A 144,179-nucleotide genomic window follows, 5' to 3' on the forward strand; every position below is an offset into this window, starting at 1 on the left:
CAAGAAAGATCTTCAAGGTTGTCCTCCTTTGATCTTCAAGGTTGTCCTCCTTTGATATTGAATTCTTCTCTAACTTCATAACATTGTCTTCTTCTCTTTCTTCATAACATTGTCTTCTTCTCTTTCTTCATAACATTGTCTTCTTCTCTTTCTTCATAACATTACATTCCAGAAGAAACTCGTTTTACATACGAGGGTTTGAGATGAGAAAAGAAGTTACATTAAGAGATCAAAAGGAGAGGCACGACACGCAGGTCGTATTTAAAAACCCAAAACAAAATAAAGGATAACTAAGGCCATAACTGATCATCATAAGGCAATAATAATAAGCACATTATTATTATTATTATTAATTTTAATTCCTTTAATTAATTAAAACCAAATTAAATTTCGGCGACCGATCACACTACGCAGAGGTAGCCGGGGGTCCGCTGCCCGGACAGCGGGAACGGGTGTTCCGCTGCCCGGTCAGCGGACGGTGGTTCCACTGACCGTTCAGCGGACAGGGGTCAAGTGGGCAGCGCCCCTTGCAGGGTCGAAGGGGCAGCGCCCCTGCTCGAAAATTTTAATGAACAATTCATTTAAAATTGACGTCGTTTTGCATCAACACAACTCTTGCGCATTCACAAAACAGAGACCCCAAGAATTCTGACTTGGTGAATGTGACGACCGTCACCCAGCCCATGACGAAAGTTGTAACACCCTTCTAAGATACCCCAAAATATTTAATTAAAATAGCAATATATCAATCAGAGTAATTATGCAATTAAGGGTGTCACACAATCAATTCACACCGTTTTCCAAATTATCCTGTCATGCTCATTTATTTCATTAGAATAAAACATGTGCATAATACGCAGCGGACACAACTAGCAACATTCAAACCATGTGATACTCAGGCCACTACGATGTCCTTCCTCAAGAATACTCTTCTTAAGTTCGGTAACATCCGGAATACACACCCGATTACCAAATTTCAAAACACCATTCTCATCAACTCTGAATTCACCACCTTGACCTTGATTCACTAGAGTCAACTTATCAACCAAAAGCACATCAGATTTCTGACCCTCTCTAATCTCATCCAGAATACCACTCGTCAATTTCAACATTCCCAATTTAACACTATTGTGAGTACTCTCACACACCAAACTCAAGTCTCTAAACTGCTCAATTAAATCCAATTCCTTAACCATTAACATAGACATATGCAATGATTTCCGACTCAATGCATCAGCCACTACGTTTGCTTTACCCGGATGGTAATTCAACCCAAAGTTATAATCCTTCAGAAACTCTAACCATCTCCTCTGTCTCATATTCAGCTCTTTCTGATCAAACAAATACTTTAAACTCTTATGGTCACTGAAAACCTCAAATCTTGACCCATACAAGTAATGCCTCCATAACTTCAGGACAAATACCACGGCTGCCAACTCTAAATCGTGTGTCGGATAGTTCCTCTCATGAACCCTCAGCTGTCTCGAAGCATAAGCTATAACCTGCTTATTCTGCATCAACACACCACCCAAACCCAACAATGAAGCATCACAGTAAACTTCAAATGATTCCGACGAACTCGGTAATATCAGAATAGGAGCAGTAGTTAACCTTCTCTTTAACTCTTGGAAACCTTCTTCACATTTTGAGTCCCAAACAAACGCTTGCCCCTTTCTAGTCAACATCGTTAACGGTAACGCCAACTTAGAAAATCCCTCGATGAATTTCCTATAATAACCAGCCAATCCAAGGAAACTTCGAATCTCAGCAACCGACTTCGGAGCTTCCCACCTAGATACCGCTTCTATCTTAGAATGATCAACAGCAACACCACCTCTTGAAATCACATGACCAAGAAAACTAACCTCTTCTAACCAAAATTCACACTTAGACAGTTTAGCAAATAACTTCTTTTCTCGTAGAACTTCTAAAACCACTCTCAAATGTTCAGCATGCTCTTCTTCCGATTTCGAATACACCAAAATATCATCAATAAACACCACAACAAACTTGTCTAGGTACGGATGGAAAATCCTATTCATATACTCCATAAACACTCCAGGCGCATTAGTCACACCAAAAGGCATTACAGAATACTCATAATGTCCATACCTTGTTCTGAAAGCAGTCTTCTGAATATCCTCAGTCTTCACACGTATCTGATGATACCCTGATCTCAAATCTATTTTGCTGAACACACTCGCACCAACCAACTGATCCATCAAATCATCAATCCTCGGCAAAGGATACCGATTCTTGATCGTCACTTTATTCAGTTGCCTGGAGTCCACACACAACCTCATAGTACCTTCTTTCTTCTTAACCAATAACACTGGTGCACCCCACGGTGACACACTCGGACGAATAAATTTCTTATCCAACAGATCCTCCAACTGACTCTTCAATTCAGTTAACTCAACAGCAGACATACGGTACGGAGCCATCGATATCGGCCTAGTACCAGGTACTAAATCAATCGAGAACTCAACTTCACGCTCTGGAGGCAATTCATTCACTTCTTCAGGAAACACATCAGGAAAATCACACACCACGGCTAGATCGCCAATCACCAGTTTATCTTTAGCCTCCATAGTAGCTAACAGCATGAACAACTCTGCCCCATCTGCTACTGCCTCATTCACCTGCCTTGCTGATAGAAACAAACTCTTTCCTTCCTCAATCTCAGGAAAGATCACAGTCTTATCAAAACAGTTGATATAAACTCGGTTAGACACCAACCAGTTCATACCCAGGATAACATCGATCTGCACTAGTGGAAGACACACAAGGTCCATTCCAAAGTCTCTACCAAAAATACTCAAAGGACAATTTAAACAAACTGAAGTAGTAGTCACTGAACCCTTCGCAGGAGTATCAATTACCATACTTCCAAGCATCTCAGATATCTCTAACTTAAGTTTCACAGCACAATCCAAAGATATAAAGGAATGAGTAGCACCTGTGTCGATAATAGCTACAAGAGGAAAGCCATTAATATAACATGTACCTCTGATCAAACGATCATCTACAGAAGTCTCAGAACCCGATAAAGCAAAGACCTTGCCTCCCGACTGATTCTCTCTCTTCGGTTTAGGACACTGTGGACTGATATGACCCACCTCTCCACAGTTGAAACAAGTCACAGTCTTCAACCGGCACTCTGCAGCCAAGTGACCACCTTTTCCACACTTAAAACACTTCTTCTCATTACTGGTACACTCATGAATACGATGTCCAGCCTGACCACATCTGTAACACTTAGCAGGGGCACTGGAGTCTCCCCCACTAGGCCTCTTCATCCCACTCTGCCTCTGAAAACCTTTGCCAACTGCATACGGTTTCCCACGATCATTCTGATTCTTGCCTTTCCTATCAACCCTTTGCTGATAGCTCTCTGCTCTAGCCTTGGAATCCTGTTCAAAAATTCTGCAACAGTCAACCAAATCAGAAAACACTCTGATCCGTTGATACCCAATAGCCTGCTTAATCTCGGGACGCAACCCGTTCTCAAACTTCACACACTTTGAAAATTCCCCGGTAGCCTCGTTATAGGGAGTGTAATACTTCGACAGCTCTGTGAACTTAGCAGCATACTCAGTAACAGACCGATTGCCCTGCTTCAATTCCAAGAACTCTATCTCTTTCTTTCCTCTAACATCCTCTGGAAAGTACTTCCTCAGGAATCTCTCTCTGAACACAGCCCAAGTGATCTCAGCATTCCCAGCAGATTCCAACTCAGTGCGGGTAGCAACCCACCAATCATCCGCTTCCTCTGACAGCATATGCGTACCGAACCTGACCTTCTGGTTATCGGCACACTCAGTCACTCGAAAGATTCTCTCGATTTCCTTCAACCACTTCTGAGCGCCATCTGGATCGTATGCTCCCTTGAACATTGGAGGATTGTTCTTCTGGAACTCACTCAGTTGACGAGCAGCTCCCATTCCCACAACATTCGGATTCCCTCCAAGTACTCCAGCTAGCATACCCAGAGCCTCAACAATCGCAGCATCATCTCTACCTCTTCCAGCCATCTCTATTCTGAAAACCCAACAAGCTAAAACAATAAGTACTGATAGGGTTACACAACACCTATCCCGTACAGGGGAAACAGAATAATTACGACTCGACTCGACCGACTATGCTCTGATACCACTAATGTAACACCCTTCTAAGATACCCCAAAATATTTAATTAAAATAGCAATATATCAATCAGAGTAATTATGCAATTAAGGGTGTCACACAATCAATTCACACCGTTTTCCAAATTATCCTGTCATGCTCATTTATTTCATTAGAATAAAACATGTGCATAATACGCAGCGGACACAACTAGCAACATTCAAACCATGTGGTACATTACATGTAAAGTTGTTTAACAACCAAAAGAAAACATAGTAAAACATCCCATCCCGATGTTACATCTACCAGAGCATGACCCACTAAGGAGACTATACTAGACTCCAAGCACTAGCTCCTACTCAATCACTGCTCGTTACCTGAAAAATAGTTGTAAGGGTGAGTTCCTCAATCGATATAACAAGCATTATAAAATATCATGTCATGTTAAGTAATTTAACACATTAATCACCCTAATCACATCACACATTCGGTAACGGCACATCAATTCAAATATCATACTCAATACAATACAACTCATGCTCATACTCAATATCAACACCAACACACGTATAATATTGGAATACATCCATTCATATTATACGCCATACACATATTATGCAATGAGACTCCATGCATGCGGTACCGACTATTTGTGAACATATAGTTCACCTCACCGTCCAAATCCAGGCACGGCTACCAAGCCCACTAGTCCCACTCATTTGAGACCTAGTGACTCACTCACTAATTCCTCACCATGGGAATTAGCTACCACCCCAAGGGCCATGCTATGCACGCTAATTCACCTAGCATGCAAACATCAACAACAGTCCAAAATGACTAACTCACTAATTCCTCACCATGGGAATTAGCTACCACCATAAAGGCCACAATATGCATGCTAATCACCTAGCAATGCTACATCATCAACAACAATTTAAGAATAGACATATGCTCACACTCTAAGCCATAAAACAGTCTATTCACAAATGCACACATAACTGATACATTCACAGCATCATGCATACCATCACACATCATCAGTATTTTATCACATAAGCATATCATATCATGCCAAATAACAACCACAGTATTAGTACACTCTACTAATACCTATACTACTCAAAACAACGGGAAATGATCCCTAACATATCGTACATCAGCTAAATCACATTACTCAGCTGAACAACCAAAAACTGCACAACAACATGCACAGAAAATCACAATCCTGCCCATACGCGTATTGTCTAGTCCCATACGCGTATGGCCCATTTCTCAGCCAAATCCCATACGCGTAACACCATCTCATACGCGTATGCTACGCGTATCACTTCCCCATACGCGTACCAACAGAGACCAAACTACGTTCAAAACATCATCTTCATCATCCATACGCGTATTGCCTAGTGCCATACGCGTACTAGACCATCTCATACGCGTATTGCCTAGTGCCATACGCGTATGACCAGAAACCAGATTTCCAGATCTGCTATGGTCTTCTCTGCTACGAGATCTATCCAATTCAACCTTCCACAGTCCAATTTTTCACAATAATCGTTCATATCATCTAACACGAATCATAACCTATTCGATCTCACAATTTCTAACACTATTGCATCTAATTCCTACGAATTTCCTTCAATTTTAATCCAGATTCGTTCATCCCAAACATTCACAATTTTCAGCATACATCATTCAATTCAGAGGTAAATCAATGGTTTATCACTACCCATTACATATTATCCCATAATACCCATTAACCGATGATAAACCCCCCTTACCTGAGTTAATCCGGCGAATCTTCGGCTTCGAGCTCTTCCTCTCTCCAACCCTTGTTCTCTGGTTCTCTTTGCCCTTTTTCCACTTTCTGTCTCTTTTCCCTTTTCACGTGAAAATAACTCTTTTTACCAAATGGAACCTTTTTACTGATTTCTACTTTTATTCCAATAAAATAATCCAATAATAATAATCCCAATAATATTCCAATAATTATTATTCCAATAATAATAATAATTCCAATTATTTAATTAAATTAATAAATATATTATTAACTCAATTTAAATAATTATCTTATTTTATCGGGGTGTTACAACTCTCCCCCACTAAAAGAGTTTTCGTCCTCGAAAACATACCTCAAGCGAATAACTCCGGATAAGACTCCTTCATCTGACTCTCAAGTTCCCAAGTCACATTGCCACCTGCTGGTCCTCCCCAAGCTACCTTTACCAAAGCAATCTCTTTACCCCGCAACTGCTTCAACTCTCGATCCTCGATCCTCATAGGTGATGTTTCAACAGTCAGGTTATCTCTCACCTGTACATCATCTATTTGGACTACATGCGACGGATCAGGAATGTACCTCCTCAACTGAGACACATGAAAAACCTCATGCTAATTCGCAAGCGACGGCGGTAAAGCGATACGATAGGCTACCTCCCCTATTCTCTCCAAAATCTGATAAGGACCAATAAATCGAGGTGTCAACTTCTTCGACTTCAAAGCTCGACCAACCCCAGTTATCGGAGTAACGCGAAGAAACACATGATCTCCCTCTTGAAACTCAAGTGACTTCCTTCTCTTGTCATGATAACTCTTCTGACGACTCTGAGCAATCCTCATCTTCTCCTAAATCATCTTAATCTTTTCCGTAGTTTGTTGAACAATCTCCGGTCCAATCACAGCACTCTCACCGGACTCATACCAACATAAAGGTGTCCGACATCTCCTACCATACAAAGCTTCAAACGGTGCCATACCAATGCTCGAATGAAAACTATTGTTATAGGTAAACTCAATCAAAGGTAAATAACAATCCCAAGCACCTCCTTTTTCCAAAACACAAGCTCTCAAAAGATCCTCTAGTGACTGAATCGTCCTCTCAGTCTGACCATCAGTCTGCGGATGATATGCAGAACTCAATCTCAGCTTAGTTCCCAAAGCCCTCTGCAAACCTTCCCAAAACTTCGATGTAAATCTAGGATCTCTGTCCGAAACAATACTCGACGGAATACCATGCAAACTTACAATTTTCTCAATATACAACTCAGCTAATCTCTCCAACGGATAATCCATTCTGATCGGAATGAAATGAGCCGACTTTGTCAATCTGTCAACAATCACCCAAATAGCTTCACAATTCTTATTTGTCCTCGGCAAACCAGACACAAAATCCATACTGATACTATCCCACTTCCACTCTGGAATAGTCAACGGTTGCATTAGCCCGGACGGCTTCTGATGCTCAATCTTTGACTTCTGACAAGTCAAACAAGAATAAACAAAACTCGCAATTTCTCTTTTCATTCCCGGCCACCAAAATAACTTTTTCAAATCATGATACATCTTCGTAGCCCCGGGATGAATACTCAGGCCACTACGATGTCCTTCCTCAAGAATACTCTTCTTAAGTTCGGTAACATCCGGAATACACACCCGATTACCAAATTTCAAAACACCATTCTCATCAACTCTGAATTCACCACCTTGACCTTGATTCACTAGAGTCAACTTATCAACCAAAAGCACATCGGATTTCTGACCCTCTCTAATCTCATCCAGAATACCACTCGTCAATTTCAACATTCCCAATTTAACACTATTGTGAGTACTCTCACACACCAAACTCAAGTCTCTAAACTGCTCAATTAAATCCAATTCCTTAACCATTAACATAGACATATGCAATGATTTCCGACTCAATGCATCAGCCACTACGTTTGCTTTACCCGGATGGTAATTCAACCCAAAGTTATAATCCTTCAGAAACTCTAACCATCTCCTCTGTCTCATATTCAGCTCTTTCTGATCAAACAAATACTTTAAACTCTTATGGTCACTGAAAACCTCAAATCTTGACCCATACAAGTAATGCCTCCATAACTTCAGGACAAATACCACGGCTGCCAACTCTAAATCGTGTGTCGGATAGTTCCTCTCATGAACCCTCAGCTGTCTCGAAGCATAAGCTATAACCTGCTTATTCTGCATCAACACACCACCCAAACCCAACAATGAAGCATCACAGTAAACTTCAAATGATTCCGACGAACTCGGTAATATCAGAATAGGAGCAGTAGTTAACCTTCTCTTTAACTCTTGGAAACCTTCTTCACATTTTGAGTCCCAAACAAACGCTTGCCCCTTTCTAGTCAACATCGTTAACGGTAACGCCAACTTAGAAAATCCCTCGATGAATTTCCTATAATAACCAGCCAATCCAAGGAAACTTCGAATCTCAGCAACCGACTTCGGAGCTTCCCACCTAGATACCGCTTCTATCTTAGAATGATCAACAGCAACACCACCTCTTGAAATCACATGACCAAGAAAACTAACCTCTTCTAACCAAAATTCACACTTAGACAGTTTAGCAAATAACTTCTTTTCTCGTAGAACTTCTAAAACCACTCTCAAATGTTCAGCATGCTCTTCTTCCGATTTCGAATACACCAAAATATCATCAATAAACACCACAACAAACTTGTCTAGGTACGGATGGAAAATCCTATTCATATACTCCATAAACACTCCAGGCGCATTAGTCACACCAAAAGGCATTACAGAATACTCATAATGTCCATACCTTGTTCTGAAAGCAGTCTTCTGAATATCCTCAGTCTTCACACGTATCTGATGATACCCTGATCTCAAATCTATTTTGCTGAACACACTCGCACCAACCAACTGATCCATCAAATCATCAATCCTCGGCAAAGGATACCGATTCTTGATCGTCACTTTATTCAGTTGCCTGTAGTCCACACACAACCTCATAGTACCTTCTTTCTTCTTAACCAATAACACTGGTGCACCCCACGGTGACACACTCGGACGAATAAATTTCTTATCCAACAGATCCTCCAACTGACTCTTCAATTCAGTTAACTCAACAGCAGACATACGGTACGGAGCCATCGATATCGGCCTAGTACCAGGTACTAAATCAATCGAGAACTCAACTTCACGCTCTGGAGGCAATTCATTCACTTCTTCAGGAAACACATCAGGAAAATCACACACCATGGCTAGATCGCCAATCACCAGTTTATCTTTAGCCTCCATAGTAGCTAACAGCATGAACAACTCTGCCCCATCTGCTACTGCCTCATTCACCTGCCTTGCTGATAGAAACAAACTCTTTCCTTCCTCAATCTCAGGAAAGATCACAGTCTTATCAAAACAGTTGATATAAACTCGGTTAGACACCAACCAGTTCATACCCAGGATAACATCGATCTGCACTAGTGGAAGACACACAAGGTCCATTCCAAAGTCTCTACCAAAAATACTCAAAGGACAATTTAAACAAACTGAAGTAGTAGTCACTGAACCCTTCGCAGGAGTATCAATTACCATACTTCCAAGCATCTCAGATATCTCTAACTTAAGTTTCACAGCACAATCCAAAGATATAAAGGAATGAGTAGCACCTGTGTCGATAATAGCTACAAGAGGAAAGCCATTAATATAACATGTACCTCTGATCAAACGATCATCTACAGAAGTCTCAGAACCCGATAAAGCAAAGACCTTGCCTCCCGACTGATTCTCTCTCTTCGGTTTAGGACACTGTGGACTGATATGACCCACCTCTCCACAGTTGAAACAAGTCACAGTCTTCAACCGGCACTCTGCAGCCAAGTGACCACCTTTTCCACACTTAAAACACTTCTTCTCATTACTGGTACACTCATGAATACGATGTCCAGCCTGACCACATCTGTAACACTTAGCAGGGGCACTGGAGTCTCCCCCACTAGGCCTCTTCATCCCACTCTGCCTCTGAAAACCTTTGCCAACTGCATACGGTTTCCCACGATCATTCTGATTCTTGCCTTTCCTATCAACCCTTTGCTGATAGCTCTCTGCTCTAGCCTTGGAATCCTGTTCAAAAATTCTGCAACAGTCAACCAAATCAGAAAACACTCTGATCCGTTGATACCCAATAGCCTGCTTAATCTCGGGATGCAACCCGTTCTCAAACTTCACACACTTTGAAAATTCCCCGGTAGCCTCGTTATAGGGAGTGTAATACTTCGACAGCTCTGTGAACTTAGCAGCATACTCAGTAACAGACCGATTGCCCTGCTTCAATTCCAAGAACTCTATCTCTTTCTTTCCTCTAACATCCTCTGGAAAGTACTTCCTCAGGAATCTCTCTCTGAACACAGCCCAAGTGATCTCAGCATTCCCAGCAGATTCCAACTCAGTGCGGGTAGCAACCCACCAATCATCCGCTTCCTCTGACAGCATATGCGTACCGAACCTGACCTTCTGGTTATCGGCACACTCAATCACTCGGAAGATTCTCTCGATTTCCTTCAACCACTTCTGAGCGCCATCTGGATCGTATGCTCCCTTGAACATTGGAGGATTGTTCTTCTGGAACTCACTCAGTTGACGAGCAGCTCCCATTCCCACAACATTCGGATTCCCTCCAAGTACTCCAGCTAGCATACCCAGAGCCTCAGCAATCGCAGCATCATCTCTACCTCTTCCAGCCATCTCTATTCTGAAAACCCAACAAGCTAAAACAATAAGTACTGATAGGGTTACACAACACCTATCCCGTACAGGGGAAACAGAATAATTACGACTCGACTCGACCGACTATGCTCTGATACCACTAATGTAACACCCTTCTAAGATACCCCAAAATATTTAATTAAAATAGCAATATATCAATCAGAGTAATTATGCAATTAAGGGTGTCACACAATCAATTCACACCGTTTTCCAAATTATCCTGTCATGCTCATTTATTTCATTAGAATAAAACATGTGCATAATACGCAGCGGACACAACTAGCAACATTCAAACCATGTGGTACATTACATGTAAAGTTGTTTAACAACCAAAAGAAAACATAGTAAAACATCCCATCCCGATGTTACATCTACCAGAGCATGACCCACTAAGGAGACTATACTAGACTCCAAGCACTAGCTCCTACTCAATCACTGCTCGTTACCTGAAAAATAGTTGTAAGGGGTGAGTTCCTCAATCGATATAACAAGCATTATAAAATATCATGTCATGTTAAGTAATTTAACACATTAATCACCCTAATCACATCACACATTCGGTAACGGCACATCAATTCAAATATCATACTCAATACAATACAACTCATGCTCATACTCAATATCAACACCAACACACGTATAATATTGGAATACATCCATTCATATTATACGCCATACACATATTATGCAATGAGACTCCATGCATGCGGTACCGACTATTTGTGAACATATAGTTCACCTCACCGTCCAAATCCAGGCACGGCTACCAAGCCCACTAGTCCCACTCATTTGAGACCTAGTGACTCACTCACTAATTCCTCACCATGGGAATTAGCTACCACCCCAAGGGCCATGCTATGCACGCTAATTCACCTAGCATGCAAACATCAACAACAGTCCAAAATGACTAACTCACTAATTCCTCACCATGGGAATTAGCTACAACCATAAAGGCCACAATATGCATGCTAATCACCTAGCAATGCTACATCATCAACAACAATTTAAGAATAGACATATGCTCACACTCTAAGCCATAAAACAGTCTATTCACAAATGCACACATAACTGATACATTCACAGCATCATGCATACCATCACACATCATCAGTATTTTATCACATAAGCATATCATATCATGCCAAATAACAACCACAGTATTAGTACACTCTACTAATACCTATACTACTCAAAACAACGGGAAATGATCCCTAACATATCGTACATCAGCTAAATCACATTACTCAGCTGAACAACCAAAAACTGCACAACAACATGCACAGAAAATCACAATCCTGCCCATACGCGTATTGTCTAGTCCCATACGCGTATGGCCCATTTCTCAGCCAAATCCCATACGCGTAACACCATCTCATACGCGTATGCTACGCGTATCACTTCCCCATACGCGTACCAACAGAGACCAAACTACGTTCAAAACATCATCTTCATCATCCATACGCGTATTGCCTAGTGCCATACGCGTACTAGACCATCTCATACGCGTATTGCCTAGTGCCATACGCGTATGACCAGAAACCAGATTTCCAGATCTGCTATGGTTTTCTCTGCTACGAGATCTATCCAATTCAACCTTCCACAGTCCAATTTTTCACAATAATCGTTCATATCATCTAACACGAATCATAACCTATTCGATCTCACAATTTCTAACACTATTGCATCTAATTCCTACGAATTTCCTTCAATTTTATTCCAGATTCGTTCATCCCAAACATTCACAATTTTCAGCATACATCATTCAATTCAGAGGTAAATCAATGGTTTATCACTACCCATTACATATTATCCCATAATACCCATTAACCGATGATAAACCCCCCTTACCTGAGTTAATCCGGCGAATCTTCGGCTTCGAGCTCTTCCTCTCTCCAACCCTTGTTCTCTGGTTCTCTTTGTCCTTTTTCCACTTTCTGTCTCTTTTCCCTTTTCACGTGAAAATAACTCTTTTTACCAAATGGAACCTTTTTACTGATTTCTACTTTTATTCCAATAAAATAATCCAATAATAATAATCCCAATAATATTCCAATAATTATTATTCCAATAATAATAATAATTCCAATTATTTAATTAAATTAATAAATATATTATTAACTCAATTTAAATAATTATCTTATTTTATCGGGGTGTTTCAAACGTCATGCCCAGCGTGTTACGACCGTCACAGGGCATGTTACGACCGTCACAGGGCCAAAAACAGAAACGCCTGGAATTTTGGATTTGTGAGTGTGACGACCGTCACGGGTCTTGTTACGACCGTCACGCATCCAACTTGTTACGCTCGTCACAAGCTCGTGACGAACGTCACACGGTCAACAACCAGTGTTTTGAAACAGTCAACAGACGTGTTCCAACAATCCCTAAATTCACAACTCCTTGACGGCACAACCCTTGCGCCGTCACCAACCCTAATGCGCCAATTTCAGACCGTCAAACACACCTCGATTGTTGATTCAGTATGATTGATCAACAGGTTATTGCTTCACCATACTAATGTCGGATTCCGAAGCAAATGACCATTGATCGCTCAAAGGAAAACAATCATTTAGTGTTCGAATGAACGAAACAGAAACAGTATATCGCATATACCGTACTTTGCATTAGGATTACTTATATCATATATAAGTTGATCGGTCTCAATTGCGTAACCTATGGACGATCGATGTATCGCTGCTTCACCATACTAATGTCGGTACCGAAGCATAGTCAACATCAATCATCCAACTCGTACACTCATGATGCCAAATTTAATTACCCGTTTAATTAATTGATTCATTCTGTCTTTTAATCATATTAATACAGAAAATAAACAACTATCCGAGTCATGGTTTCGTAAGTGGCTCTGATACCACTGAAGGAGAATTGCGGTCCAAAACGCAGCGGAAATTAAAATTTTCTCCTTTAGAGATCCTTACGAATGGTCATGATCAGTGATAGAATATTTACCTCTTGTGACGATTGAAACCTTTGGTGCAGATCTCTTGTGACGATCAAAAGCTTTGATGCAGATCCACGAAGCGATCACGAACGTTGAACGATGACAACGTCTCTACTCAGTCCACACGAACGGATTCCTTCAATCTCAGTGCTAGCTGGTATGAGTGAAGGCTTTGAGTGAGAGAGAGAGAGAGAGAGAGAAAACGAAAATAATGCAACCGCAACTAATGCTTCTGCACAAGGGTTCTATTTATAGAACCACTTGTGTGGGCTTCAAGCTAAAAGGCCCACTTAAGTGTATTTTGGCCCATATCTTATAATATGCCCAAAATCACTTAAGCCCATGGTACCTTACCATATTTCGTATTCTACTCAAGTACACCGTACCTTACGATGTTCTATAATTCACTTAAGGGTACCGTACCTTACGGTATTCCTTAGTTACTCTATCTCTCATCAATCCGTCCTTTGTGTGTGACCCTGTAGGTTTTCGTGACGTTGGCAATTATATTAAATCACGCATTTAACATAATAAACAGTGAGCAGTATCTAGCAACACATCACTGCTACCCAAGACACGAAAATGTCATGTGATCTGACAATTCCTTCTGTGACAATAATTATGTGTATAATTACCCTTTTGCCCTTATGTCTATATTGAACACAAGGTATAGACCGTGTCACCCTTGTCCAGTTCAATATTGGGCCCATAGACATTTATCCTGTTACGCAGGATGGGAAAATTCCATCTAGGACACTCATGTCCCTCAGCATGCTTTGTGGAGTACCCATCAACTGTCTTTATGGTTATCCAGTTACGGATAACGTTGGATCAACAATAAAGCACCCGACTCCACATCTAGGATCCATAGTGGTTTCAGGTCGAAGAGTGGTATACACTATTATCACCATGAGAATAACTTATGACACTTTGCATAACTTTCTATATAGTATTCTCATAGCGGGTCAATCCGGTATAAATATTACTCTTAATATTCATACCTATGTTTAAGACTTGATAACTCTTTATCCATGATCCATGAGATGTGATCATCAGTCTACAAACATAATAGTCTTAATGCTTTAATGTTATCCCACTTCACACTAAAGCTCGACTACGAATACTTTAAGAATAGTGTCCTTATGTTTAATGTGTTCTCATGATTAAGTCACACTTAATACATTAAACAGACTATCTATTCCAGGGACTTTATTAATCAACCATAATAAAGAAAATGCCTTTTATTATTAATAAATAATTCGATACAAGTACCAAAAAGTATTGGCCTCTAGGGCTTACACCAACACGTTCAACCAATGGTTACATCACGGATCAACTCGACAAGGCTCAAGAGCAGATTGAAGAACTCAAGGTGCCAGCAGGTTTGAAGAAATCCAGACTTGAAGAGATGTTCGGAAAGGATGATGAGAATTACTACATGGAGCACATCAACAAACTGGATAGGGGTTATTCACAAGAGGAATCTGCTTATCCGGCGTTTGACAAAATCTCCAGATCATCCCGACACGGTGGCATTGCTGGCTGAAGTGAGGAGCAATCCTTATGGGTTGTATACAGGAGGCTGATTCCTGACATTTGTTCCTCTTTTTACTTGTTGAGTTGCTTTGCTGCTTTGTAGTGATGACCCACAGGCTTGTTGTGGGAATCCTCTTTTGATATACTGTTGGCTAAGGCCATTCTCCTTAAACTCAGTTGTATGATGGTTTTCCTTATTGCATCTCGGTCTCAAAAGTTTATCCACGACTCGATCTTCTTATTGTTCATCTGGTGTGAGATTGGAATCAAGGGGTAGAATACCCTTTGGAATGGATAAACATGTCAATGCATTTACATATTCATTTGCATGTCTTGCATAACAGGTACCGTTGCGGTGTTCTCATATTATTTGGTGTTCCACTAGCATGATAGCTGATTCAGGCATTCACCGGTACGGTACCCGAAGAAATCAACAGAGAGCAATAGAAGGCCTACAAGAAGAGCTCGCCGAGATGAGGATCCTCATGAACCAATTCATGGATGTGGTTCAAGGAGTGGCTCAAGGGCAGCAAGAGCTCAGACAGATGATGCAGAGGAATCCCGCCACTACTCAACCAGAGACGGTAATTGATCCTCCAGTTGGAGAACTTAACGGACCCAGTGGACCGGGGCCTATCCCGATCCCACGTGCCAACCCTGATCAACAACCCATTCATGATGATCAGGAGGATCAGTTCGCCTTGATGCCGAAGGACTTTGGCATGGGCCATGGCATGGACCCCATGTTCAGGAGATTGAAGGAGAGGTTAAAGGCGGTGGAGGGACAGAATGCTATGGGGGTAGATGTTGCTGATTTGAGGCTGGTCCCAGGCGTGAGAGTTCCGCCAAAATTCAGAGTTCCGATATTTGACAAATACAATGGCAACTATTGCCCAAAGACTCATGTGCAAGCCTACTTCCGCAAGATGGTTGCATACTCCGATGACGAGAAGCTACTCATGTACTTCTTCCAGGATAGTCTAGCTGGGGCATCCCTGGAATGGTATATGAGGCTGGACAGAGCCCACATCCGTTGCTGGAGGGATTTGGCTGAGGCTTTTGTAAAGCAATATCAGTACAACGCTCACATGGCGCCGGACAGAACTCAACTTCAGAACCTGTCTCTAAAGAGCAATGAGTGCTTCAGAGAATATGCTCAACGCTGGAGAGGGACAACTTCCCGTGTTCAGCCTCCGATGTTGGAGAAGGAAATAGCCAACATGTTCATGAACACTCTTCCCGGACCTTACTTGGAGCGTCTGGTGGGTTACAACGCCTCCAACTTTGCTGATGTAGTCTCTACCGGTGAGAGGGTGGAGAACTATTTGAAGACATGCAAGATCCAGAGTGGGGTTGGATCATCATCAGGGGTGAAGAAGCCGTTCATTGGAGGGCAGAAGCGGAGAGAGGGGGATACAAATTCTTTGTCTTCATATCAGAGAAGGGGTATCAGAAGGAACAGTTTTCAGAATTACCATCAGCAGCCTTATGTTGCAACTGTGACTATTCCGGTTGTAGCACCAGTACAACAACAACAACCACATCGTCAACAGAATCAATACCAGCAACATCAACAGGGTAACAAACCCGCCTATCAACAGAGGCAAAAGGCGATGGACAGGCGTTTCGACACTCTTCCAATGTCGTACGCTCAGTTGCTCCCTAGCCTTCAACAATTACAACTCGTGCAGTTATGCACTCTGGCTCCTCCCGTTGGCAGGCTTCCGGTGGGTTATGACGCCAACGCTAGGTGTAATTTTCACTCTGGGGCACCTGGCCATAATATTGAGAACTGCAAAGCTTTTAAGCACGTAGTTCAGGACCTCATAGATTCGAAGGCCATTAACTTTGCGCCGACTCCTAATGTCGTCAACAATCCCATGCCGCAGCATGGTGGTGCAAATGCTAATATGGTGGAAGGAGAAGCCAGATCCGTCAAGGATGTGTTGAAGTTGAAGACTCCGCTGTTGGAGATTAAAGACTACTTGCTGAAGGCCGACGTTTTCCCCGGTTGTGGGAATGGTTGTTTGGATTGTGCTACACAGAGTGGAGGTTGTATGAAGCTGCAATAGGGTATCCAGGCCTTGCTTGACAATGGTATCCTCCAGGCTGAAGACTTGTCTGTCCAAGAGTCTATTGAAGGGGTTGATGAAGAGGTGTTTGAAGATGCTGTCGAAGAATTCACAAATGTTGATCCTGTTGATTGTGTAATTCCTGATAATATATTTAATTTTTCTAATGTTGTTGCTGATATCCCAAACAATGTGTTTAATTCTGATGTATCTGTTGAACTTGATTCCGATGTTTCAGACGTTTATGTTTCAATGAATGAGATTTCTGAGTATGACTGTGATGTTGCCACTATCACCATTTTCTACCCAACTGCTCAGATCAGTGTGCCAGAAGTGCAACCGGTGCCACCAGTGCGACCATCCACTATGACCATCACTACCCCTGTTCCTTTACCTTTCACCTGCGAAAGGGCCATTCCTTGGCATTATGGGGGGAGTGTATACACGCACGATCATGGAGTGGAGCAACCACTGAAAATAGAGGAGAAGTCTGAATATGAAATTGAGATAAAAGATCCCGCAGTGGACAATGTTGGTGGAATCGGGCGATTCACCAGGAGTGGTAGACTGTTCTCATCACCAGTTACCCAAGCTGATAATGATGATGCCGCGACGAAGGCCAAGGGCAAACAAGCTGTGAATGAGGGTACCTCTGCACCCCAGGCTGGCTTAGAGCCTACTTTCACGAAGGATGTGGATGAGCTTCTGAGAATCATAAAGAAAAGCGACTACAAGGTAGTCGATCAGTTGATTCAGACGCCGTCCAAGATATCCATTCTATCACTCCTGCTGTGTTCGGAGGCACACAGGGAGGCACTACTGAAAGTCCTAAATGATGCATATGTGCCTCAGGAGATCTCAGTGAACCAACTAGAGGGGATCGTTGCAAATGTTCATGCAAGCAACGGGTTGGGATTTACTGATTCTGACTTGACACCAGTTGGACGCAATCATAACAAGGCTTTACACATCTAGATGGAATGCAAAGACACTGTGTTATCACATGTTTTGGTGGATACATGCTCCTCTCTCAATGTGCTACCCAAGAGAGCCCTGTCAAGGTTAGAAGTGGAAGGTTTGGTCTTGAAGCCTTCCGATCTTGTAGTGAGAGCCTTCGATGGTTCTAAGAGGTCGGTGTTTGAAGAGGTAGAATTGCCAATTCAGATTGGATCACAAACCTTCAACACCGTCTTCTATGTGATGGATATCAATCCCTCGTACAGCTGCCTGCTGGGTCGTCCTTGGATCCACAATGCTGGGGCAGTCTCCTCAACCTTGCATCAGAAGATCAAGTTCCCAGTCAATGGAAGAATTATCACTGTCTGTGGTGAAGAGGACATTCTGGTAAGTAACCTGTCTACATTCAAGTATGTAGAGGTAAAAGGAGAAATTCATGAGACCCTGTGTCAGGCCTTTGAGGCAGTTCAGGTCAAGGATGCAACTCCGGTGGAAGAAGTTAAAACGGGTGCCTCTATCTCGTCCTTCAAACAGGCGCAGTCCTTGGTAGATTCAGGTGTTGCTCCCGGTGGGGGACGTCTGTTGGATTTACCGATCAAAGAAGATAAGTTCGGGATTGGGTATCAGCCAGCTCTGACTTCTACAACTTCAACGCCTCAGACTCGTTAGGGACCGATTACTTTCTCCAGTGCTGGCATCATTCATTATGGCCAGATCTCTGTAATCAACGAAGAAGACGGAGATAATGATTGCGACGTCGACAACTGGGTGCGTCCGAGGGTCCCGGGTGAAGTCATCAACAATTGGTCTTCTGAGGAGATTGTCCAAGTCACTCTTTTTGAAGAGTAATTTTTCGTGTTTGTTCATGCATACCCAAGTCTTACGTCCCGCCCAGGGCGTAATGACTCATTGTAGGGCTCATCTATGTGAATACCTGCATTTTTTTAATCATAAATAAAGGACGTCTTTTTGCATTCAAATATTTTGTTCACTGTTTTTCTATTTTTGCAATTTTCAAAAATAAAAAATCAAAAAAATATTTTGGCAATGCTTTGTTTAGTTTTCATTCCTTGTCCACACTCATAAGCACATACCATCACTCATGCAGATGCACGTCATCGGATCCTATTGATAATAGTTCTGCTATGACTTGCTTCGACTTTGAAAATCCAATCTTTCAAGCTGAAGAAGAGGGTGATGAAGACTGTGAACTCCCTGAAGAACTTGCCAGGTTGTTAAAACAGGAGGAAAAGATCATTCAACCGCATCTAGAGTCTACTGAAGTGATTAATCTCGGCATCGAGGACGTCAAGAGAGAAATCAAGATAGGGGCTGCTTTGGAAGATGATGTGAAGAAGGGGTTGATTGAATTGCTGCAAGAGTATGTTGACGTCTTCGCTTGGTCTTATCAGGACATGCCAGGGCTTGACACAGACATTGTGGTACACCGTTTGCCTCTCAAAGAGGATTGTCCTCCGGTCAAGCAGAAGCTCAGAAGAACAAGACCAGAGATGGCTGTCAAGATAAAGGAAGAAGTGCAAAAACAGTTGGATGCGGGGTTTTTAGCAGTTACAAACTATCCGCCGTGGGTTGCAAATATCGTTCCCATACCTAAGAAGGATGGAAAGGTATGGATGTTGTAACACCCCGATAATAATATGTATTTATTTAAATTAAATTAATAATATGTTTATTAATTTAATTAGAATATTTGGATTATTATTATTATTATTATTATTATTTCGGAATAATAATTATTGGGATAATCATTTAGTGGAATAATATTACTGGAGTATATAAGCTGGAATAATAAAAAGTCCCAATTTTTGGAAAAAGGTTTTCACGTGAAAAGGGAAAAGAGGCAAAAAGCCAGAGAGCGAAGGTTGAAGGAAGGAGAAGCTTAGAGCTCGGAAGCTGCCGGATTAACTCAGGTAAGGGGGGTTTATCATCGATTAACGGGTATTATGGGATGATATGTACTGGGTAGTAATAGACCATTTGTTTTACCTCTGATTTGGATGATATATGTTGAATTTGTGAACTTTTGAGATGCACGAAATCTGGATTATAATTGACGAAATTCGTAGGAATTAGAGGTAGAGAGGTTAGCAATTTATGAAATCGAATAGGATATGATTCGTGTAGATGATATGGACGATTATTTTGTGTAAATTGGACTGTGGAAGGTTGGATCGGATAGGTTTCGTAACAGAGAAAACCATAGCAGATCTGAGAATTCTGGTCTCTGGTCATACGCGTATGGCACTAGGCAATACGCGTATGAGATGTTGGTACGCGTATGGGGGGAAGCCTTACGCGTATGGGTGGAAAAGATGACATTTTCGAACGTGCATTGGTCTCTGTTGGTACGCGTAATGGGAAGTTGTTACGCGTAGCATACGCGTATGAGACATGTGGTACGCGTATGAGTTGGGCGAGGAAATGCGCAATACGCGTATGAGAGTGGGTATTACGCGTATGGGTTTGGCCAGGCGTGGGCAATACGCGTATGGTAGAGGCAATACGCGTATGGGCAGAGTTGGGATTTTCCTGCACTGTTGTTGTGCAGTTTTTGGTGGTTTAGGCCGAGTGATGCGACTTAGCTGAGATATGATGTGATAGGGATCATTTCCCGTTGTTTTGAGTGGTATAGGTATTAGTAGAGTGTGCTAATACTGTGTTCGATTATGTGGCATGATATGATATGCTTTTGTGATTAATTATGTTGATAATGTGTGATGGTATACATGATGATGTGAATGTATACATTTGTGAATAGACTGTATTATGGCTTAGAGTGTGAGCATGTGTCTATTCCTGATTATTGTTGATGTTGCATTGCTAGGTGATTAGCAAGCATGTTGTGGCCCATTTGGGGTGGTAGCTAATTCCCATGGTGAGGAATTAGTGAGTAGATCATTTGATTGTTGTTGTTGATGTTTGCATGCTAGGTGATTAGCGTGCATTTCATGGCCCATTTGGGGTGGTAGCTAATTCCCATGGTGAGGAATTAGTGAGTGAGTCACTATGTCTCAAATGAGTGGGACTAGTGAGCTTGGTAGCCGTGCCTGGATTTGGACGGTGAGGTTGAACTATATGTTCACAAATAGTCGGTACCGCATGCATAGAGTCTCATTGCATAATGAATGTATGGCATATGATATGAATGGATGTATTCCAGTATCATATGTGTGTTATGTGTTGTGTTGTTGTGTGTCGTGTTGTTGATGTTGATTATGGTTGAGAATCTCCTGTTGAGTATGAGGTTGAATTGTTGCTGAACGCGTAGCCTGATTAGGGTGAATTAATGTGTTAATTACTTGGCATTACATATTGTTCTATAATGCTTATTATATTGATTGAGGAACTCACCCTTACACCTATTTTTCAGGTGACGAGAAATGAGTTGAATAGAAGCTAATGCTTGGAGTTTAGAGTAGTTTCTTATGGGTCATGCTCTGATAGATGTAACATCGGGAGGGAATGTTTTTAATTAATTTGATATTGGTTGCTGAATGATTTACATGTATTGTGTTACATGTTTTACATTGATGTTGAATTTTACTCCGCTGCGAATTATGCAAAAGAACCTTATTTTGATTAAATAAATGAGCATGACAGGGTATTCTGATGATTGTTGTGAAATGATTGTGTGACACCCTTCGGGGCATAATTACTCTGATGAATATATTGTTATTTTAATTATATTAATTTGGGGTATTTAGAAGGGTGTTACATTAGTGGTATCAGAGCATAGTCGGTCGTGTCGAGTCGTAATTATTCTGTTTCCCCTGTACGGGATAGGTGTTGTTTAACCCTATCAGTACTTATTGTTTTAGTTGTTTGGGTTTTCAGAATAGAGATGGCTGGAAGAGGTAGAGATGATGCTGCGATTGCTGAGGCTCTGGGTATGCTAGCTGGAGTACTTGGAGGGAATCCGAATGTTATGGGAATGGGAGCTGCTCGTCAGTTGAGTGAGTTCCAGAAGAACAATCCTCCAATGTTCAAAGGAGCATACGATCCAGATGGCGCTCAGAAGTGGTTGAAGGAGATAGAGAGAATCTTCAGAGTAACTGAGTGTGCTGATAACCAGAAGGTCAGGTTCGGTACACATATGCTGTCAGAGGAGGCTGATGATTGGTGGGTTGCTACCCGCACTGAGTTGGAAACTGCTGGAAATGCTGAGATTACTTGGACTGTGTTCAGGGAAAGATTCCTGAGGAAGTATTTTCCAGAGGATGTCAGAGGGAAGAAAGAAATAGAATTCTTGGAATTGAAACAGGGTAACAGGTCGGTTACTGAGTATGCTGCGAAGTTCACAGAGCTGTCAAAGTATTATACTCCCTATGCTGAGGCTGCTGGGGAATTTTCAAAGTGTGTAAAGTTTGAGAACGGGTTGCGTCCCGAGATCAAGCAGGCAATTGGATATCAGCGAATCAGGGTGTTTTCTGATTTGGTTGACTGTTGCAGAATATTTGAACAGGATTCCAAGGCTAGAGCAGAGAGCTATCAGCAAAGGGTTGATAGGAAAGGTAAGAATCAGATCGATCGTGGGAAACCGTATGCAGCTGGCAAGGGTTTCCAGAGACAGAGTGGGATGAAGAGGCCTAGTGGGGGAGATTCTAGTGCTCCTGTTAAGTGTTACAGATGTGGTCAGGCTGGACATCGTATCCATGAGTGTACCAGTAATGAGAAGAAGTGTTTCAAATGTGGAAAAGGTGGTCATTTGGCTGCGGATTGCAGGATGAAGACTGTGACTTGCTTTAATTGTGGAGAGGTGGGTCATATCAGTCCACAGTGTCCTAAGCCAAAGAAGGAAAATCAGTCAGGAGGCAAGGTTTTTGCTTTATCAGGTTCTGAGACTTTTGCAGATGATCGTTTGATCCGAGGTACGTGTTATATTAATGGCTTTCCTCTTGTAGCTATTATTGACACAGGTGCGACTCATTCTTTTATATCTTTGGATTGTGCTGTGAAACTTAAGTTAGAGATATCTGAGATGTTTGGTAGTATGGTGATTGATACTCCTGCGAAGGGTTCAGTGACTACTACTTCAGTTTGTTTAAGTTGTCCGTTGAGTATTTTTGGTAGGGACTTTAGGATAGACCTTGTGTGTCTTCCGTTAGTGCAGATTGATGTTATCTTGGGCATGACCTGTTGGTGTTTAACCGGGTTTCTATCAATTGTTTTGATAAGACTGTGATTTTTCCTGAGATTGAGGGAGGAAAGAGTTTGTTTCTATCAGCAAGGCAAGTGAATGAGGAAGTAGCTGATGGGGCAGAGTTGTTTATGCTGTTAGCGACTTTGGAGGCTAAAGATAAACTGGTAATTGGCAATCTAGCTGTGGTGTGTGATTTTCCTGATGTGTTTCCGGAAGAAGTGAACGAATTGCCGCCAGAGCGTGAAGTTGAGTTCTCGATTGATTTGGTACCTGGTACTAAGCCGATATCGATGGCTCCGTACCGTATGTCTGCTGTTGAGTTAGCGGAATTGAAGAGTCAGTTGGAGGATTTGTTGGATAAGAAATTTATTCATCCGAGTGTGTCACCGTGGGGTGCACCAGTGTTATTGGTTAAGAAGAAAGAAGGTACTATGAGGTTGTGTGTGGACTACAGGCAACTGAATAAAGTGACGATCAAGAATCGGTATCCGTTGCCGAGGATTGATGATTTGATGGATCAGTTGGTTGGTGCAAGTGTGTTCAGCAAAATAGACTTGAGATCTGGGTATCACCAGATACGTGTGAAAACTGAGGATATTCAGAAGACTGCTTTCAGAACAAGGTATGGACATTATGAGTATTCTGTAATGCCTTTTGGTGTGACTAATGCGCCTGGAGTATTTATGGAGTATATGAATAGGATTTTCCATCCGTACCTAGACAAGTTTGTGGTAGTGTTTATCGATGACATTTTGGTGTATTCGAAATCTGAAGAAGAGCATGCTGAGCATTTGAGAGTGGTTTTGGGAGTTCTGCGAGAAAAGAAGTTGTTTGCTAAACTCTCAAAATGTGAATTTTGGTTAGAAGAAGTTAGTTTTCTTGGTCATGTGATTTCAAGAGGTGGTGTTGCTGTTGATCCTTCTAAGATAGAAGCGGTATCTAAGTGGGAAGCTCCGAAGTCAGTTTCTGAGATAAGGAGTTTTCTTGGACTTGCAGGTTACTATAGGAAATTTATTGAGGGATTCTCCAAGTTGGCATTACCGTTGACAATGTTGACTAGAAAGGGGCAAGCGTTTGTTTGGGATTCAAATTGTGAAGAAGGTTTCCAAGAGTTAAAGAGAAGGTTAACTACTGCTCCTATTCTGATATTACCGAGTTCGTCGGAATTATTTGAGGTTTATTGTGATGCTTCATTGTTGGGTTTAGGTGGTGTGTTGATGCAGAATAAGCAGGTTATAGCTTATGCTTCGAGACAGCTAAGGGTTCATGAGAGGAACTATCCGACACATGATTTAGAGTTGGCAGCTGTGGTATTTGTTCTTAAGTTGTGGAGGCATTATTTGTATGGATCAAGATTTGAAGTTTTCAGTGACCATAAAAGTTTGAAGTATTTGTTTGATCAGAAAGAGCTGAATATGAGACAGAGGAGATGGTTAGAATTTCTGAAGGATTACGATTTTGGTTTGAATTACCATCCGGGTAAAGCAAATGTAGTGGCTGATGCATTGAGTCGGAAATCATTGCATATGTCTATGTTAATGGTTAAAGAATTGGATTTAATTGAGCAGTTTAGAGACTTGAGTTTGGTGTGTGAGAGCACTCACAATAGTGTTAAATTGGGAATGTTGAAGTTAACAAGTGGTATTCTGGATGAGATTAGAGAAGGTCAGAAATCCGATGTGCTTTTGGTTGATAAGTTGACTTTAGTGAATCAAGGTCAAGGTGGTGAATTCAGAGTTGATGAGAATGGTGTTTTGAGATTTGGTAATCGGGTGTGTATTCCGGATGTTACTGAGCTTAAGAAGAGTATTCTTGAAGAAGGACATCGTAGTGGTTTGAGTATTCATCCTGGAGCTACGAAGATGTATCATGATTTGAAGAAGTTGTTTTGGTGGCCGGGAATGAAAAGAGAAATTGCAAGTTTTGTGTATTCCTGTTTGACTTGTCAGAAGTCGAAGATTGAGCATCAGAAGCCGTCTGGGCTAATGCAACCGTTGGCTATTCCAGAGTGGAAGTGGGACAGTATCAGTATGGATTTTGTTTCTGGTTTGCCGAGAACAAATAAGAATTTTGAGGCTATTTGGGTGATTGTTGATAGATTGACGAAGTCGGCTCATTTCATTCCGATCAGAATGGATTATCCGTTAGAGAGATTAGCCGAGTTGTATATTGAGAAGATTGTGAGTTTGCATGGTATTCCGTCTAGTATTGTTTCGGACAGAGATCCTAGATTTACATCGAAGTTCTGGGAAGGCTTGCAGAAGGCTTTGGGAACTAAGCTGAGATTGAGTTCTGCATATCATCCGCAGACTGATGGTCAGACTGAGAGGACGATTCAGTCTTTGGAGGATCTTTTGAGAGCTTGTGTTTTGGAAAAAGGAGGTGCTTGGGATTGTTATATGCCTTTGATTGAGTTTACCTACAACAATAGTTTTCATTCGAGTATTGGTATGGCACCGTTTGAAGCTTTGTATGGTAGGAGATGTCGGACACCTTTATGTTGGTATGAGTCCGGTGAGAGTGCTGTGGTTGGACCGGAGATTGTTCAACAGACTACGGAAAAGATTAAGATGATTCAGGAGAAGATGAGAATTGCTCAGAGTCGTCAGAAGAGTTATCATGATAGGAGGAGGAAGTCACTTGAGTTTCAAGAGGGAGACCATGTGTTTCTTCGTGTTACACCGATAACTGGTGTTGGTCGAGCTTTGAAGTCGAAGAAGTTGACACCTCGATTTATTGGTCCTTATCAGATTCTGGAGAGGATAGGGGAGGTAGCCTATCGTATCGCTTTACCGCCGTCGCTTGCGAACTTGCATGATGTTTTCCATGTGTCCCAGTTGAGGAGATACATTCATGATCCGTCGCATGTCGTCCAAGTAGATGATGTACAGGTGAGAGATAACCTGACTGTTGAAACATCACCTATGAGGATAGAGGATCGAGGGTTGAAGCAGTTGCGGGGTAAAGAGATTGCCTTGGTGAAGGTAGCTTGGGGAGGACCAGCAGGTGGCAATGTGACTTGGGAACTGGAGAGCCAGATGAAGGAGTCTTATCCGGAGTTGTTCGATTGAGGTATGTTTTCGAGGACGAAAACTCTTTTAGTGGGGGAGAGTTGTAACACCCCCGATAATAATATGTATTTATTTAAATTAAATTAATAATATGTTTATTAATTTAATTAGAATATTTGGATTATTATTATTATTATTATTATTATTTCGGAATAATAATTATTGGGATAATCATTTAGTGGAATAATATTACTGGAGTATATAAGCTGGAATAATAAAAAGTCCCAATTTTTGGAAAAAGGTTTTCACGTGAAAAGGGAAAAGAGGCAAAAAGCCAGAGAGCGAAGGTTGAAGGAAGGAGAAGCTTAGAGCTCGGAAGCTGCCGGATTAACTCAGGTAAGGGGGGTTTATCATCGATTAACGGGTATTATGGGATGATATGTACTGGGTAGTAATAGACCATTTGTTTTACCTCTGATTTGGATGATATATGTTGAATTTGTGAACTTTTGAGATGCACGAAATCTGGATTATAATTGACGAAATTCGTAGGAATTAGAGGTAGAGAGGTTAGCAATTTATGAAATCGAATAGGATATGATTCGTGTAGATGATATGGACGATTATTTTGTGTAAATTGGACTGTGGAAGGTTGGATCGGATAGGTTTCGTAACAGAGAAAACCATAGCAGATCTGAGAATTCTGGTCTCTGGTCATACGCGTATGGCACTAGGCAATACGCGTATGAGATGTTGGTACGCGTATGGGGGGAAGCCTTACGCGTATGGGTGGAAAAGATGACATTTTCGAACGTGCATTGGTCTCTGTTGGTACGCGTAATGGGAAGTTGTTACGCGTAGCATACGCGTATGAGACATGTGGTACGCGTATGAGTTGGGCGAGGAAATGCGCAATACGCGTATGAGAGTGGGTATTACGCGTATGGGTTTGGCCAGGCGTGGGCAATACGCGTATGGTAGAGGCAATACGCGTATGGGCAGAGTTGGGATTTTCCTGCACTGTTGTTGTGCAGTTTTTGGTGGTTTAGGCCGAGTGATGCGACTTAGCTGAGATATGATGTGATAGGGATCATTTCCCGTTGTTTTGAGTGGTATAGGTATTAGTAGAGTGTGCTAATACTGTGTTCGATTATGTGGCATGATATGATATGCTTTTGTGATTAATTATGTTGATAATGTGTGATGGTATACATGATGATGTGAATGTATACATTTGTGAATAGACTGTATTATGGCTTAGAGTGTGAGCATGTGTCTATTCCTGATTATTGTTGATGTTGCATTGCTAGGTGATTAGCAAGCATGTTGTGGCCCATTTGGGGTGGTAGCTAATTCCCATGGTGAGGAATTAGTGAGTAGATCATTTGATTGTTGTTGTTGATGTTTGCATGCTAGGTGATTAGCGTGCATTTCATGGCCCATTTGGGGTGGTAGCTAATTCCCATGGTGAGGAATTAGTGAGTGAGTCACTATGTCTCAAATGAGTGGGACTAGTGAGCTTGGTAGCCGTGCCTGGATTTGGACGGTGAGGTTGAACTATATGTTCACAAATAGTCGGTACCGCATGCATAGAGTCTCATTGCATAATGAATGTATGGCATATGATATGAATGGATGTATTCCAGTATCATATGTGTGTTATGTGTTGTGTTGTTGTGTGTCGTGTTGTTGATGTTGATTATGGTTGAGAATCTCCTGTTGAGTATGAGGTTGAATTGTTGCTGAACGCGTAGCCTGATTAGGGTGAATTAATGTGTTAATTACTTGGCATTACATATTGTTCTATAATGCTTATTATATTGATTGAGGAACTCACCCTTACACCTATTTTTCAGGTGACGAGAAATGAGTTGAATAGAAGCTAATGCTTGGAGTTTAGAGTAGTTTCTTATGGGTCATGCTCTGATAGATGTAACATCGGGAGGGAATGTTTTTAATTAATTTGATATTGGTTGCTGAATGATTTACATGTATTGTGTTACATGTTTTACATTGATGTTGAATTTTACTCCGCTGCGAATTATGCAAAAGAACCTTATTTTGATTAAATAAATGAGCATGACAGGGTATTCTGATGATTGTTGTGAAATGATTGTGTGACACCCTTCGGGGCATAATTACTCTGATGAATATATTGTTATTTTAATTATATTAATTTGGGGTATTTAGAAGGGTGTTACAGATGTGCGTTGACTACCGGGATATGAACAGAGCTAGTCCTAAAGATGATTTCCCATTACCTCACATCGATGTTTTGGTGGATAACATGGCTCAGTTCTCGGTATTTTCCTTCATAGATGGCTTCTCTGGCTATAATCAAATCAAGATGGCACCAGAAGACATGAAGAAGACAACTTTCATAACCCCATGGAGCACCTTCTTCTACAAGGTGATGTCGTTTGGTCTGAAAAATGCTGGGGCAACATATCAACGAGCTATGGTAACTCTTTTCCATGATATGATTCATCATGAAATCGAGGTTTATGTTGATGATATGATTGCCAAATCTCAAATGGAAGAAGAACATTTGGTGAATTTGCAGAAACTGTTTGAGCGTTTGAGGAAATTCAAGCTGAGGCTTAATCCGAACAAGTGTACTTTCGGGATGAGATCTGGAAAACTGCTGGGTTTTATTGTTAGCGAAAAAGGGATTGAGGTGGATCCTGATAAAGTGAAAGTGATACAAGAAATGCCTGAGCCCAGAACAGAGAAACAAGTTCGTGGTTTCTTAGGGAGGTTGAATTACGTTGCAAGGTTCATCTCTCACCTAACAGCCACGAGCGAGCCAATTTTCAAGTTGTTGAGAAAAGATCAGGCTATCAGGTGGACTGATGATTGCCAAAGAGCTTTCGAGAAGATAAAAGAGTATTTACAAAATCCTCCTATCCTCATACCTTCAGTCCCAGGGAGACCGCTGATTATGTACTTGACAGTACTTGATAATTCCATGGGTTGTATTCTCGGTCAACACGACGAGACAGGTAGGAAAGAGCATGCCATCTACTACCTGAGTAAGAAGTTCACAGATTGCGAATCGAGATACTTGTCGCAACCTGAAAAATACAGTGTGCGAAAAAACAATCGGCGAAAGAAAATGACAGAAGAGTCGCCACCGTGCGTTATTCATCCCAAAGGAGGGAAAGGAAAACGCTCGAAGTAAACCTGAAAAAGGAAAGGACAAGACGGGGTCTCGCAACCAAATCTTGGGTTCGGGAGTCGGTTATGCGAAGGGAAGGTATTAGCACCCCTACGCATCCGTAGTACTCTACGGGATCCACTTTTGTAGTTCTTGTCTAAAGGGTGTGAGCTTATCTTGTGCTGTTTACAAAAAAAAAAGGGTTAACTAAAAATGACTCGCGCGGATGTCGCATCCACTGCATACGTACCTCATCTGAATATGAGAATCAGAGTCTTCGTAGCTCGGCTGACCTATGGGTTGGGGGGATGTGTGCTCGCTAAGACATCGCATCTTATGCCTACGTATCTCATCTGGAATGAGAATCAGAGCAAACCGTAGTTCGGCTAACTACGGGGTTATGGAGTGGGTTTTGGACGAACGACGTTACTACGCAATCTACCGGATGCTCGACCTTTGGAGACTTACTCGCCTGTAGTAGAAGGAGTTAACGTGTTACTTTGGGTTTTAGGGTTTGGGATGCTCAAGGGCAAAAAGGCAGTCCTTGACGAAGGAACCGCGCTACCTGCAGGGATACGAACACATACAAAACAAACATGTATAAAGTAAATGTGCCAACAAGGGGCTCAGAAGTAAATAAACAAAAGAAAACAAATGCCTCCTATCGAGGTCTTCCAGCTAAGAAAGCGATAAAATGCGGAAAAGAGGTAAAAGTACCACACAGATGAAGATCCGAAGTAACAACAATTAAAGGAGTAAGAAACCCAGGGATCTCCCAAGCTAATGCCATCAAAGAAAGGTGAGTCAGTACAGGTAATCAGAATGAACCTCCAGGGGGTATCCCACAAATAAAGTGGGAAAACCACGCAAACCATCTCTGCAAGAGTCTGTGAGCCCTCACAAAAACTCAACAAAAGGGTTAGTGAAACACGATAAGCATTTTTTTCATGGATAACAGTATGGTTTCAGAAACCTCAAACCTTGTGGCATACATTTCAGAAATCATGTGATTAAACATTCAAGGTATAGGTTTCACCCATTCATGCATAATTAAACCCGTGGGCAAAAACATAAAGAAATTCATCCATCATACCTCATACATTCAGATGATCCAAATTAAGAGCATAAAATTATGGGAATGAGGCAAACCTGATGGGAGAGACCAGTTGAAATCAAATGGCACGACTGGGTTTGCAAGGCAATGTTAGGGTTTGCTTGAGTTGAAAGTCTGTGAGTCAGATTGAACTTTTCAGAGCTGCCTGGGGGTTGCTCTGAGTTCTCTGTCAGGTTTCTCTCCAGGTTTTGTCAAGGGTTTTGTTTCAAGGAAACCTCAGAGTATTTTGCTTCTCTTCCTTTTTCTGTCTGATCTCCCTCTTTTATAACCTGATTTTCATGGCTTTGTGGGCTCAAATGAGAGAGGTCCAAGTCCATGTTTTTCTATTATATATATATTTTTTATTATTATTTTATTTATTTATTTATTTATTTATTTTTTTCGTTTTTTTTTTCGTTTTTTTTTTGGATCTAATTCTGATTGACATGATGAAATGCAATATGAAATGCTAAATGAATGCATGAATGAGGAAGGCAAATTTTGGGGTGTTACAGCTGCCCCTATTCAATCATCAGCTAACCCGAGTAGGATTAAAGCGAACATCTTATTACACAAACGGGGTGAGCTGTGATCGAATACCAAAGACAGACCGAAAATTTGCGCTCCGAGAACACCACAAAAACGCGGAAATACACCGCGTTGTTTATTTTTCTTCTAATCCTCTGGCTAGATCTGAATCAGTCTTCTGGCTTAATCTGGAGTTTCGATCCTCTGGCTGAACCTATACTCAATTTAGTCCTCTGGTTGGATATTAATTTTGATCCTCGGGCTGGATACGATTTTGATCTTCTGGCTAGATCTCCTTCGTTTTGATTCTCTGGCTGAATCTATTTCCTTTGATTCTCTGGCTGAATCTACTTCGATCTTCTGGCTAGATCTGAATTGTTGCGATTTTCGATCTTCTGGCTAGATCTTCTTTGTTTCGATTCTCTGGCTGAATCTACTTCGATCTTCTGGCTAGATCTGGATTGTTTTGATGATAAATTCCCATCACTAGGATCCCGCATCTGAGGCATGCGCTGGTTGACCCTCTTTTGAAATCTACACCCAACCTTCATATTAGATATGCAGCTTCGAGAATATTCCACTTTTGGGCTTCGTACATATTCTTCGGGCTAGAACATGTTGTAACGACTCCTCAATTAGACTTGGGCTTGCTGGGGAAATAAAGCTTGTAGGCGACTTCACTGGGGAATCTTCAAATTGAGCCTTAGGCTGGCTTACTGGAACACGATTCTTAGGCTGAATCTTCGAAATGACCCTCAGGCCGGATCACTGGAAAACGATTCTCAGGCTGAATCTTCGAAATGACCCTCAGGCCGGATCACTGGAAAACGATTCTCAGGCTGAATCTGCGAAATGACCCTCAGGCTGGATCACTGGAAAACGATTCTCAGGCTGAATCTTCGAAATGACCATCAGGTTGGATCACTGGAAAACGATTCTCAGGCTGAATCTTCAAAATGACCCTCAGGATGGATCGCTCACGCTTGATCCTCTGGCTGGATCTCATGACCTTGGTTGTAAAGTAATTCTTCAGTCTGCTTGGAAGAACCTGTTTATCAGCTTATGTGTATGCTTGATATGATATGCATGCAAATGCAAATGTTATGCATGGTGTAAAAAGAAATCTGCTCGGGGAAGCAAACTCCGGTAGGGAATAGATCGCTGTATCAATCCTTGAATGCTCTGTGGGGAATGATCCGTCTGCCGGGACCAATGAGCCACCAAAAATAAATTGGCTGCTTGAAAAGTTGACTTTGCGGGGGGAGTATCAACTATAGAAACTTTGTTCGGCGAAGCTCTGTGAGGAGAGTCTATGGGGAAAACACTTCCTGGGGAAATGTCGTAGGAAACGACCTTTGCTGGGGATATGAACTTGCTAATCGCCCTCAAGCTGGGGATTAACAAATCTGTTAAAAATAATCTGCTGGGGAATAAGATGAACACTGGGAACACCACCCTCTCATCTGTTGGTTATGCAACCACTCCGCTGTTGCTAGGAAGATACAGTTTGGCACTGTCAACTCCGTTGGGGATATATAGTCTAGATACTGTCAACTCTGTTGGGGAACATGCTCTACTGAGGAGAGACTTTGTCAACCGCTTGGGGATGAGGATTCATGACTTGGCATCCGGTTCCTGTGACCTGCAACCAAAAATACACGTATGCCTCGGGGGAATTACTCGGTTTGAATTCACCGTCCGGGATTAAGCACATTCAAAGCAATTTTAAATGTTTTCCTGTGCAAATCATCTGCAAAAGCCACCATTATGTTCATATGCAATATGTTTTATCAAAAATTCGGACATTTTTGCAAACAAACTGATAAATGAAAAATAAAGAGGCTCTTTAACTGAATTATTCGACTCTTACTGGGGAGAAAACTTGTGCCAGGAATAGGCGAGGGTATCAGGAAGCTGATCCCTGAAAATAGGTGATCGCTATAAAAAGAGAACTATCCTAATGGCAATGGGGATACGGGGTCCCACCGAGTTTCGACTCTGCTATGGCTCGTATGTCCTCAAGACGCTCTGCTCATCTTGCTTTCTGAAGTGGATGATTAGTCGATCTTTAACCTTCGAAGATTTCCGGATTGAATGAAACGGTGATATAACACTGATGAACTCAAATCACAGTCATTCGCTTATTCCCTAACTTTTGCCTGGATCGCCCCCTTTTCGGGTTTTCAATCCACCGGGATACCCATTTTTGCCTGAGCCGCCCTTTTGGGTTTTTGAATCACCGGGTGTACTCTTTTTTTATATCCCTAATTTTTGCCCGAACCTCTTTATTCTTTTTTTTTTGGTTCGTCGGGATGCCCTTTTTTTGCCTGGACTATTCTTTTTATCGTCCAGCGGGTCTATTTTATGCGAAGTACTTTTTTTTAACTGCGTCTGAGTTAATAGGGGACGGGAATCCTTCGCCATCCATGGTTGTTAGCATCAAAGCTCCGCCATAGAAAATCCTTTTAACCACGTACGGACCCTCATAGTTCGGTGTCCATTTGCCCCTGTGATCTGTGTTGGGAGGAAGAAATCTTTTGAGTACCAATTCACCGACTTGATACCCCCAAGGGCGCACTTTCTGACCAAATGCTTTCTTCATTCGTCTCTGATCGAGATACGTTAATTCTGGGTACGTAGTTCCAGCATAGCACCATTTCCCGTTGGTTTGATTGATGACCAAAGCTGAATCCCCGTATACATCTAGGGTTTTAATCTGTATATTGACGGCTTCCTCAAGTCTTAGGATACAAGCTTCGTATTCGGCTTCATTATTGGTGTGGGGAAAAGTTATTCTGGCACCAAATGGCATATGAACCCCCTTCCGGTGTGATCAACACTACACCAACTCCGCGACCATTGACGTGGACCGCCCCATCAAACATCATAACCCATTTGGATTCAGGGTCACGCCCCTCCTCCGGGAGTGGTTCCTCTCAATCTTTCGATTTGAGAAACATGATGTCCTAATCAGGAAAGTCAAACCTCATAGGTTGGTAATCATCAATCGGTTGCTCTGTAAGATAGTCTGACAAGACACTTCCCTTGATGGCTTTTTGTGAAGTGTATTGGATGTCATACTTTGTCAGTATCATTTGTCACCTAGTAACCTTTCCGGTAAGTGCTGGCTTTTCAAAAATATACTTGACTGGATTCATTTTTGATATCAATAGAGTCGTGTGAGTCAACATATACTGTCTTAGTAGGCGAGCAGCCCATGCCAAAGCGCGGCAAGTTTTCTCGAGCAATGAGTATCTTTGTTCACAGTCGGTAAACTTTTACTAAGGTAGTATATTGCATGCTCTTTTCGACCTGACTCGTCATGCTGACCGAGCACACAACCCATTGACCTTTCTAACACAGTCAAGTACATGATCAACGGTCTTTCCTCTCGGTCTGTAGACTTGCCCCGATCTTGATCTCTTTCTTGTCGTCTGCGGTACTGATGTTGACGGTCTCAATCACCTCCTGATAAGGTGTAATAGCTCGGTCCTCCTGTTTCAACAATCTGGCTAACCCTTCAGGCAATTCACAATCTTCCTCAACCCCTTCTTCGGCTTAATAGATAGGATTGTCGAAGTCATACTTGGCCATAGCAGTGTCGTTAGTAGTGAGATCCGGGTGGTCCGCTCTGCATGATGGAGGATCATGCTTTACCTTAGAATGAGAGATTTTTTTTTGGAAAGAAAGAAAAAACGAAAAAAGAAACATTGCCATTTTTTTTGTAAAAGTAAAAAAAACCTGAAAGAAAGAGAACACAAAATTGTTTGCAAAAGCCGTCCTTTATTGATGATAAAAATAATTGCGAAATTTAACTAAATGGATGGCCCTACAAATGAGCCGTTACACCTTGGGCAAAGTGTAAGACTTTATTATGCATGTAATAAAGGAAAACAATAAAAATCACTCTTTCAGTAGAGTAACCCGGACGGTTTTTTCAGACGACCAATTGTCGAGCTTTTCTCCTGGGACACACGGGCGAATCCAGCTATCTAAGTCACAGTCGCTGTCAGCCTTGTCTTCATCTACAACATTGACGATGTGGGGAGAAACCAAACCCCCGCTGGAGAGAGTACCAGTTTCATTCTTCTGAGATCCCGGAGCATACCCCAATCCAAACTTGTCTTCTTTGATGACTGGCTCCACAAATTTGCCCCAACCTTGGGCATTACCAGCTTTAACCACTTCGATAGCTTGCTTGTATGAAGAGATAGAAGTTCCGACCTTCTCAAACTCAGGTGAAAAGACAGCTTCGGGCGCGACCTCATTGATGTTTATGGCTTCGAAGCCCTGACACAGCATCTCGTGCATCTCACCGTCCATCTCTACATACTTAAATGTAGACAGGTGGCTAACAAAAATATCTTCTTCACCACAGACAGTGACGACCTGACCTTCTAGTTCATACTTGAGCTTCTGGTGGAGGGTAGAAGTAACAACACCGGCAACATGAATCCAAGGCCGACCTAGCAGACAATTGTAGGCAGGATGGATATCCATCACATAAAAGGTGCTCTTGAACACCTGTGGTCCAATCTTAACTGGCAACTCAACTTCGCCAAAGACAACTCTCTTAGAGCCATCAAAAGCCCTCACAACTAAGTTACTTGGCCTCAGGATGGTGTCATCGCAATCCAACTTCATTAAGGCTTTCTTTAGAAGAACATTCAGAGAAGAGCCTGTATCAACCAAAACATGGGAAAGCATCACCCCTTTGCACTCCATTGTGGTATGCAAGGCTTTGTTGTGATTCCTGCCCTCAGACGTCAGGTCATTATCGATGAAACCTAGCCCCCGGCTAGCGTTTACATTGGAAACTACCGACTCCAACTGGTTAACAGTTATCTCCGGTGGAACATAAGCCATATTTAGTACTTTCAACAAGGCTGCTCTGTGCGCCTCAGAGCACAGCAATAGTGAGAGAATGGAGATATCAGCCCCTAGCAGTAGATATCAGCCCCATAGTGCCACAGGATAGCATTGTCTTTCTCATACGGAACGGGTCCTGGTATTGTGATGGTGATCGGACCAACCAAAGTTGCTTGAGGGATGCCAGAGTAAATTGCAACTGGTGCTGAACTTTCGATGTTCACCGCTGCTGGCTCTGTACTTTCTGGGAAATATATTGTTGTCGGAGCGAGTCTCTCGGGAACATATATTTCTTCAGGAGTGAAATAAAACGTCACCGTCGATACATCATTCTTCACTGGACGGGCCTGATCGAACTGAAGACAACCTTCATCTATCAGTTGCTGAATACCCCTTCTCAAACTGTCACATCCGTTTTCGGCAGCTTGACAATTTCTGCATTCTTCCCCACAGCCTGGGAAAATCTGTCCTTTCAGAAGTCGGTCTTTAACCACCGATAGCGAAGTCTTCACCTTAGTCACAATAGAAACCAAATTCAAAGTTTCCCCACTATCAACAACATTAATCCTCTGCCCGCCGTGAGCCGGCATCAGGTTCTGGATAACATTAGGCACCGGAGCAAAATTGATAGCCTGAGCATCTCTCAAATCTTGTACCTTTAACTGGAGAGCCTTGCAATTATCTGTAGTATGGCCAGATGCGTTGGAGTGAAAAGAACATCTGGCGTTGACATTATAACCTCTAGGCAAATTATTGGGATCGATTGGTGGGGCCAGAGTTCTCAACGTAACCAGATTCATGTCAATCAGCTTGGGAAGTAATACTGAATAAGGCATTGGGATTGGCTCGATGACCCGGTCCGTCTGCCTTGGACGTTGTTGATAATGTCTCTGTTGACCCGGATTACCTCTTTGTTGTTGATTGTTGTACCTGGGTTGTTGTTGCGGATGATATTGCGGTTGAGGAACAAGTGTTGGAATAGTGACTGCGGCCACTTGATCTTGATAATAATTAGGGCGTCCTCTACCCCTGCCTCTGCCGGCATACACAACGCTTGCCTCGCCTTCTTTTCTTCACTGACCGTTACCAGCAAATGGTCTCTTGGGACCTGATGAGTTGGAAGCACTATTGTCTTGAATTCGGCCCATCTTCAACAGACTCTCGATTCTTTCTCCAGCAATTACTATCTCTACAAAGCTGATTGACGGGCAAGCAACCAATCTCTCAATATAATTGCCTTGAAGAGTGTTCATGAACATGTCCGCCATCTCCCTTTCTGACATAGGGGGTTGGACGGACGCAGCAATCTGTCTCCAACGCTGAGCATACTCTCTAAAGGTTTCCTTGGCAATATGAGACATACCTTGCAAGAAGGTCCGATTTGGAGCCATGTCCAAGTTGTATTGATATTGCTTGACAAAAGCCTCTGCCAAGTCTTTCCAGCTCTTGATGGTAGTACGAGACAAATGAGAATACCATTCACGAGAAGCTCCAGTTAGACTTCATCCACAACTTTTCATCTTCCGTGTGAGCTCCCAACCTTCCCAGATAAGATTGGAGATGAGTGCGTGGGCAAGAAGCCCCGTTGTATTTCTCAAAAGTAGGGGGTTTGAACTTGTGAGGAATCCTTACTCCCTGAACCAGACCAAGATTTGTGACATCAAAGCCTAAGGAATTTTGAGACTCCAAAGATTTGAGCTTCTCAGCAAGCTCATCCATACGGCGAGTGGTCTCGAGGGCCTCGTCGTGCAAAGAAAATTGATCATACTGATAATCTTCAGTAACAGGGCGCCCGTTAATCCGAATTCCTTGATTCACATTGTACCTTCCGCCAATACCATTTCCAACATTCCCTGTGTTGCCAACATTACCCGGGTTTCCATCAGCATTTGCGTTACCCGCGTTACCAGTGTTCACAGGGTTATCAACGTTCCCAGGGTTACCAGGGTTTCCCTCAGCATTTGGTATCTCCACCTCCGGATCGGGTCTCGGTTGCTCAACCAATTCCCTCAGCTTTTCCTGGCCTTCTGCCATACCAGTCATCAATGTCATGAACTGATCCATCCTTTCATGCATATCAGCCAGCTCTTTCTGTACTTGGTCCATCGCTAGCTGTGGACGATTTTCCTTTGTCGGGTACCTGTCGACTCGCTTGGGACCAATAACTGCCTGATACAGGGAACAAACATTAGACACTGCGGTGACACTTGCAAAACAGACAAGGGTTAATATGCATGGTATGCGATGCACTGCTTGTTCAGTTTTAAGGCACCCCCGTTTTGAAAGGGAATACCCTGCAAATGAATAAGCATGAGATGTTGGATGCAAATATGCAGATGATGTTATGCAATGCAAAGGCATGTCAATCAGAATTGATGGATCCGCTTGAACATCTGTCAGGTTGCATTGCCTGGAGAGAAATTCACTGAGGAATATAATACAAGACCAAAACTCTGCTCCAGAAAACCGGGTTGGTTAGAGGTTAAGGTTTCCTGAATTTAGCCTGCCCCTCACTGGTAGGTTCTAAGAACAGAAGTTCGTTAGCTTCAGCCCTTCAGTCGCGAATAATACGTTTACCACTGAAGGTTTGGTATTATTACGGGACAAAATACCTCCATTGACTCCCCTCAACAGGACATCCTAATAGCAAGTTCCCAGTCTCGGGATCCTCGGATTGAGCAGCGAGAATGCGCCCACCAGAGCTAACATAATCACGTCTCGGAGGAGAGGCCTCGACTGAGTTCTCGGGAAATGGTCACCAGAGTCGACGATTTCTAGAGGAACATCCTGCCGTTACGGAACACCCGTAAGACATAATATATCCAAAAGAAACCTCGTCTGGGTGTGGTTCTTCACGAACGACTTAACGTAGCAACACGCCACGCAAGCCTCATGATTATCCACTCTAAAACCTGTGTGTACACTCAAGCCTGGGTAATGGGCTTATCTCTCATAGAACACCCCATCACAACAAACAAACAAACAGATCCAACAGATATAACAGATGCATGCAAGCAGGTAAGCAAATAAAGGTACAAAAGCATGAACACCCAATAAACAAGAAATCGCACAAGCTAGGAGGGACTCGCTTAAGGAAGATGGACCAGCAAGAGGTCAACTTCTTAGTGTCCCTAGTGGAGTCGCCAGCTGTTGCAACCTGAAAAATACAGTGTACGAAAAAACAACCGGCGAAAGAAAATGACAGAAGAATCGCCACCGTGCGTTATTCATCCCAAAGGAGGGAAAGGAAAATGCTCGAAGTAAACCTGAAAAAGGAAAGGACAAGACGGGGTCTCGCAACCAAATCTTGGGTTCGGGAGTCGGTTATGCGAAGGGAAGGTATTAGCACCCCTACGCATCCGTAGTACTCTACGGGATCCACTTTTGTAGTTCTTGTTTAAAGGGTGTGAGCTTATCTTGTGCTGTTTACCAAAAAAAAGGATTAAATGAGAATGACTCGCGCGGATGTCGCATCCACTGCATACGTACCTCATCTGAATATGAGAATCAGAGTCTTCGTTGCCCGGCTGACCTATGGGTTAGGGGGATGTGTGCTCGCTAAGACATCGCGTCTTATGCCTACGTATCTCATTTGGAATGAGAATCAGAGCAAGCCGTAGTTCGGCTAACTACGGGGTTATGGAGTGGGTTTTGGACGAACGACGTTACTACACAATCTACCGGATGCTCGACCTTTGGAGACTTACTCGCCTGTAGTAGAAGGAGTTAACGTGTTACTTTGGGTTTTAGGGTTTGGGATGCTCAAGGGCAAAAAGGCAGTCCTTGACGAAGGAACCGCGCTACCTGCAGGGATACGAACACATACAAAACAAACATGTATAAAGTAAATGTGCCAACAAGGGGGCTCAGAAGTAAATAAACAAAATAAAACAAATGCCTCCTATCGAGGTCTTCCAGCTAAGAAAGCGATAAAATGCGGAAAAGAGGTAAAATTACCACACGGATGAAGATCCGAAGTAACAGCAATTAAAGGAGTAAGAAACCCAGGGATCTCCCAAGCTAATGCCATCAAAGAAAGGTGAGTCAGTACAGGTAATCGGAATGAACCTCCAGGGGGTATCCCACAAATAAAGTGGGAAAACCACGCAAACCATCTTTGCAAGAGTCTGTGAGCCCTCACAAAAACTCAACAAAAGGGTTAATGAAACACGATAAGCATTTTTTTCATGGATAACAGTATGGTTTCAGAAACCTCAAACCCTGTGGCATACATTTCAGAAATCATGTGATTAAACATTCAAGGCATAGGTTTCACCCATTCATGCATAATTAAACCCGTGGGCAAAAGACAGCTTCGGGCGCGACCTCATTGATGTTTATGGCTTCGAAGCCCTGACACAGCATCTCGTGCATCTCGCCGTCCATCTCTACATACTTAAATGTAGACAGGTGGCTAACAAAAATATCTTCTTCACCACAGACAGTGACGACCTGACCTTCTAGTTCATACTTGAGCTTCTGGTGGAGGGTAGAAGTAACAACACCGGCAACATGAATCCAAGGCCGACCTAGCAGACAATTGTAGGCAGGATGGATATCCATCACATAAAAGGTGCTCTTGAACACCTGTGGTCCAATCTTAACTGGCAACTCAACTTCGCCAAAGACAGCTCTCTTAGAGCCATCAAAAGCCCTCACAACTAAGTTACTTGGCCTCAGGATGGTGTCATCGCAATCCAACTTCATTAAGGCTTTCTTTGGAAGAACATTCAGAGAAGAGCCTGTATCAACCAAAACATGGGAAAGCATCACCCCTTTGCACTCCATTGTGGTATGCAAGGCTTTGTTGTGATTCCTGCCCTCAGACGTCAGGTCATTATCGATGAAACCTAGCCCCCGGCTAGCGTTTACATTGGAAACTACCGACTCCAACTGGTTAACAGTTATCTCCGGTGGAACATAAGCCATATTTAGTACTTTCAACAAGGCTGCTCTGTGCGCCTCAGAGCACAGCAATAGTGAGAGAATGGAGATATCAGCCCCTAGCAGTAGATATCAGCCCCATAGTGCCACAGGATAGCATTGTCTTTCTCATACGGAACGGGTCCTGGTATTGTGATGGTGATCGGACCAACCAAAGTTGCTTGAGGGATGCCAGAGTAAATTGCAACTGGTGCTGAACTTTCGATGTTCACCGTTGCTGGCTCTGTACTTTCTGGGAAATATATTGTTGTCGGAGCGAGTCTCTCGGGAACATATATTTCTTCAGGAGTGAAATAAAACGTCACCGTCGATACATCATTCTTCACTGGACGGGCCTGATCGAACTGAAGACAACCTTCATCTATCAGTTGCTGAATACCCCTTCTCAAACTGTCACATCCGTTTTCGGCAGCTTGACAATTTCTGCATTCTTCCCCACAGCCTGGGAAAATCTATCCTTTCAGATGTCGGTCTTTAACCACCGATAGCGAAGTCTTCACCTTAGTCACAATAGAAACCAAATTCAAAGTTTCCCCACTATCAACAACATTAATCCTCTGCCCGCCGTGAGCCGGCATCAGGTTCTGGATAACATTAGGCACCGGAGCAAAATTGATAGCCTGAGCATCTCTCAAATCTTGTACCTTTAACTGGAGAGCCTTGCAATTATCTGTAGTATGGCCAGATGCGTTGGAGTGAAAAGCACATCTGGCGTTGACATTATAACCTCTAGGCAAATTATTGGGATCGATTGGTGGGGCCAGAGTTCTCAACGTAACCAGATTCATGTCAATCAGCTTGGGAAGTAATACTGAATAAGGCATTGGGATTGGCTCGATGACCCGGTCCGTCTGCCTTGGACGTTGTTGATAATGTCTCTGTTGACCCGGATTACCTCTTTGTTGTTGATTGTTGTACCTGGGTTGTTGTTGCGGATGATATTGCGGTTGAGGAATAAGTGTTGGAATAGTGACTGCGGCCACTTGATCTTGATAATAATTAGGGCGTCCTCTACCCCTGCCTCTGCCGGCATACACAACGCTTGCCTCGCCTTCTTTTCTTCACTGACCGTTACCAGCAAACGGTCTCTTGGGACCTGATGAGTTGGAAGCACTATTGTCTTGAATTCGGCCCATCTTCAACAGACTCTCGATTCTTTCTCCAGCAATTACTATCTCTACAAAGCTGATTGACGGGCAAGCAACCAATCTCTCAATATAATTGCCTTGAAGAGTGTTCATGAACATGTCCGCCATCTCCCTTTCAGACATAGGGGGTTGGACGGACGCAGCAATCTGTCTCCAACGCTGAGCATACTCTCTAAAGGTTTCCTTGGCAATATGAGACATACCTTGCAAGAAGGTCCGATTTGGAGCCATGTCCAAGTTGTATTGATATTGCTTGACAAAAGCCTCTGCCAAGTCTTTCCAGCTCTTGATGGTAGTACGAGACAAATGAGAATACCATTCACGAGAAGCTCCAGTTAGACTTCATCCACAACTTTTCATCTTCCGTGTGAGCTCCCAACCTTCCCAGATAAGATTGGAGATGAGTGCGTGGGCAAGAAGCCCCGTTGTATTTCTCAAAAGTAGGGGGTTTGAACTTGTGAGGAATCCTTACTCCCTGAACCAGACCAAGATTTGTGACATCAAAGCCTAAGGAATTTTGAGACTCCAAAGATTTGAGCTTCTCAGCAAGCTCATCCATACGGCGAGTGGTCTCGAGGGCCTCGTCGTGCAAAGAAAATTGATCATACTGATAATCTTCAGTAACAGGGCGCCCGTTAATCTGAATTCCTTGATTCACATTGTACCTTCCGCCAATACCATTTCCAACATTCCTTGTGTTGCCAACATTACCCGGGTTTCCATCAGCATTTGCGTTACCCGCGTTACCAGTGTTCACAGGGTTATCAACGTTCCCAGGGTTACCAGGGTTTCCCTCAGCATTTGGTATCTCCACCTCCGGATCGGGTCTCGGTTGCTCAACCAATTCCCTCAGCTTTTCCTGGCCTTCTGCCATACCAGTCATCAATGTCATGAACTGATCCATCCTTTCATGCATATCAGCCAGCTCTTTCTGTACTTGGTCCATCGCTAGCTGTGGACGATTTTCCTTTGTCGGGTACCTGTCGACTCGCTTGGGACCAATAACTGCCTGATACAGGGAACAAACATTAGACACTGCGGTGACACTTGCAAAACAGACAAGGGTTAATATGCATGGTATGCAATGCACTGCTTGTTCAGTTTTAAGGCACCCCCGTTTTGAAAGGGAATACCCTGCAAATGAATAAGCATGAGATGTTGGATGCAAATATGCAGATGATGTTATGCAATGCAAAGGCATGTCAATCAGAATTGATGGATCCGCTTGAACATCTGTCAGGTTGCACTGCCTGGAGAGAAATTCACTGAGGAATATAATACAAGACCAAAACTCTGCTCCAGAAAACCGGGTTGGTTGGAGGTTAAGGTTTCCTGAATTTAGCCCGCCCCTCACTGGTAGGTTCTAAGAACAGAAGTTCGTTAGCTTCAGCCCTTCAGTCGCGAATAATACGTTTACCACTGAAGGTTTGGTATTATTACGGGACAAAATACCTCCATTGACTCCCCTCAACAGGACATCCTAATAGCAAGTTCCCAGTCTCGGGATCCTCGGATTGAGCAGCGAGAATGCGCCCACCAGAGCTAACATAATCACGTCTCGGAGGAGAGGCCTCGACTGAGTTCTCGGGAAATGGTCACCAGAGTCGACGATTTCTAGAGGAACATCCTGCCGTTACGGAACACCCGTAAGACATAATATATCCAAAAGAAACCTCGTCTGGGTGTGGTTCTTCACGAACGACTTAACGTAGCAACACGCCACGCAAGCCTCATGATTATCCACTCTAAAACCTGTGTGTACACTCAAGCCTGGGTAATGGGCTTATCTCTCATAGAACACCCCATCACAACAAACAAACAAACAGATCCAACAGATATAACAGATGCATGCAAGCAGGTAAGCAAATAAAGGTACAAAAGCATGAACACCCAATAAACAAGAAATCGCACAAGCTAGGAGGGACTCGCTTAAGGAAGATGGACCAGCAAGAGGTCAACTTCTTAGTGTCCCTAGTGGAGTCGCCAGCTGTTGCAACCTGAAAAATACAGTGTGCGAAAAAACAACCGGCGAAAGAAAATGACAGAAGAGTCGCCACCGTGCGTTATTCATCCCAAAGGAGGGAAAGGAAAATGCTCGAAGTAAACCTGAAAAAGGAAAGGACAAGACGGGGTCTCGCAACCAAATCTTGGGTTCGGGAGTCGGTTATGCGAAGGGAAGGTATTAGCACCCCTACGCATCCGTAGTACTCTACGGGATCCACTTTTGTAGTTCTTGTCTAAAGGGTGTGAGCTTATCTTGTGCTGTTTACCAAAAAAAAGGATTAAATGAGAATGACTCGCGCGGATGTCGCATCCACTGCATACGTACCTCATCTGAATATGAGAATCAGAGTCTTCGTTGCTCGGCTGACCTATGGGTTAGGGGGATGTGTGCTCGCTAAGACATCGCGTCTTATGCCTACGTATCTCATTTGGAATGAGAATCAGAGCAAGCCGTAGTTCGGCTAACTACGGGGTTATGGAGTGGGTTTTGGACGAACGACGTTACTACACAATCTACCGGATGCTCGACCTTTGGAGACTTACTCGCCTGTAGTAGAAGGAGTTAACGTGTTACTTTGGGTTTTAGGGTTTGGGATGCTCAAGGGCAAAAAGGCAGTCCTTGACGAAGGAACCGCGCTACCTGCAGGGATACGAACACATACAAAACAAACATGTATAAAGTAAATGTGCCAACAAGGGGGCTCAGAAGTAAATAAACAAAATAAAACAAATGCCTCCTATCGAGGTCTTCCAGCTAAGAAAGCGATAAAATGCGGAAAAGAGGTAAAATTACCACACGGATGAAGATCCGAAGTAACAGCAATTAAAGGAGTAAGAAACCCAGGGATCTCCCAAGCTAATGCCATCAAAGAAAGGTGAGTCAGTACAGGTAATCGGAATGAACCTCCAGGGGGTATCCCACAAATAAAGTGGGAAAACCATGCAAACCATCTTTGCAAGAGTCTGTGAGCCCTCACAAAAACTCAACAAAAGGGTTAATGAAACACGATAAGCATTTTTTTCATGGATAACAATATGGTTTCAGAAACCTCAAACCCTGTGGCATACATTTCAGAAATCATGTGATTAAACATTCAAGGCATAGGTTTCACCCATTCATGCATAATTAAACCCGTGGGCAAAAGACAGCTTCGGGCGCGACCTCATTGATGTTTATGGCTTCGAAGCCCTGACACAGCATCTCGTGCATCTCGCCGTCCATCTCTACATACTTAAATGTAGACAGGTGGCTAACAAAAATATCTTCTTCACCACAGACAGTGACGACCTGACCTTCTAGTTCATACTTGAGCTTCTGGTGGAGGGTAGAAGTAACAACACCGGCAACATGAATCCAAGGCCGACCTAGCAGACAACTGTAGGCAGGCTGGATATCCATCACATAAAAGGTGCTCTCATAGATATAAAACATAATTACAATTCAGACCTTAAGGACATTTCACGAAATTCCCTAGTTGTTTCAAATATTTTTCTACATTTAAAGAATTCTTCAAGATATAGCTTCACTTTGAGAATAAAACATAAAACATTTAAAACATATGATTTTAACAAGCTTGAATCGTTTAAGAGAAAGCTTTAACTATTTTAAGCATTTCAAGATTTTATGTAATTCAATATTAAAGATTGTTTTAGTTTGAGTTTTTATTTCATGTGTATTTGAATGTCATTTGAGTTTGCATTTCATTTAAATTTGAATTTGGGTTATTGTATAAAATCTAAAGGTAGTTACCAATTTGTAATAGATTTCTGAATTTGAGAATAGAGTTTGAAAGTTAGTCACAATCTCTCTCTCTCTCTCAATTCTCTATAACTCTTCTTCATCTTCTTTAATTTTCGTGCAACAATAGATGTTCAGTGTTAAACTCCAACAATTGATATCCAGAGCTCGGGTTTTGATTCACAGGAAAACACGAGTACAGTAAGTGTGTGATTGATTTCGTTCCTAAAATTCACGTTAAATTGAAGTTCGAAATCGAAGAGAATAACAAATCTTGATTCTCAGGGTTTGAAAAACACGAGTGTTGGTGAGAATTGAGTGATTTGCGCAAGAACGAAGATGATCGGTAGAAATGGTAGCTTGAACACAAAGCTCCCAGTATTCAACGAAAAGAATTGGAATCGGTGGTTGATTCAAATGTATGTGTTGTTTGGAGCTCAAGAATTATTGATCTCGTCAATGATGGTTACACGTCGGTTGCAAAAAATACAACATAAGCGCAAAGAAATGTGCAACGTGAAACGAGGAAAAAGGATCAAAATACATTGTTTTATATCCATCAGTGTGTGAATATTAAGGTTTTTAAGAAGATTGTTGATTCGATACACTAGTGTGGTGCTATGGTGGTGACGCATTAGTGAAGTTGCAGTCCATACGCAAGCAATATGAGAATCTCAGCATGAAGAACAATGAGAAGGTGTCTGATTACATCTCTAGAGTGACTGTGGTCACGAATGAGATGAAGTCTTGCGGAGAAACGCTTTCTGAACAAGTAATCATTAAAAAGGTACTGAGATTACTTACTCCCCAGTTTGATTACATAGTTGTAGCCATAAAACATTCTAAAGACAATAACACCATGAGAATTGAAGAGTTTCATGGTAGTTTAGAGGCAAGAGAGTTGTGTCTTACTGAAAGAAACTCTGAAAGGGAGTCAAGACAAACTCTGAAAGCTTCTTTTGTCAAGAAGAACCAAAAGCAAGCATGGCTAGAGAGCAAGAAAAATTATGGTGGTGATGCTCAGAAGTCAGAACTCTCCAATTCTAAAGAGAAGAAACATAAGAATGTTCATAAGGGAAATGAGAAGTTTGGTAAGAGAAAGGTTCAGTGCTACAATTGCAACAAGTTTGACCATTTTACAGCTGATTGTTGGTCAAACAAGGTTAGAAAGGGTAAAGAAGCCAACATAGCCAGGTGAGGATATTCTGATGACGAACTCGCGCTATTGATGGCATATGATAATGTAAGTGGATCAATGGTTGACCGTATAGCGGTAAATTCATGATCATCAAGCTATGGATAAGCTAGAGATCAGATAACAAGAGTCACCACCGCGCTTTTATTGTTTCCAACGGAAAAGGGAAAAAGTACGAACAAAACCCAAAAGTAAGAAGTTTTCAAATCAAAACTAATAAAATGTCAGAGATTACAGGTAAGGGGGTTGGTTACACAGAGGGAAAGTGTTAGCACCCAAAGTGTCCTAGGTACTCCTAGGGAGCCCTTTTTGTGTGCATATGTATTTGGTACAAAAATGATGTTTACAAACAAATAGAATGGAGGGATGAGAAAAGAATTCATTAATTATATTTTTATGTTTGACAAGCCCTTCGGACTTGTGTCTACGTACCAACATAAAAATGAGGGATCAAAACCTCGTAGTTCGTGATACAAATTTCAAAGTGGATGCATTGCTTTTAACACAAATTAAGTTTAAAAGGCACAAAGGCCTAAAAATGGTTTGAATGAGTTAGTTCTTTTTGGCTTTTTGAAAGTTTAAGTCAAGTATAGTTAAGTTTATTTACAAATTTGATTTAAGAAAAGAAGTTTGAAAATGCAATGGCATAAGGCCAAAGTTTCTATCTTTTTGCAAAGTGGTCAAAGTTTAGAACAAAATAAGTTCAATCAAAGAAGATTTTGAAAAGGGAGGGAGAGACTTTGGAATTAAAGAAATGGGGAGAAGATGAAGAGACTAATCCTATGCACAAAATTAAAAGTTAAGAGTTGAAAAGATCTGACCAAATGGGTAGCAATCCAATAGACAAGAATGTCAATAGAAACCCAGAATCCCCTTGGACATTTAGAATCAAGCAACACATAAATGCACAACTATATTATCTTGAAGAGCAAAGGCATCAAATAAAGATAGCCACATCCAAGCTTTAATCACTCCATGATCTTCTACAAATTTGCCCATGTAACAGATGAATTCCATAAGTCACAGGTTCAGAATAACAACTACACAATGATCATGTTGTAGATGAACTCAGAGGGATCTTGAATGATGTATCAGATGAATTTCAAATTGCAAGCACTTGGTTTCACAGAAAGTTGGCATTGACCAAGTCCTTTAGCATAGGAATGTTGCCTAAGTTCTAAGTCCATTTGTCCAAGATCAAGCCAACAGTCCACATAAAAGTTTTTTAGGGTTTTTTTGTTGTTATTATGTACATTAATGGTCAAAGACCACACAAACAAGCAAAGTATATTCAAACAAGATATATCACACAATATGGTCCAAGTGGACAAAGTGAAAATTGCATTAACATAAACAATTAGAATGATATGAACAATGGCAAATGAATAAAGGCTAGAATTAAATGACATTAAAGTAAATGGCTTGAAATTAAGAGTTAGTTGTTAATGAGTTAGAAGTTAGTATTGTTTTGCTTTTGCTTTTCATTTTAAGACATTCTTTGGAGAAAACTTAACCCACTTATCACAAGCATGGATCCTTGAGCCAAGACATCTTCCAAAGGAAGGAAAAAAAGGCAAAGTTTCCACACAATACCATGAAAGAGGGGAGACTTACAATCTCACTAACTAGAATGATATGTCTTTTGTGTCACAAATTTAGCGCTATGTTAAGCAATCACAATTGGACTTATGTAGAAGTCACAACTATTTGAGGTCGGGCAATAGAATTTTGGTGTTAATGTATGTTAGAGACATAGTATAATGGACTATGCTCATGAAACATACCACACACAAAAAGAGATATGCAAAAGAGGTGGCATAATCTCATCCATACTCATGTTAATTTTTCAATCAAATAGCTTTAGGACTTTGAGATATCATAGACCAAATGAGATGAATGCATAAATAATGAGAATGAGATGAAGAGGGAAGCGAATGGATCAAAACTCAAATTGATCAAAGGAGGACTTTTACCAAATTAATATCATCCATTCATTTTGGGAGATGGAATGTACATTCCATCAATCCCCTAAATCCAATAATATTAACTTGACAAAGTCAAATCAACCTTGACCAAGGCCCAACAACAAGAGTCAAACCCCAACAAGTCATTACAATTGGTCAACAAAATTATTTGGCATTTATTCAAATTAAAAATACTAAATGAAGGCATTTAAATAAATATGGTTTGTCAAATTCCTAAAACCTCATCAAAACACCAAATAAATGGCCATGGGATTTATCATAGGTCAAACAAGGTCAAAGGAACTTGGAGAAAAAAATTCAAAATTTTTAAAGACTTAAAAGTATTTTTAAACAATTAAAAATAAACACAAAATCAATTAAATCATGAAAAATATTAATAATGATCCAAAAAATAATTTTATTCAGAATATGAAAGAGGAAATTATTTGAATTTTTTTGGTGAAACTCTCATATTTTTTGGATCAATATTAAAATTAATATGATTTAATGAAAATAAAAGTAATAAAAGAAAATCAGAAAAAAAATGTGGACCACTTGATCTCCCTCATTAATTAAGGTGACAAATCAAGTGGTGAGAAGCGCGCGTTCCATGGTGCACTACAATCAACACGGCATAGGCTTGATATTTAAAAGCAATGCACAAGATTAAAACAATTTGAACTAGATCAATGGCTCTGAACACTTACAGCGCATCGCCGGAGTCCAAAGGCCGGCCATCTTCTTTGGTCACCCTGGCCGGACTGGTTCACTCATCACCATCAAAAAAATGAAAAAGGAGGACATGATCTAAAATAAAAAATGGCATAGAGCACGAATCTGACCTCAATTTTAACTAACTCCACATATATAGAAAGATATGAGGAGTTGAGTTTTGAGATGTGTCAACTGAGTTGCTTCGATTTTACCTCTAAGCAACTCAATCTTCTTGCCTACATTGGTAGGACTTCAGACAACCAAAGATCCAAGCGAATTGAGTGGAATTGAGAGAGAATCGAAAAGATGAAATTTTCTGGAAAATACCTTCAATGCAGGTCTGGATTCACTTGTTCTTGCTTTGGCTCGTGCTTGATCTTGCTCAGGATGCTTGCAGGAGTATATTAGAATGCGCAAAAGGTCTTGGATCCCTGTAGTTTTGAATCTCAAAACAGTGAGATTCCAACTCAATTTCCAAAGGAAATTCTTAGGATTATCCTCTCAAGTGGAAGGGTTTGGTGTTTGGGATCAAAGTTGGCGCGAAGGAGTCATCAATTCTGAGCATATGGAGCTCTATTTATAGCTGAATCACATGATATTTTCACCTTACATTTGAGTTTCCAAAATTGGAAATGAGTGATGCATGTGTGCATGGGAGTGTATAGGCCCATGAGATCATTCCTTTAGGTCCATAATTGAGTGTGAGTAAGTCTAAAATCAACTTGGAATGCAAGGCAAATGTATATGGAAGTTTGAAGTTTGATCTTTGCCAAATGATGATGCAATGCTCCAGCCATGCGCATCCCTAGCAAATCTTGTTCAAAATGGATGAAATTGGACTTTTTTGGAAGGTTTATATCAAGAGGAACAACTTTCATGTTCAATACTTTTTCATTTGGAGCTTGGAACATGGATGATTTTGAGGTGGAAGTTTGAAAATTTCAACATGTTGAAATTTTTTCTAAGTGTCAAGCCATATATCTCAATGTTTCACCTTGCTTAACTTTTTATGTGATCTTCAAATGAGAAAAGTGTCTTCATCAAAGTTGTAGCTCTTTCAAAGAACTTCAAAATGGTCACCAATTTCATGTCATTTGGATTTGGAATGATAGAGTTATGCATTTTTGAAGTTTAGAAAAATCACTTGTTCAATGGTATAGGTCACAAATGACCTATAATGTAACCTCATATCACATGCTCATAAAAGTTGAATTAGCTATCACTTCAAACATAAACGTTAAAAGAGACATCTTGAATTTGATTTTGCAACTTGGAAATCTTTCGTCTTATAAAAATGGAGCAAGTTATGGCCTTGGGAAGTTGACTTTTAAATTAGGGTTTAGACAAAATGACCTATAATGTTTCAACATAGAAAATAATTTTCCAAGCAACACTAGCTCTAGGTATCAACATGAAAGTTGTTTGGAATGTCATTTAGAGTAACGTTTCTCTTGGAATCATTTTCATATGGTGAAAATTGTAGGGGATAGGGTCTAGGGAGACCTAGTTTTGATCAGATGAATTCATCTGGCCAACCACCATCAACCAACTTGCTAACCTTCAATTCTTTGGACTTTCTTGGCTCATGGTAGATCATATATGCATAATATGATGAATTTTGAAGTGTCCCTTGAGAAATTTGATCAATTGGTGAGATAGCTTGTTGGAGATGTTACTCAAGATACCCAGTCAAACTAGGGTTTCCAAGGCAAATCACCCTCAAACTCTTGAAGAAAACTTGATAAATATAACATGTAGGAATCAATGGAACTCATATATGATGCTCATAACCATTCTTGGGTCAATTCATGGTTGTGCTCTTTGTCATGAGGGTCTCAAAACCTAGATATGAACTTGATAGATCAATGTAGATCATGTCCTACCTACAAAAGAGTTAGGCAAATGCAATTTTTTGGTATTTTGGTTAGTAAAATGATAACATACAAGTGTGATACAATCACAAAGTGCTTGGTGATCTCTCCCAAAACAAGCCTAATGAAAGAGGGGTAAGTAGGATGCCAAGTGTAGCACCTCAAATTTGCACCTCCCATTTTGTATATACATTTTCATTTTTTGGTCATTAACATTGCATTGTTCATTGCATAGTCCAACAAGTCATCAGTCAAGATTGGTCAGGAGATTCAGCTGTGCAAGGCAACAAGTGCATTTTCTATGGAGTCAAAACCCTAGGGTTGGTATAATGAGTTCACATGACCCAAGGATCATTTTGAAGTGATTTGTTCAGGAATTGAAGGCTCAAAGCTCATCAGTCAATGTGCAAGTCATCTGAAACCCTAAAAAGTCAACAGAAGTCAACTGTCAGTTTAACTGTGGATTTGGAGGTGGGAGATGGTTAGAGATGCCTCATTCATGTGCAAACAAGTCTCATTTGACATTTCAAACATCAACAATGAAGAATTTAAGGTCAGATCAAAACTTTCCAAAAATAGCAGGTGACCTGTAATTTGAACTTTCCAAAAGTGGAAAGGTTTTGAACCAATTTCAACTCAAGATTACATCATCAAGAAAGCTTCAAATGAAATTTTGTCCAACATGAAAGTTGAAGAGCTTTCTCTCCCATTTCCAAAAAGTCCAAGATCATCAATTTCTCATGTGTGGTTAAGGAGATGTGATCAAAACATGGCAAAGTGTACTTGAAGATTCAAATGTGCATAATTTTCAAACCAAAAGTCCAATTTGAGTGGCTCTTTTTGCATTGTTCTTATTTTGACTTCTAGTTTCCAAATCTTGCATTACATGCCATGAATTATCATCACATGAACATTTGGTAATTCACTTGATTTTTGGAGGGAAAAATTAAAGTTTAAATTTGGTGCATTGTTCACACATTCTACCATTGCATTTGGCTCCAAAATGATATTTTGAGTGAATTTGATCACAAACCCGTGCACTGTTCACCATGAATTTTCATGCATAGGGTGAAAATGCTAAATTGCACAAACACCACATTCTTGCTAATCCACTTACCATTTGCTTAAACATGATTAAGAGAGTGATTAGGGGGAGGTATAAAACAGAAACCCTAACTGTTTTTCACTAAGAACAATCACAATTTTCAGATCTAGAAAATTTCTCAAACTTTTGCTCTCAATTTTTCTGGAAATTTCTTCAAACACAAACCATTTCCATTGCTTGATCCTAGTTCCTGAAGTATCATTGAGTGGATTTGCACGTGGAATCAAGAGATTTGGTGCAGTTTTGAAGCATGCTCGAAGCTTGGAAGCATTAATGGTGGATTCAAATTCTGGTGAAATCAAGAGCAATTGAACCTCAATTCTTCCTCCAATCATTCATACAAGTGTTATAGAAGAAGTTTGGAGCATTGCAAGGCTTGAATCAACACGAATTTCAAAGCTGCTCTTCAAGAGGTTCCAAATCGATCCTCTTATTTCTCAAATTTGTTATGTCATTGTTGAAGATCTTAGGATGCTGAGTATTCTGAGCTTTGAACCATTGATTTTCATGCAAAATTGAGTGAGATATGCTTGTATAAAGTTTGGATGATGAAACTTGATTGATTCGATTCATGCATGATTGATTGTTTCTTGATGAATTAGTTATGGATTATTGTTGTATGATGAAGGATCTTCATGTTGATATGTTTAATTTCAAAATCTGGAACAATTGTTCTTGAGTGTTGATGAACACTCACTATTCACGAGCTTCATGATGAAGAAGATGATACAGAGCATTAGGCCACGGTTTTTGATTCATGTTACCACGGAATAGCGTTGCCTATAGTGTTTTAGGGCTTAAACGCGATTGGTGCATGCTGAAGCCCATGCACGCTTCTGATTGGGCCAGCAACTAAATGAAACGCAATGTTTCGCTTCTTGGCACGCTGGACATTCAAATTACTCCCCTGTTCGATCCTTGGCCACACCACTTATTCAAATGCTCATTCATTTTTCTTTTTTCCAAACCATGCATTGCCATACTTGTTTCACATGATTTTTTTAATCTTTCTTCATCTCACAAAAATCATATATAATTGAAAATTGCTCCAAAAAATATGAGGTTTTTTGCATTGCATTCCTTATTTTGTCTACTATTTTTTGATTATTAATTTCAAAATTGTGCCTGGCCTGGAAATTATTTTGCCTAGGAGACTTGAACACATGTCCATTTTGTACCTTGCCTTGATTATACATTTGTGAAATGCTTGATTTTTGCCCAATGCTCATGAAATTTTGCATGCTATAACTAGACATCTTGCTTGACATTATGGTGTTGATTTGGTATTTTTATCATTTACCATTGCTGTTTTATGACCATGCTAAGGTAGGTGTGACAATTTGTGTCATGCCTTGTGAGGTTCAACTTGATTGATGAGTTTGCCATACCAAATGATCTCCAATTGTTCTGATTTTTTGCATGATACCTATTATGGATGTTGTGAATGAGCATGAGTTTTCTTGGAATTATTTGATTGATTTCAGATTTATTTGAGATTTTTCATTCTGGTTGGTCATATGTGAGCTTTTACATTGCCTTGAATTTCATTTGATCATGAAATGCTTGTTCCTTATCCAATGAATGTGAAACTTTGCACACTACTTCTAGGCATGTTGAATGTTGTTTTGGCTTTGGTTTGAGGTTTTTACCATGATCCATTTCTGTTTTAGGCTTATGCTAAGTTGGTGTGACAAATTGTGTCACACATGTGCTTATTGTGCTTGCCTTGACTTATGCTATGTGATTGCCATGCCTAATGATGTCCAATGCCTCTAATTTTTTGTGTGATGATCATGTTGTATGTCCTGTTTACTCATGAATTTTGCCAAGATTATTTGAATCATTTTTGATTTAATGAGCATTTGTTTCTTCTGGTGTCACAATGTGGTCACAACTTGCATACCTTGCCATATTTGGTTCATGAAATGAATTTGGTGAATGATTTTAATATGGGACTTTTTGGATTGTGTTCATGATTGAATGAGGTTAATTCATGTCAAATTTCATGTTATGTTTTGACTTTTTGACCTACTTTTGACCCTAGGCTTTGACCTAGTGGTTTGGGACTCACAGTTGAGCTTTGAATTCAGGTTCATACCTCCAAGTCCATGGTTGATGATGCTTCCTCATTTGAGCATTGATGATTGCTCTTGTTTACTAACCTTGAGTTGTTTTGTAGGTTAATGCCAAGTCATTTGCGTTTGAGCTTGTACCTTGCACACTGTTGCATTGCTTGTTTGTCTGATTGTGTGACTGTTGTCTGTTTTGATTGTTTGACTTGTAAACTGATTGGGTTAGATTTTTTTCAGGTACCTAAGTTGCTTAGAGTTCTTTTGAACTTGCTTTGCTAGCTTGTGGGTTGCTTAACCTAGGTATAACTCTCTGACTTCATGTAGTCTGGAAGACCTGTCCTGTTATGTGGGGCAGGCACCTGTCTGAAGCCCTCCTTAAGAGGCAATGCTTGTGTTTGTTTATCTTTGTGCCTTGCACATACAAAGACCTCCTAAGTGAAGAGGCATTGGCAGATATAAGGGATGTGCAATCTATCCCCTGTTATTCAGCTGAGTCATTCATCTTGCTCACACTATTATGTTGATGCACTTTGAATCAAAACCCAAGATCCTTGTTGTGTAAGTCATGTGGAGTAGAGTCCCACATTCTGGACTCCCACACTTTCAGTTGTCTGAAGCTCTCCCAGGCCAGGGATAAGAGCTGTGAAGTCTTATCTTCACTTCCCATTTCATCTGCTTCACCCTAACTCTCAATGTTAGGGTTAACAGCTAACCACACCCTATTGCAGTGGCTTGTTTGTCGAGGTTGACATGACCCCTTGACTAAAGCCTAGCCTTGTTTGAGCCCCTCTGTTTGTATATAGTGTGTGTGCTTGCTTTTGTGCTTTTATCTGTTGGTGTTGTTAGGATAGCTTGCTCCCTGTGCAAGTTAGATAGCAACCTTAACTTAGGGATCGTATGCATGACAACTTCTAGGCTCGAGTCGTAGTCTCCCTAGTAGTTTGTGTCTCCCTTTGTATCTGGTTAGGCTAGTCCTTTTTCCCTGTTAAGGGGAACTACGTAGCCCTGATCCTCATACCAGATGAGGTACGTAGGTAGGAGATTGAGATGATCTCTCCGGGCAACCTTTTGCTTTTTTCTCCTTTGTGTGTGTTTGGAGTCCGATATAAGTCCAGCGATTGGCAGTCGGTTTCCTGTGTGTGTTTGTTGGTTTGGAGTCTGATGTAAGTCCAGCGATTGGCATTCGGTTTCCATGTTTGCCTGTTTTGTGTGGAGTCTGACATAAGTCCAGCGATTGGCAGTCGGTTTCCTGTGTGGTTTTGTTTGGCGTGCGTTAGCCGAGCTACGAGTGCTCTGATTCTTCTTCGGTCCAAGAAGATACGTATGCATAGGATGCGACATCCTAGCGAGCACGTTTCCCCTGTCCGGAACTACGTCGACTCTGATGTCTGTGCCTGATAGACTACGTAGGACCAGGATGCGATATCCTGCCGAGTTAGTTTCTTTTGTCTTTCCTGTGTCTCTTTCCAGCTTTGTGTGTGCAGTTTGTGTTCAGTTTTAGCAACCTTATCCTTCCTTTTGAGCGTGGATCTCGTCGAGTACGACGGATGCGTAGGGGTGCTAATACCTTCCCTTCGCATAACCGACTCCCGATCCCATCTCTCTCTGGTCGCGAGACCATTCCTTTTCAGGTTTACTTCGAGCGTTTCCTTTCCCTCCTTTGGGATAAATAACGCACGGTGGCGGCTCTGTTGTTTCGTTTTCCCGCCGGTTTTTCGCGTAATGCGACAGCTGGCGACTCTGCTGGGGACTTACAGAGAAGTTGACCTCTTGCTGGTCCATCTTCTCTAAGCGAGTCTCTCCTAGCGTTCTCTAGGTTAGGGTTTGGTTGCTTTTGCTGTTTCATTTATTGCATTCATTTATTTATTGTTTGCATTTAATGTTTGCATTCATCATTTGTTCATCTGGCTGTGCTGTGTTGTCTCTCTATTGGGGTGGGAGTTACATAAGGTAAAAGGCCCAATACCCAGGCTATGAGTGAAATCTAGGACACCTAGGAATAAAGTGATTCATGGGAAGCGGGTGGTATTGCGCCACTTAGCGGAACATTGATATCACGAGCAGTTCAGACTCTGATGGGGTATTATCGTTACATACTTCGGGTGTGTACATGATGATATTCTATGAAAGGGTTATTTATGCTGCGTTTCTCTTAACCTTACCCTGGCCTAGATGACACCCTTGAGTGGGGAGGGAATGATCATTATAACAGGTACAATTGGTGACTTGTTGGTGACCAGTTGGTGACTTGTGGTCCTGATGGTGACTTGGTTCTTCAGATATGGGTTTCAGATGACTTTGGGTTTCAGATGATTGTGTGTCTCCGAGTTCAAGCCGAAGCTTTGATCCTGTGCTCCAAGATGCACAACCAGCCAGTCTTGTCTGCATCATTTGCATCATAGCATGTTTATTTTCAAAAAAAATAATGCAAAAAATAAATTTTTGGAAAAAAAAGAAAAAGAAACGAAAAAAGCTAATCTCTGCATGCATATCATTTCTCAGGTTCATTCAGGGGTCTGTTCATTGATAGAGATGGCAACTGGTCCAGAGTTGAAGAGGAAGACTTGCTCCTACAGCTTTCACCGTGAACCTTTGACGCCTTTGATAGAGTTGAGCAACCTTGTGACTGGCAATCATCAGAAGGGGTTTGTTGATCAGTATGGGGATTTGTTGACACTGTTGAAGATGGTGGTAGATCCAGTGCCGTTGCAGACTCTTCTACAGTTCTACGACCCGGAGCTTCGTTGTTTCACTTTCCAGGACTATCAGCTAGCTCCTACTCTTGAAGAGTACTCCATTCCGTTGAATGTCCCGATCCGATATCAGGATCCTTTCTTGGATGTGCCTAAGGTGGTTGATTTTAGAGTTGTCGCCAGAGCTCTTCATTTGGGTATCAAAGAAGTCAGTGATAATTGGAAGTCCAGTGGGGATGTTGTGGGTTTGCCATTGAAGTTCCTGTTGAGGATTGCTAAAGAAGAAGCAGAGAAGGGAAATTGGGAAGCTTTTCATGCTCAGTTAGCTGTTATGATCTATGGGATTGTCCTGTTCCCGAGTATGCCCAACTTTGTGGACTATGCTGCAGTCAGTATCTTCCTGGGAGGAAACCCAGTTCATACTCTGTTAGCTGACACTTACTATGCTATTCACAGTAGGCATGGTAAGGGTGGAGCTATCAGATGTTGCCTCCCACTTTTGCTCAGATGGTTCCTGTCTCTCCTGCTAGTCAGTGGACCTTTTGTGGATGCTCAGAGCACTCATAAGTGGACTCAGAGGATTATGTCTCTTACATCTTATGATATCAGGTGGCAATCTTATCGGATGGATGTGCGTAATGTCATCATGAGTTGTGGAGAGTTCCGTAATGTGCCGCTTGTAGAGACTAAGGGTTGCATCAATTACAATCCAGTTCTTTCTCTTCGCCAGTTGGGGTTTGTGATGAGTGGAAGACCACTTGAGGCTGAGATAGCTGAAAGTGTGTATTTTGAGAAGCGGAGTGACCCTGTTAGATTGGAGCAGATGGGAAGAGCTTGGAAGACCATTGGTGTTATGGATGGAGCTGTCCTAGGGAAGAAGTTTGCCATTGCTATGCCTGACTACATTGAGTGGGTCAAGAAGAGAGTGGAGACTTTGTTGCTGCCTTATGAGAGGATGAAGCCCTTGCAAGAGCAACCACCTTTGATCCTTGCTGAGAGTGTACCTGCTGAGCAGTACAAGCAAGCCTTGATGGAGAATTGTCGGTTGAAGGAAAAAGAGCAAGATACCCAGATAGAGTTGTACAAAGCCAAAGCTGACAAGTTGAACTTGACTCATCAACTCAGAGACATGCAGGGTGAAGATGTTGCTAGCTTGAAGAGCAAGAAGAAATACTATGAGGAGATGGAGAACTTGTTGAATGCAGAACACCGGGAATGCTTGAGGTTGTAGAGAGCTGAAGCCAGTTATCAGAAGAAGATAAGAGACTTGGAGAAGCAACTTAGAGACAGAGACATCCAGTTGAAGAAAGAAGTAGACTTGAGGCGTGCATCAGAGAGCCAACTTGGAGGAGAAGTTGTGGAGCTCAGAAGACAACTGAAGGAGAAGCTCACTCCTTTTCCAGAATGTTCAGAGTGTGACCTGTTGATAGACCAATGTCACTACTTGAAGACTCTCATTCCCGGAAGCCATTTGTCTTAGCTTGTATTTCTGATGTCATGTTGAGAATCACCTCCAGGCCTGTTGGATGGGATTCCTTGTTGTACTTTAATCATTTGGATCTTTGAATCTTTGTTGTATGATCCTATTGCTCTTATCTATAGATGAGGTTGTTGGTGTTTCACTCTGTACTCTTTGCTCTTGTGTTGTTGTGCCTTGTTGTTCATTGTTGCAGGTTGCCATTTCTCGAAAGATGAATCAGGCTCTTTGAATGCCTGAGAAACGAACATATCATGTGCATCATACACATCATTAGCATCATACACATATCATTTTGCATAACAGGTGTTCTTGTTCGCGACTTCTCACTCTGGTTTCTGTGTCTAGGCAGGATAGCTGATCAACGTCCGCATCGCTACGCAACCAGACTCAACCATCAGAGGAATATGGACCAGGTTCAGGCAGAATTGGCTGAGATGAGGGCTAACATGGCCCAATTCATGACAATGATGCAAGGGGTCGTTCAGGGGCAAGAGGAGCTGCGTGCCTTAGCCCAGAGACAGGAAACCGTGATTCAGCCGTCCAACCGTGCTTCACCGGTTGGTGTCCCCGTTCATGAGAATGCCGCTGCTGCTGCTCCCGTCAATGACTACGCCGTGGGTGATGAGTTAAGAGGGATCATAATCAATGGACAGCCTCTTGCTGCAGAGACTGTTAATGTTAGAGCTACCCGGGCTCCGATTCGTCATCCTGCTCCCCTGGTTGACAGGCAGGAGGACATGTTCACTCTGCTTAGTGAAGACGATGATGTTGTAAGAGTTGAGGAGAGGGATCGGAGAGTTGATGCCCTTGCTGAGAAAATTAGAGCCATGGAATGTCAGAATTCCCTGGGTTTTGATGTGACCAACATGGGGCTGGTAGAAGGGTTGAGAATTCCTCACAAGTTCAAAGCACCCTCATTTGATAAATACAACGGTACTTCTTGTCCTCGCACCCATGTGCAGGCCTACTACAGGAAAATCTCTGCTTATACAGACGATGAAAAGATGTGGATGTATTTTTTCCAGGATAGCTTATATGGGCCTTCCTTGGATTGGTACATGGAGCTTAAGAGAGATTCTATCCGCTGTTGGAGGGATCTGGGTGAGGCCTTCTTGAGGCAATATAAGCACAATATGGACATGGCGCCGAGCCGGACTCAGTTGCAGAGTCTTTGTCAAAAATCTGGCGAAAGCTTCAAGGAGTACGCCCAGAGGTGGCATGAACTGGCTGCACGAGTACAACCCCCTATGCTGGAAAGGGAGTTAACTGACATGTTCATTGGTACTCTACAAGGGGTATTCATGGACCGGATGGGAAGCTGCCCGTTCGGTAGTTTTTCAGATGTTGTCATTTGTGGAGAGAGGACAGAGAGCCTGATTAAAGCTGGTAAGATTCAGGATGTGGGATCCTCGTCTTCGAAGAAACCATTTGCTGGGGCACCTCGCCGAAGAGAGGGTGAAACCAATGCAGTACAACACCGAAGGAATACCAACAGAGGGCAATATCGCCAGGTTGCTGCTGTAACCGTTCCAGCACCTCAACAACGTCAACCTCAGCAACAACAGAGGGTTCAACAACAACCACCACAACAACAACAACAGCAACGTCCGTATCAGCCGAGGCAGAGGATGCCTGATAGACGTTTTGACCCACTGCCAATGACCTATGCTGAGATGCTACCTGAGTTGCTCAAATTGGGATTCGTGGAGTTGCGCACCATGGCTCCGTTGACAAAGATACCACCTGGGTATGATGTCAACGTGCGTTGTGATTCCCACTCTGGTGCACAGGGGCACCATATTGAGAATTGTCGGGCTTTTCACCATAAGGTCCAGGACTTGATTGACGCTAAAACTATCAATTTTGCTCCTGTACCGAATGTTGTTAATAACCCTATGCCTCATCATGGTGCGCATAGAGTGAACCATATTGAAGGGGGAGAAGCTGAAGACTTGGTTGTTAGTGTTGATGAGATTCAGACTTCATTGCAGGTTGTAAAGGACCGTCTGTTGAACGGGGGAGTATTCCCGGGCTGTTGTGAGGGCTGTGCAGAATGTGCTGAATCAGAGAACGGTTGTGACCAGTTGAGGGCTGGCATCCAAGGGCTGATTGATGAGGGTTGCTTACAAATTGCTCGGGCTGTAAAAGATCGTGGGATGGTGTCAACCGTCACCATCTATTTTAAACCGTCCGGGGAACGTGGCCAGAGGACTGGCAATGCGCCTACAGTTGGTGGTACTCCTATTACCATTTCTGCTCTTGTAACCGTCAGTACTCCAAGTAGAAGGGCTGTTGATAGTAGGGTCGTGCCATGGAAGTATGACAACGCTTACCGCAGTAACCGAAGGGCTGAGAATCAGGTCAGGCCAGTGAATCAATCCCCTGTGACTATTGGTGTACCAGGTAGAACTCCTGTTGTTGCGAGTCCAGTTGTGGACAATGTTGGAGGACCAGGAGGTTTTACCAGAAGAGGACGTCTGTTTGCTCCACAACCGTTGAGGGACGCTAATGCTGAGGCTCTCGCCAAAGCTAAAGGTAAACAGGATGTGGCTGATGAAGAACCTGCTCAGAAGGAGGCGCCTGCAGGGTCGTTTGAGAAAGATGTGGAGGAGTTCATGAAGATTATAAAGAAGAGTGACTACAAGATTGTAGATCAACTAAATCAGACTCCGTCCAAGATTTCCATCCTCTCATTGCTCCTGTGCTCTGAGGCACATCGTAATGCCTTGTTGAAGATGTTGAATCTAGCTTACGTGCCTCAAGAAATCTCTGTCAACCAACTGGAGGGTGTGATTGCCAACGTCAGTACCAGGCATGGTTTGGGGTTTACTGATTTAGATCTGACGCCTGAAGGGCGTAACCATAACAAGGCCTTGCATATCACCATGGAGTGCAAGGTTGCGGTGTTATCCCATGTGCTGGTAGATACTGGCTCGTCTCTGAATGTGTTGCCCAAGAAGGTCTTGACCAAGCTTGATGTTGAAGGGGTTGTCCTTACTCCGAGCGATCTGATTGTGCGTGCATTTGACGGATCCAAATGGTCTGTTTTTGGTGAAGTCACTTTGCCGGTGAAGATCGGGCCGGAGGTTTTTGATGTTATCTTCTATGTGATGGACATCCAACCAGCATATAGTTGCTTATTGGGGCGTCCTTGGATTCATGCAGCTGGGGCAGTTTCCTCAACTCTCCACCAAAAGCTTAAGTATGTCTGGAATGGTCAGATTGTGACCGTGTGCGGTGAAGAAGATATTCTGGTGAGTCACCTATCCTCTTTCAAGTATGTAGAGGTGGATGGCGAGATCCATGAGACTTTATGCCAGGCGTTTGAGACTGTTGCTCTTGAGAGGGTGGCTTTTGCTGAGCAGAAGAAGCCAAGTGCCTCAATTGCATCCTATAAGCAGGCCATGGAGGTTGTCAGCTCGGGCAATGCTGAAGGCTGGGGTAAGATGGTGGATTTGCCTATTAAAGAGGACAAGTTCGGTATTGGTTATCAACCCTTGCAGGCGGAGCAGGGTGTGCAGACAGGTCCGAGTACCTTTAGCAGTGCTGGGCTGATGAATCACGGTGATGTCTTTGCTGCTGATAGTGAAGATGGTGATAGTGATTGTGATCTGAACAACTGGGTTCGCCCGTGTGCACCAGGGGAGACGATCAACAATTGGACGGCAGAAGATGTGGTCCAAGTTACTCTTCAAACAGAGTAATTTTCTTTTGTTTTTCATTCTGCACAAAACCCTACGTTCTGCCCAAGGCGTAGTGGTTCATTGTAGGGCCTCATCATGTTTTTTCAATGATATCATTAATAAAGGACGTTTTGCAAACAATTTTGTGATCCTTGTCTTTCTATTTTTGTTTTCATTTTTCAAAAAAATAAAAATGGCAATGTTTTTGTTTTTGTGACTTTCTTGAACTCTTTTTTCTAAAACAAAGCATTAAACATGCAGAAGTGATCTCACGGAATCCACTGTGAACAATTCTGTTATGGCTCAGTACGATTTCAATAATCCCATCTACCAAGCTGAAGAGGAGAGTGAGGAAGACTGTGAACTCCCTAAAGAATTGGTTAGATTGTTGAAGCAGGAGGAAAGGGTCATCCAACCTCATCAGGAGGAGTTAGAGATTGTTAATCTCGGTACTAAGGACGCCAGAAGAGATATTAAGATCGAGGCTGCTTTGAAAGCAGACGTTAAGAGAAGGTTGATTGAGATGCTGAGAGAGTATGTGGAGATATTCGCTTGGTCGTATCAAGATATGCCTGGGTTGGATACCGATATTGTGGTGCATAGACTACCTCTCAGAGAAGATTGTCCTTCAGTCAAACAGAAGCTTCGCCGAACCAGTCCTGATATGGCTGTTAAGATCAAGGAAGAGGTTCAGAAGCAGTTGGATGCGGGTTTTCTGTCAGTGACTACCTATCCCCCGTGGGTGGCCAACATTATTCCCGTGCCAAAGAAGGACGACAAAGTTAGAATGTGTGTCGATTACCGGGATCTGAACAGAGCGAGTCTGAAAGATGATTTCCCATTACCTCACATTGATGTATTGGTTGATAATACGGCTCAATCCTCGGTATTCTCTTTCATGGATAGTTTCTCGGGCTATAATCAGATTAAGATGGCGCCAGAGGACATGGAAAAGACGACATTCATTACACCTTGGGGCACGTTCTGCTATAAGGTGATGCCATTTGGGTTGAAGAATGCTGGTGCTACCTATCAGAGGGCTATGACGACTCTCTTTCACGACATGATGCACAGAGAGATTGAAGTGTACGTGGATGATATGATTGCGAAGTCGCAGACAGAAGAAGAGCACCTGGTTAATTTGCAGAAGTTGTTTGACCGGCTGAGAAAGTTCAAACTGAGGCTGAATCCGAACAAGTGTATGTTTGGGATGAGATCCGGTAAGCTGTTGGGTTTCATTGTCAGTGAGAGAGGGATTGAGGTTGATCCAGCGAAAGTAAAAGCTATTCAAGAAATGCCTGAACCGAAAACTGAAAAGCAGGTTCATGGGTTTTTAGGGAGATTGAACTACATTGCACGGTTTGTATCTCACCTAACTGCCACGTGTGAACCGATATTCAAATTGCTGAGAAAGAATCAAGCAATCAGGTGGAATGATGACTGTCAGAAAGCTTTTGACAAGATAAAAGAGTATTTACAGAAACCTCCAATCCTTATCCCTCCAGTTCCTGGGAGACCTCTGATAATGTACCTGTCAGTGATTGAGAACTCGATGGGGTGTGTATTAGGACAGCATGACGAGTCTGGTCGAAAAGAGCATGCCATATACTACCTTAGCAAAAAGTTTACTGACTGTGAAATCAAATATTCACAGCTTGAGAAAACTTGCTGTGCTTTGGCCTGGGCTGCTCGCCGACTGAGGCAGTATATGTTGAACCATACAACCTTATTGATTTCTAAGATGGATCCAGTAAAGTACATCTTTGAGAAGCCGGCTCTCACCGGACGTGTTGCCCGTTGGCAGATGATTTTAACTGAATATGATATCCAGTACACGTCGTAGAAGGCCATCAAAGGTAGTATTCTATCAGACTACCTTGCCGAGCAACCAATTGATGATTATCAGCCGATGATGTTTGAATTCCCTGATGAAGACATCATGTATCTTAAGATGAAAGATTGTGAAGAGCCTCTTGTCGAGGAAGGACCGGATCCTGATGACAAGTGGACATTGATGTTCGATGGGGCTGTGAATGTGAACGGTAATGGTGTTGGTGCAGTGCTTATCAATCCAAAAGGTGCTCATATGCCTTTTTCTGCTAGATTGACTTTTGATGTCACCAACAATGAGGCTGAGTATGAGGCTTGTATCATGGGGATAGAAGAAGCCATTGATTTGAGGATCAAAACGCTTGACATCTATGGAGATTCCGCTTTGGTGATTAACCAAGTCAATGGAGATTGGAATACCAACCAGCCGCATCTGATTCCTTACAGAGATTACACCAGAAGGATACTGACGTTCTTCAAGAAGGTGAAGTTGTATCACGTCCCCCGAGATGAGAATCAGATGGCTGATGCCTTGGCTACTTTATCTTCTATGATCAAAGTTCATTGGTGGAATCATGTGCCACATGTTGCTGTGAATCGACTCGAGAGGCCTGCGTATGTGTTTGCAGCCGAGTCTGTTGTTGATGAGAAGCCGTGGTACTATGATATTAAGAATTTCCTCAAGAGTCAGGAATATCCTGAAGGTGCGTCAAAGAATGACAAGAAAACCCTGAGAAGGCTAGATGGAAGCTTTTATTTGAATCAAGATGATGTGTTGTACAAGAGAAACTTTGATATGGTTCTGCTCAGATGCGTGGATAGACACGAAGCAGACATGTTGATGCAAGAAGTGCATGAAGGATCTTTTGGTACCCATGCTGGTGGTCATGCAATGTCCAATAAATTGTTGAGAGCCGGTTATTACTGGATGACTATGGAATCCGATTGTTTCAAATACGCTCGGAAGTGTCATAAGTGTCAAATCTATGCTGATAAGGTGCATGTACCACCAAGCCCTCTGAATGTCATGAATTCGCCTTGGCTGTTCGCCATGTGGGGCATTGATATGATCGGGAAGATTGAGCCTACTGCTTCTAATGGACATCGCTTCATCCTGGTTGCGATTGACTACTTCACCAAGTGGGTGGAAGCAGCTTCCTATGCTAATGTTACCAAACAAGTGGTTGCCCGGTTCATTAAGAAGGAAATCATTTGTCGTTATGGGGTTCCTGAGAGAATCATTACTGATAATGGTTCGAATCTCAATAACAAAATGATGAAAGAGCTTTGCAGAGATTTCAAGATTGAACATCACAATTCTTCTCCTTACAGACCGAAGATGAATGGTGCTGTAGAGGCGGCAAACAAGAATATTAAGAAGATTGTGCAGAAGATGGTCGTGACGTACAAGGATTGGCATGAGATGCTGCCTTTCGCTTTGCATGGGTACCGTACTTTAGTACGTACGTCGACCGGGGCAACCCCTTACTCCCTTGTATATGGTATGGAAGCAGTCCTACCAGTTGAAGTGGAGATCCCTTCTCTGAGAGTCTTGCTGGATGTCAAGCTTGACGAAGCCGAGTGGATTTGAACGAGGTTTAACGAGTTGAGCCTTATCGAAGAGAGACGGTTAGCAGCTGTATGCCACGGGCAGTTGTATCAGAGAAGGATGAAGAGAGCCTTTGATCAGAAAGTGCGTCCTCGAAGCTATCAAACTGGTGATTTAGTTTTGAAGAGGATCCTTCCTCCCGGTACAGATAACAGGGGCAAGTGGACTCCTAATTATGAAGGTCCATATGTTGTTAAGAAGGTTTTCTCCGGTGGAGCCTTGATGCTTACAACTATGGATGGTGAAGATTTTCCGTCCCCTGTTAACTCAGATGTAGTCAAAAAATACTTCGCATAAATTGACCCGCTGGACAAAAAGAATAAAAGAGTCCAGGCAAAAAAGGGCATCCCAGCGAACCAAGAAAAAAAGAGAAAAGGTTCGGGAAAAAGTTAGGGATAAAAAATAAAAAGAATTTGTACACCCGGTAAGTCAAAAACCCGCAAGGGCGGCTTAGGAAAAAATGGGTATCCCGGTGGATTGAAAACCCGAAAGGGCGATCCTGCCAAAAGAGGGATTAAAGCGAAGACTACAGTCTGAGTTATCTGTACTTCATCGCGCTTCGTCGTCTGCCATCTCAAAAGATGTGATCGGTCCAGTCATTCTTCTCAGAAAGCAAGGAAGTTGGGAGGAAAACTGATGATCTGTGAGTTATAACAGAGTTGGGAAATAGTGGATGCCGTGTTCACATTGCCATTAGGATAGATGTCATCCTTTTGTGCGCAATTACCTCTTTCTAGGAATTGCTTCCCGATGTATTCGCCTTTTCAGGCCCATTTTCAATCAATGAAAAAGTCGTTATTCAGATAAATAGCTCTCTTGTTTTTATTTTTACTGTTTTATTTGCAAAAACGTCCGAATTTTTGATAAATATTGCATATTAAAACATGAAGGCTAGACAATAACGTGCAGAAAGATAAAACATTTGAAAATCATTTTGAATGTTGAGGACACTTGAGCGTATCTTGTCCGTGCAATTCCCTGGGGCATGTATGTCGTGCTGTTTTGCAGGTCGAAGTCTGTTCATATGCTAATCCTATATGTTGTAGTCGAAGTATGCTCAAGCATGCAGTAGTCGAAATGCTAGATTTGTTAGCATGTCGAATTGGACCTTTTGTTTAAGTTAGCTTGTAGCTTAAGTGAGTTTAATAGTCTAAATAGACTAGCTCTCTCAGGTTGTTAAGTAGAGTTTTGGTTTTTGTTATTCACTTGTAATCTTTGAACCCTAATTGAGAAAGTGAATAGTAAAACAGTTATAACTAATCTTGATTTTCTTCTTCTTCCCTCTTCTCTCGCTTTCCTAAAACCTAATAGATTTTATTTCGTTTGTTCAAGAAACTCAATTTTTCTCATATTTTGATTTGTTCTTGACGAGATCATTTCACAACATTTACTTTTATAGGAAATCTCACGAGTTTAAATAACCAAACTTTTGTTGATGATTAGATTTAGAGTTCACAAACATGATGACATACTCTCATTCACAAGGTTAGTTTATATGTATATTTTCTATTCATATGAAATATATTAGTCATTATATTTGTGATATTACACTTTTCAAGGGGAGAATTGTGTATTGTTGAAAAGAGTGGGAGAGGTGGTGGTCGAGGCCGAGAGGATGGCGGTTGTGGAGCTGAATGAACTGGGCAAGGGTCATAGTTAATGAGAGTAATGAATGGCCGATGGATATTTTTCTTAAACGTTCTGATTGTTATGGTGTCACTACTGGATTTGGTTCAATATCTTATAGAAGAACTAACATAGGTCACGCCCTTCAAACTAATCTCATTAGGTAGATACTTTATTTTCAATATCATCATAATTTAGAAGATTAGAGAATCATTTTATTCTTTTAGAAAATTGACGATTCATTGTGGCGGGTTTTTGAATGCTTAGAATCTTTGGTAATGGAAAATAATCATGCCCCACATTTTCATACAATACAACAAGAGTTGAAATGCTAGAAAAAAGAATGTCATTTAGTTTTTTTTAGCCTCATTGGTAAATAGGAAGTTGAGATGTTTTTATCATCATTAGTAAATAAGAAGTTGAGATGTTTTTCTAACATGCATCATTATCTACTTTTTGTTTTATGTTGTTGTCTTTGGTTGGTTAGACCCTGAATTTTGAAGGAGCTATACCTATAAAATATTTTTTGGACTTTGATTTATACATAGAATGATTTGAGAAAATTAACTTTTGATTTGCAGGCCAAGGTGAGTTCAAATTTTCCAAGTATACTAGTGCTCATGCTACTGGTAGATATACTCCTAGTACATTCACAAAATTAGCTTCAAACTTTATTCACTGAGCCACATCTTATCCTCACTGATCCAAGAACTAATCACCAGGTTTCACCATTGCTCATTCTCTAGTTTTATGCATGTATATATTTCCCTTGATTGATTGTTATTTGTGCAGAGCTATAGTTTTGATTCTGGGATTATATTTATGTTTTGTTTGTGTGCAGTCAATTAAGGAAGCTGCTCTTGAATATATTCTCACAATTTCTTTCTATGACACTGATTCTGATTCTCCTATGAGATATGTTGATATTGGAATTCTCATCTCTCAACTTTACTAATGCAAATCTCCATTTTAATCATAATGATAAATATGAATTTTGTACGGAATATCAAAATTAGTGGTGATTGTCACTTTCGTCGACGTGTCACCGGACCGTAAAATTGAAGGACACCTGCTTTTACAACATGAAAATTAAGTTTAAAAATTAGTTATAAAGCAAATATATTCATTTGATCAATTCTAATCTGATGTGACAAGTATCATAATCTATCGTTTGAATTACTACGTCAAATATTCTTTCCACCTTTTCGGCGTGTGAAAGGTATCTCTATACCTCTACTTCCATAGCAAGATTATTTATCTTTGAAAACAGAAATTGTAAAACATTTATATCATCCTCGTTATAATTATATTTCAAGCGACTCACATGAGTTTCGTCGGTGCGACGGGCTTTATGTCTCAAACTCTACGGGAAATCTAATCAAACATTCTTGATAGAACATCATAAACACAAAAATAAATAAATAAAACCTGGAAATGAAGTATGCAATATTGAAATTAATTGTGCTCGGAAAGGAGACTTTGATCCGAATACAACAATAGTAATATAACAACAACAGAAATAACACAGCAGCAGAAAATGAAGAACAAATTTGAATGAAAGTAGAATTTTTAAGTGCGATTTTAGTGTAATAATGAAATATCCCCTACAAAGTATTACAACACGAAATATATACTCTATAGATACTAAATTGGTCGTTGAGAGTAGGGATGTTCGCGATGCGGTTTGGGCGGTTTTTCTGATAAAAATCACTCGAACCGCAAGAGAAATAAGCATGCGGTTCGGTTTGGTTCGGTTGGCTTTTAGAAATAAAACCAAACCAAACCAAATCAATGCGGTTTGGGTTGGTTCGATTGGTTCGGTTTTTTATAATATTTTTATTGAGCCATATATACTCCTATAAATAATGACATAACTTTGTGTTTAGTCATTCATATATTACTAAATAACATCAAAATTCATCATATTTAGACAAAAACGTTTAATTCAATATACAAAAAATCAGATTAGACAAAAGTGGAATAAAAGACAAATATAAATAGTAGCATAAAATAATATCAAATACATTATAATAAAACATAAAAAAAACATATGAGATGAGAGATTAGAGAAGATGAAAAAAAGAACATAAGAGATGCGAGATTGAGAAGAAAAGTGCAATAAAAACGTAATTGGAAGAGAAAATAGTAACATAAAAGATAAAAAAGAAAGAACATAATAGAGGACTTATTAGAGTAGAATATGCGAGACCTACATGGAAAAGAAGATGAGAAGAATGTGTGATACTATTATGAGATATTTAAGAAGGTTGAAATTGAAACCCTAAGTGTGATTAAGAGAAAATCATTTGTAATTGTAAGGTTAAGGCATACTAGGTTTGGGGTTTGGGTTGGATGTGGGATAAGTGAAGTTTGGGTTGTAACATAATGCGGTTTGGTTTGGTTTAGTTCGGTTTGCAAAATACAAACCGCAAACCAAACCAAACCGTGCGGTTTTATTAAAAAATGACCCAAACGAATCCGAACCAAATGCGGTTTTTTGCAGTTTCGGTTTGGTTTGGTTTGGTTTGCGGTTTTCTATTGGGTTGGTTTGGTTTTGAACACTCCTAGTTGAGAGTCTCTGGAATTGTGGAAAAAACCTTTTGAATCTTGCCGAAAACTATTAGAAACTGTCCAGATGCGTGCTTTTCTGAACGTCATGACGGGCGTCATCCCATATGATGGGCACTCCGTCATGACAGGAGCGCAAAAAACACTGAAATATGGATCCATGACAGGTGTCATGGATGAAATGCTAGAACTCAATCCTTTCTTTCTCTTTGCTTTTTTTTCCGTTTCTTTTCATAATTGATATCAATTTCTCCATGCCTGCAACACAGTGTAAATCGTCAGTTTATTGCAATAAAAAAACTATAAAACATATTAAAAAAGCTAAATCGAAACAAATAAAGACAGTGAAAATGCTTGTTAAAATGTTTAGTCTATTATTGGTAATAGATAGAGTATAGGTAGTTTATTTTCTTTTACTCGATAGAGTATGTGTACTTTATTTTTTCTAATTGATAAAAGTATGTGTAGTCTTGACTTAAATTCTGCAATGGGAGGTTTAACTTTTGATATAATTTAACTTTTTTTAAATGAAATAAAATAAAATGATAAATAAAAGTAGTAGAAAAATCTGCATTCTCTCTCTGTTATGATCCTGAAAGATGAATGTCACCTATGTATTATATATCTAAACTACAACGAAGCATTGCTATTTAGATGAACTATAAGTTATATTTAAATTTTTATAATAGACTTTTACTAAACTCTACCCACCAACAATCATACGTACCCATCACAACAGTTTATAGTTCATAGTTCAGATGATTCGTATAGCCCCACCAATGACAACCCAAACATCTCATCGCCACAACTCCTAACAATTGTTTGACTATAATACATCCTATGAATCATTGATTTGTTTCCAAACCGATTTAATGTCCCAATTCGGACAACTATACCGTCCGCAATTCACCAAACCACAACGACCCAATTACGAGAACATGAACACCGAACTCAATTATGAAAGCACAGTTGGCAAAAATCCCCAAACTATTGGGAACAAATTATGACACATCTATCAAACATCGTTAGACCTTCCACCGGACCTTCACACCAGCCACCATTGAATCATGTCAGCACTCAAAGACCCCAAACACCTCAGGAAAATCGTGGGACACCTCGAAGTCATACTAACGCACATGGATGTGGAACATATGGACGTTTTAATCGGGCGGATCATTGAATTTCTTGTTAATTTCGTATAATTTTTTATTTATTTATATATATATATATATATATATATATATATATATATATAATTTTTATTTTCGGTATTTTTTTGTTTATATTTAAAATTAATATTTAAATTAAAAAATATATATTTTAGGTGCACGCGCCACATGCATTGGCGCATACACTATGTAGTGTATGCATGCGTCAATGCATATGGCGCCTAGGTTGCCCACCATTTGGAGCATGCGCCAAGGGTAATGGCACATTCTCTATAGTTTTATTGGATGCGTCATTTCAACTGGCGAATAAATTATAAAAGATATTTTTTTTGTAAAATAAATTCTTTAGAAATTTAAATTGAAATTGGTGATTATTTTTAAAAAAAAAATCAATTGAATGATCTAAAATACGAATGGTCATTCCCGTGCAAATGAATTTATATTTTATTTAAAATATATTTTATAAAGTAAATAATTAGTTTATAATTAGTTTGTAATTATGACAAAATAAATATATATTTTATAAAGTTCTATTTAATGACAATTTAACTTTAAAAATATTTAGACATTGTATAATATTTTGTTGTACACATTTTCACAAACGGCTTTGTATTTTATAAACATATTATTTTTAATATTATTTTAATATAAATTAGCTCGTATGAATATGCACATCAAATTTTTGAATAAAAAATGAATTTGCTCTATCTCTTAATATTTACTAAAATAATTGTATGGGAAAGAATGACATTTTAATTGTGGGCTATAGGAGATTGTTTAAGAAGAGTTCTTCAATATATATTTTCCGATTCCTTTTCTTAAGTCCTTTTTCTATCTCTTATTTCTTTTTATTTTTAAGAATTCGGTATACAAGGATACAAAGAATGGTTTGATCCTTTTAGATGTTAAAAGGGTTTTAGAACAAACAAGCGAGGGATAAAGAAAAAACATAGCTTTTGTATAGAATCTTTAGGCAAGCTTAAAACTTGTCATAAAAGAATTATGATCTCGCAGTTAATATTGTTGGAAATCCCCCAAAAATATATAGAGAATTTCAGTCAATCTTGATGAACAAGATTGTAATTATCCATACAATAACAACGAAAGGAAAAGAACAATGGAAAAAGAAAGTGTATAGAACGATGAAGGAGAAGAAGAATTAAATTCTGCAAAGTTTCTCTCTGTCCACAAACTGTGGAAAACTTTTTATTCACTTTGCAACTTGACAATATTGTTGACCCACTGACAAAGCCTCTTGCGCAGCAGAAGCATGATGGTCATACTAGATCTATGGGCATTAGGGGTATGCCTGATTGGCTCTAGTGCTAGTGGGATATTGTTGGTGTAAGCCCTAGAGGGCAATACTTTTGGTACTTGTATCGAATTGTTTATTAATAATAAAAGGCTTTTTCTTTATTATGTTTGTTTAATAAAGTCCCTGGAATAGATAGTCCGTTTAATGTATCAAGTGTGACTTAATCATGAGAGTACATTAAACATAAGGACACTATTCTTAAAGTATCTGTAGTCGAGCTTTATTGTGAAGTGGGATAACATTAAAGCATGAAGACAATTATGTTTATAGACTGATGATCACATCTCATGGATCATGGATAAGGAGTTATCAAGTCTCAAACATAGGTATGAATATTAAGAGTAATATTTATACTGGATTGACCCGCTATGAGAATACTATATAGAATGTTATGCAAAGTGTCATAAGTTATTCTCATAGTGATAATGGTGTATACCACCCTTCGACCTGAAACCACTATGGACCCTAGATGTAGAGTCGAGTGCCTTATTGTTGATCAAACGTTGTCCGTAACTGGATGACCATAAAGACAGTTGATGGGTACTCCACGACGCATGCTAAGGGACATGAGTGACCTAGATGGAATTTTCCCATCCTGCGTAACAGGATAAATGTCTATGGGCCCAATATTGAACTGGACAAGGATGACACGGTCTATGCCTTGTGTTCAATATAAACATAAGGGCAAAAGGGTAATTATACACATAATTATTATCACAGAAGGATTTGTCAGATCACATGACATTTTTGTGTCTTGGGTAGCAGTGATGTGTTGCTAGATACCGCTCACTGTTTATTATGTTAAATACGTGATTTAATATAATTACCAATATCGCGAAAACCTATAGGGTCACACACAAAGGACAGATTGATGAGAGATAGAGTAATTAAGGAATACCGTAATGTACGGTGCCCTTAACTGAATTATAGAACATCGTATGGTACGGTGTACTTAAGTAGAATACGAAATATGGTAAGGTACCACGAGCTTAAGTGATTTTGGCATATTAAAAGATATGGGCCATATACACTTGAGTGAGCTTTTTAGCTTGCAGCCCACACAAGTGGTTCTATAAATAGAACCCTTGTGTAGAAGCATTGTAACACTTACAATTTCGTTTCTCTCTCTCTCTCACTCAAAGCCTTCATTCGTAGCAGCTAGCACTGAGATTGAAGGAATCCGTTCGTGTGGACTGAGTAGAGGCGTTGTCATCGTTCAACGTTCGTGATCACCATAAGACATAACGATTCTATCACTGATCATGCCCATTCGTAAGGATCATTAAAGGAGAAATTTTAAATTCCACTGCGTTTTGGATCGCCATTCTCCTTCAGTGGTATCAGAGCCACTTACGAAACCATGAATCTGATAACTGTTTATTTTCTGTATTAATACAATTAAAGAAAGAATTAATCAAAGAATAAACGAGTAGTTAAAACGAGATCGATCAAGTTATATATATGATATAAGTAATCCTGATCAATCATACTGAATCAACAATCGAGATGTGTTTGACGGTCTGAAATTGGTGCATTAGGGTTAGTGACGGCACAAGGGTTGTGTTGTCAAAGAGTTATGCATTAGGGTTAATGACGACACAAGGGTTGTGTTGTCAAAAAGTTATGCTTTAGGGTTAATGACGGCACAAGGGTTGTGTGGTCAAAAAGTTATGCGATTAGGGTTGTGACTGCACAAGAGTTGTGCTTTCTAACAGATTTTCAACAGTGTTAACCGGTTAACGTATTTGGTTAACCGGTTAACGCAAGACGGAATACAACTTTCTAACAGATTTTCAACAGTGTTAACCGGTTAACGTATTTGGTTAACCGGTTAACGCAAGACAGAATACAAATTTCGAACAGATTTTCAACAATGTTAACTGGTTAACGCATTTGGTTAACCGGTTAACGCAAGACAGAATACACCCGTTCCCGCTGACCGGGCAGCGGACCCCCGGCTAACTCTGCGTAGTGTGATCGGTCATCGAAATTTAATTTGGTTTTAATTAATTAAAAGAATTAAAATTAATAATAATAATAATGTTTTTATTATTATTGTCTTGTGGTGATCGGTTATGGCCTTAGTTTTCCTTTATTTTGTTTTGGGTTTTAAAATACGACCTGCATGTCGTGCCTCTCTTTTAATCTCTCAATGTAACTTCTTTTCTCATCTCACTCCCTCGTATGTAAAACGAGTTTCTTTTATGTAATGTAATGTTATGAAGAAAAACTAAGAAGTCAATATCAAAGGAGGATAACCTTGAAGATCTTGCTTGGAGAAGCTTAGATCGTTATTAGGTTAGCTTAGGTTCTCTCATTGGCTTGGGAGAACAATTGCGCTAGGGGCCATACCTGTTTCATTATGTATGTATGTTGATGCATGTGAATGTATGTTGATGCATGTGAGAGACGATTTATATGATAAATAAGCCGGTGAGATCAGAATAATTACAAATTCCCTCAAATTAAATATTAAGTTTATACTTTCCAAGTTTTAACACTCATCAAGACTAGTATCAGATAATGTAGGTTTCACCTACGCGAGGTGCATGTTCTATATTAGTAAGGTGCGATGGGATAATTGTAATATCCAATTGTTAAAACAATGGGTCAAACTTAACTAAACAAATTATAATAAGATTATATATGTTTAGAAGCAAGAGTTGGAAATTATCCATGTGATAGATTGGAATAAGGAGTTATTCACCCAACTAAAATATTCGAGAGTTGTATTAGATACAATTGGAAGGAGTTCCTACCTAAATAACCTAGTTTTGTGTAATTCGCCTACGCGGACTTAAAACGAAGTGAAATATGGATCTCGACCCACTAGAAAATCTTCCAACGGGATTTTCCGAATCAAATGGTGAGGGTCATTTGTTTTGAGTAAAATAGTGGGAGCATATTTAATTAAAGGCCTAATTAAATATGTTATTGATACTTATATTTTCATTAATTGTTATGTAGATTACCATGACAACAAACACCTCTAACAACATCTTGCGATCAATCCTTGACAAAGAAAAATTGTCTGGGACAAATTTTCTGGATTGGCACCGAAACCTGAGGATTGTCCTCAAACATGATAAAAAGCTGTATGTCTTGGAGAAACCTGTTCTTGAAGAGGAACCTCCTAGTTCTGCACCTAAGGCAGAAAGAGATGCTTATAAGAAGCATGTCGATAATGCCAATGAAACTGCTTGTCTCATGCTAGCTACCATGAACTCAGAATTGCAAAAGCAACATGAGAACATGGCAGCGTTCGATATGATTGAACACTTGAAGATGCTCTATCAAGAGCAAGCAAGGCATGAAAGGTTTGAAGTTTCAAAAGCCCTTTTTCAAGGCAAGTTAGCTGAGGGAGCCCCTATAGGTCCCCATGTGCTCAAGATGATTGGGTATGTGGAAAACCTTGAGAGATTGGGTTTTCCCCACGGAAAGGAACTTGCGACTGATTTGATCTTGCAATCGTTGCCAGATAGATTCAGTCAATTTGTCCTAAATTTCAATATGAATGATATGGACAAATCTCTTCCTGAACTGCTAGCCATGTTAAGAACTGCTGAGCAGAATCTGAAGTCAAAAGGGAAGTCCATTCTGATGATCGGAAATGGAAAGAGACAGAACAAAAGGCCCACCAAGCAGGGTGATAAAGGGAAAGGCAAGGAAGTTGCCAAACCCAAACCCACCGTTGCTGCTTTGAAGCCTAGTGGAGGCATAGCAAAAGAAGGCACCTGCTTCCATTGCGGTAAGACCGGACACTGGAAGAGAAACTGCCCAAAGTACCTGGAAGATAAGAAGAATGGAGTAGAGACTTCAACTTCAGGTATTTTTGTTATTGAAATTAATTTATCTACTTCTGCATCATGGGTATTAGATACTGGATGCGGTTCTCACATTTGTACCAATGTGCAGGGACTAAAAAGGAGTAGAGATTTGGCAAAAGGTGAAGTCGACCTACGAGTTGGCAATGGAGCAAAGGTTGCTGCTTTAGCCGTAGGAACTTATGTATTGACTTTACCTAGTGGTTTAGTAATTCAGTTAGAGAACTGTTATTATGTACCTGCAATTAGCAGGAATATTATTTCCGTTTCTTGTTTGGACAAGTTTGGTTTTTCGTTTATAATAAAGAACAATTGTTGCTCAATTTATTTGAATGATATATTCTATGCTACTGCACAAATGAACAATGGACTATATGTCCTTGATCTTGAAATTCCTAAACATTAATACTAAAAGGATGAAACCTAATGAGTTAAATCAAACTTACCTTTGGCATTGTCGATTAGGCCACATAAATGAGAAACACATTTCCAAACTCCATAAAGATGGACTCTTGGACTCTTTTGATTATGAATCATATGAGACATGCAGATCTTGTTTAATTGGAAAGATGACAAAGTCTTCATTCATAGGAAAAGGTGAAAGAGCTAATGATCTTTTGGCCCTCATACATACTGATGTATGTGGACCACTGAACATACCAGCCAGAGGAGGTTTTCAGTACTTCATCACATTTACTGATGATTTTAGTAGATATGATTATGTGTATTTAATAAAACACAAATCAGAGTCCTTTGAAAAGTTCAAGGAATTTAAGAATGAAGTACAAAACCAACTAGGTAAGAATATTAAAACTCTTCGATCAGATCGAGGTGGTGAGTATTTAAGCCTAGAGTTTGATGACCATCTGAAAGAGTGTGGGATCCTATCCCAACTTACTCCTCCTGGAACACTCCAATGGAATGGTGTATCTGAGAGAAGAAATCAAACCCTGTTAGACATGGTCCAATCCATGATGAGTCACGCCGATCTTCCAAACTCCTTTTGGGGACATGCACTATTGACATCAGCTTACACACTTAACCGTGTTCCATCCAAAAAGGTTGAGAAGACACCATATGAGATATGGAGTGGTAAGAAACCACATATGTCTTACATGAAGATTTGGGGTTGCGAAGTTTATGTGAAATGACAAATTTCAACTAAGCTTGAGCCCAAATCTGACAAATGCTTATTTGTGGGGTATCCTAAAGAAACAAGAGGGTATTACTTCTACAATCCTTCTGAGGGAAAAGTGTTTGTCGCTCGAACTGGAGTTTTCCTAGAAAAGGATTTTATTTCCAAAGGAATCAGTGGGAGGAAAGTAGAGCTTGAAGAAATTCAAGAATCACAAAGCATCGATACACCTATGGAGGAATTAGAGCAGGAAACACAAGTAGCTGTGGAAGAGCAACCTGCTCAAGTAGAACAAGACCAGCGTAGGTCAAGCAGGATACGTCACCTACCTGAGAGATATGGATATCTCAAAACAGATCAAGTTGATGTATTACTCATGGATCAAGATGAGCCTGGATCAAGATGAGCCTGTGACCTACCAAGAGGCCATAACTGGTCCCGAGTCTGAGAAGTGGCTAGAAGCCATGAAATCTGAAATGGATTCCATGTACACAAACCAAGTTTAGACCTTGGTAGAGTCTCCTGTAGGAGTTAACCCTATAGGATGCAAGTGGGTCTTCAAAAAGAAGACTGACGTGGATGGTAAGGTACATACCTATAAGGCAAGACTGGTTGCAAAAGGATATAAACAAATTCATGGGGTTGACTATGATGAAACCTTTTCACCAGTTGCAATGCTTAAATCTGTTCAGATTTTACTTGTTATCGCTGCATATCATGATTATGAAATATGGCAGATGGATGTCAAAACTGCTTTCCTTAATGGGAATCTTCTTGAGGATGTGTACATGACAAAACCTGAAGGATTTGACATACCAGAAGAAGCCCAAAAGATATGTAAGTTACAAAGGTCAATCTATGGATTGAAGCAAGCTTCCAGAAGCTGGAATCTTCGTTTTGATGAAACAGTAAAACAATATGGATTCATCAAGAACGAAGATGAGCCTTGTGTCTACAAGAAGGTTAGCGGGAGCATGATCGTGTTCCTGGTATTATATGTAGATGACATATTACTCATTGGAAATGATGTCCCTACCCTGCAACAAGTAAAGTCTTTGTTGGGGAAATGATTTTCTATGAAGGACCTAGGTGAAGCAACCTATATATTAGGAATCAGAATCTATAGAGATAGATCACAAAAACTGCTTGGCCTAAGTCAGAGTACGTACATAGACAAAGCGCTGAGACGCTTTAATATGCATGATTCCAAGAAAGGATTCATACCTATGCAACATGGCCTGTGTCTATCAAAAACACAATCCCCTTCAACTAAGGAAGAAAGGGATCGCATGAATAAGATTCCATATGCATCTGCAATAGGATCTATCATGTATGCCATGTTATGTACTCGACCAGATGTCTCGTATGCTTTAAGTGCAACGAGTAGGTACCAATCTGATCCTGGTGATGCCCATTGGGTAGCTGTCAAGAATATAATTCAGATGATTCATATAATTCATGCCATCATAGCCCCCACCAATGACAACCCAAACATCTCATCGCCACAATTCCCAACCATTGTTTGACTATAGTACACCCTAGGAATCATTGATTCGTTTCTAAACCGATTTAATGTCTCAATTCGGGCAACTATACCGTCCGCAATTCACCAAACCACAACGACCCAACTACGAGAACATGGACACCGAACTCAATTACGGAAGCACAGTTGGCGAAAATCCCCCAACTATTGGGAACAAATTATGACACATCTATCAAACACCGTTAGACCTTCCACCGGACCTTCACACCAGCCACCATTGAATCATGTCAGCACTCAAAGACCCCAAACACCTCAGGAAAATCGTGGGAGACCTCGAAAACATACTAACGCACATGGATGTGGAACATAAAGACGTTTTAATCGGGCGGGTCATTGAATTTCTTGTTAATTCCGTGTAATTTTATATATATATATATATATATATATATATATATATATATATATATATTATTTTCGGTATTTTTTTGTTTATATTTAAAATTAATATTTAAATTAAAAAATATATATTATAGGTGCACGCGCCACATGCATTGACGCATACACTATGTAGTGTATGCATGTGTCAATGCATGTGGCGCCTAGGTTGCCCACCATTGGGAGCATGCGCCAAGGGTAATGGCGCCTTTTCTATAGCTTTATTGGATGCGTCATTTCAACTGGCGCATAAATTATAAAAGATATTTTTTTTTGTAAAATAAGTTCTTTAGGAATTTAAATTAAAATTAGTGATTATTTTTTATAAAAAAAATCAATAGAATGATCTAAAATGCGAATGGTCATTCCCGTGCAAATGAATTTATATTTTATTTAAAATATATTTTATAAAGTAAATAGTTAGTTTATAATTAGTTTGTAATTATGACAAAATAAATATATATTTTATTTAAAATATATTTTATAAAGTTCTATTTAATGACAATTTAACTTTAAAAATATTTAGACATTGTATAATATTTTGTTGTACACATTTTCATAAACGGCTTTGTATTTTATAAACATATTATTTTTAATATTATTTTAATATAAATTAGCTCGTATGAATATGCACATCAAATTTTTGAATAAAAAATGAATTTGCTCTATCTCTTAATATTTACTAAAATAATTGTATGGGAAAGAATGACATTTTAATTGTGGGCTATAGGAGATTGTTTAAGAAGAGTTCTTCAATATATATTTTTCGATTCCTTTTCTTAAGTCCTTTTTCTATCTCTTATTTCTTTTTATTTTTAAGAATTCGGTATACAAGGATACAAAGAATGGTTTGATCCTTTTAGATGTTAAAAGGGTTTTAGAACAAACAAGCCAGGGATAAAGAAAAAACATAGCTTTTGTATAGAATCTTTAGGCAAGCTTAAAACTTGTCATAAAAGAATTATGATCTCACAGTTAATATTGTTGGAAATCCCCCAAAAATATATGGAGATCTTCAGTCAATCTTGATGAACAAGATTGTAATTATCCATACAATAACAACGAAAGGAAAAGAACAATGGAAAAAGAAAGTGTATAGAACGATGAAGGAGAAGAAGAATTAAATTCTGCAAAGTTTCTCTCTGCCCACAAACTGTGGAAAACTTGTTATTCACTTTGCAACTTGACAATATTGCTGACCCACTGACAAAGCCTCTTGCGCAGCAGAAGCATGATGGCCATACTAGATCTATGGGCATTAGGGGTATGCCTGATTGGCTCTAGTGCTAGTGGGATATTGTTGGTGTAAGCCCTAGAGGGCAATACTTTTGGTACTTGTATCGAATTGTTTATTAATAATAAAAGGCTTTTTCTTTATTATGTTTGTTTAATAAAGTCCCTGGAATAGATAGTCCGTTTAATGTATCAAGTGTGACTTAATCATTAGAGCACATTAAACATAAGGACAATATTCTTAAAGTATCCATAGTCGAGCTTTATTGTGAAGTGGGATAACATGAAAGCATAAAGATTATTATATTTATAGACTGATGATCACATCTCATGGATCATGGATAAGGAGTTATCAAGTCTTAAACATAGGTATGAATATTAAGAGTAATATTTATACTGGATTGACCCGCTATGAGATTACTATATAGAATGTTATGCAAAGTGTCATAAGTTATTCTCATGGTGATAATGGTGTATACCACCCTTCGACCTGAAACCACTATGGACCCTAGATGTAGAGTTGAGTGCCTTATTGTTGATCAAACATTGTCCGTAACTGGATGACCATAAAGACAGTTGATGGGTACTCCACGACGCATGCTAAGGGACATGAGTGACCTATATGGAATTTGCCCATCCTGCGTAACAGGATAAATGTCTATGGGCCAAATATTGAGCTGGACAAGGATGACACGGTCTATACCTTATGTTCAATATAGACATAAGGGTAAAAGGGTAATTATACACATAGTTATTATCACAGAAGGATTTGTCAGATCACATGACATTTTCGTGTCTTGGGTAGCAGTGATGTGTTGCTAGATACCGCTCACTGTTTATTATGTTACATACGTTATTTAATATAATTACCAATGTCGCAAAAACCTATAGGGTCACGCACAAAGGACGGATTGATGAGAGATAGAGTAATTAAGGAATATCGTAATGTACGGTGCCCTTAAGTGAATTATAGAACATCGTAAGGTACAATGTACTTAAGTAGAATACGAAATATGGTAAGGTACCACGAGCTTAAGTGATTTTGGCATATTATAAGATATGGGCCATATACACTTGAGTGGACTTTTTAGCTTGCAGCCCACACAAGTGGTTCTATAAATAGAACCCTTGTGTAGAAGCATTGTAACACTTGCAATTTCGTTTCTCTCTCTCTCTCTCTCTCTCTCACTCAAAGCCTTCATTCGTAGCAGCTAGCACTGAGATTGAAGGAATCCGTTCGTGTGGACTGAGTAGAGGCGTTGTCATCGTTCAACGTTCGTGATCGCCACAAGAGGTAACGATTCTATCACTGATCATGCCCATTCGTAAGGATCATTAAAGGAGAAATTTTAAATTCCGCTGCGTTTTGGATCGCCATTCTCCTTCATCGACATAATCTTCATATGAATCCTTCGACAGTTGTAATCCGGGCTCAGCTGGAGTCGAAGTTGGGTTGCAATCTTGCATCTTGAATCTCTTGATAATTTCTCCTGCATACCTTCTTTGGTGCATCAGCAACCCTCTACCACTTTTGTAGAATTCGATGCCAAGGAAATATGAAATGTCACCCAGATCTGACATTTCGAATTCCTTATTAAGATCACCTTTGAAGTCTTAGATCTCCTTCTTTCAGCTGCCTGTTATCAACAATTCATCGACATAGAGACATAGTATATTCAATTTACTATAGCTTCTTCTTACATATACTCCATGTTCAGATTTGCACTTTACAAATTTCTTCTCCCTTAGAAAGCCATCTATATTCTTGTTCCAAGCTCTTGGAGCTTGTTTAAGTCCGTACAGGGCTTTATGCAGCCTGTACACCTTTCTTTCTTCGCCATGCTTCACAAACCCAGCTGGTTGTGCAACATAAACTTCTTCTTCTAAGGGGTCATTAAGGAATGCACATTTCACGTCCATCTGGCACATTCGTCAGTTGTTCATCTTTGTTAGACCAACAACCAACCTGATTGTTTCAATCCTAGCTGGTTCATCATAAAAGATTCTCACTGAATCTTTCTTGACATTCTCAGTCCAATCCCACTCCTTAAGCTCATCTTTGATCATGTCCCTACTGATCACTACTTGCTTATTCACTGGGTCGAACAACTTGTATCCTCCAGTAGAATGATATCCTATCAGAATCATCTAACTCGACTTGTCATCAAGTTTTCTTCTCAACTGATCTGGCACATGTCTATGTGCTATAGATCCAAACACCCTCAGATGACTCAAGCTAGGCTTGACACCAGACCAACATTCTTCTGGCATGATTCCTTCAAGCTTCTTCGTCGGACATTTGTTCAGGATATATGTCACAGTCGACACAGCTTCTCCCCATAATTCTTTGGGTAGATGCTTTCCTTTCAACATACTGTAACACCTCAAAATTTGCCCTCCTCTCTTGGGACTAGCTTAGCATATTGAATTTCATTTTTTAGGCCACTAGGCATTGCATATTTGCTTATCATGTGGCTACGTTGTGCAAATCATCCTCCTAGGTCTTGGTCAGAAGATAAGGAGGTTAAAAGATCCAAGCCTAAGGGTTTCATGGATTGATCACTAACCATCTGAGGGTGTGTGCTTCAAATTAGGGTTTCTTGGTTCTTCAAGGAGGTTGAGCTTTATCTTGGTAGAAATGGTACATCATCATCATCATGGTCTTGTCATCACCAAGAGGTTCATTATGCTTGATCAGATTCCTTGGGATTAGGGTTTTGACCTCTGGTCAACCTTAATCATCTGAATTGTGCCAATCAGGGCTTGCCAAGGAGATGAGGTCTTCATTGATAAGAGAGATCATCATATGGTTATATTGAGCTTGTGGAAGCTAGGGTTTCATGTTTGAGCCATTTCATCAGGAGATTGAGGCTCAAGTTCATCTGTGCATAGCCAATTCATCTATCAGTCAACAAAAGTCAACCACAAGTCAATTGATGGATTTGGAGGTGGGAGAGGGTTAGAAACGCTTCATTCATGTCCAAACAAGTTTCATTTGACATTTCAAACATCAACAATGAAGAAAATAAAGTCAGATGAAAACTTTCCAAAAATAGAAAGTGACTTGTAATTCAAAATTGCCAAAAATGGAAAGGTCTTCTCCTCAAGATTACATGTCCAAAAATGCTTCAAATGAAATTTTGTCCAACATTAAAGTTGTAGATCTTGCTCTCACCTTTCCAAAAAGTCCAAGAACATCCATTTCTCATTTGTGGTTGGCAAGATATGATCAAATCATTGTCCATGGAATTTGAACTTCAACAAGGCATAACTTTAGAACCAAAAGGCCAATTCATGTGGTTCTTTTTGGAGCAATTTTCTCTTGATGTGCACTATCATAATCATGCATCACATTTCATTAAAACTCATCACAAAAAAGTGCATTTTTCACTTGATTTCATTTTGAATTTTGGTGGGAAAATGTGAATTTGAAAATTGTGTATTATTTCCAATTCCAACCAATTGCCTTTGCCTTAAAACAGGTTTTTAAGCTTGCTCCAAGTGAATTTGGTACTGTTCCATTGGTATGAGCACATAAGGGTGGATTTGCTAATGTTCACCAAAATTTCCAATTTCACTAATCATGAGTATTTTGGCTAATTGTGATTAGCAGCATCATTAGCATCACATATAAAAGCTAAATCTTAACTGCTTTTGGACTAATGATAACAGAATTGAGATCTAGATCTAGAAATCCAAAAATTCTTCAACTTCTTCTCTCAACTTTTCTCCATTTTTCTCCACAAACATTGTTGTTTCCTTGATCTAGCATTGATCCATAAGCATAATTGGAATGGTTAGAAGCAAGATCCATTGAATTCAAGCTCAATTTGGAACTGTTGCAAGTGAAGGTTATCCATGGCAGTTTGATTTTTTGGACTTCTCAAGCGCGATTAACAGCCAAACCTTTCTTCATTCATGCATATGAGAGTTGAGGAGCATCTGTTTCACCTTGCCAAGGCTTAATTCGCACGAATTCACTTCTGCCATTCAATTGAGGTCAGTTTTCGAGCATCATAATTCCTAAAATTAATGCATGCTTTTGGTAGATCTTGGAATGTGTGTTAATCTGCAAGTTGAATCGTTGAAATCCATGAAGAAACGGCTTAGTTATATGGATTAGAAGATTGATTCATAGAAATGATTTCCTTCGAATCTTTTGATCTAGGAAGAATTAGCATAAAATAAGCTTGGATTGATGATGTACGTTGAAAGAGGATTCTAGTGATATAGATTTTGTAAATTTCTGAAACAATTTGTTCTTGAGCTATGAATGCGTATGAACATGTATGAAACCCTAGGATTTTTCCAGAATTCACGCGTTTGATCCATTCAGCGCTACTTTGCATGGTGTTTGGTGTTATGCGCTTATGCAGTGGACCACGTGTCCTGCACTTGGCTTAAGCGCGCACTACAATTCAAATACGCCCTCCCTTCGATTCCAGCTGAGGGCATTTCGCTTGGCCATGTGCATTTTAATTCTTTAACCATCCATGTTCATGTACATTGCTCATGTCTTTTTTTTTATTTTTTCCATCACTTCCAAAAATCATATCTCAGGGAATAATGATCCAAATTGACTGGAATTTTTTGCACAATGATCCTTATCATGTCTATTATTTAATGATGATTTTTGCAAAAATTGTGCACGTATGGTTTTTAATGTGGCCTAGGGTTTGCTCATGCTTATGTCTTCTTGCACCTTGCTTGCTATTTTGGTTGTGAAATGATGATGCTTAATCCAATGAAGCTGAAATTTTACATGTATAAACTAGAAATCCTAAGTGACATTTTGGCTTTGAGTTTGTGATTTTATCATTTCTGGTTTGTGAGATATGAGCTGATCAATATAGGTGTGACAATGTGTGTCACACCATTTCTTGTCCAATTTGTGGATTTTCATTACCATGCCATATGAACTTGAATTGATGTGAATTTTTGCATGTTGACTCTTCTGGATGTTAGGTTCACTTGTGAATTTTTGTGGATTTTTTGGATGTATTTCCAATTTGATTGAGATTTTCTTTGCTGATTGGTCAAGTTTGGACTTTTTGATAGTCATGAATTTAGATGATTTGTGAAATTCTTGATATGTATCACATGAACTTGAAATTTTGTAGAGTGATTCTAGACACCTTGAAGTTTGCCATGGCTTTGGTTTGAGTCATTTATCATGTGTAGAGTCTGTTTTAGGTATGTGTGAAGTTGATGCATGATTTTGTGCTTCCTTTGAGCTTATTTTGCTTTGCCTTGACTTATGGAATTTATTTGACATGCTTCCACTTGTCCAAATGACTTGAATTTTGGTATGATGATCATGTAATGAGTTCTGTTTAGCCATGATTTGTCTTGGGATTTATTGAATTATTTTTTATTGGATTTGGATTGATTCATTCTGTTTGGTCCAATGAGCTTTGAAATTGCATGTTTTGCACTAAATACTTTATGAAATGAAATTGGTCAATGATATGAATGTGAGACCACTTGGACATTGTTCTAATTTGATTGAACTTGATTTGTGCCAACTTTCATGTTCTGTTTTAGATTATTTCTCCTTCTTTGACCCTAGGCCTTGTCCTAGGGGTTTGATTCTCATGTTTGAGTTGTGTTTTCAGGACAAAAAGCATATGGCATTAAGGAATTGATTCACATGGCTTGAGTTACTTATTTGGTTGATGTTGATTAACATTAAGTTTGTTTTGTAGGTGGCTTTAGCTCATTTGTGTTGAGCATTGGCTTATGCTTTGCTTGATGCATTGCTTGTGTACAGTTAACTGTTGACTTGTAATTGTCTGTTTGACTGTTTAAGCTGTGTACTAACTGAGCTAGATTGTTTTCAGGTACATTAGTTGCTATAGTTCATTGTGAACTTGTATTTGCTGTTGCTTGGTTGCTTAACCAATTGAGGTATAGCTCACTAACTCCATGTAGTCTGGAAGACCTGGCCTGTTACTTGGTCAGGCACCTGTCTGAAGTCCTCCTTAAGAGGCAATGCTTGTGTATGTTTATCTTTGTCCCCAAGCAGGAAAAGACCTTTGATAAGGCAATTGGCAGATACAAGAGATGTGCAATCCATCTCCTGCTATTCAGTTGAGTCATCCCTTTGCTCACACAACTGGTGTTGATGCATTGTGGATATTAACCCAAGATCCATGTTGAGTCAGTCATAAGTGTAGAAGGGTTCCCACTTGCTGAACCCACACTTCATTTGTCTAAAGCTCTCCCTGGCCAGGGATAAGAGCTGTGAGGCACACCCCTCACTTCCTATTTCATCTGCTTCACCCTAACTCTCAATGTTAGGGTTAAGAGCTAACATCACCCTGATACAATTGGCTTGTGTTTCACAGCCTAACCCTTGTGTGAGCCCACTTTGTCTGTATATAGTGTGTGCTAATTATGTATGTTTGCTTTGTTTTGATTGTGCTTGCATGCTTTGCTTTGCCTGTTTAGGATTAGTTTGCAGTCTGTGCAAGTAGATAGAAACCTCAACCTAGGACCATTGTGGAATACATGATAACTATTAGGCTCGAGTCAGTCTCCCTTCTAGTTGGTCATTTCCCAGTCTCTGGTTAGGAGATAGTTTCTCCCCTGTTAAGGGGAACTACGTTGCCCTGATCCTCATACCAGATGAGGTACGTAGGCAGGAGATCGTACGAGATCTCTCCGGGCACCCTTTTTTTCCTTTTTGTGTGTGTTTGCTTGACAGTTGCTAGGCTCGAGTGCCAGACTCCTTAGTAACTTGTTGTCTGTTTGGTTTCTTCTTGTGTGGATTAGGATATGGATGTAAGACCAGCGATTGGCAGTCCGTATCCTATTTGTGTTTGTTGTGTGCTTGGAGTCTGACGTAAGTCCAGCAATTGGCAGTCGGTTTCCAGTGTGGGTTTGTTTGGTTCGGAGTCTGATGTAAGTCCAGCGATTGGCATTCGGTTTCCATGTTTGCCTGTGTGCGTGTTTGTTTTGACGTCTCAGCGTCTGTGCGTGTGTTTGTTTCGGCGTGCGTGAGCCGAACTACGGTAGCTCTGATTCTCATTCCAGATGAGATACGTAGGCATAGGATGCGATATCCTAGTGAGCCCGTTCCCCTCTTCTCCCACCTGTGTTGTTTCCAGTGTGTGTGTGTGTGATGTTTGTGAGCAACTTTTGTTTGAGCAACCTTTTCTTCTATCTTTTGAGCGTGGATCCCGTCGAGTACGACGGATGCGTAGGGGTGCTAATACCTTCCCTTCGCATAACCGACTCCCGATCCCATCTCTTTGGTCGCGAGACCATGTCTTTTCCAGGTTTACTTCGAGCGTTTCCTTTCCCTCTTTTGGGATAAATAACGCACGGTGGCGGCTCTGTTTGTTTTTGTTTTAGCCCGTCGGTTGTTTTTCACGGATGCAACACATACTTCTAACAATATTCATAATGGTTCTATTCTTCCTTTCTACGACTCCATTCTGCTGTGTAGTGTAGGGTGGCACCATCTCATGCACAATCCCTTCTTTCACACATAATGCATCAAAGTCTTCCTACACATATTCTCCACCACCATCAGTCCTCAAAATATTGATCTTTCGACCGCTCTATCTTTTGGCCATAGATTTAAACTTGGAAAATACCTCGATCACTTAACTTTTATTCTGGATCAGGTAAGACCACAGTTTTCTACTGAAATCATCTATGAATGTGATAAAGTATTTGTTACCTCCAATAGAATCCACCTGGAGAGGACCACATAAATCAGATTATATGACTTCAAGAATTGCCTTCGACCTGCTTCCTGCATCCTTACTGAAGTTGTTCTTATGTTGCTTTGCTTGCACACATTCTTCACAGACTTCGTTCGGAATGTCGATTTCTGGTAATCCTGAAACCATATTTCTTCTTTTCAAATCTCTGATGTCTTTGTCGGCTGCTGTTGTAAGGCACTTATGCTCCATCACATTTAGTTCAATCATGAAGGTTCTATTCTGAGACATTGGAGCCTTCAAGGTCAACCTTCCATTTGAGTTGAGAACTCTCATCATCTTGTCTTTGATTGACACCTTGTAATTCTTTTCGACCAACTTCCCTATACTGAGCTAATTACTCTTCATGCCTGGTATGTACAACACATTTGAAATTACTGACCTCTTGCCATCTTTCCTCATAATCAGAACATCACCAACACATTCAGCTTCTAGACTGTTGTCATTTGAAAATTTCACCATGTTCTTCATTGAGGGCTTTATGTTGACAAACCAGTCTTTTCTTCCAGACATGTGTGATGAGCATCCTGAGTCCAAGTACCATTGGTCCTTGAATCTCTCTTTTTCTCTTGTTGTAACCATCGGCAACGTCTCTTCTTCTTCGTGTTTCGCCAGCTTTGTAAAGGTTTCTTGATTCTTCTGCTTTTCTGGACAATCAATAGAATAGTGACCATACATCTGACAATTGTAACACTGAATGTGACTCTTGTCTGGCTTTTGACCACCACCTCTTCCTTTACCTGCAACACCACCTCTTTGGTTGCCTTGGTTCCAAGGTTTTCTCTAATTCGACCAATTTCCTTGTTGCTGATTTCGACCAGTCGAATTATTGTAACCTCCTCTGCCTTTGTTGCCATTCCAACTTCCTTTGCCTTTTCTTTCTTTCGCTGATTGAGCCTACAAAGCCATATCACTCTTCGACTTTCCTGCAGCTCTTTCAGCCATTCTTTGTTCATGAGATTCAAGCGTCTCTTGAAGCTCTTTCTTTGTCAATTTTGACAAATCTTTTGACTCTTCTATGGATACTACCACGTGGTCGAACTTTGGAGCCAACGACCTCAAGATCTTTCCAACAACAGATCTTGATGTCAACACTTCTCCACATACCTTGATTTGATCCACCGGTTTCGTAACCTTGGTGAAGAAATCAGTTATGCTTTCACTGCCTTCCATCTGAAGCAATTCATACATTCTTTTGTGAGTTTGTAGCCTCACCTCTTTCACCTTCTCCGCGCCTCCAAACGATTTCTCCAGAATTTCCCATGCTTCTTTCGCTGACTTTGCATCACTAACCTTTTCAAAGTTATCTGTATCAACACATTGATGGATTATAAAGAGAGCTTTGTAATCTTTCTTCTTCAATTCTTTATGTGCAACCTTTTCTAGATCCGTTGCGGCTTCTGCAAGCGTTGCTACTCCTTCCTTCACAAGATCCCAAAGATCTTGATAACAGAACACAACCTTTATCTGCTTGCACCAATTCTCATAATTTTTGTTTTTGAGAATCGGAAGATTTGCTGGAAAATGCCCGTTTGGATGATTCGTTGCCATGGTGATTTTCTTCCCACAAATCGATTAAACCGGAGCTCTGATACCAGATGTTGGAAATCCCCCAAAAACCTATGGAGAATTTCAGTCAATCTTGATGAACAAGATTGTAATTACCCACACAATAACAACGAAAGGAGAAGAACAATGGAGAAACAAAGTGTATAGAACGATGAAGGAGAAGAAGAATTAAATTCTGCAGAGTTTCTCTCTGCCCACAAACTGTGGAAAACTTGTTATTCACTTTGCAACTGTAAAATACTATCAATACAATATGTTGTGAATACTCTATTCACCTCTATTACAAAATAAGGGTTACTCCCTCTATTTATAGATTTAGGTTAACTTGGACCTCAAGTCAAAGCCCAAAACTATAAAAGCCCCAAATTATAAAAGCCCAAAATAGCTAACACTACTTAACACACTAGGTGGTTGGACATTTCCTTGCTTCTATCGAGCAACCTGCTTTCGACACAAGGAATTACAATTCAACAAATATAATGTTACACTAGTAGAAGACACGGTATGATAAAAAGTATAAGATATAGAGAAAAACTATGAGATATAGTATTAGATATGTTGATAATTGAATTAGATTCAAATGCAAACAAAAAATAAGATTTATGCATGTTATTTTTGTTAGACAAGAGTATGAATAATCCCTCTCACTTTTTTCTGTTGTTTAAGGCTTGTGACGCACAATTCACACATATTTTTAAGTGTTTTTGAATTTATTTGCAAAAAGGTTTTAGTTTTAAATGAACAAGGAAAAAAATGGATGTGAATGAGACGAAACACCTAATTTCCTAGGATTTTGAAAACTGAGAGAATGGATGATTGATCTAAATGACCAGGTATGGAATCAAATCAAAGATCTAATCTAATTTAAGTGATCAATGGACTTATGATCGTTTAAATATGGATGGCAACCTTGTGTCCCGTGTCACTTAATAAACCTTTTTATAAGGTTTATGCATGTTGGACAACGGTAGAAATAATCCCTCTCATTTTTTATGTTGTTTAAGGCTCGTGACGTACAATTCACATCGTATTTTGAAGTGTTTTTGAATTTATTTGCAAAAAGGTTTTTATTTTAAATGAACAAGGAAAAGAAATGAATGTGAATGAGATGAAACACTTAATTTCCTAGGGTTTTGAAAAGTGAGAGAATGGATGATTGATCTAAAGCATCAAGTATGGAATCAAGTCAAAGATCTTATCCAATTTAAGTGATCAAGGAACTTATGATCGCTTAAATATGGATGACAACCTAAGGGAACATACAATAGTTTATGCAAAGTCACATAAAAGGTCTAATTCAAATATAATTAATTGATCAAAATAAAATTTGTCAACTGATCAAAAGAGTGAATATGTCAAAAATTACATACCAAGCATATGAAATCATGAACAAAATAACAAGACAAGGATTTGAAAATAATCATGGTTAGACTTATCTCTAATATGCCATAAAATGAAATTAGAAGAAAGAAATTAGAAATTCAATTCAATTAAAAGATAATCTTAATCATTTGAAGATAAAAATTAAATTCTACCAAAATTAATCCAATTGAAAAAAAAATCTAATGAATCATCTTTTAAAAAGTCTATTTAAAAATGGAATTCTAATGAATCATCTTTTAAAAAATTCTAGTGAATTGTGCACCATGAGAGAGATTATTCATACTCTTGTGTCTCATGTCACTTCATAAACCTTTTTATAATACAGTGAAAAAAGGGAATCTAAGTGATTGTCTTTTGTATCACATCATTAAAAGCAATATATATGCTTGTTTTTATGGCGGAATCTAACGAGTTGTGACATGTGCAACTTTATAAACTATTCCAATCACATTTGTAGACAAAAGATTAATTTTTATATATATATATATATATATATATATATATATATATATATATATATATATATATATATATATATATATATATATATAAATATATAATTAAAAATAAATTTAAATTTAAATATATCAATATTTTATCCAACAAAAGAACATATTATTAATATATCAAGAGTTTAGATTTTACAAAAAAATTGATGCATATAAGAGAGAAAGAGAGGAAGGACAAATTTCCATACACTAAAAGAGTCTGGACATATTACTAAGACCAAAACAAAAACTATCAAATTGGTGGGAATGAAATATTAAACAAGAAAACATATGTGAACAAAAGAATCTGCACATACCTATAGATAATAATATCTCTGTTTTTTATTATTAATTGTGTTTGACTTTTCACACGTATTAAGAAAAATAATGATTGTTGTATGAAAATGAGAAATTATGAATGTTTATACAAAATTATCCTTCATTAATGACATGGGAAAGATAAATTTATATAATTGAAATGAAAGAGAATAATACTCCCTCCGTTTTTTATTATAAATCGTTTTTGACTTTTCACACTTATTAAAAAATGTAATAATTATGGTATGAAAAAGATAAATTATGAATGATTTTACAAAATTATCCTTCATTAATTGTATTGGAAAGACAAATTGATATAATTGAAAGGAAAGAGAATAATAAATATTTAAGGGTAAAATAAGAAAAATAACATTAATGATTCATTGATATTATAAAACGACTTATATTGTGGTACAAAATAATTTTCCAAAGTGACATATAATAAAAAACGGAGGTAGTACCTTTTTAAGGATATAATAGAAAAAATAACATTAATTATTCATTGGTAATGTAAAGTGACTATATTGTGGTACAATCCCACAACTCATCAATCCAATTCGACATGGAAAAAATAATCCAAATGCAACACATGCACATCTAGACATAAATCACACATTATTCAACCTTTGCCCATCCTTGAGAAACAACAAGCATTACAACATTTTTGTCACCGATAAATACCATTCCAAACTCTTGGTTTATTGATGGCACGGTGTAATCAATTCTAAAAGTAATCTCTTGTTACATAAACATATCATATAAGAATTAACGCAATTGAGTAAATCTTCAACATCATCAATATTAAAGAGAACTTACATAGGATAGAATTCTTGCTCTGCATGTGACACGATGGTTCTTCTTCTCTCAGGGCCATAATTGTTGGGTCTTCTTCTCAGCCCAGAAAAATTCTCCCCCGCCCCCAAGCCCTTGATTATGTTCTGTAGGTCGATGGCTTTGCGGCGTTTGTCCCCTTCTGCCGATTGTTGCCTGGCTTGAATGAAACATCATGATGTGACATCATTGTCATGGGAAATTCATGCCTTAAATGCGCCTCGTACTCTAGATGTCTTTTCACATGCTTTATGATGATGACCTTTGGGAACTATAGTACTCGAGTATTTTTCTAAGGAAATTTGGATTGTTGGTATTGTCAATTTCCTTCCCTTTCCTTCAGAGAGGCATCATAAGGTTTTTCAGAAAATCATATAGTTTCTTTGATCATTATCCTTGTCCTTTCACCATTTGTGTTCTTTATAACATACCATTCTTCTTTACTAATGGAGGTGATAACTACCATTCTTCAAAAAGTGAAGGAAGATACTTCTGTTGCTTGGGTACACCCTCAAATTTCGGCTATCGTTTCTATCTTTGCTAGCGAAGGTAGTCTCCGAAAGGGTTTTTCTTGAAGTAGATGCTTCTTTTGACTAGGGCAGACTGATCTCTTAAGAAGATTAAAATATTTGCATTGAATATATAAATGGTGCTCCCTCCTTTTTTTGAAGTGCATCTTTTTTATTTTAGGTCTTGAATCATCTTTCAACAATTTCAAAGTTGAAGTTCTGAACCAGTTGATGATTTACCCATCGCAGTTGAACCCTGTGAGTTGGGTCTTCATCAAAGTCTTCCAATAGTTGTGTGACTACCATGGAGGAAAGTCATATTTGTCACTCTTTTTTCATCTTTTCGTGGTACAATGTAGCAGTGTGAATCATTCGCAAGGTCAGGGCCTATTACACTGTCGTAAGTTACCCATTATTTCGAAGCATGTTCCAATGGCATGAAACATTTCCAAAACTGGTTATTTTTAGTTACTATTGTCAATAAAAAGGCTCATGCAAAGATATGTGTTATAGAGGTTGAACCAGAATACTGATGTACGGGTTTATTTCGTAAGTTCTTGAGCCAAGGTCACTTTTTAGTGAGGAACAAGTCATATGTCTCTAAAGAGGATGATATGTCCAGGGAGGAACTTTATCCGAAGAAATGGTTAATCACTTTTTTCAAAGAATTGGTTTATGCAGGAGGTGTCGTCCCTCGGAATGAGGCCTCAAGGAAACATTTGAAGCAGCTCATTAAAACTCGTCTGTTGGTGGATGCTAATACCGAGGAGGAGATGATGGTTATTTTTGGTAAGTATCCCACCTTTTCTATCTTTTTTTACTTATCATGTTTATTTACAATACCCGCTGATGATTTGTCAATTGATATATGTAGACTCAATGAAGTGTGATGGAGTAACTCACCAAATAAAGAGGGAATCTCGAGTTTTTCTAACAATAGGCAGTCCTTCGAATGCTCCAAGACCCGCCATCTTTCCTACTCACATGAATTGACTTACTTGCTGAACAACAAAAGATATGTCAAGATGAGTAATAGTCAAGTAATTAAGGTTACTCACAAGTTGTCAATATAATCAAGGATCAGGAAAAAGATCACCATCATCACGATGATATTTAGCATTAACCTTAAGAGGGATATCCACTGGATTAGTTTATCCGAGACCAACCATAGAAATTAAATACATGGCATACATATGTTGATAGAGGAAGGTTCCCTTGGATGTAGAATGAATCTCAAGACCAAGAAACTAATGTATATTACCAAGATCTTTCATGTGAAATGAGGCATGTAATTGTTGCTTAAGTCGTTGAATGGAAGCATGATTAGTACCAATAATAACCATATCATTTACATACAAAAGAAGCGGAATAATACCTGTAGATATACTATGAATAAATAAAGAGGAATTGTACATACTCTGAGTAAAGGAGAATCCAAGTAGAGTGAAGCAGAATCTCTCTTACCATGCTCTAGGTGCCTAATTCAAACCATGATAGTGGTATAAGAACTGAAAGAAATAACAGTGGTAGAAGAACCGTAAACTGTAATGACAAACGGTATAAGAAACTAATACAAATGAATTGATAAATAGTGTAAGAACCGAAGTGATTGGATAACAACGATGTAAAACCCCAAAGTGAGTGAATGACAACGGTGTAAGAACTAAAGTGACTAAATGACAACGGTGTAAGAATCGAAGTGAACATTGGTGTAAAAACCAAAGTGACAATGGTAATAGAACTTTTGTTGGGGATTTCTCTAAGAAGACATGAGTAAAAAAGGAGATTGATAAAAGAAATCGATGTCTCTATTGGGGAAGACTAGTGTCACGTAAGACGACTATCTACTAGGGAATAGGCTTCCAGACGAGGTTCCCTAAGGAATGCGAGTGCGGAGAAAAGTCCTAAGAAATCCTTGCAAGGATTTAGTGAAGGAGATGTATACCATTATGGTGCAATGGGGACAATGTTACTAAGTATTTTTTGCTTGGAGAATGATTTCCAAGGATACTTGTTGGGGAATTATCCTTAAGATCGACTTACTGGGATGTATAGTGAGAAAAGAGTTAAGGAAAAGCTTGGACTGAGGTCTATGGCAGACTCAGTTGGGGGATGGATCCAAACTCTCATCATGAGTCTTGAGTCTCAAACTGTGTTATGTATGTATGTTATGCTATGTCATTTATGCATGTTTAGAGTTTGTATGTAATACTCCATATTAATGGATATGCTACGCATGATGTGATGCATGAATGCGATGTTGTGGATGACTCGTCCATGGATGATATAATCATTTGGAGAATATGGCTTATTTTATTTCAGTGAAGAGTTAAGTGGGGCCTTCGGAAAGTGGCTTTTGAAGGATGGGTTCTGGAATTGTTTATGAGGATGGCCTTTTTGTAGGGTGCCAAGTAGGATTGAGCTTTTATGAGGTATTGAATGCCAAAAGTGGTAGGGCTTTTTGGATATAGGTGCCAAGTAAGATTGGGCTTTTGTGTGGTTCCAAGTAAGATTGGGATTTTGTAGATGTTATATTCATGCTATGGGAACATGCTAGATGGATGAGATAATATGCATGGTTTGATGCTAGAGCGTAGCGACATGATTAATACATGACAATGATTTGAATGTTTCCACAAGTGCCTCTGTGGTGGGTCGTGGACTGTTAGGGCTTAGAGAGGTTATTCGTGTAACCAGGATATTTTGTCAAAAGGTGGTAGGGTGTTACGCTAGCATGGCTTCCTGATACTCGTTTCAAACTTGACAATTGTTGATGTATGACAGAGCTTGTACATGAATATTCAAAGTATTAAGAGGGATTATCCCTGTAGTATCCCATAGTTTCCCCAACCTGTTGGGTCTTTGAAGAAATTTGCCTCAATATGAATTTGAAGTGGTTTAACTATACCATGAACTTGAGACGGCCTTCCGTAGTATTAGCCTTGGATAAATTCTTCCTTGACTAATCGACTCTTAGAATGAACTTCCTCAAATAAGCTGTTCTTTTGAAGTGGTCTCTTTTGATCAAGCCTTGCGGCAGTCTTCCCCATAATTATTAAGCCTTGAAGGGTATTGCCTTTATTTGTAGGCCTTCTTGGAAGAGTTGCCTAAAAAGAAATTTGGATCCCCACCATGCTATGGTATGAATTTGATATGAATTGCCTAGTATTTAAATCTTGAAAAGTCTGCCCCTGATTATTAGGGCCTAGAGGAGTGTCCTAAAAAGGAACTTGGATCCCGCCATGCTGTCATATGACCCTGATAAGGACTTCCCGTAGTATCTGAATCTTGCAAGGCATGCCCCTGATTAACTAGTGCTTAATCAATTCCTAGAATGATTTTCCCCATGTCACTGGGATATAGAAGAGTTGCATGGAAAAAAAATGACTTGGGTCCCACAATGTTGTGATGTGACCTTCATATGAATTTCCCCAGTATTTGAACTTTTGAAAAGTATGCCCTTGACTAACTGCCTTTCGAAGTGGTTGGCTTCACTGTGCTCCTGAGGTGGCCTGCCCCAGTATGAGCTCTTGAAAGGTGATCCCCTTATCATCAGGGTCGCAGAGGTGATTCCATATCAGTGGGTCAAATCTTGGGACGCTTTGCCCCTAGATAGTATGACCTTCAGATGATTCTCCCATGATTTTAAGGATTATCCCCTAATAGGAAGGATCCTTACGTGACTTACCCCTAGTCAGTAATGTCTCGAAGTGGTATGCCCCTGATCAGACCATTGTTGACATTTCCTTGGTGCTAAGTATTGATTTGTGAGAAAAATGTTCTTTTTGAAAAGTAATTCTAACATTATGCTCATGCAAGTTTTTGAAATCAAAAACAGATGTGGATACATGTATGGTGTATACAAATGATATTTGGCCATGAGGTTAACGCAAATTAGATGTGATAGAATGTGGTTATCGATGATTTAACAAATGTTTGGACTCAATTTAACAATGATTTTACTAAGTATGCTTTCATAATGAACCAAGCTTCAATTAGGAATTTTAAATGTTATAGCATGGCCTGGTTCACAGCTTATGAAACAAAAGATATAAGGCTCAAATTTTGATTAAGACCCACCCCTTCCCCTTCATGATCTTCGTTCCTAAATCCAATTAATTCAACAAATGAATTTAGTCTGCAAGAGAATTTTGATAATGATGATGGATGTAATGATTCAAGCATTGATGAGATTCTTGAGGTGACAGCCACATATTTTCACTCACAAGCTTGTTTCCATTTTATTTTGGCTTTTTAATCCTTACTTTTACATGGAACCATTCTTTTGAATTTGTGGTCCATTGGGATGCCCCAACTTTCGCCTAAGTCAAATCCTTTTTAGTTTTTGACTTAGCAGACATTCTTTGAAACGTGATGCTCTAACTCTTGCCTAAGTCAAATTTCAATTTTTTTTACTTAGCGGGTTTTTTTAAATAACTCTTGTGATTTTGCTTTTGATTTTGAAAGTTATGACTGTCATGTTATCTTTCGTGAGCTTTATCATTTCATTGCTTCCTCAATGTTGGATGATGTGTGCAAGGAAGAAGATGTGCTTGAACCTCTTATTTGTGTGATAATTATCTAGAGATTAGAATGCACCATTGACTTAATTGAAGAACTACCCTACCCCTGGTTAAGATTAAAGATTTTCTTATTAATAGAAAAATAAACATCGACTGCTAGCTCGAGGGTGGTGGCTACAAATTATCTCCTTATTTCTCCAGTGTTTAGGGAAATGGAATAATGCCTTACATCGCCAGCCCGGTCTTACTATTAAAGCATACATCATCAAATTCGATTGTTTGTTACATCATTCTCCTTATAAGTTTGTTAATAGGTGAGAAGTGAAAATAAGAAGGTTTGATTGATTCTTACTTTTATTTTCATGATGGCATAAGAAAGAGAGTGTAAACGAATGAATTGATTTTAAAAAAAATGCATGCTTATTTTATTAAAATTATTTCCCAAAGAGTACAACTTTTAAAACAAAAAACACTTAGCAAAAAAGAAATTACAACTGGGACTGATAAAGACTATTGATCCCAGGGATGAGCTTCATTGTTGATCCACTGTCTTTAGGGAATGTTTTTTGTTGTTCTTCCACTTATAAAGATAAGGGGTGATTGTTCACCAATGGGATTCATTTTTCAAGTGCTAACACCTTGTTGTCAATCTGGTCTTGGACTTTGTATTTACACCGGGCATTCTCTTCATAACTGGGAGGATATGGACGAGGAAAAGGACCAAGGGATTGTAGCTTTACTATGGCACTTATGAGCAAGTCATGAGACATTGGTGTAGGATCCATTTTTCTTCCAAGATTCATTTGTTGTGGTTGATGAAGCGCATGAGATTGCTACTGAAGTAGATACTGTTATAGACCTCGTTATGGATGTCATCATCCAGGGTCGTTGTATTTAAAGCATTGGGTAGGTCATGGATGGTATGGAAAAGTGTTACCTTCTCTCTTCAAGGGTACTTACCCTTCTTGAGTCCCTGATAACTTCTTGAGATGTCCTTCGAGTTTGTTCATGAGTATCAGGAAGTCTGCTAGCTGGATGATAGTTGGATAAGAGCGAAAGCGGAAAGTATATACAAATGTATGTGTATGTATGTAAAAATAATTTTTAAAATTTTAATTCTGAAGATATGCTAAATTTTTTTTAGATGTAATGCAATTGTGACATTAGGATAGTGACAAATAAGAGAACCCACACAGGTTTAGGGATAATGCTAAATATAAGGACGCCTTGTTTAAGAAGGATCCTTATAGGTAGGGATAATGATCAGCATGGGAAACCCAAACGGGTTTAAGGATAAGTAAGGTAATACGCAAACATGGCCTAACTAAGGTAGGTTTCTTATGATAGGTCAGATCTAGGTTTAGACTACCCAATACCCTCACTTGTAGGATATAAAGTTTTGGGTAAGATAATAGTCCTAGAGTCATGGATTATACCCTTGTTTTACCATGAGAAAGAGCAAGCCTTCATACGATAATCCTTTGGGATAAGTCTCATCTAGGCGGGACCTTAGTAACGATCTTTGCAGGTTGATAACATAAGGTCACCCCATGTTAAGAGGGTTCTAGAAGAGGTCCCTAGAGTCATGGACCGAACTCAAAGTTCTATCATGAAGAAGTGTTGGCCTTCTCATGACAAACCTTTTGAATTGATCTATTCTCGACGGAATCATCATCAAAGACCCCGCGGAATGAGAACCCTGTTGGCCGAGACAGGACGACTTCTTACTTAAGCTTATTACTTTTTCCTCAAGCCTGAGTTTTAGCTTCTTACATAGTATCAATCCCCACCAATGATATGACCGTTTAATAAGATAGGAGAATAATAAGGAGAATAAAATATAAAATAAAATGAAATAAATGAGCAGCAGTAAAAATAGATAAATAAATATAAAGCAAGCAAACCAAGAAAATACACAAGACCCTAAAACCGTAGCTTAGGACAAACTCTCTTAAGGGAAAGTGTAAGAACTCCCCAGCAGAGTCACCAACTGTCGCGGTTGGAAAAATGACAGAGTCGCCACCATTCTTTATTCGTTCATAAGGAACAATGAAATAATGATAAAACCTATAAACTAAGGGTGAGATACTAGGTTCGGGAGTCGGCTAAGTAAGGGGAGGGTGTTAGGCACCCCTTACCTCCATTGTACTCAATAGGATCCTCCTACAATTCTAGGGCTAGTGTATGTTTCTAAGGTGTTTGTTTTAATATTTATTAATTATTAGTTATTTATTTGTTTACAGAAAAATATTTTATTAAAAGAGAAAATTTATTAAGAGGAAGACCTAAAAAGGTTTTTGGTTATTGTACTCACTAGAGTTTACAACTCTATGCCTACGTACCCCTATGTTGGATGAAGGATCAGAGCGCCGTAGTTCTTGTAGAAAAAGTTATTTGTTGATTGTTTTTATCCCTTAAATTTTTATCATGCATCAGGGACGGAGAAATATTCAATTTTTGAAAAGTGTCTCAATACACTAGGGTAGAGGTCTTACGGTTTGAATTGAGTTTAAATTGATTTTATCCCTTGCAAAAAAATTAATATATTAATTTATTTAAGAAAATAAATTAGGAGTCATAATTAGATATTAACCATAACTATTTATCCCAATTTTAATCCCAACTTAACTCTTGAAAATTTTAGAGATTTATCCCACATTGTATCCCATGTCCCTATCCCATTAGATTTGAAAATATTATTTAATTTAATTAATAGAAATAAATTAAATTAGATGTAATAAGATATATCCCCTTTCTCGATTTTATCCCATTTTATATCCCTTAAAATCCTAGGAATTGTCCCTAATTCTAACTCATGCTTTTTGATTTAATTAACCCTAAAATAAATAATATATATCCCTAATTAATTAAAATATGAATATTATAATTAATTAAATTAAAAATAATTCATTTATTCAATTTTAAATATTAAACCCTAAATGGAATAATTAAATAATTAATAATTTAAGATTCTAAAAAATTATGAATTAATTATTAAGATTTAATTAAAATTAGTTACTAAAATAAGTGGATTAATAATGACGTTTTTTAATTAACTAATTATTTATTATAATTATTAATAAAGAAATTCATGAGTAATCCACTTAATTTAGTAACTAATTTTAATTAAATCTTAATAATTAATTTTTAGAGTTTAAATCTTAATAATTTTTTAGAATCTTAAATTATTAATTATTCAATTGTTCCATTTAGAGTTTAATAAATGAATTATGGTTAATTTAATTAATTATAATATTTATATTTTAATTAATTAGGGATACATATTATTCATATTAGGGTTAATTAAATCAAAAAGCATGTGATAGAATTAGGGACAATTCATAGGGTTTTAAGGGATATAAAATTGGATAAAATCTAGAAAGGGGATATATCTTATTATATCTAGTTTAATTTATTTTCATTAATTAAATTAAATAATATTTTCAAATCTAATAGGATAGGGACATGGGATGGGATACAATGTGGGATAAAACTCCAAAGTTTTCAAGAGTTAAGTCGGGATTAAAATTGGAATAAAGGGTTATGACTAATATCTAATTATGACTCCCAATTTATTTTCTTAAATAAATTAAAATACTATTTGTTTTGCAAGGGGTAAAAGAGATAAAATCAATTTAAACTCACTTCAAACCGTAAGACTTCTACCCTAGTGTATTGAGGCATTTTTCAAAAATTGAATATTTCTTCGTCACTATTGCGTGACAAAATTTTAAGGGATAAAAACAATCAAAAAACAATTTTTTTCTACAAGAACTACGGTGCTTTGATCCTTCATCCAACATGGGGTACGTAGACATATAGTTGTAAACTCTAGCGAGTATAATAATCAAAAATATTTTTAGGTCTTCCTCTTAATAAATTTTCTCTTTTAATAAAAAAAATCTGTAAACAAATAACTAACTAATAATTAATAAATATTAAAGCAAACACCTTAGAAACACACACTAGCTCTAGAATTGTAGGAGGATCCCATTGAGTACAATGGAGGTAAGGGGCATCTAACACCTCCTCTTACTTAACCGACTCCCGAACCTAGTATCTCACCCTTAGTTTATAGGTTTTATCATTATTTTCCTGTTTCTTATGAACGAATAAAGGATGGTGGCGACTCTGTCATTTTTCCAGCCGCGACAATTGAGTTGTTGAATTGTGTTGAGTTATAGATATGAATTGATATTGAATTAGAATAAAATTATTAATGAAGATCGACAACCGAGAGATTAGGATAGGCCAAATTAGGCTGAAATAATTCAAATAAGTCGAATTAAGTATAAAGTAAGTCGAAATAAGTCAAAAAGTTGAAAAGTCGATTGAAAATCGATAAATTGCTGAAATTAACGAAAATTGCAAAATCTCGAAATCAGACGGCCTCTGTAGTGGGGCCGCACCGCAAAAAAAAAGTCGTGAGATGGTCGAGCAGCACCGCATTAAAAAAACGCCACATATGGCGGCGAGTCATTCGGCAAAGGTTCGTCACCCTATCCATATGGTTACATGTTAGTTGGGTTTTTATGCCAGATGACGCATTTCGTGTTTCCGAGACTTTTCGGTTTGTTCCGCTAATCCCTTGGTTTTGAGATTATGTTATTACCCTTATTTCGAGTCGGTTGGGTTTTTAAAATTTAGAGTATTTACAGTGAAATTTTTTAGAGTAATTAGCTATGTTGATTACAGTGAGACAATTTTAGATTTAAGTTAAGGGTTTAAAGCCCTAAGAGTAATTCAGAAAGGCAAGGGTTGGGAAACCCTTGGAGTGATTTAGCTAAATTGAGTTGAATTATTTGTATGTTAGAGTTGGAGAGATTTGAGAAACATTTGATAATGAGCTGAGTTATTCTGGGAACCTTTAAGGTTATTCCCGATAAGTCATACTTTCCGATTGAGTATTTAAAATATCTAATTGGGCAGCATAACTCTAAAAATACGAGTCTAGTATTTGATAAATTAAAGAGTAAGTCTAGATGTCAGTAAACTCGAAGAGTTATGAATTAATATATTATGATTGTAAGACCCTAATTTTGACCCTAAGATCCCTCATGGCATCATATCATTGCTCATTGCATTTTTTGCCTCAAGGATCATAGCATCTTGGTTCCTTGCCCTTGGGTGGGACTTGTGTGAGTTGGTTTGAGACCACCAAGCATGCTTGAATTGTATATTATTGCTTTTTTTATTTTTGTCTACTAACCAAAAGCACAAAAATATGTCACTAACATCTTTTATTTTGAAACTCAAGCAGTTATGTGATCCAAGGCTCCTAGGAGGCCCCTATGCTCATTGAAGTGGCTAGATGAAGATGAAAGCAACCATGACAATAGTTCCAAAAGCTCTTAATCATCATATATATCTCCCAAGTATCTCAATTTGTCAATTTGATCAAGATAAACCAAAGGGCTTGAGGATTGCTTCCCAAGGAAACCCTAATTCAACTGTGTATTGATAGTGCCTTGCTCATGAAGCAACCTCAACCTATGATCAAATACAATAAAGGGAAGTTACTTAATTCATAATTTTATGCATATATGAGCCTATGTGAGTATCCTCAATCATTCATTCATTAAGATGTGAGGTTTGGACTTGAGAAGTTGACCAGTCAAGTCATCTAACTATTTTGAAATCCACTGAGACCTAACGTTTGATGTGTTAGTCAAATGAAGATGACCCCAAGATAAAAAATGTTCTTAAAACCCATATGAACAACTTTCATGTTCATAAAAAATTCATTTGAAACTTGGAAGGTCAACATTCATTTCAAAACATTATAGATCATTTTGACTGAAACCCTAATTTTGGGTCAACTTCCCAAGGACCTAACTCCTTTATTTTTTATTATTTTGGGGTGAGACCAAGTGATTTGGAAATTTTAAGATGTCTACTTCAATTGTTATGTTTTACAAATTTTCATAATCCTAAAATAAGTACATGTGATAATACAAAACATTATAGGTCACTTTGGACCAAAGCCATTGAAATGTGAAAAAGTCCAATTTCAAGTGCCCATAACTTTCTCATCAAAAATCCAAATGATTCAAAATTTAAGTCCAAATTGATTGAATTGAAACGATCTACAACTTTTATGTTTAAGGTTTTGTAATTTAAGGCTTTCATAATTGAAACAGAAGGGCTTGAAGTTGGTCCTTTTTGGCAAATTTTCCAAATGCATATTTTGTACCTTGAACTTCATGGCTAGTTTTTAATATTTTCCAAACTCCAAATGGATTTTTGTTCAATATAACTTTTGTTCCTTATTTCAAGACCTTTCCAATCATTACCCACATGCTTATGTTTGGATTTTCCAAATGTGATTTTCGAAGAGATGAATATTTGTGGTCATTTATGGAATCCAAGTGAAATCTTGATACACAAGCTAATGCCTTGCAATATGCACGTCCAATTCAATTTGGTTGATGTTTAGCATTCATTTGTAAGTGGTTTTGAGCCTCACATGCGCTTGTACAGGCCCATGCATGGAGGACCCAAGTTCATGAACACGAGTTTGCTCACCCTTGCCTTGCACTTTCATCTATAAATAGAATGATCTCTTCACTCAAATGGTAACCTGAAGGCGCCTAAACCCCTGCTGAAATCATTCCCCACCCTCTCACCAAAGGAATTCTGAAATTTCACTTCTCTTTTCAAGCTTGAATTTCAACTTCCCCGGTTGATCTTTAGCTTCTAATTCCTAAGTCTTGCTTCATTGTCACTTCAAGATCAAGTTGCAATCAAGAATTGGATTGGATTTTGCTCATAAAATCTCCACTACAAAGGTTTATATTATAACTGTTTTGCTTCGAATCTCCCTGAATATTGTGCATTGCTCGTGTTGGTTTGCATTTCTGAAGTTCTCATGTGAGAGGCAAGCCAATGGTGGCTTTAATTTTGTGAATTGGTGAACTTCAGATTGAACACCTAGTTTTTCAACCTCAGATTTCTTCTTCTATAAGGATCTTGAGTAAAACATAAGGTTACAGGGGTGATGTACATCACCCCAGCTTTAATTTGGTGTATGGACCGCGTGTTTTAGTTGAGGTTTCAAAACCTGCAACTGGTGGCCGGACTGTGCCTTCTCACCGGAGAAGACGGTGGTTTCCACCACCGTCCCCCCGCGTTCAAACCTTGGCCGTTGGATGATGATCTCTAGATCTAATCTTGGATGTTGCTTTGTTTGACTTCATTTAAATCATGGTACCACGCGTTTGACTAATGTGCATGGTGAGCGCGCGCTTCCTGGCCTTTTGATGGTCCACGTCAATTAATGAGGTTGGATCAGACGCTTGTAGATTTTTCTAATTTCTTAATTTCTGTTTTAATTTCTTTTATTCCATTTATTTTCAAAAATTCATAACTTCTTTATTAGGAATCACAAAAATATGGGACCAATTGCAAAAAATTTCTCTTAAATTCTAGTTCCATAAAATGATTTTTAATTATTTTTGTGATTCCATTTAATATTTTTTGTGAATTATTTCATTTCTGATTGTTTTTAATTCATTTAAAATACCATTTGATATTAAAAAATGCCAAAAATATTTTCTTAACATCTTTGGATAATGATAAGTCTATGAAAAATATTCTCATCAATTTATTAATTGATTTGAGATTTATTTGAGATTTTAGTCCAATTATATTATTTTTCTTCATCTTTAATTGTTAAAAAATAGTTGTGTTTTCAAAAAATGTTGAGAACACAGATCTCTGACATTTTTATTAGTTTTTGATTAGATAAAACTTCTCGGGTTTTGTTCGCTTTCTAACCTTTCCTTTGGATAAATAGAAGTGCGGTGACGACTCGAATTGTATGCTTACTTTTGATTTAGTCAATAAATCTAAAGGTAACAAATACCCCGCTACAAAAAAGTGGCGACTCTACTGGGGAAAACTGATCTTTTCCTAGTGGGTTTAGCCTACTTTTTACCTTTGTTGTATTGTATGTTTATATTCCTTGTGACATAGTTTTGTGCAAATTTGGGATGACTGTATTGTTTGTAATGTATGAATTGCTTGACATATATCAATTGCTTATGTGCTTGGTGGTCTCTTGTGAGATGAGTTCTATACCCGAACTCGAGTGCACTTATGATAGGAGAATGACATAGTCTTGTTGACTTGTGTGGAGTTATTCCTTAGCAAGTTGACTCGCAAGCCCATTCACTTGGTGGAGGTTATGTTGGGATCAATAATGTCACACGAGTAGTCGTAGTTAGGCATTACTCTTTCCAATATAAATCTTAGAAGCTAAGGACCTTAGATTACCTAGCCCATCTTGGCCTATTTTAGGATGTAGTGCGAAGATCGTTCAAGTGTAAGATTTGATACGATTGTTACACGATACTACACTCATAAGAGTCTCTCTTGAGAATATTTTTGGAATACGAGTAGTCATTTATCCGATAATATCCGAAAGTTGGGATGATGACTATGGGAACCTCTTTTAGAACATAATTGTCAGGTTTAACCATAGTACACTCCCTTTGGGTGGTTCTTAACCGAGACTCCATGCCCGTGACTTGCAACAAACCCTTGATTCGCGGTTGATCCATTCTCGTATATCCTTAATATCAATGGAACTTGGATGTTGATAAGGTGTAAACCACAATCCACCAAAATGGATGATTGATATTAAGGATGACTTGATCCATCCTGTGACCTTTGTGTGGTGTGACTTGCTTGATCCTTGAGTGTGATTGTTGCATCCATGCATTCATGCATTCATGCATTCATACACATCCATATCATCAACAATAAGAAAATTTTCAAGGAACTTAAGAGGTCTATTTGCAAATTTTCAGACATGGATAAGCAAAGAAGGAATACGAAGAAGTACAGTTTCAGACAACCCGACTTGAAAGAGTTAAGGAGTTTGACATCCTATGTATTAGATCCCTTAGAGTTCAAGGCTCGCCATGGGAAGCTTCTGCCTATTCTTGCTACTCAGGTGGATGAAGGTCTGATGAGTGTGTTGGTGCAGTTCTATGATCCTCTGTACCGTTGCTTCACTTTTCCGGATTTCTAGCTTTTGCCTACGCTTGAGGAGTATGCCTATCTTGTGGGTATTTCTATCCTAGATCAGTTGTCGTTCAGTGGCTTGAAGAGAGTTCCTTCTTCCCAAGAGATTGTTGATCTGTTGCACATAGATGTATCTGATATTGATGCTCATATGACTACCAAAGGTGGAATTCAAGGTCTCCCATTTGATTTCCTCATCGCTCAAGCTACTTTGTTTGGGAAGGCCATGAGTGAGGACGCCTTTGAGGCCATATTTGTACTTCTCATCTATGGGCTAGTGTTATTCCCTAACATCGACAATTTCGTGGATGTGAACGCTATTAGGATTTTCTCCACTCTTAATCCCGTTCCTACTCTGTTGGGTGACACTTATTTCTCTTTGCATATGAGGAATGCAAAGGGTGGTGGTACCATTGTGTGATGTTTGCCTCTGTTGTACAAGTGGTTTATTTCGCACTTGCCTTAGACGCTCACCTTCAAGGAGAACAAAGGATGTCTACGGTGGTCCACGAGACTTATGTCTCTCACTAATGATGATATCTTTTAGTACAACTGTGTATATGATGGTGTGCAGATTATTGACTCTTGTGGTGAATTCTCCAATGTGCCTCTTCTTGGTACATATGGTGGGATTAACTACAACCCTGTTTTGGCTCGCCATCAACTTGGGTTCCCCTTAAAGGATAAACCTAATAGCATTTTGCTAAAAGGTGTGTTCTTTCAAGAGGGTAAAAATCCCCAAAACTTGAAGGGCAGGATGGTCCGCGCTTGGCGCAAGATTCATAGGAAGGGAAGGAAAGAGCTTGGTCTGAAGAATTGTATTACTTTGGAGCCCTACATCTCGTGGGTGAGGAAGAGAGCTTCTGAGTACCGCATGCCCTATGACTATCCGAGACCTACACCTATGGTTATGGTTGGGCCTTCAACCCTTCCTAACCAAGGAGTAGAGGAGTTGAAAGATGAAGATTGTTCGCGTGCTTGGGTCCGTGAGCGAGACAAGCTACTTCAGCAACTTAGAGATAAGGATGCTTTGATAAAATTTCTGGAGCATCAGATTATCGACGAGCCTGATGATGTGGTTACTTCTCTTCTTCCTCAGTCATCCAAGTTTTGGAAGAGGAAGTATGATCGACTCGCCAAGGAGAAGGCAGATATGGAGGCAGCCTATGAGAGAGAGGTGAAGAGGCTTCGTGCAGCTTATCTTCCGGTCTCAAGAGCTTTGGACGATTATTTCTAGGGTTCCATAGGATGTTCATTTTCCTTCTCTCTTGTATTGTATTTGGTTACCAAGACTGTACTTCTTTGGTGTAAAATTTTTCCAAATATTATTGACATGATTATTCCATTATATGTCTAAAAAAGGATTAATATTTTCCAAATATTTGCAAATAGATCTCTAAAAAGTTCCTCAAATAAAAATAAAATCATATGCACAAGCATTGCATGCATCATATGCATAAGCAGGTTTTGTTCAGGGCTTCTTGATCAGTGGTCTAACTCTGTGTTCTTCATTTATTTTGAAGACAAGCTGACGCATCGGTACAACACCAGAGCCTACTCTTCAAAGTTAATGGATCACCTTGAGCAAGAGAACAGAGAACTTAAGGAGGAAGTGGCTAGGTTGACTACCCTGATGGAGTCATTCCTGGTCGCCCAGAGCCAGTCTTCTCCAACGCCTTCAACTCCTCCCCAGAGGACGGTCATCTCAGAGGTAGCTTCCTCTACCGTGCCTGCTGCCACTGCTCATTTTGCTCTGTCTGCTATGTGTAACACCTCAAAATTTACCCTCCTCTCTTGGGACTAGCTTAACATATTGCATATCATGTGTAGGTCATTAGGTATTGCATATTGCATATCATGTGGTGACATTGTGCAAGTCATCCTCATAAGTCTTGATCAGAAGATGAAGAGGTCATGATGCAAGCTAGGGTTTTGATTGGATTGATCACTAATCATCTGAGGATATGGTGGTCCAAGTTAGGGTTTTAATTCTCAAGGGGGATTGATCTTCATCTTAGTTGAAATGATACATCATCATCATCATGGGTCTTGTTATCATCCAAGAGATTCAGGAGATTGATCAGTTACCTTGAGATTAGGGTTTTGACCACTGGTCAACCCTAATCAGTTGCATTGGGCCAATCAGGGCTTGGCAAGGAGATGGGATCTACAATGGATATGGGGATCATCATGTGATTGTATTGAGATTATGGAAGCTAGGGGTTCATCATTGAGCCATTTCATCAGGAGTTTGAGGCTCAACTTGATCAGTGCATAGCCAAATTCATCTATCAATCAGAAAAGTCAACTGTGGTCAACTGTGCTTGATTTTATGGATTTGGAGGTGGGAGAGGGTTGGATACACTTCATTCATGTCTAAACAAGTTTCATTTGACATTTCAAACATCAAGAATGAAGAAAATAAAGTCAGACAAAAAGTTGCCAAAAATAGAAAGTGACTTGTAATGAAAGTTTCCAAAAATGGAAAGTTTTTCACCACAAAATTACATGTCCAAAGATGCTTCAAATGAAATTTTGTTCAACATGAAAGTTGTAGATATTGCTCTCACCTTTCCAAAAAGTCCAAGAACTTGAAATTCCCATGTATGGTTGACAAGTTATGGTCCAATCATTTTCCAAAAATGCCTAAATTCAAAGTGGCATAACTTTCACATGGAATGGCCAATTTGGGTGATCTTTCTTTGAGAAAACCCCATTTCACATGTACTTTCATGATGTGTGGTCAAAATTCATCAAAAACTCTCATAGCAAAAAGTCATTTTTTAAGTGGATTCATTTGTATTTTTGGTGTGGCATAGTGAAATTTCAAAATACAAGGCCTATGCACATGGAACCAATTCTAACACACTCCAAATGCCAAATAGAAGTTGTGTGAACTGTCATTTGCTGTCATATTGGCCAAATATGCAAACGGACCATTTTGTCATTGCACTTGAAATGCACATTACACTAATTCACTCAATTTGCTAATTTGGATTAAGGAATGGATTAAGGATGTGGTATATAATGCTAATTGTAACAGAAATGGTAATTACATTCCATATTCCAAGATCTAACAAACTTTTTCACCAAATTCTCTCCAAATTCTCCAAAGCTTCTTCAACATTTTTCATCAATTCTCCATGAATTCTTCATCAATTTGGATGATTCTTGTTTGATTCACACCCTACCAAAGCTTGTGTACAACTGTTTTATCAATTCAAGGCAAAAGCATGGCCAAATCGTGACTGTTGGAAGCAAGCACAACAATGGCAATTCCATAATTCTCGCGGCTGGAGCATCATTGAGCTGAGGAATCTTTTCCAATCAACTTCCATAGCCTCAATCTTCATCTGTTTTGGAGTTTTGCACGAGGAAACACGAGGATCAACTTCTGCCATCATCAAGAGGTTAGGATTCGAATTTCTTAATTGATTAAACTATGATATGGCTTTTGTAGATCTCTCAATGTAGAACAGCATGATACTTGTGGTTTTTGATTTGGTTAAGTATAGAGAGAGAAATCTTGAATTGAAGTTTGATGTGTAAACCTTTTCTTGCTCGATCCGGTTGATATGTTGATAGTTAGGTTAAATGCTTTTCATATTCATGATGTACATGCTTAGACGGTCACAGTGATATATAGTTTGTGCATTTTGGTTGAGAATTCGTGCATGTTGAATTCTGGAATGATGAACGTGTGTGGACGATGAAGAACGCTTCTAAATTTTCCAGAAAATCGTCTTTGATCCGCGTCTGCTGTGCCTTGCGTTTGAAAACTGTTTCCCGCTATGCCTAGACCAATTGCGTGCCGCCACCACATAAATGAGGACGACGTCGTTTTGCCTTGCTAAAGCTTATTTACAAATTCGCCATTATTCCATTTTTATTCAAATTCATTTCATTTTCTTTTTCAATTTCATTTCATTTTTGATACATAAACTTAGAAAATCCATAACTAATTCATCATTTGTCCAAATTTTGTGAGATTTTTTGCATGATTCTCCTTATAATGTGTAGTTTTTAATGGTGATTTTTGTGATTTTTATGCACGTGTGAAAAAATAATTTGCTTAGGGATTGATTGAATGTGTTCATTTTGTACATGTTTTGCCATATCACTCATAAAATGATGATGCTTCCATAGAAATTCATGAAATTTTGTGTGCATGATCTGGACTCTTTGCTGGTGATTTTGATATGTGGTTTGCAATTTTTGGATCCCTGGTTGATGAGATATGAATTTTTGATTAAAGGTGTGACAATTTGTGTCACACCATGCTTGATGAACTTTATGATTTTATTTGATGTGCTTAGGTATTTTTGATTGAGCTAAATTTTTGCATGATTGAGGATATGGATGTTGAGGTTACATGTGAATTTTTCTGGATTTATTGATGGCATTTCCTATTTGATTGGGATTTTTTCCCTCTGTTTGGTCATTTGTTGATTTTTTGTGATACATGTTGGTATTTGCTTTGTGAAATTCTGGTCATTAATTGGACGAGTGTGAAATTTGGTATGAGCATTGTAGGCACATTATAGGTCATTGTGGTTTTGATCCCATCCATTTATCATATGTTGTCACTGTTTTATGATTGATGGAAGTTGATGATTGTTTTGATGACTTGTGTTGACTTGCTTGAACTTGTCTGAACTTTCTGAATTTAATTTCCCTACTTCCACTTGTCCAAATGAGCTGAAAATTGATATGCTACTCATTGAATCTGTTCTGTTTAGGCTGGAATTCTTGTGGAATTTATTGAGCTGTTTTGATATTGATTTGATTGTGATCATTTGGTTTGGTCTTTTGAGGTTGCAAATGGCATGCTTTGTGATATTTTGTTTATGAAATGATGATAATGAATGATATGAGCAGGGGACCAATGGGATTTGTTTCTAATTTGTTTGATTGTGATTTTGATTAATTTTCACTTGCTATTTTGAATTTTTCATCTCCTTCGGACCCTAGGCTTGTCCTAGTGGTCTTGTTTCTCACTTTTGAATTGTGTTTCAGGTTGAGATGCAAATGCTTTAAGGAGAAAAATGCAAGTTAATTGAGTTTGGTTGCTTGTTGTAAACTAACTTGGTTTGTTTTGTAGGATGCTTGGCTCACTTGAGTTGATTGTGCTTTGCACATTGCATTGTCTGATTGCATAGTCCGTTGATTCTTAACTTGTCTGTTTTGACTGTGTGACTTGAATACTGACTGTGCTTGATTGATTCCAGGTACCATAGTCGCTTTAGTTCTTTAAGAACTTGTTGTGCTGCTGCTTGGTTGTATAAACCAATTGAGGTAGACTCTCTTGTCTCCATGTAGTCTGGAAGACCTGGCTTGTTATTTAGCCAGGCAACTGTCTGAAGTCCTCCTTAAGAGGCGATGTTTGTGATTGTTTAACTTTGTCCCCAAGCAGGTAAAGACCTCTATGAGGCAATTGGCGGAACCCAAGGGATGTGCAATCCATCCCCCGCTATTCTTGTTGAGTCGTCCCTCTGCTCACACCACTGTGTTGACGCATTGGGACATTAACCCAAGATCTTGTACATTTGTACAGTCGAGTCAGAGTCTTGAGTGTAGAAGGGTTCCCCCATTCTGGACCCACGCTCCTTTGTCTGAAGCTCTCCCTGGCCAGGGATAAGAGCTGTGAAGTCTCATCTTCACTCACCTTTCATCTGCTTCACCCTGACTCTCAATGTCAGGGTTAAGAGCGAACACTACCCTGTACAGTTGACTTGCCTCGGCAGTCCACCCTTGTTTGAGCCTCACTTGACTGGATATAGTGTGTGTTATGTGAATGTTTGCTTTATTTTGATTGATGCTTGCATGCTTGTTTTTCCTGGTTAGGATTAGCTTGCTGTTGTGCAAGTAGATAGAAACCATAACATAGGGCAATGATGCATGATAACACTAGGCTCGAGTCCAGCTCCCTAGTAGTGTGTCTCCCCTTGGTTTCTGGCTAGAATTTCTTTCCCGTTCAGGGGAACTACGTCGCCCTGATCCTCATACCAGATGAGGTACGTAGGCAGGAGACCGTGCGAGGTCTCTCCGGGCACTCTTTTTTCTTTTTGTGTGCGTTTGCTTGACGGTTGCTAGGCTCGAGTTCCCGACTCCTTAACGACTTGTTGTTTGTTTTTTTCTTGTGTGTCAGGATATGGATGTAAGCCCAACGATTGGTTGTCCGTATCCTGAGTGTGTTTGTTTGGTTCAGAAGCCGATGTAAGTCCAGCGATTGGCGTTCGGGTTCCAGGTTTGCCTGTGTTTGTGTGTGTCTTGTTTGGCGTGCGTGAGCCGAACTACGGCAGCTCTGATTCTCGTTCCAGACGAGATACCGCGAAAAACAACCGGCGGGCTGAAACAAAAACAACACAGAGCCGCCACCGTGCGTTATTTATCCCAAAATAGGGAAAGGAAACGCTCAGAATAAACCTGGAAAAAGCATGGTCTCGCGACCAAAGAGATTGGGATCGGGAGTCGGTTACGCAAGGGGAAGGTATTAGCACCCCTCACGTCCGTCGTACTCGACGGGATCCACGCTCTAAAAGAAAGAAAAGGTTGCTAAAACAAACATCACACACACACACCGAAGACAACACAGGTGGGGGAAAGGAGGAGAGGGCTCGCTAGGATATCGCATCTTATGCCTACGTATCTCGTCTGGAACGAGAATCAGAGCTGCCGTAGTTCGGCTCACGCACGCCAAACAGGACACACACAAACACAGGCAAACCTGGAACCCGAACGCCAATCGCTGGACTTACATCGGCTTCCGAACCAAACAAATACACTCAGGATACGGACAGCCAATCGCTGGGCTTACATCCATATCCTGACACACAAGAGGGAACAAACAAACACACACAAAAAGAAAAAAAAGTGCCCGGAAAGACCTCGCACGGTCTCCTGCCTACGTACCTCATCTGGTATGAGGATCAGGGCGACGTAGTTCCCCTGAAAGGGAAAGAAATTCTAACCAGATACAGAGGGAGACACACTACTAGGGAGCTGTACTCGAGCCTAGTGTTATCATGCATCATTGCCCTATGTTATGGTTTCTATCCTAACTTGCTCAACAGCAAGCTAATCCTAACCAGGAAAAGCAAACAGACATGCTCAATCAAAATAAAGCAAACATTTCAAGTAGCACACACTATATCCAGTCAAGTGAGGCTCAAACAAGGGTGGACTGCCGAGGCAAGTCAACTGTACAGGGTAGTGTTCGCTCTTAACCCTGACATTGAGAGTCAGGGTGAAGCAGATGAAAGGTGAGTGAAGATTAGACTTCACAGCTCTTATCCCTGGCCAGGGAGAGCTTCAAACAAAGGAGCGTGGGTTCAGAAAGAGGGAACCCTTCTACGCTCAAGACTCAGACTCAACTGTACAAATGTACAAGATCTTGGGTTAATGTCCCAATGCATCAACACAGTGGTGTGAGCAGAGGGACGACTCAACAAGAATAACGGGGGATAGATTGCATATCCCTTGGATTCCGCCAATTGCCTCATAGAGGTCTTTACCTGCTTGGGGACAAAGTTAAACAATCACAAACATCGCCTCTTAAGGAGGACTTCAGACAGTTGCCTGGCTAAATAACAAGCCAGGTCTTCCAGACTACATGGAGACAAGAGAGTCTACCTCAATTGGTTTATACAACCAAGCAGCAGCACAGCAAGTTCTTAAAGAACTAAAGCGACTATGGTACCTGAAATCAATCTAATACAGTCAATATTCCAGACAAACCAACATTAAACAGCAAAAGTCAAACAGTTAATATATACACTCAACCAATGCAATGTGCAAAGCACAATCAACTCAAGTGAGCCAAGCATCCTACAAAACACACAAGTTAGTTCACAACAATTAGCCAAATCAAACTTGCATCATTCTCTTTTAAGGCCTTTGCATCTCAACCTGAAACACAACTCAAAAGTGAGAAACAAGACCACTAGGACAAGCCTAGGGTCCAAAGGAGATGAAAAATCCAAAACAGCAAGTAAAATTTAATCAAAACCAAGATTTATCAAGCAAAAAGAGAATCCAATTGGTCTCACACCAAAAGTATGCACCAAATCCATTTCACATACAAAACATGCCAAACTATGCACTTTGGAAACACATTAGAGCAAACAGAATGATCATCATCAAATCAATACCAAAACAGCTCAATAAATTCCATAAAAAATCCAACCTAACCATAACACATTCAATGAGTAGCATATCAATTTTCAGCTCATTTGGATCAATGGAAGTATGGAAACTAAATTCATAAAGTTCAGACAAGTTCAAGCAAGCCAACACAAGGCATCAAAACAATCATCAACTTCCAATAATCATAAAACAGAAATGAAATATGATAAATGAATGGGATCAAAACCACAATGACATATCATGTGTCTACAATGCTCATACCAAATTTCACACTCATCCAATTAATGACCAGAATTTCACAAAGCAAATACCAACATGTGTCACAAAAAATCACAAAAGGAACAAACAGAGGAGAAAATTCCAATCAAATAGGAAATGAACTCAATAAATCCAGAAAAATTCACATGTAATCTCAACATCCATATGCTCAATCATGCAAAAATTTGGCCCAATCCAATGTCCCTAAGCACATCAAATAAAATCATGAAGTTCATCAAGCTTGGTGTGACACAACTTGTCACACCTCTATTCAGAAATTCATATCTCATCAACCAGGGATCCAAAAATTGCAAACTATATATCAAAATCACCAGCAAAGAGTCAAGAACAAGCCTATAAAATTTCATTCATTTCTTTGAAAGCATCAGCATTTTTTGAGTGAAATGGCAAAGCATGTTCAAATTGAACACATTCAATCAAACCCTAGGCATTTTTAATTTTCACACGTGCACAAAAATCACAAAAATCACCATTAAAAACTACACATCATAAGGAGAATCATGCAAAAAATATCACAAAATTTGGACAAGAAATGAATCAGTTATGAATTTTCTAAGTTGTGTGATGAAATTGAAATGGAAAATGAAAAAGAAATGAAATAAAACAAATAATATTGAAATAATGGCATAAGCGTAATTTTTAACCACAAGCACAAAACGACGTCGTTGGCATTAATTCAGTGGCGCGCTCTGATTGGCTCTGAGGCGCGGGAAACAACTATTTCGAATGCAGGCAAAGGAATTTTGGATCAAACGCGCCTCTGAACACGTTCTTCGTCCAGAACGTCAACAACAATGTCCAGAAATCCGTTACGAGCATTTCTCAACCAAAACGCACATGCCATACATCAAAATCACCGTCTCTCAACCTAGATCATGGACATGCATTCGATTTTTCCTAATTCTGAACCTATCAACGGGATCGATCGAAAGAAACTTCCTAGGTCAAAGTTCAAATCACGATATCTCTCTCTACACTCAACCAAATCAAAAACCACGAGCATCATGATAATCTACATTGGAAGATCTACACAAACCACCTAACAATTCATGCAATTAAGAATTTCGAAGAATTACCTCTTGAAGATGGCAGTGCTCGATTCTTGCTTTTCCAGGTGTAAGAAGGTGAAACAGATGAAGATTATTGATGAGGAAGATGATTGGAGTGATTAGGTTAGCTCGAAACAGCACCAGTTGCAAGAATCTTCAAAACTCCATTGATGAGCAAGCTTCCAACAGTTGCAATTTGGCAAGGTTATGGCATGGATTTGACGAAACAGATCTTCAATAAGCCTTATAGAAAATGAATCCAAGGAGCACGAGCAAGATTGATGAAGAATTGTGATGAAATTGATGAAAAATGTTGAAGCTTTGGAGAATTTTGAGAGAATTTGGAGGGAAAAGTTGTTAGGATCTTGGAATGTGCAATGTAATTAGCATTTTCTGTTATGATTAACATTATATACCAAGCTTAATCCACTTTGCTAATCACAATTACCAAAAATCAAATGAATTAGTGCTAATGAGTTTTTAAATGCAATGGCCAAAAAGTCCTTTTCCAAATTGGCAATGTATGACAGCAAAAACCAGCTGGAGCAAGTCTAAAATGATGTATGTGATGTGTTGGAAAAGGTCTCATGTGCAAATTCCATGTAATACTCAAAATCACTATGCCACACCAAAAATGCAAATGAATTCACTCAAAAAATGCCATTTTGCTATGAGAGTTTTTGATGAAATGTGATTATGCATCATGAAAGATCATATGAAATATGGTTTGCTCAAAGAAAAATCAACCAAATTGGCCATTCCATGTGAAAGTTATGCCACTTTGAATTTAGGCATTTTTGGAAAATGATTGGACCATATCTTGCCAACCATTCATGAGAATTTCAAGTTCTTGGACTTTTTGGAAAGGTGAGAGCAAGATCTACAACTTTCATGTTGAACAAAATTTCATTTGAAGCATTTTTGGACATGTAATTTTGAGGTGAAAAACTTTCCATTTTTGGAAACTTTCATTACAAGTCACTTTCCATTTTTGGAAAGTTTTCTCCTGACTTTATTTTCTTCATTCTTGATGTTTGAAATGTCAAATGAAACTTGTTTCAACATGAATGAAGTGTATCCAACCCTCTCCCACCTCCAAATCCATCAAATCAAGCACAGTTGACTTTTCTGATTGATAGATGAATTTGGTTGTGCACTGATCAAGTTGAGCCTCAAACTCCTGATGAAATGGCTCAACCATGAAACCCTAGCTTCCCTAAGCTCAATATAATCACATGATGATCCCCATATCCATTATAGACCCCATCTCCATGCCATGCCCTGATTGGCCCAATGCAGATGATTCAACTGATTAGGGTTGACCAGTGGTCAAAACCCTAATCTCAAAGTATCTGATCAGTCTCTTGGATGATATCAAGACCATGATGATGATGATGATGTACCATTTCAACCAAGATCAAGACCAATCTCCTTGAGAAATCATGAAACCCTAATTTGGACCACAACCCTCAAATGATTAGTGATCCAGTCCAATGAAACCCTAGCCTGCATACATCAACCTTTTATCTTCTGACCAAGACCTAGGAGGATGACTTGCTCCATGTTAGCACATGATATGCAATTATGCAATGCCTAATGACCTAAGAAATGCAATGCAATATGTTAGCTAGTCCCAAGAGAAGAGGGCAAATTTTGAGGTGTTACAGCTGCCCCTATTCAATCCACTATGAACCTGTCGATATGAATAGCCTCGGCTTTCAGATGATCAGGATGAAGAGTGATTGAATACCAAGAACAGACGAACAATTTGCACTCTGATGGGAAGATAATTAACAATGCCTGTCAGAATCGACAAAGAAGCAATCTCTGAAAGAAGAATCCGTCTGGTACGGAGAAAGTCAGCCTGATCACCGAAACAGGAACGTCGACCTGAGTACCAAAATAAATGGTAACGCAGGGATAACTATGGCCTGAACACCACATCCGCTGGGGATTATTATTTTTTGCTTTTTTTTTTACTCTTCTTGAACTCTGAAACTTTCCTCTTCTTTTTCGTTTCTTGGACCCCGAAATTTTCTTTTGCGCAAATGATCCCGGATCATTGCATTTGAACCCCGACATCTTGTTTGCCACCATAATGAACCCCATTCTCTAGAAAACACCTCGTGTCTCCTTTTCTCCATTTGAACCCCAGTCGCCTGACGATAACTCGTGATCGCCATTGTGAACCCCATCTCCAGAAAACGTCGCAACATTTCCCTTTCTCCATGTGAACCCCGCTCTCCAGAAAATGTCTCAACATTTCCCTTTCTCCATTTGAACCCCGTTCTCCCATCTCGCGTGATAATTCCGCTGGCAACTCGGAAATAACACCAAACACCACTCTGAGGGCGACATATCAGAGGGTAAACCTTCACAAAAGGAAGGTAACATGTGCATCTCTTCTTCTTAAGACACCTATAACGACCTCCACTGGCCTCAGCCAAAGTCTAAGGTGACACATGAACAGAAGATAATCCTGCGGACCTCATCCTGGATATAATCTTCACCTTCAATCTCCATTTGGACCCCGATCTCCAGAAAATGCCTCAACATTTCCTCTTCTCCATTTGAACCCCGATCGTCGCGCTGATCGCATAGCGTCCTTTGATTTTATTTCCATCTCCGCCCGACGGAAAAAGTTTCATCCAGTATCGCACTACCGGAGAACATTGCTGATCTGTCATCATGATGCTAAACTCCTCAGAGTAACACCTTCACCATCCGGCGAAACTAAACCTCAAGCGGTAACCACGGCTTGAGTCGCGCTGATTGCGTAACATTCCCATCTCTGTCCGACGGAAAAATTTCCTCTAGTATCGCACTACTGGGGAAGTACTGTTGATAAAAAACGGTGCCAAACTCCTCGGAGCAACACCTTCACCCTCAGGCAACCACTTCTCAAACGGTAACCACGGTCTGAGACTAGCTCATGCTTGCAATATGATGCATGATTGATTTTTCTGCGTAATGCTCCATAATTATGGAAATGCTACGCAATTCTTTATGCAACATGCTATGCTATTTACATTATGAATGTATAAAAAGCATCCCTCTCAAGGGACTCTTCTGAGGAGCTCGAGACACTCTGCTGAGGAACTCGTCAACACTCCGATTCCACCCTGCTGGGGAATAGCGCTGCTGCTGGAGATAGGCATCCCTTGCTGGGGAAAACCTCCTTTGCACCCAATCTGCTTGGGAAATTGCTAGGGATAGAACCACCAGCGCTCGGTGGGGATACACCAGTCTTTGACTTGCTGGGGATATCAATCCCGACTCCGCTTGGGTAACCACCGCACGCAGATACTTCCGCTGGTGAAATTGTCAACTTCAGGCCTGGCGACTGGGGAAACATCGATCTGACACCTGCTGGGGATAGCCATCCCGACCCTGCTAGGGAAACCACAGACCTTGAATCTGCTGGGGGGTTGGTCCTTCTGACTCCGCTTGGGAAACCACAGATCTGGAATCTGCTGAGGGGTTGGTCCTTCTGACTCCGCTTGGGAAACCACAGATCTGGAATCTACTGAGGGGTTAGTCCTTCTGACTCTGCTTGGGGATATACATCCCGACTCGTCTTGGACCTTTTTTGCTCCATCATCTTGTACTCCAAACCGCTCCGCACTCGACGGAGAGCGAACTCCTGGGGACTATACAGATTTTCCAATCTTCCGACTTTGAAGAGTCTTCTTGATTAATTCCAAGGATCGTCGTACGTCTCACCGTCGTCTTTTCACCATTCCTTCCATCCATCCATCCCTGATTGGACTCCATGGGGATTTGCTTTGTCAAAAGCTTCCACATCACAACCTGCAAGTGAGTGAAAATACCTAACAGGACCTGCAAAAAAGATCTTTAGATAAAAACGTGCCCCAAGCGTGTCAAGATTTCAACACTTGGGTCACTCAACCTTCCGAATAAGATTTCAAGCTTCAATCTTATATGCACGCATTGGAAGGGACCTGTATGTCTAAAAATGCAAAATTCTTTATCAAAAATATCTGATGTTTTTGCAATCAAAGCAGTAATGAAAAACAAAAACAAAATTATTTGACTGAATATGCATTTTATTGATTTGAAAAGTGTGTGGCTCAAATGAGCAATACAAAGGAAGCAATTCCTGAAAAGAGGTAATTGCGCACAAAAGGAAAAATCTATCCTAATGGCAATGTGAAACCCGTAATCTCATCGAGTTCCAACTCGATTACACCTCCTATATCCTCAGACTCTCCGTGCTTTCTGCCTTCTGAACAAGACAATTCTGACTGATCCCTACCGGGTATTATCCACGATGCCTTAACCAAAGCGCAAACGATCATGCCAGACGCAGTTGTTCGTTTCAATCCCTCTTTTGCCTGGACCTCCCTTTCAGGTTTTCAGTCCACCGGGATACCCTTTTTTGCCCAAGTTGCCTTTTCAGGTTTTCGACTTGCCGGGTGTACATTTTTCACTTTATCCCTAATTTTTGCCCGAACCTTTCTTTCTGTTTTTGGTTCGCCGGGATGCCCTTTTTTGCCTGGACTATTTTATTCTTTTCGTCCAGCGGGTCTATTTACACGAAGTATTTTTTAACTGCGTCTGCATTCACAGGGGATGGAAAATCTTCGCCATCCATGGTCGTTAGCAACAAGGCTCCGCCAGAGAAAACCTTCTTGACCACGAATGGACCTTCATAATTAGGTGTCCATTTACCCCTTCGATCGTTTTGAGGAGGAAGGATCCTTTTCAGCACCATATCACCCACGTGATATACCCGAGGTCGTACCTTTCGGTCAAAAGCACGCTTCATCCTCTGTTGGTACAATTGCCCATGACAAATGGCTACCAACCTCTTCTCTTCTATCAGGCTCAACTCTTCGTACCGGGTCCTTACCCATTCAGCCTCTTGCAATTTCACGTCCATCAGGACTCTCAAAGAGGGAATCTGAACCTCAACCGGTAGCACCGCTTCCATTCCATATACCAATGAGAAAGGAGTTGCCCCAGTAGACGTACGCACCGACGTTCGATACCCATGTAATGCAAACGGCAACATCTCATGCCAGTCTTTATAGGTTACCACCATCTTTTGCACAATCTTCTTTATATTCTTGTTAGCTGCCTCAACCGCCCCATTCATCTTCGGACGATAGGGAGAAGAATTGTGATGCTCGATCTTGAATTCCCGGCACAATTCTGCCATCATCTTATTGTTCAAATTAGAACCATTATCAGGAATGATTCTCTCGGGAACCCCATATCTGCAAATGATGTCTCTCTTGAGAAACCGGGCAACGACCTGCTTCGTCACGTTCGTATAAGAGGCTGCTTCTACCCACTTGGTGAAGTAATCAATTGCCACTAATATGAACCGATGCCCATTCGAAGCCGTAGGCTCAATCTTCCCAATCATATCAATCCCCCACATAGCGAACGGCCATGGAGACGACATTAAACTCAACGGATTTGGAGGTACGTGCACCTTGTCAGCATAAATCTGGCATTTATGACACTTTCGCACGAAATTGAACCATTGGGCCTCCATGGTCATCCAATAATAGCCTGCCCTCAGCAGCTTCTTCACCATTGCATTCCCACCGGCATGGGTACCGAACGATCCCTCGTGAACCTCTTTCATCAATTGGCTTGCTTCCCTATCATCAACGCATCTGAGCAAGACCCAATCAAAATTCCTCTTGTACAGAACCCCATCCTTATTCAAATAGAACACCATGGCCAACCTCCGCAGAGTCTTTCGGTCCTTCTTAGATGCTCCCTCAGGATACTCTTGAGTCTCCAGATAGCGCTTGATATCGTAATACCACGGCTTCTCATCATCAGGCGCTGTATCAACAGCAAACACATACGCCGGCCTATCCAGACGTCCCACCTCAACACTGGGGAATTGATTCCACCACTGCACCTTAATCAAGGCGGCCAGAGTAGCCAAAGCATCTGCCAAAGGATTCTCCTCTCTGGGCACATGATGCATCCTCACCTTGGTGAAAAACGTCAACAATCTCCTCGTATAATCCCGGTATGGAACTAAATGAGACTGATGCGTATACCATTTTCCGTTAACCTGATTAACCACCAAAGCTGAATCTCCATATATGACAAGGTTCTTGATTCTCAAATCAATCGCCTCTTCAATCCCCAATATGCAAGCCTCGTATTCAGCCACGTTGTTGGTGCACTCGAATGTTAGCCGGGCAGTAAAAGGAATGTGGGATCCTTTCGGCGTAACCAAAACAGCACCAACACCGCTTCCATTCACGTTAACGGCCCCATCAAACATCAGAATCCATTCGGATTCAGGGTCAGGTCCCTCCTCCGGGATTGGTTTCTCGCAATCTTTCGATTTAAGAAACATGATGTCCTCATCAGGGAATTCAAACTTCATCGGTTGATAATCATCAATAGGTTGCTGAGCGAGGTAATCAGACAATACACTCCCCTTAATTGCCTTCTGAGAGGTATACTGTATATCATATTCTGTCAAAATCATCTGCCACCTCGCAACCCGTCCGGTCAATGCTGGCTTCTCAAAAATGTACTTGATTGGATCCATCTTGGAAATCAATAAAGTGGTATGAACCAGCATATACTGCCTTAGTCGGCGAGCAGCCCAGACCAAAGCACAGCAAGTTTTCTCGAGCAGTGAATATCTTGTTTCACAGTCGGTAAACTTTTTGCTAAGGTAGTATATGGCATGCTCTTTTCGACCAGACTCGTCATGCTGCCCCAATACACACCCCATAGACCCCTCGAGGACCGTCAGGTACAGAATTAACGGTCTTCCCTCTACAGGAGGCATCAGAATCGGAGGCTCCTGCAAATATTCTTTTATTTTTTTGAATGCCGCTTGGCAATCATTATTCCACCTGACCGTTTGATCTTTTCTCAACAATTTGAATATAGGTTCACACGTGGCTGTTAGGTGAGATATGAACCGTGAAATGTAGTTCAATCTACCTAAGAAACCACAAACCTCCTTCTCTATTCTCGGTTCAGGCATTTCTCTTATTGCTTTTACTTTAGCAGGATCAACCTCGATTCCTTTCTCACTTACTATGAACCCTAGCAATTTACCGGACCGCACTCCGAACGTGCACTTGTTTGGATTCAACCTCAGCCTGAACTGTCTCAGCCGGTCGAATAACTTGGCCAGATCTACCAAATGCCCCTCTTCTGTTTGGGACTTTGCTATCATGTCATCAACATAGCATTCGATTTCATGATGAATCATATCATGAAACAAAGTCACCATGGCCCTCTGATAAGTAGCACCGGCGTTTTTGAGACCGAATGGCATCACCTTGTAACAAAAGGTACCCCACGGTGTAATGAACGTTGTTTTCTCCATATCATCTGGCGACATTTTGATTTGATTATAGCCAGAAAAGCCATCCATGAAGGAAAACACCGAGAATTGAGCTGTATTATCTACCAACGCATCAATGTGAGGTAGTGGAAAATCATCCTTTGGACTAGCTCTATTCAGATCTCGGTAATCCACACACATTCTCACCTTCCCATCCTTCTTCGGGACTGGCACAATGTTCGCGACCCATGGCGGATAATTAGTGACAGCAAGGAAGCCAGCATCCCACTGCTTCTGCACCTCTTCTTTAATTTTCATTGCCATGTCAGGTCGAGTTCTGCGCAACTTCTGCTTCACTGGAGGACAATCTGTTCTCAACGGTAGCTTGTGCACAACGATATCGGTATCCAACCCTGGCATATCTTGATAAGACCAGGCAAAGATGTCGACATACTCTTTCAACAAGGCCACCATTCCGCTCTTGACACTTTCCTCCAAAGCAGCCCCGATTTTCACTTCTTTCTTGACTTCGTCGGTACCCAGATTCACAACCTCAATCTGCTCCTCGTGCGGCTGAATCACCTTCTCCTCTTGTTTCAACAACCTGGCCAATTCCCCTGGCAGTTCACAATCTTCTTCGCCTTCTTCTTCAGCAAGATAGATTGGATTGTCGAAGTCATACGAGGGTGTAACAGGATTGTTATCAATGAGATCCGGAGAAGAATCGCATCTGCATGAATGTTGATTCATGCATTGCTTTAGAACCGGTGTGAGACAAAATGAAAAGAAAAAAAATGAAAACACTGCCATTTTTATTTTGTTTATTTTTAAACTGCAAAAATAAATGAAAAACAGGGAACACCGCTTTTAATTGAAAAACATCCTTTTATTGATGATGCGAATTTGCAAAATTAAACATGAGGTGGCCCTTACAATGAACCATTACGTGTCGGGCAACACGCAAGGCTTTCATGCATATAAAATCAAAACAGGAAAAATATTACTCTTCCAGCAGAGTGACTGTGATGATCTTTTCAGCCTTCCAGTTCTGGATTCCCATCCCTGGTGCGCACGGCTTTATCCATCGGTCCATGTCGCAGTCACTATCACCTTCATCACTCATCATGCAGATGTGATCCGGATCCAGCATTCCGGCACTAGTGAAGGTTACTAACGTACGACGTCCTCTGCCTTGTCCCGAGCCTCTGTCCGGCTGGTACCCCACTCTGAAGTGGTCTTTCTTTGCAGAGATATCCATGATCCTGCCCCAACCAGGATCCTCTCCACTCTTTACCACCTCAGCGGCCTGTTTGTATGAAGATATGGACGGTTTCTCTTCATCCTTTGCAAATAGAGCATTCTCCACCTTAACGGTTTCAAATGCTTGACTTGGCGTCTCCCAGATTTCGCCATCCATCTCCACATATTTGAATGAGGACAGGTGGCTGACAAAGATGTCCTCTTCTCCGCACACAGTGACGACTTGGCCCTCCCAGATATATTTCAGCTTTTGGTGTAAAGTTGAGGTCACTGCCCCAGCAGCATGGATCCATGGCCTACCCAACAAGCAACTGTATGCTGGCTGAATATCCATGACATAGAAAGTCGACTTAAACACCTCTGGGCCTGTCTTCACTGGCAGCTCAACCTCTCCGAACACGTCCCGCTTCGACCCATCAAACGCCCGCACAATCAAATCAGTCGGAGTCAGAATTAACCCATCACAATTCAGCTTAGCCAGAGCCTTCTTTGGCAACACATTTAAGGAGGAGCCGGTATCAACCAGCACATGCGAAAGCACGGCCCCTTTACACTCCATTGCTATGTGTAACGCCCGGTTGTGATTTCTCCCATCCACAGTCAGGTCCATGTCTGTAAAACCCAACCTATGGCTGGCATGCACATTAGACACGACCGTCTCCAACTGATTAATGGTTATCTCTTGAGGAACATAGGCTTTCTTCAAGATTTTCAACAGAGCCTCTCTATGCCCCTCAGAGCTTAACAGCAAAGATAGAATTGAGATTTTGGAAGGAGTTTGCTGCAAATGGTCCACCAACTTGTACTCAGACTTTTTGATGATCCTTAAGAATTCCTCTACATCATCATCAAGCTTCTTTTCCGACCCAACCGGCGCCGGTGTCACTACTGGAGTACCATTATTCACCACTGCTTTCCCTTTTGCCCTGGCTAAAGCCTCGACCTTTTCTTTTTTCTCTTTTTCTCCTTCTCCTCCCCTCAAGGCATCAGGAGCAAATAATCTGCCACTGCGAGTGAAACCGCTGGGACCGGCATTATCCACCTTTGACACGGCGGTTTCACTGGCAACTTGGTCCTCTACCTTCTCACCGTTACAGTACACTTCTCCACCATAATGCCAAGGCACGGCATCATCTTTGTCATATGGGATTGGTCCAGGTACCGTGATGGTAACTGGAGCCGCCTCAGCAAGAGTAGACAAATCCACCGGATCAAAATAAATTGTTATGGTGGAGACTTCATCTTTTCCCTTATCAGCCTTCTCAATCAGAATGCTCCCCTCGTCCATCAGACCCTGGACAGTCCTCCTCAATAATTCACACCCATTGACAAAAACAGTGCACTCAGCACAATCATCATTATAGCCCGAATAGACCCCATTCAACAACAACTGCCTCTTGACCTCAACCAGAGGAGTCTTCAACTGATCAACAATAGACAGCCCAACCCTACTTTCCTCCGAAATAGCATTCACCCCCCTTTGACCATGCGCGGGCATGGGATTAGCATTGACATTGGGAGATGGTGCGAAGTTCTCTATATTATGTCTGGGAGCACCCGAATGGAATTCGCACTTAGCATTCTCATCATAATTGGCCGGCCTTTGATCAGGTCTCAAAGGTGCCAGAGTCCTTAGCTGTACTAACCCCAGATCCATCAACTTTTTAAACAGAAAAGAATAAGTCACAGGCGGCCTGTCGAACTGCCTGTCATTCATTCTCCCCTTGACTTGATATCCGGCCCTCTGAGGCCTCTGTTGAAATGGTTGTCTTTGTTGTTGAGGTTGTTGCTGATTATCAGCAGGAATGGTTACCGCAGTAGTGTGCTGGAAGTAACGATCCCTACTGAGTCCCCTTTGAGCGTAGACCGCGCTCGAGTCACCTTCTTTTTTCCTCTGGCCGTTCCCAAAAGGTTTCTTCGACCCTGAAGAAGAAGCATTACCCCCTTGAATCTTTCCGAGCTTCAACCAGCTCTCTATTCTCTCTCCAGCCACGACTATATCTGAAAAGTTGGTCACCGGACAACCAACCATCCTCTCAGCATATGCCCCCTGCAGGGTCCCTATGAAGAGATCCGACATCTCCCTGTCAACTAGAGGAGGTTGCACTCTGGCAGCCAACTCCCTCCATCTTTGGGCGTATTCTTTAAACCCTTCATTGTTTTTCTGAGACATACCCTGCAGCAGGGTACGACTCGGGGCCATATCAGCATTGAACTGATACTGTTTAAAGAATGCGTCCCCAAGATCTTGCCAGTTTTTTATATCTGAGGACTTGAGCTTGGTGTACCATTCCAGTGAGCCTCCGGACAGACTGTCCTGGAAGAAATACATCCACAGCTTCTGATCCATGGTGTAAGCTGAGATCTTTCGGACAAACGCCTGAAGATGAGTCTCGGGGCATGAACTCCCATTATACCGATCAAACGCGGGCGCCTTAAATTTTTGTGGGATCACAATCCCCTCCACCAGCCCCATATTTGACATGTTAACCACCCCAGGAGTGGCATAACTCTCCAAGGCCCTGATTTTCTCAGCCAGCAGCTGAATCTCTTTGTTCTGTGGCGGGGCACCATACTGACCAAAAGGTTCGTTGTGCATCGAGAAATGATCAGCCTCTCTGTCTTCCTCTCTGTCGTCCTCAACACCGAAGAAAGGCGGGAACAGACTGTCCTTCATGTTCTGACCCGGTTGACCACCAGCAGCACCAAAACCAGCGGCATTATTCACCATTCCCACAGTTGTCCTCTTACCACCGTCTCAAGAACCACCCAGCCCCTGGTTGGAGACACCATCCAGGTTCACACCACTGTTTGCCGCTGAAGCCCGCTCGAGCTTCTCAACCTTGTCAGCTAGAGCTTTCTGACCAACTGCAAAACCTTGCATGATGTTGATAAGCTCAGTCATCTTGTCTTTCAGCTCGAGGATATCTGTGTTCGGGAGATCCATTAGTCTGGGAGTATTGCGTCGCGTGAAGTATCTGTGAGGACGGGTTGAGTGCAAAGGTACAGCTCTGCGAGCACGAGCAATGATTCCTGAAACAATCAAGCACGTTAGCAACAGATACCTGCAAAATAAAGCACCAGTTATTATGATCATGCATGAATGCAGTGTTTATCCACATGAGGAACACTTTGTCTCTTAATCCTGGCTTCATCGAGACATATATCAATCCGGCAGCAATATTCTGATATTCAGCATTTGATTTCATCATACAGACCAGAGATATATAACTTAGCAAAATACCCCCAACCATGTGTGTGCTTGTGTGAGTGCATACGGGAAAGCAAATAAAGCTTGAAGATCAATTACTGAATGAAAATGATCATCGCATAGCAAAATGCACAATAAGTGCCATAGTCATACATCAAATTAGATACAAATCTCCAGAATCGGGAAAGAAATACAAGCAAATGAATTCCGTCAACAAGCCTGACGGTAATCCACACAAATGATAAAGCTAGCCTGATGAGGATCCCACAGATGGCCCTATCTCATCAACCATCCTCGCGAACTCTGCGGCGAACCTGAGCTCGGTGTTCACCTGCTGTAATCTCCCCACCTCTTTCTGATGAATCTGCATCTGCCTGAAGTAATGATCTCTCTCAGCAATGTAATGATCTCTCTCGGCGATGATCTTTGCTTTCTCCGCTTCCCACTCTGCAGCAAGGATTCTGGCTCTATCGTCTCGTTGGGTCTTCACAAGGATCTGCCTCCTCTTCTGATCTTCAATGACTTCTGAAGCTCTAGCCAATCTCTTCTTAGTGATGTCGTGCTCTCTGGTAGATGATGCTAAGGCTTGGCTGATCTTCCCATAGTAGGCGGTATCCATCTCAAAGCGCTTTGCTTCCAAGGCATGTCGCTTGTCTTGATCTTCCATCCTCACTTTGATCTCCTGATTAGCCGTCTGAATCCGAGCAACACTCATCTCCAACTCCGCTTTCTCTGCAAGCAACTGATCTCTGGCTCTCTTCATCTCGAGGAATTCTTCCATACTGACAGAAGAACGCGGACCCTCAATCATAGGACACCAAGGATCACCTCCCGGAAATGGTAGATGTGTGATCTCAATCCTCTTCCGAAGCCAATCCTCGAATAGAGGAAAATACCGGCTGTTGACCTTGCCAAACGGAACTTTGCCCTTCCTTTGCATGTTACGCCATGACCCAGACACCTGCATCAGCTTGGCCTGATTACCCTCAACCGGGAAGTAAAAGGAATCCCGAGTCTCACACTCAAGGGGAGGAACTTCCATAGCGAACCCCATCTGTCTCCTAAGAAGCGTTGGGTTGTAATTAATGCAACCCTGAACTCCTATAAGAGGCACATTGGGAAAATCCCCGCAGCTATATATAAAATTCCGTCCAGCCAAACCATTATGAGTCCATGCTATATCAGCAGCCCGCAAACCCATCAATCTGACCGACCACTTGACCGTAGGATCGAGATGAGCAAAAGCACCTCGGGAAGGCAAATACCCCATAAACCATCTGAATAGCATCTGAGCACAACACCGGATCAAGCCACCATGCCGCTTCTCGTTCCTGTTATGAACCGAGTAATAGACATCTCCGACCAGAGTAGGAATGGGGTTCCTCTACATGAACAATCTGATGGCATTATGGTCCACAAAGCTCCTCTGATTAGGGAACAGAATAACACCATAAATGCTCACAGCAACCAAAGCACAGACCGTCTTCCAATTACCCACAACAGCATGTTCCTTGGCCTTAGCCTCCAAGAAACTCAAATGAAATCCAGGTAATTTTCCTTTCTCCTTCAAACCCTCCTTGGTCATCTCCGGACTCAAATAAAGAGCACGAGAAATCCCAAGGACATCAGGCTCTCCCCTAATAGCACGGAAAGGAATCTGATCTCGGATCGGAATACCCAAGATACTAGCATAATCCTCCATCAGAGGCCCCAACAAATAATCCGGGAACACAAAACATCTCAAACCCGGGTCATAGAACTGAAGAAGAGTATGAATGACGCTTCTGTCACTGTCAGTGAGTCTGAAAACCATCTTCAGAATACCACTGTATGCCTCTCTGAACATCCCCACATGGTCGGGTGTAATCAATGCTATCATATCTCTCAACTCGTCAATCTCTGGGTTGAAGAAACTGTAGGCAACATCATCTTTCAAACCGGGCCTCATATCTGAGCAGAAAGTCTCTCAACCAGGATCTCGATCAAAATGTCCCTGCATATGGATAAACATGTGTTAGATGCAGGTAAATGCAAATGTTAATGATGTTGATGAATGAATGCAATGCATAGTGCCATCCTCCAAGTCATCTGATCATCTGTTGCACTGAATCACAGCCCTGACTCTGAACCGATCACAACCATCTGACGGAATATGTAACCACAAATCCACCTCAAGGGTTCCGAAATAAACGGAACATACATCACCATCATCACCAGACAATCTCTGAGCAGATAACCACAATCCTCTGAATCGGCCCGGGGAATCCTGAAATAAACGGATCCCCACTGATAAATAACACGGACAACACTTCGGCGTCTCAGAAAGAAATGGCCATAAATCCGACTTATAAATATGACTCTGATCAACGGAACCAACAGTCACCATCAAAGTCACCATCTGAACATGCATCTGTAAGAATCACCCTCCCCTCACAGGTAAATTCTAATCAGGTCATCCTAAGGCGGATAATAGTCTCGACAATCGGGCAAAGATACTCAATGGGTTTGCCCTTTCGGGTGTGCCATTGTAGCTCTCCTGAGATCGTCTAAACCAAAGATCCGGGAAATGATCGGTCACCAGAGTCAATAGTTCAGATGAAGTGACACAACCAAAGTGGATACTCCACAAAGGAAAGGCACTATCAAATGAACCTCGTCCGGCTTGTGGTATGTCACGTTGCAACAATATGCTGATAAAGCAAATGAGGAACGTGAGACCACACTAATCCTAGGTGTATACTCGGGCCTGGGTTTTAGCCCCACTCAGAACACCCACCCCAAAACAAAGGAACCACCTGCACAGAGGACAGCAGAATGATAGTATGATGCATGCAAACATTTATGCAAATATATACACAATCAGAATAATAAATGCAATAAATAAAGCGGCACAAGCAACCTAAACTATCCTAGAACGCTAGGAGAGCCTCGCTTAGGGAAGATGGACCAGCACAGGTCAACATCTGGTTACTCCCCAGCAGAGTCGCCAGTTGTCGCATCCGCGAAAAACAACCGGCGGGCTGAAACAAAAACAACACAGAGCCGCCACCGTGCGTTATTTATCCCAAAATAGGGAAAGGAAACGCTCAGAGTAAACCTGGAAAAAGCATGGTCTCGCGACCAAAGAGAATGGGATCGGGAGTCGGTTACGCAAGGGGAAGGTATTAGCACCCCTCACGTCCGTCGTACTCGACGGGATCCACGCTCTAAAAGAAAGAAAAGGTTGCTAAAACAAACATCACACACACACACCGAAGACAACACAGGTGGGGGAAAGGAGGAGAGGGCTCGCTAGGATATCGCATCCTATGCCTACGTATCTCGTCTGGAACGAGAATCAGAGTTGCCGTAGTTCGGCTCACGCACGCCAAACAAGACACACACAAACACAGGCAAACCTGGAACCCGAATGCCAATCGCTGGACTTACATCGGCTTCTGAACCAAACAAATACACTCAGGATACGGACAGCCAATCGCTGGGCTTACATCCATATCCTGACACACAAGAGGGAACAAACAAACACACACAAAAAGAAAAAAAAGTGCCCGGAAAGACCTCGCACGGCCTCCTGCCTACGTACCTCATCTGGTATGAGGATCAGGGCGACGTAGTTCCCCTGAAAGGGAAAGAAATTCTAACCAGATACAGAGGGAGACACACTACTAGGGAGTTGTACTCGAGCCTAGTGTTATCATGCATCATATTGCAAGCATGAGCTAGTCTCAGACCGTGGTTACCGTTTGAGAAGTGGTTGCCTGAGGGTGAAGGTGTTGCTCCGAGGAGTTTGGCACCGTTTTTTATCAACAGTACTTCCCCAGTAGTGCGATACTGGAGGAAATTTTTCCGTCGGACAGAGATGGGAATGTTACGCGATCAGCGCGACTCAAGCCGTGGTTACCGCTTGAGGTTTAGTTTCGCCGGATGGTGAAGGTGTTACTCTGAGGAGTTTAGCATCATGATGACAGATCAGCAATGTTCTCCGGTAGTGCGATACTGGATGAAACTTTTTCCGTCGGGCGGAGATGGAAATAAAGTCAAAGGACGCTACACGATCAGCGCGACGATCGGGGTTCAAATGGAGAAGAGGAAATGTTGAGGCATTTTCTGGAGATCGGGGTCCAAATGGAGATTGAAGTTGAAGATTATATCCAGGATGAGGTCCGCAGGATTATCTTCTGTTCATGTGTCACCTTAGACTTTGGCTGAGGCCAGTGGAGGTCGTTATAGGTGTCTTCTGAAGAAGAGATGCACATGTTACCTTCCTTTTGTGAAGGTTTACCCTCTGATATGTCGCCCTCAGAATGGTGTTTGGTGTTATTTCCGAGTTGCCAACGGAATTATCACACGAGATGGGAGAACGGGGTTCAAATGGAGAAAGGGAAATGTTGAGACATTTTCTGGAGAGCGGGGTTCACATGGAGAAAGGGAAATGTTGCGACGTTTTCTGGAGATGGGGTTCACAATGGCGATCACGAGTTATCGTCAGGCGACTGGGGTTCAAATGGAGAAAAGGAGACACGAGGTGTTTTCTGGAGAATGGGGTTCATTATGGTGGCAAACAAGATGTCGGGGTTCAAATGCAATGATCCGGGATCATTTGCGCAAAAGAAAATTTCGGGGTCCAAGAAACGAAAAAGAAGAGGAAAGTTTCGGGGTTCAAGAAGAGTAAAAAAAAAAGCAAAAAATAATAATCCCCAGCGGATGTGGTGTTCAGGCCATGGTTATCCTTGCGTTACCATTGATTTTGGTATCCAGGTCGACATTTCTGTTTCGGTGATCAGGCCGACTTTCTCCGTACCAGACGGATTTTTCTTCAAGATTGTGTTTCTTTGCCGATTCTGACAGGCATTGTTAATTATTTTCCCATCAGAGTGCAAATTGTTCGTCTGTTCTTGGTATTCAATCACTCTTCATCCTGATCATCTGAAAGCCGAGGCTATTCATATCGACAGGTTCATAGTGGATTGAATAGGGGCAGCTGTAACACCTCAAAATTTACCCTCCTCTCTTGGGACTAGCTTAACATATTGCATATCATGTGTAGGTCATTAGGTATTGCATATTGCATATCATATGGTGACATTGTGCAAGTCATCCTCATAAGTCTTGATCAGAAGATGAAGAGGTCATGATGCAAGCTAGGGTTTTGATTGGATTGATCACTAATCATCTGAGGATATGGTGGTCCAAGTTAGGGTTTTAATTCTCAAGGGGGATTGATCTTCATCTTGGTTGAAATGATACATCATCATCATCATGGGTCTTGTTATCATCCAAGAGATTCAGGAGATTGATCAGTTACCTTAAGATTAGGGTTTTGACCACTAGTCAACCCTAATCAGTTGCATTGGGCCAATCAGGGCTTGGCAAGGAGATGGGATCTACAATGGATATGGGGATCATCATATGATTTTATTGAGATTATGGAAGCTAGGGGTTCATCATTGAGCCATTTCATCAGGAGTTTGAGGCTCAACTTGATCAGTGCATAGCCAAATTCATCTATCAATCAGAAAAGTCAACTGTGGTCAACTGTGCTTGATTTTATGGATTTGGAGGTGGGAGAGGGTTGGATACACTTCATTCATGTCTAAACAAGTTTCATTTGACATTTCAAACATCAAGAATGAAGAAAATAAAGTCAGACAAAAAGTTGCCAAAAATAGAAAGTGACTTGTAATGAAAGTTTCCAAAAATGGAAAGTTTTTCACCACAAAATTACATGTCCAAAGATGCTTCAAATGAAATTTTGTTCAACATGAAAGTTGTATATCTTGCTCTCACCTTTCCAAAAAGTCCAAGAACTTGAAATTCCCATGTATGGTTGACAAGTTATGGTCCAATCATTTTCCAAAAATGCCTAAATTCAAAGTGGCATAACTTTCACATGGAATGGCCAATTTGGGTGATCTTTCTTTGAGCAAACCCCATTTCACATGTACTTTCATGATGTGTGGTCAAAATTCATCAAAAACTCTCATAGCAAAAAGTCATTTTTTAAGTGGATTCATTTGTATTTTTGGTGTGGCATAGTGAAATTTCAAAATACAAGGCCTATGCACATGGAACCAATTCTAACACACTCCAAATGCCAAATAGAAGTTGTGTGAACTGTCATTTGCTGTCATATTGGCCAAATATGCAAACGGACCATTTTGTCATTGCACTTGAAATGCACATTACACTAATTCACTCAATTTGCTAATTTGGATTAAGGAATGGATTAAGGATGTGGTATATAATGCTAATTGTAACAGAAATGGTAATTACATTCCATATTCCAAGATCTAACAAACTTTTTCACCAAATTCTCTCCAAATTCTCCAAAGCTTCTTCAATATTTTTCATCAATTCTCCATGAATTCTTCATCAATTTGGATGATTCTTGTTTGATTCACACCCTACCAAAGCTTGTGTACCACTGTTTTATCAATTCAAGGCAAAAGCATGGCCAAATCGTGACTGTTGGAAGCAAGCACAACAATGGCAATTCCATAATTCTCGCGGCTGGAGCATCATTGAGCTGAGGAATCTTTTCCAATCAACTTCCAAAGCCTCAATCTTCATCTGTTTTGGAGTTTTGCACGAGGAAACACGAGGATCAACTTCTGCCATCATCAAGAGGTTAGGATTCGAATTTCTTAATTGATTAAACTATGATATGGCTTTTGTAGATCTCTCAATGTAGAACAGCATGATACTTGTGGTTTTTGATTTGGTTAAGTATAGAGAGAGAAATCTTGAATTGAAGTTTGATGTGTAAACCTTTTCTTGCTCGATCCGGTTGATATGTTGATAGTTAGGTTAAATGCTTTTCATATTCATGATGTACATGCTTAGACGGTCACAGTGATATATAGTTTGTGCATTTTGGTTGAGAATTCGTGCATGTTGAATTCTGGAATGATGAACGTGTGTGGACGATGAAGAACGCTTCTAAATTTTCCAGAAAATCGTCTTTGATCCGCGTCTGCTGTGCCTTGCGTTTGAAAACTGTTTCCCGCTATGCCTAGACCAATTGCGTGCCGCCACCACATAAATGAGGACGACGTCGTTTTGCCTTGCTGAAGCTTATTTACAAATTCGCCATTATTCCATTTTTATTCAAATTCATTTCATTTTCTTTTTCAATTTCATTTCATTTTTGATACATAAACTTAGAAAATCCATAACTAATTCATCATTTGTCCAAATTTTGTGAGATTTTTTTCATGATTCTCCTTATAATGTGTAGTTTTTAATGGTGATTTTTGTGATTTTTATGCACGTGTGAAAAAATAATTTGCTTAGGGATTGATTGAATGTGTTCATTTTGTACATGTTTTGCCATATCACTCATAAAATGATGATGCTTCCATAGAAATTCATGAAATTTTGTGTGCATGATCTGGACTCTTTGCTGGTGATTTTGATATGTGGTTTGCAATTTTTGGATCCCTGGTTGATGAGATATGAATTTTTGATTAAAGGTGTGACAATTTGTGTCACACCATGCTTGATGAACTTCATGATTTTATTTGATGTGCTTAGGTATTTTTGATTGAGCTAAATTTTTGCATGATTGAGAATATGGATGTTGAGGTTACATGTGAATTTTTCTGGATTTATTGATGGCATTTCCTATTTGATTGGGATTTTTTCCCTCTGTTTGGTCATTTGTTGATTTTTTGTGATACATGTTGGTATTTGCTTTGTGAAATTCTGGTCATTAATTGGATGAGTGTGAAATTTGGTATGAGCATTGTAGACACATTATAGGTCATTGTGGTTTTGATCCCATCCATTTATCATATGTTGTCACTGTTTTATGATTGATGGAAGTTGATGATTGTTTTGATGACTTGTGTTGGCTTGCTTGAACTTGTCTGAACTTTATGAATTTAATTTCCCTACTTCCACTTGTCCAAATGAGCTGAAAATTGATATGCTACTCATCGAATGTGTTCTGTTTAGGCTGGAATTCTTGTGGAATTTATTGAGCTGTTTTGATATTGATTTGATTGTGATCATTTGGTTTGGTCTTTTGAGGTTGCAAATGGCATGCTTTGTGATATTTTGTTTATGAAATGATGATAATGAATGATATGAGCAGGGGACCAATGGGATTTGTTTCTAATTTGTTTGATTGTGATTTTTATTAATTTTCACTTGCTGTTTTGAAATTTTCATCTCCTTCGGACCCTAGGCTTGTCCTAGTGGTCTTGTTTCTCACTTTTGAATTGTGTTTCAGGTTGAGATGCAAATGCTTTAAGGAGAAAAATGCAAGTTAATTGAGTTTGGTTGCTTGTTGTAAACTAACTTGGTTTGTTTTGTAGGATGCTTGGCTCACTTGAGTTGATTGTGCTTTGCACATTGCATTTTGTCTGATTGCATAGTCTGTTGATTCTTAACTTGTCTGTTTTGACTGTGTGACTTGAATACTGACTGTGCTTGATTGATTCCAGGTACCATAGTCGCTTTAGTTCTTTAAGAACTTGCTGTGCTGCTGCTTGGTTGTATAAACCAATTGAGGTAGACTCTCTTGTCTCCATGTAGTCTGGAAGACCTGGCTTGTTATTTAGCCAGGCAACTGTCTGAAGTCCTCCTTAAGAGGCGATGTTTGTGATTGTTTAACTTTGTCCCCAAGCAGGTAAAGACCTCTATGAGGCAATTGGCGGAACCCAAGGGATGTGCAATCCATCCCCCGCTATTCTTGTTGAGTCGTCCCTCTGCTCACACCACTGTGTTGACGCATTGGGACATTAACCCAAGATCTTGTACATTTGTACAAGCGAGTCAGAGTCTTGAGTGTAGAAGGGTTCCCCCATTCTGGACCCACGCTCCTTTGTCTGAAGCTCTCCCTGGCCAGGGATAAGAGTTGTGAAGTCTCATCTTCACTCACCTTTCATCTGCTTCACCCTGACTCTCAATGTCAGGGTTAAGAGCGAACACTACCCTGTACAGTTGACTTGCCTCGGCAGTCCACCCTTGTTTGAGCCTCACTTGACTGGATATAGTGTGTGCTATGTGAATGTTTGCTTTATTTTGATTGATGCTTGCATGCTTGTTTTTCCTGGTTAGGATTAGCTTGCTGTTATGCAAGTAGATAGAAACCATAACATAGGGCAATGATGCATGATAACACTAGGCTCGAGTCCAACTCCCTAGTAGTGTGTCTCCGCTTGGTTTCTGGCTAGAATTTCTTTCCCGTTCAGGGGAACTACGTCGCCCTGATCCTCATACCAGATGAGGTACGTAGGCAGGAGACCGTGCGAGGTCTCTCCGGGCACTCTTTTTTCTTTTTGTGTGCGTTTGCTTGACGGTTGCTAGGCTCGAGTTCCCGACTCCTTAGCGACTTGTTGTTTGTTTTTTTCTTGTGTGTCAGGATATGGATGTAAGCCCAGCGATTGGCTGTCCGTATCCTGAGTGTGTTTGTTTGGTTCGGAAGCCGATGTAAGTCCAGCGATTGGCGTTCGGGTTCCAGGTTTGCCTGTGTTTGTGTGTGTCTTGTTTGGCATGCGTGAGCCGAACTACGGCAGCTCTGATTCTCGTTCCAGACGAGATACGTAGGCATAGGATGCGATGTCCTAGCGAGCCCTCTCCTCTTTTCCCCCACCTGTGTTGTCTTCGGTGTGTGTGTGTGATGTTTGTTTTAGCAACCTTTTCTTTCTTTTAGAGCGTGGATCCCGTCGAGTACGACGGGCGTGAGGGGTGCTAATACCTTCCCCTTGCGTAACCGACTCCCGATCCCATCTCTTTGGTCGCGAGACCATGCTTTTTCCAGGTTTACTCTGAGCTTTTCCTTTCCCTCTTTTGGGATAAATAACGCGCGGTGGCGGCTCTGTGTTGTTTTGTTTCAGCCCGCCGGTTGTTTTTCGCGGATGCGACACTATGCCAGCCGGGTTTACCTGGGGATGCCCGCGAACTTTGTGCCAGAGGGTCCCGCCCCTACCTTTGCGTCTCTGTCGGCATCTAGCCCGATCCTTGCCGTGCCACCTCCCGTTGTGCACACGTTACCGAGAGTTGATGACATCATTTATCATTCTGAGCCATCTGAGGGCCCAGATGTCTACGAGAAAATGGATGCTATGAATGACCAATTCCTTGAGCTGCGCAAGGAACTGAAGACTCTAAGAGGGAAAGACCTCTTCGGTAAATCTGCTGCTGAGTTGTGCCTCGTGCCAAATGTCAAGATTCCCATCAAGTTCAAAGTACCTGACTTTAAAAATTACAAGGGAAACACTTGCCCTCTCAGCCATCTTGTGATGTACGCACGCAAGATGTCAACTCAGACTGACAACGATCAACTCCTCATCCATTATTTCCAGAACAGCCTGTCTGGTGCCGCATTGAGATGGTGTATGGGTCTGGATAGTGCGAACATTCGCTCCTTCAACGACCTTGGCGAAGCTTTCGTCAAGCAGTACAACTACAACATTGATATGGCTCCCTATAGGGACCAACTGAGGGCTATGTCCCAGAAGGAGAAGGAAACAAGGAGTACGCTCAGAGGTAGCGTGAATTGGCCGCACAGATTGTGCCCCCGCTCGAAGAGAAAGAAATGACGAAGATCTTTCTAAAGACTTTAAGCTCTTTCTACTACGAGCGGATGATTGCTAGTGCTCCCTCGGACTTCACCGAAATGGTGAACATGGGGATGAGACTAGAGGAAGGAGTCAGGGAAGGGCGTCTGACCAGAGATGAAGGTTCTTCTACAAAGCGCTATGGGGCTTTTGCAAAGAAGAAAGACGGAGAGGCACATGCCGTGTCTTCCCATACTAAAAGAAGACCCTCTGTAAAGAGGAAGACTTTGCGCCCTGGCAGTAACCAGCACCAGGTGGCTCATATAGCACCTACCTTCAGGGAAAATCAACATTATCAACATCAGCAACATCAACAGTATCAACAACAACAACATCGTCCGCAACAGCAGGCCTACCAGCCTCGAAACAACAATACCAGCACTAGCTATGATAGGAAAAGGGTCATTTTTGATTCGATTCCAATGACCTACGCTGAGCTATATCCTTCATTGATTAAAAGGAAGCTGATTACTCCACGTGACCCACCCGCTGTACCGACCAACCCTCAGTGGTGGTACAAGCCCGAGCTTCACTGTGTTTATCATTCAGGTGCTCCCGGACATGATGTGGAGAACTGTTATCCCCTGAAGACCAAGGTTTAAGACCTTGTTAGAAGTGGGATATTGTTTTTCGAGGACGTAGGTCCTAATGTTAAGAAGAACCCATTGCCCAAGCATGGGAAGGTTGCAGTTAATATGGTTCAGGGATGCCCTGGCAAGTACAAGGTCCGATATGTCAGCCACATCAAGCAATCATTGGTCGAGATGCACAGATTATTATGTGGGTACAGTCATTACGAGCATGACCATGATAGCTACCGTGTGTGCACTGTCAACGAGACGGGATGTCTCCAAGTCAGAAAAGATATCCAAGATATGCTGGATCAGGGTGTGATCGAGATATTTCAGAATCGTGATGAGGATGAAGTGAATGTTATATCCCCTGTTTTCAGAATACCCGAACCTGTTGTTGTCAGATATGATGGCAGCAAGAAGAAGGTTTCCCCTACTCTCGTAATCAAGCTAGCAGGCCCGATTCCATACTCTTCTGGTAGAGTTGTTCCCTACAGATACAACGCGGTCGCGTTGGACGATGGGAAGGAGGTGTCGTTGCCCTCCACTTTTGTTACAAGTATCTCAGACGTCAGTGGTGTGACCCGTAATGGTCGTGTTTTTTCGGCGCCCCCGAAACCCCATGTAGACGTCTCGAGAAGAATTGATGTTGTTGATAATTCTGCTAGTCCTGTGGGGACTTCTTCTTCTTCTCCGTATCCGGCACTTGTTGTTAATAGACCTGCCGTTGTTGCTAAAGCTCCTGTCCCTGTTGGCCAGAATGGCATTCTGAAAGAGGACTGTGATGAGATGCTAAGGCTCATCAAGAGGAGTGAATATAATGTTGTAGATCAGTTGCTTCAAACTCCATCAAAGATATCTGTCCTATCTTTGCTGATGAACTTCGAGCCACACCGCGAAGCTTGGAAGAGGGTGTTGGATGTAGCATACGTAGATCACGATGTCACAATAGAACAGTTTGATAGCATTGTTGCAAACATAACTGCTTGTAACAACTTGTGCTTTTGCGATGCTGATCTTCCCGAGGAGGGAAAAGACCACAATTTGGCCCTACACATTTCAATGAATTGCAAGGATGATTCCTTGTCTAATGTACTGGTAGACACAGGATCATCGCTAAATGTGTTTCCAAAATCCACTCTGGCCAAACTGTCTTACCAGGGGCCTCCCATGAGGCAGAGTGGAGTGGTAGTCAAGGCTTTTGATGGATCAAGGAAAACTGTAATTGGTGAGGTTGAGCTCCCAATCAAGATCGGACCTAGTGATTTCCATATCACTTTCCAGGTCATGGATATCCACCCATCATATAGTTGCTTGCTTGGCAGACCATGGATTCACGAGGCAGGCGCCGTGACATCCACTCTACACCAAAAGTTAAAATTCGTCAACAATAAGAAGTTGGTGGTAGTAGGGGGAGATAAGGCTCTCTTGGTAAGCCATTTGTCTTCCTTTTCTTATATAGATGCTGAGGATGAGGTGGGGACGCCGTTCCAAACCTTATCTATTGCTGAGCCTTTAAGGAAAGGAACTTCTTCATTTGCGTCCTACAATGATGCGAAGTTGGCCATTAAGCATGGTGCATCTACTGGTTTAGGACAAATGATTAAGTTGGAAGACAATAAATCCCGGGCTGGCATAGGGTATTCTTCAGGCACTTTCAACGAGCGTGACTTGTTCCAGAGTGGTGGTTTCATCCACACGGTCGAAGACCAAGAGGCTGCTGCTATAGTGGAAGATGATGTAGAGGAAGATTCTGGCAATTTTGTCATCCTTGGAGGAGTCTGCAATAATTGGGTCACTGTTGATGTTCCAACAGTTGTCCATAAGTCCACGTAATGTGTTCACTTTTGTTTGAAAACCCTTCTCCCATGCCAAAAGGAGAAGTGATGACATTGTTGGCACATTAATACAATGATATTCATTCAATAATTACATGTTAAATGTTTGTTTTTCCAAATTATTTTCACTTTTTGCTTTTTGCATGAAATCGGTGATCACTAAAAAACCCTAAAAAGAGAATAAAATCAATCTTTTCATCTGCATAATGATTTGCTTTGTTTAAAATCTGAAATCTCTTTTATATCCCAAATCATTATGCAGGTTGACCAAACCCATTTAACATAATGATCCAACACCATCTCCTAACTTTGAGTTCCCTGTATTCGAGGCAGAAGAAGATGATGTTGAAGAGATTCCTTATGAGATTTCCTGTCTACTTGAGCACGAAGAGAAGATCATTCAGCCGCATCTCGAGAATCTAGAAACAATCAACTTGGGGTCTGAAGATTGTGTTTGTGAAGTGAAGATTGGGGAACTCCTGGAGGAATCTGTTAAGAAGGGGTTGATTGAGTTTCTACGAGAATACGTCGACTTCTTTTCCTGGTTGTATAAAGACATGCCTGGTCTAGATACTGATATCGTGCAACATTTCCTGCCTTTGAAGCCTGAGTGTGTGCCTGTGAAACAGAAGCTCAGAAGAACTCATCTTGATATCGCATTGAAGATTAAAGAAGAAGTTCAGAAGAAAATTGATGTGGGGTTTCTGGTGACTTCTACATATCCTCAATGGGTAGCCAATATTGTGCATGTGCCTAAGAAAGACGGAAAAGTCCGAATGTGTGTGGATTATAGAGACTTGAATAAAGCTAGTCCGAAAGATGATTTTCCCCTACCACACATTGATATGTTGGTAGACAATACAGCTAAATTCAATGTCTTCTCATTTATGGACGGATTTTCCGGATATAACCAGATTAAAATGGCACCCGAGGATATGGAGAAGACAACATTCATCACACCTTGGGGAACATTCTGTGATCGAGTGATGCCCTTCGGTTTGAAGAACGTCAGAGCCACGTATCAACGTGCTATAACTACCTTGTTTCATGATATGATGCACAAGAAGATCGAGGTGTATGTCTGGAAAGATCAGCGTTATGATTGGATCGAGGATTGCCAGAAGACCTTTGACAGTATCAAAGAGTATCTGTCCGAGCCTCCGATTCTGTCTCCGCTTGTGGAAGGGAGACCCTTGATTATGTACTTGACCGTTCTTGAAGACTGTATGGGTTGTGTATTAGGTCAACAAGATGAGTCAGGGAAGAAAGAGTATAATATATACTATCTGAGCAAGAAGTTCACTGATTGTGAATCTCGATACTTGATGACACTGAAATTCACCGTATTTTTGACTCCGATTTCGCATGCATTTTAGTAGTTTTATTGTTATTTTGTTGTGTTATTACTATGTTTCTCTTTATTTTCAGGTTTTTACTTTAATCGGAGCCCCGATCGAGAAAAGGAGTGAAAATGAGCTAAAAAGACTAAAATTCAGCATTTTGCACTTGTGGTTCCCACTGTGGCTGGCGCCATAGACCCAACCATGACGTGTCACAACTCAACTTCCCTCAACTGCCACGTTCCCCACTACTTCCACTAAGGCGCCACAATTTGGCCTTATGGCGGGCGCCATGGACTCGTGGCGGGCGCCACAAGAGGAAAAGTTTTCCCTCCCAAATTCAAACTGAAGGGCATCCTTGTCATTTCCATCATTTTACTTGCCTATAAATAGAGACTCGAATTCATTTGTTTAATCATCCAAACTTAGAGCAGAGGCAAACTTAGATGCAAACTTAGTTTCACTTAGGCATATATTCAGTATTTTAAAGTGGTAATCGCTTCGCATTGAGGTGTTACCACAATTGTGTAATCAAGTTTGTGATCGAGTCTGTAATCGAGTTTGGAGCACTTTGGAAGGAAGTTAATCCTGCCGCCATTTTCATTTCCGCTTTGCATTTTATTCAACCCTCCGATTGGAGCAAGTTTTTATTACTTTGCCTTTATCTATTTTATTTCTCGCATTGTCTTTACTTTATTTATTTCCCGCACTGTCTTTACTCTATTTATTTCCCGCACTCGCTTTACTTTATTTATTTCTTGCACTCGCTTTACTTTATTTATTTCTCGCACTGTCTTTACTTTCTTTCTTTCTCGCACTCGCTTTACTTTCATTTATTTCCCACACTCGCTTTACTTTTATTTACTTTCCGCACTCGCACTACTTTTATTTAAATTAAATGCACCTTTACTTTACCATGTCTAACTAAACCTATAAGGTTAGAATGTAAGGATCGTAATTGAATCGATAATCCGTATAATTGTTCGTAGAAACACTTAAGGGCTATTTTAACTTTCAACTTAAGTTTTCCCGCACTTAATTTCTGTTGGGTAAGATCGAAAGTCGTCCAACGTCTTTTTAAACTTAATTGTTTTTAACTATTTCAAAAACAGCGAAAGCGCTTTGTTTAGTTCATTAGGAATTTTTAACTTAAGAAGAAAAGAGATTTTAAAACTATTTTCGGACGCGTTTATAAGTTTAGAGTCTGGTTCGTGAGAACCTCTTTTGGTTAAGAAATCCAGGTTAAAATACTTTTCAACTCAGTCAAGATACTATATTTCTTAAAAATAGGTTTACTACTCTAACGCAATGCACGCCTTTTTATAAGTGACATTAAGAGGGTTTGATTAGGGAGTACAACTCGGTTCTGAATACGCGAAAGCGACAGTTCCTGTTAAATTAGTTCTTTT

Source organism: Lathyrus oleraceus, chromosome 6 (assembly GCF_024323335.1).
Source record: "Lathyrus oleraceus cultivar Zhongwan6 chromosome 6, CAAS_Psat_ZW6_1.0, whole genome shotgun sequence".
Taxonomy (NCBI): domain Eukaryota; kingdom Viridiplantae; phylum Streptophyta; class Magnoliopsida; order Fabales; family Fabaceae; genus Lathyrus; species Lathyrus oleraceus.